This window comes from Pecten maximus, chromosome 16 (assembly GCF_902652985.1).
Source record: "Pecten maximus chromosome 16, xPecMax1.1, whole genome shotgun sequence".
NCBI lineage: Eukaryota > Metazoa > Mollusca > Bivalvia > Pectinida > Pectinidae > Pecten > Pecten maximus.
The window spans coordinates 14564266-14696447 of record NC_047030.1 but is presented as its reverse complement, the minus strand read 5'-3'; the positions used below and the strand labels follow the sequence as shown (position 1 = coordinate 14696447).

Sequence of the window (132182 nt, the reverse complement as noted above, 5' to 3'; positions counted from 1 at the left end):
GTTAGTATACACTCCAACACGACTAAACAATGTTAGTATACACTCCAACACGACTAAACAATGTTAGTATACACTCCAACATGACTAAACAATGTTAGTATACACTCCCAACACGACTAAACAATGTTAGTTTACACTCCAACACGACTAAACAATGTTAGTATACACTCCCAACACGACTAAACAATGTTAGTATACACTCCCAACACCACTAAACAATGTTAGTATACACTCCAACACCACTAAACAATGTTAGTATACACTCCCAACACGACTAAACAATGTTAGTATACACTCCAACACCACTAAACAATGTTAGTATACACTCCAACACGACTAAACAATGTTAGTATACACTCCCAACACCACTAAACAATGTTAGTATACACTCCCAACACGACTAAACAATGTTAGTATACACTCCAACACCACTAAACAATGTTAGTATACACTCATAACACGACTAAACAATGTTAGTATACACTCCAACACGACTAAACAATGTTAGTATACACTCCAACATGACTAAACAATGTTAGTATACACTCCAACATGACTAAATGTTAGTTTACACTCCCAACACGACTAAACAATGTTAGTATACACTCCCAACACGACTAAACAATGTTAGTATACACTCCCAACACGACTAAACAATGTTAGTATACACTCCCAACACGACTAAACAATGTTAGTATACACTCATAACACGACTAAACAATGTTAGTATACACTCCAACACGACTAAACAATGTTTGTATACACTCCAACATGACTAAACAATGTTAGTATACACTCCCAACACGACTAAACAATGTTAGTATACACTCCAACACGACTAAACAATGTTAGTATACACTCCAACATGACTAAACAATGTTAGTATACATTCCAACACCACTAAACAATGTTAGTATACACTCATAACACGACTAAACAATGTTAGTATACACTCCAACACGACTAAACAATGTTAGTATACACTCCAACATGACTAAACAATGTTAGTTTACACTCCCAACACGACTAAACAATGTTAGTATACACTCCAACATGACTAAACAATGTTAGTTTACACTCCCAACATGACTAAACAATGTTAGTATACACTCATAACACGACTAAACAATGTTAGTATACACTCCAACACCACTAAACAATGTTAGTATACACTCCAACACGACTAAACAATGTTAGTATACACTCCAAACACGACTAAACAATGTTAGTATACACTCCAAACACGACTAAACAATGTTAGTATACACTCCAAACACGACTAAACAATGTTAGTATACACTCCCAACACGACTAAACAATGTTAGTATACACTCCCAACACCACTAAACAATGTTAGTATACACTCCAACACAACTAAACAATGTTAGTATACACTCCCAACACGACTAAACAATGTTAGTATACACTCCCAACACGACTAAACAATGTTAGTATACACTCCAACACGACTAAACAATGTTAGTATACACTCCCAACACTACTAAACAATGTTAGTTTACACTCCAACACGACTAAACATTGTTAGTATACATGACAACTTTATATAGACTCAACCATGACGAAACAACACCATGTAGACACTCAGACTAAACACTTTATAGACGTTTAAACAAGACTTATCAACATTATTTACACACTAAGCCATGACTAAACAACATCATGTAGACACTCCAACACAACTAAACAGCATTATAAAGACGCTCAGATACGTTTAAACAAAGTCATTTAGACACTCGGACTAAACACTTTTTAGACGCTCAAACATGACTTAACAACATAATAGACACTCAAACACGACAAAACAACATAATATACACACTCAAACATGACTAAACAACATTATAAGACACTCAAACCCGACTAAACAACATTATAATAGACACTCAAACACGACTAAACAACATTATAATAGACACTCAAACACGACTAAACAACATTATAATAGACACTCAAACACGACAAAACAACATCATAATAGACACTCAAACACGACTAAACAACATTATAATAGACACTCAAACACGACAAAACAACATCATAATAGACACTCAAACACGACTAAACAACATTATAATAGACACTCAAACACGACAAAACAACATCATAATAGACACTCAAACACGACGAAACAACATTATGTAGATGCTCAAACACGACTAAACAACATTATAATAGACACTCAAACACAACAAAACAACATTATTGTAGATGCTCAAACACGACAAAACATTATGTAGATGCTCAAACACGACTAAACAACATTATGTAGATGCTCAAACACGACAAAACAACATTATGTAGATGCTCAAACACGACTTAACAACATTATAATAGACACTCAAACACGACTAAACAACATTATGTAGATGCTCAAACACGACAAAACAACATTATAATAGACACTCAAACACGACAAAACAACATTATGTAGATGCTCAAACACGACTTGACAACATTATAATAGACACTCAAACACGACTAAACAACATTATGTAGATGCTCAAACACGACAAAACAACATTATAATAGACACTCAAACACGACAAAACAACATTATGTAGATGCTCAAACACGACTAAACAACATTATAATAGACACTCAAACACGACTAAACAACATTATGTAGATGCTCAAACACGACTAAACAACATTATAATAGACACTCAAACACGACTAAACAACATTATGTAGATGCTCAAACACGACAAAACAACATTATAATAGACACTCAAACACGACTAAACAACATTATGTAGATGCTCAAACACGACTAAACAACATTATAATAGACACTCAAACATGATTAAACAACATTATTTACACACTCAAACATGACAAAACAACATTATAATAGACACTCAAACACGACTAAACAACATAATATACACACTCAAACATGACAAAACAACATTATAATAGACACTCAAACACGACTAAACAACATTATAATAGACACTCAAACACGACAAAACAACATCATAATAGACACTCAAACACGACTAAACAACATAATATACACACTCAAACATGACAAAACAACATTATAATAGACACTCAAACATGACTAAACAACATTATGTAGATGCTCAAACATGACTAAACAACATAGACATTGCAATAGACACTCAAACATGACTAAACATTATAATAGGCACTCAAACATGACTAAACAACATACACAAAGACGACTGAACAACAATGTACAAATATATAGTGTATAGATCGATTAAAAAAAGGTGCAAACGAAATGAATGAAGAAAAGAAAGGAATCGGAATGGTTTTTGTGTTGGTAATATATAGGCCTTATAAGTTATATATAAAGGTTGGTTTCGATTATGGCCTTGGTGGGTCTGGCTATTGGCATTTATAGTACTAATCGTATATCTTATCTGTAACTTCAGACTACATTACTAAACATCATTGAAATATTTACAACGGAAATTCGAGTGTGTTACACTGCACCTTAAAGACACTTGGTCCGAACTTTATTTATCCGTTCGTTTCCTACCACAATAGAGATTTCTGGTGATGAGTGGGAATATACCATTGTTTATAGAATTGTAGGACAATCGTTATCAGAAAAAAGAAATTTCAGTATTTAAATGTTACTGTCGGAATTCGATCATGGAAATAAACTGGCTAACAAGTATGGGTTTCTCAATGCCAAATTTCATATTTTTCCATTTCATCTTGAGGTAGATTTTATACAAAACCATCCTTACTTAATTCATGATTTTATAAACCGCTTAATAAGTTGCGGAAATGTAGAAATTGCAAATCTCATCACGTTCTTAAGAGTTTATCAGTGTTTGTGATTTCGGCACATGGCCATGCAACGATGTCGGCTAATGTGCTTCAGACTGACATAAGAGACAACGGCAAGAACATATCAGACAATTCAGGGTTAATTTCATCTTAATATTTTTGTTTCATTTCATAATGGCATGTCATAAAACTACCAGAAAAGTTAAGGCCCTAATCAGGTGAGTTGTCCGTCTATCTGAAGGATTGTTGGGTTGAATACAATCAGACTTTATCCACTGTTTCCTTGAAGAAAGCGCTTGTATTTGTAGGTTTTTTTATGTCTGGTCAAAGGTCATTGTCACTGTTGTTATAAATAGACACGATATCTCGAGTTCTGTTTGGCTGATTCGCACTTAAACATTATCCAGTGCTTTATCACAGAGAGTGCTTGCTTGGGCTAGCTTTTCAGGCTTGGATGTCAAAGGTCAAGGTCAGTTACCATAAATAGACAGTATAGAACCCTTTCTGACGTGTTAGTACTCCGCTGGGAATTTACGCTGTCATCTCCCGTGTTCCGCAATATAAATCGGGAGAGGATCGCGACATAAATCAATTAGAACACATACATCTATTGACTTAATATGACATCATAATTTATATAGCCGCCATATAATATATATACGCTAGATATGATCATGATCGGTTTACAGTGTTCGACCACGGTTTAGGGATTTTGAGTAAGATATAACATCTGTGAACAACCACAATACTATAAATTAAGTATTCATATACATTCTGAAACCTTATATAATCGGGATTATCTATGTATAATGTGTTCGACCACAGACACGAAATGTATTGAAGGATGTCACTGGGTACATACTTACAAATATCCCCTAACGCCCTCACCAGTAAAAGACTATTCCATACATCGTAACGTGTGCCTGGTGGCTCGACCTAAACGAGAGGTTTGATCCGCATTTTCGCTCAATTTTTGTTCCATGTAAAATGTTTAGTAATTTCTATTTTTCCTGAATTTTCCAAGTTGCAATAAGCTTTGCATTGATGCCAATTTTTGTGTCGCCTGCAAAAATCAGGGAATATATATATATAGGTATCACTATGTCGGCGTCGGCGGCGTCGTCCGCACAGACGTTTCCGTGCGATAACTCAAGTTCCCTTGGGTTTATCAAATTCAAAATTCATGCAGATTAACCTTACAGAAATTGCTCGCATGTGATTGCTTTTCAGGTCTGAAAGTCAAAGGTCAAGGTCACTGTTACTATGAATAGCAAATTTGTTTCCTGGTGATAACTCAAGTTTCCTTGGGCTGATCAAACCCAAATTTCATGCATATCTTCCTTGCTGAAAGTGATTGATTGTGATTGATTTTCAAGGTCGAAGGTCAAGGTCACTGTAACTAAAAATGGAAAAATCGTTCCTTTTTGTCCATCAAACTCAATTAACGTACAGTTTTTCCTTACCACAAATGCTTGCATGAGATTTTTATTACTGGTTCAAAGGTCAAAGGTCAAGGCCATTATTACTATAAATAGAAAATGGTTCCATGCATTAACTCTAGTTTTCTTGGTTCGATCAAGCTCAAGCTTCTTGAAGTGCTAATTTACCGAAAGATCCTGCTTGCTTTGTATTGCTGATGTTCGAGCATATTTGAGCGATGCTTACTTTTAACATTTTTGGGGGGGGGGGGGGGGGGGGGGGGGGGTGAAATATAGATATATTTCTTCGTAATCACCCAACTTGCTGCGCAGGCAACACATTCACTTGGAATGCTTGTTTAAAGTAACTCACATTAGTAGTAATAAAATGAGAAATACTACTTTCTCGGATTAAATTCTTTTCCTTAAAAAATGCCCTTGGGTATATTAATGAAGTGAACTTGGCGATAAAGCAGTGATGATTCTCCGAAATAAGGTGATAGAATTAGAATTATTAACGTTTAAGTGATTAACCAGTATTGTTTTTCAATATGCCTTTCATAAAAATATTCCATTATAAATCACATTTCAATATGAAAATCATTCGGGCCTTTCGTCATACCTTCGTGTTTTCCCGAAGATATGAAAATCATTCGGGCCTTTCGTCATACCTTCGTGTTTTCCCGAAGATATGACGGAAACACCCAAGTGCTTTTCCGATTCGTACCACAGAACACTTCAGCAGATACATAAAACGTCACCAAGCAAGTAAATACCGATGTGTAGATGAAAACCTCACTCTAAGCGATAAAACGACATTAAAAAAAGAATTACACGGAGATTCTTGAAAACACACGAGGACAATGAATAAAACTATGTGTCCCGGAAGGCTAAGCGTCTTCTGTATGTCTACGACAGCTTTTATGTAAATCTTGGTCAAATCCACACAAATATCATGTTCTTGAAATGAGAATTTGGGTGATGAGAACGGTACCATCACATACATGAATGAAAACCTGACACGTCTAACGCCCTCACCATTGCAACAGAGAGACATGACGCCATGCGAATAATGCACTGGCCAATGACACAGGGCGACAGAATTTTTATGTCATGTGATTTAGGCGAGTTCAATTTGTTGTATTGGTGCGTATTTGTTTCGCGTTGTCGCGCTGTCATATTGGCACCCTCCCTCGCCAATACGGGAAAACGCGACAAGGCCAAAATCAGTTGTCGTTACAGATTTAAAACATACACCTAATTTTTGGTTTCAGAAATTAGAAATTGTTCTTTGTACATTTACGGTCGATATGGCCTATTTCTCACCTAGACGGTCGAAACGTAAGAGACGTAAGATTATTCCAACCAAGATCATACAGGGAGTTGTCAAGTGTTTAAGCTACCACATATATTTGCTCTGCCAATCACTGTCATTTACAACCGGACATATTTATAGAGCTTCCCGGCCCGATATTCGACAACAATAAATTGCATTTTTTTTTAAATTGTACGCCGTGTATTTGTACGGACTCTCATGTATACCGACCACCAAACACAATGCCATTTGATTAACATGATCGCGGACGTTCCTTTCGTCAGCAATATATCAGACCTTCTAATGATGGAGTTACCATGACGTATCTGATAAACTCTCTCCCGCTAATTACCAACAGCAATGTAAATTTGCATGGTTGACGTATAATATACCATTAAAACATTGTATAAAAATATACTGTTTATAGGGGGACAGGACTGTTAGGTCCTCCTGTGGGTGAGAGGACTGTTAGGTCCTCCAGTGGGTGACGGGACTGTTAGGTCCTCCAGTGGGTGACGGGACTGTCAGGTCCTCCAGTGGGTGAGGGGACTGTTAGGTCCTCCAGTGAATGACGGGACTGTTAGGTCCTCCAGTGGGTGAGGGGACTGTTAGGTCCTCCAGTGGGTGACGGGACTGTTAGGTCATCCAGTGGTGACGGGACTGTTAGATCCTCCAGTGGGTGACGGGACTGTTAGGTCCTCCAGTGGCTGACGGGACTGTTAGATCCTCCAGTGGGTGACGGGACTGTTAGGTCATCCAGTGGTGACGGGACTGTTAGGTCATCCAGTGGTGACGGGACTGTTAGATCCTCCAGTGGGTGACGGGACTGTTAGGTCCTCCAGTGGCTGACGGGACTGTTAGATCCTCCAGTGGGTGACGGGACTGTTAGGTCCTCCAGTGGGTGACGGGACTGTTAGGTCCTCCAGTGGTGACGGGACTGTTAGGTCCTCCAGTGGGTGACGGGACTGTTAGGTCCTCCAGTGGGTGACGGGACTGTTAGGTCCTCCAGTGGGTGACGGGACTGTTAGGTCCTCCAGTGGGTGACGGGACTGTTAGATCCTCCAGTGGGTGACGGGACTGTTAGGTCCTCCAGTGGGTGACGGGACTGTTAGATCCTCCAGTGGGTGACGGGACTGTTAGGTCCTTCAGTGGGTGACGGGACTGTTAGGTCCTCCAGTGGGTGACGGGACTGTTAGGTCCTCCAGTGGGTGACGGGACTGTCAGGTCCTCCAGTGGGTGACGGGACTGTTAGGTCCTCCAGTGGTGAGGGGACTGTTAGGTCCTCCAGTGGGTGACGGGACTGTTAGGTCCTCCAGTGGTGACGGGACTGTTAGGTCCTCCAGTGGGTGAGGGGACTGTTAGGTCATCCAGTGGGTGACGGGACTGTTAGGTCCTCCAGTGGTGACGGGACTGTTAGGTCATCCAGTGGTGACGGGACTGTTAGGTCCTCCAGTGGGTGACGGGACTGTTAGGTCCTCCAGTGGTGACGGGACTGTTAGGTCCTCCAGTGGGTGACGGGACTGTTAGGTCCTCCAGTGGTGACGGGACTGTTATGTCCTCCAGTGGTGACGGGACTGTTATGTCCTCCAGTGAGTGACGGGACTGTTAGGTCCTCCAGTTGGTGAGGGGACTGTTAGGTCCTCCAGTGGGTGAGGGGACTGTTAGGTCCTCCAGTGGGTGACGGGACTGTTAGGTCCTCCAGTGGTGACGGGACTGTTATGTCCTCCAGTGAGTGACGGGACTGTTATATCCTCCAGTGGGTGACGGGACTGCTAGGTCCTCTAGTGGTGACGGGACTGTTAGGTCCTCCAGTGGGTGACGGGACTGTTAGGTCCTCCAGTGGGTGACGGGACTGTTAGGTCCTCCAGTGGGTGACGGGACTGTTAGGTCCTCCAGTGGTGACGGGACTGTTAGGTCCTCCAGTGGTGACGGGACTGTTAGGTCCTCCAGTGGTGACGGGACTGTTAGGTCCTCCAGTGGTGACGGGACTGTTAGGTCCTCCAGTGGTGACGGGACTGTAAGGTCCTTTATTGGGTGACGGGACTGTTAGATCCTTTATTGGGTGACGGGACTGTTAGGTCCTTCAGTGGGTGACGGGACTGTTAGGTCCTCCAGTGGGTGAGGGGACTGTTAGGTCCTCCAGTGGTGACGGGACTGTTAGGTCCTCCAGTGGTGACGGGACTGTTAGGTCCTCCAGTCGGTGACGGGACTGTTATTTTCTAACCCGAGATAGGTAGGTTCTTCACTTGGTCACTAAAGTACCCCGCTACTACAGTGTATGTTTGCTAAGTAAGCAAATGGTACTACTAGGTGGCCATACCTACCTACCTAGGTGACCTTTGACCTTTGTTCAATGGTACCTGAAGATTAATAACGACTATAAAATAATGAAGAAAAACCTGACGGGACCTGTACTAACAACATGTTCCCTGGGCAAGAACGGGTAAGTTATTTATTTATTTATTTATTTGTTTGATAAACAAGTTGTTATTCATCAGTTTAGATCATGCTGTGCATTCTGCCTTTACATTATTAACAATATAGAGATATATAGTTCAAGTCCAAATCAAATTACCGAGAATGGAAGCGTGCACCTCATTGGTAACGTTTTACAAACAAAGTTGATTTTGCTCGTTTGCGGGCGGGGTTAACGTGGCCCTATCTAATTGATGTGAGTTCAAATTGTTTATGTTATATTAAAGATGTAATGAAGGTATAAATCTCGTGTGAATTTTTAATCATTAACTCAATGTATTTGTTATGAATACAAATGTTAACCATAGATACGTATTACGTGTCTATTTCTACTCATCGAACCTCGTTATATAGAAATCAGTGGGATAACGGGAAAAAACTTCTTGATATTCCGGGTATTTGAGGTAAATGGCACATTTTACGTAGAATTTAAGGGTAATTATTTAATATTTCTTGACTTACATTAAAACACCGTTTACTTCAGCACTCATTATTGCCATTGAATGTGCTAGGCCAAAATACAGACTCTTTAACCAAGAAGAAATCCCGACGCCATACTGTTTATTGGGACTGGATTTTTACTTCGAGTTAAGCAGGGTCTTTTAGTTATCAGAAGTTGAGATAACAAAGTTTGACTGTAGTTGTAGATTCTATATATGTTTTACACCTGTTACCCTTTTGTTTCAGGTGCGGTATCTACCATGGCTGATGTCGATGGTAGCGTGTGCCCTTACTCAAGGTAACCAATAATAATACCATGCATGACTCATTGTTTTGTTATCTTTCTTTCTTTCTTTCTTTCTTTCTTTCTTTCTTTCTTTCTTTCTTTCTTATATCGCATGTATGTCGTCATCACCGTGGTATACTCACAATAACACTGAATCTGGAACCATTTGCAATATCTCGGGGAAATGTCCAGCAATCATTGCAAATCCATCCCAAATCATCATTATTCTTAAATTGGAAAGCGAGTAGCGTGCCTCCACCGGGGGCCAAACACGCGATCCTCAGCTTGCCTGTCCTTGAGCTAATGGGTTATCTCCCCTAGCAAGGGGCGAAACACGCGATCCTCAGCTTGCATGTCCTTGAGCTAAAGAGTTATCTCCCCTAGCAAGGGGCGAAACACGCGACCCTCAGCTTGCCTGTCCTTGAGCTAAAGAGTTATCTCCCCTAGCAAGGGGCGAAACACGCGACCCTCAGCTTGCCTGTCCTTGAGCTAAATATTTATCTCCCCTAGTAAGGGGCCAAACACGCGACCTTCAGCTTGCCTGTCCTTGAGCTAAAGGGTTATCTCCCCTAGCAAGGAGCCAAACACGCGACCTTCAGCTTGCCTGTCCTTGAGCTAAAGGGTTATCTCCCCTGGCAAGAAACTAGAATGTGATACCACTAGTACACGATTTACAATTAAAACCTGGTAGTATTCGAATGGATGATGATGATGATGATGATTGTTTCTTCTCAGACGCGGCCTATTGGAACACGCATGCGCAAGAGACACTGAAGAAGATGATGGGACAGAAGCATAATACTAACGTTGCGAAGAACGTCATTCTGTTCCTTGGCGACGGATTGGGGATTTCGACCGTGACCGCGTCCCGAATCTACAAAGGACAACTTCAGGGACAAACTGGAGAGGAAAACGTAATGGCGTACGAGAAGTTCGCATACACAGGACTCATCAAGGTATTACTTCCGGTGATATTGCTTTTGATATGATTTACTCTTGCTTGTAACAAGCATTTTCATTGGCTTAAGTTTTTAAGTTATTAGCTCGTAATGTAAGGACGTACCCGTTTGTCACGTCGCTTGCGACTGGCTCATACAGCAGCATACTAATTTCTAAGAGTCCATCAATAAAAGTACATTTTCACAAGAACTGTTGACAGGAGATTAAACTATAAAGATTAGATTGAATATACATTTTATGTCAAGGAGGTAAAAACGTAATACAGGTAAAACTAATATATCTTTATCCATATTTAAAACTAAATGATCAGGAGAAGTTTGTTTTTTTTCCAAAATTCCAATTCAAGTTGTTACATGTGTATCAGTGTAATTATCAATGACATTCTATATAATTAAAGACTAAGAACTACGCTACTGTTCTCTTGACACGTTTCTTTCCTACTTTCCTACTCCAAGGCCTACTAATCTTCCGTTCCGTCGTTTTCTTCCTGCTTCGCTCCCTCGTTGAATTCCTTCTGTTTTCCTTTCACACGTTTTAAGTCAGATAAGAGGAAGATGAAAGATTTATGGCTACTTTGGTTTTCCTTTCTCGAGCAGAAAAAAAATGAGAGAATAGAATATCTCCAGGTATCATACGAAGATGCGTCTATCATGCTTCAACATGGCATTGAAAGTACATAATGCGATATAAGAAAAAGGCAAAGAGTACATATTTCATTAGATTTTGGATGTGGGTCAACCATCAACGTTACCCAGCTGACCAACTGGCGTCCAGAATGTTGACAAGACTGCAACAACACTTTTGAAATCCCAAGAAAACAATCGAAAAGAGAACGAAAAATGGAAGGAGGCACCATATTGGCTGAAGTCAGTCAGGCGCTTTAGTACAAGCAAAACATTTCAAGGATATTGAATTCCATACCATACCTCGCTACGTACAGACGGAATAATGGTCTTCACCAAAATTTCATATTTTAGTGTTTGGATAGTTACATACGGTATCCAAATTCATGGCAATTTTACCGTGGCATGTAGGGAAATGGCAAACTTAAAGCCAAGTTTTGGTTAGTGTTTATTGAACTTCCGTTATGCAGTACCAAACACACATTTATCTTCCAGACGTACAACACAGACCAGCAGGTTCCTGACTCAGCGGGTACAGGAACGGCCTTTCTCTGTGGGGTGAAGGCCAAGGCTGGCACACTGGGACTTGATGATATAGCCGAATATAGCAATTGTACGTCACAACACGGAGCGGAAGTGACGTCGATTCTAAACTGGAGTAAAAAGGAAGGTACTTGTATTTCTTCACATGGGAATAATATATATCTTTGCTTAATCAGACTTCAGTTTCATCAACGCTCCTTAACTTAATGAAATTTATTACTTAAAATTTCCATGATGAAAGCATCAGTGGCTTTAAATTCTTCAAATTCTCTAATACTTTCATGTTGGATTTTAGTTGAGCTAAAGAATATTTATGAAAACGGTCGGGACCTGTCTTTATATTCAAAGGACAAAGGAGTGAGTTTTTAAAAAATGATTTTGTTCCTCGTGAAATCGTAGTATAATTCGATACACTACACAATTACTTACATACACAGGTAAATCTACAGGAATCGTTACCACCACGCGCGTGACGCACGCGACACCTGCAGCAGCATATGCACATGCGGCTGCTCGAGGGTGGGAAGGGGACACAGAACTGGGTACTGAGGAAGTCGAGGGCGGATGTCGAGAGAGATATTGCCTACCAGCTGGTTATGAACAATAGCGACGTCAACGTATGTTTTAGTATACCGAATATTGTACCTTCATGTAAAAAATCTTCTTCAATGTTTTGCATTAAGTCTACTGATATTTTCTTCGTTGTCAAAAATGATTTGTCACGTGGTATTTATGAATCTGTCTCCTAACAACAATAATTCAACAACATATGATGGTATAGACTATTCAATTAGTAGAAAGCTATCAACACGATTTAAAGTCAGTTTCAAAACACGGGCAATTGTATAATTTTGGCATTTAAAGAAGTGATAATGTTTGTCTTCGGATTATATTTTATGGTGGAATGTTAATATCATTGATATGACCAGGATTAAACACGTGCTTTCCCCAACAGGTGATCCTAGGAGGCGGGAGGCGATACTTCCTGTCAGAAAACAAAACAGATCCCGAGCTGAACGCGACAAGTCGGTATCAGAGGGCAGATATCGATCTCGTAGATGTAAGTGCATCAGCCGTCACTTATGTTAACGTAACGCAGTGTCCATTGACGTAACGCAGTGTCCAATGACGTAATGTAGTGTCTAATGACGTAATGATATCATTGGAAACCATCATATTTCCTTGTGCTATATGAAGCTAGATGTTTTTGATATTTGTTTGCGGTACCGTTGTTATCCTACATGGTTGTCATTATGGGGGCGTGTCATAACATGGTTGTGACATAGATGTGAATGACGGAAGCCGTCCATGTAGTAACGACGTCTTACCCTTCCGGAACACCTGGTCATCTTACTTGTCCAATGGTCTCCTTGTGGACCTAATTTTATTTCATGTGTTGTTCTTGTTTTCTTCTGTTGTGTCTCCTGGGCAACCGTCATCATGTGACTCTGGCTGATCTGGGGATTCTGAACCCCGCACAAACAACTAAACAAGTCCTTGAAGTTGGTCTGAAAATGATATTTCTTTTTTGTGTGTTTATTTTTATAATAAAAGTACTACTATAGGATAAAGGCCGTAGTATCAAGACAGACCGAGGACTTCACAACGGTGAACCAGTAAATATTTGGAGGTGGTTGTAACATTATCATAAAGGCGTGCGTGTGTATGTTGGTGGTTTGTATATTAGGATCTATACTTCTCTCCACACTACTCTTTATATACAAATGCCTTTTGGCTGGACAGATAATCCTCGAAAATCTTAACAAACTTGTAAACTGATTTTATTGTTTTGATTTTTATATGCCATTTTGAAATCTCTAAAACTGCTTTTGATAAAAGTGTAAAACTGGGGCACTTACATTAGATGATATAACGGCGCGTTTTCAGACATGTATGTGACCTTTGATCCGTGTCTGTTGCATACAACGTTATATGTTTCAGGAGTGGACAAAGGACAAAATAGACCGGAATAGCAGTCACCGTTACGTATGGAACAATGAACAGTTTAGTGCCGTAGATCCGGAAAAAACGGACCATCTACTTGGTCAGTGTGTCTTAATATGGTGACTCGAGTAGTTTATTAAAGGGGGCTGGGGCCTGCTTAATAACTGAACCTGAACCCGGAGTAAAGGGTTTGGTTTGGATAATTGTGTGTAACGTCCTCTCTAGCCTATGGTCATTTTGTAAGGGTGGCCTCCCCTGTGTGAGAGTTGTATGGGTGTATGTAATGAGTTCGTGTGATCTAGGGGGCTGCAGTAAGCGTAGAACTTACGCCGACTACATAGTGTTACCTCACTGAAACATACTCGGTCACATTATACTGACAACGGACGAACCAGTCGTTTCACTCTCTAAATGCTGAACGCTAAGGAGGAGTAGCGACTTGTTACGTTTTTAAAGACTGGTATGTCTCGGTCAGGGGACAGGACCAAAGCCTGCCTCACAGGGGCGAATGACCAACCAAAGGCCAAAAGGTGAGGCGGTGTCAACGAAGGGAGACATTAGGAAGAAGAAAGTTGTTAAGTACGGGAACAGGCGCGAACCGGAAGTAAGTGGGAGAAAAGTCTGAAATCGTTCACCATGCTTCCGCTTGGCCTTCAAGAGAATTCACTGAAATAGAAGCAGAAGTAGATGACAAAATACTGCACTGCTTCTTGTTATTTGCTGAGTTACTAAGTAGCTGACTAAATTATGATTGTGTTTACTTATTTATCTTTTATTTCAGGCCTGTTTGAATCTTCACATATGCAATATGAGCATGCGCGAAACACGGGACCGGACGGAGAACCGTCTCTGGCGGAAATGACGCAAAAAGCCATACACTTGCTAGACAACAATCCGTTGGGGTTCTTTTTATTGGTCGAAGGTTGGTTTGTTTTGTGATTTAGCAAAAGTTATGTTCTTCTGTTGGTAGAAACACGCGTCAGGGCGTCTTAATTATGTCTGATTGGTAGAAGAAAGGCCTCTGTTTTACTTGTACTTTGTGAATGGCGAGAGCCACAAATGTCAGATTCTTTATTATGGACAGAATGTATGCTTGTATTTCATTGGTTGATAACATGTTTCTTTTTGATGGTCCTACTAAGAACCTAATATAGATAAGATACTTACTCCGTTGTGATCAGTTATATGTTTTTTTTTGTATTGAATTAAATGATGGCTTGTGACTGTCAGACAATACGCTTTTCTCCAATGTTTTGTCTTCCTATTGATTGACAAGATATTGACAAGTGAATTAGCTTTTTTCCGACTGGATTTGTAAAATACAGGGTTCTCATTTATAGTTGGTTGGGTGTATGTTTCTGCTCGATTGGTACATGTATTTGTTCTGATTTGTTGACAGTGTTTTAAAATCGAGGTGTTTATACATTAACATCAATGTTTATGAAATTATGATTTCACCGAAGGAGTAACTATAGAGATTGTGACATCAGGTGAATTCGTTTGACCTTTGAATTCAATGTATAGTAGCAACAGACCTTACGTCATGCTGCATACGAAAGAAACTCAAGCTAAATACCAAGGGCAGTCACTGACTCGTCCAGTGTTAAGCAATACGTACTGACTGGTTTACTTGGTTGATATCTATGTCCACTCTTTTAGGAGGAAGAATAGACCACGCCCATCACGGAACATACGGTGCACGTGCGTTGCATGAGACCGTTGCTTTCGAGGAGGCGATACAGATGGCGCTGAATCTGACCAATAAGGAGGAGACATTGCTGGTCGTCACGGCCGACCACTCGCACGTGTTTATGATGAGCGGATACCCCAGCCGTGGCAACAGTATCCTTGGTAACGTATTGTTTACGCAGAATTACTGTATTGGAAAATATCGCTGAAAACGTGGAAATCGCCACATGGGAAAGTGAAGATCTAGCATTATGAAACAATAAAGAACCGGGTGATCAACAATTCTACCTTGTTATTCCAGGTTTGGTAAATGATGACATCAGTGATGACGACATGCCATACACTACACTAGTGTATGGTAACGGACCCGTGGGGCGAGAAAATCTCACCGACGTGAACACAGGTACTTAGTGTGTACTCGTAGATCTCGCAGGACAGGGGACTTTTCTTTTGTGTAGAGTCTTTAAAAAGGATATTTTATGAGGGTTGGAAAATTTTATTTAAGACTATAAAGCATTATATTTCCAACTCTTACATATGTACCACAGTTGGTTAATAGCAGCTCAGTGACCAAAATCATTCGGGTTTGACTAGACCACAGACAATCAAGTAAGTTGGAGTAACATTTGCTATCATTGTCCTCATATTTGGACTGTTTTGTGTTTCAGCCGACTTCAACTTCCGACAGGGAAGTGCTGTCCTCCTGTCCTCAGAGACGCATGCGGGAGAGGATGTTCCGGTTTACGCTAATGGACCAATGGCACACCTGCTTACCGGAACGCATGAACAAAGCTACATCCCGCATGTGATGGCATATGCCTCGTGCGTCGGAATCAACAAAGAACATTGCAAAGAAGCTCCTCGTGAGACACCAACTTCGGGGAGTAGAGGAATATGTCCAGAGACAGTGGTGTTAGCACACATGTGTTCAGTTTTGTTGCTTGTTTTGCGCATAATGTTTAACTGAAAAATTGCCATACCAGTAAATATTTACAATCCGCTTGAAGCTTAGAAATGCAATTGGTCAGTGTCATTTTAACGCACCACCGAGTCAGAAGAATGTAATTCGAAACAAACATTTTAATGATGTTATGTTGGTTCAGGAAAGCATTGCAACAGCATCGTCTGAATCCAAGGGTTGCGTTGTCTCTATCCAAGATGTTAAGTGTACTGTATAAATAAATATTCAACAGAGAGTGGTGTCAACTTTCCTAATGTTAGTTTAGCTAAAAAATATCATGTCCCTGTGATATCGTCTACAAAGAGAAACACGACCCCTGAAATGTCGAGGATGGACTTTAACAGTATACCAAAATAATTCAAAACGTTTGTAAAACTAATAAATGTTTTATTTAAAAAGGAAACATACCCGGCAAAAGGCGTTTTTGCATGATATATTTCGACCTAGTCAGAAATGACGTTGTTGAGTCAATGTAGCCCGAATAGAACTAGGGAAAATATACCGTCGTAATACACCACAAATGATTTAACATTTCAGATGTATTTCAAAATGTTTGTTTTCCAATAAATTAACATATTTAATGCCAAAGGGACTCATTCCCGTGTTCAGTAGAGACATATGTAGTAGATATAACAACCAAATGACGTCATGAAGCGAGGAACAAGAATAAACAACTTTTCAAAACCTTTTCCACAAATATGTATAACTTTACCGACCATCTCTTTAATGTTTCTGTCTAAATGTATTCCTAACTACATGTATGTAAAAACAAAAGAGCAATGGGAACTCGCATGCACAATAAAGATCCATTAAGTACTTTCTGGGAGATAGTGGTAACAAACGTCATTATCTGTCAAAATTAAATGGTCACGTGGCAATGTGAACAGCCCACAATCTGATAATGGTGTGTTAAATATAGAAAAATAAAACAAAAGCAACCGGTCCTTTGTAATGAATATGCATCCCTGGGTAAACCAAGTTGTCGTTTACCTTGGTACCACGTTAGTCTAGTTTTTTTATGAAATCAACTTAAGCGTATTATTTATTTCATGAGATTTCGTATATGATATATCTAACAGCTTTTAACGGGTATCTTGTATATCATATTTATTACACACAAAATTGGTGTGATATCTCGTAGTATCGTACATATATTCCTTTATAAGATTATTATGAAGAACGAGACTTGAGTTTGAAACAATTGATTCTCCACATCTGGCAGCCACCGAGCAAAGGATTTATGGAGGGTCTACTTTTGGCACAAGGCCGATGCACGCGGAGACATGACAAGGTGTTACGGTAACTTGCTCACATACTTGAGAAGGAAAGGAAGAAAGGAGGCGGAGCAAAGAAGGTACCAACATTCATCTGATTCCAAAGAGAGGTACAGACACCATCGGGAACGACAAGAAATACCAACCTAGGGATTATTGGAGGTTCAGAAGACTGGGAGATGCGAGTGTATCTTGTCGGTAAGAAATTAATTTCCCAAGAGATCGTGGAGACAACACTCAACCAGACATAGTGTTGTTATCACCCAGCAAGAAAAAAACCTGGTGATGGTAGAACTGACTGTCATGGGAGACGAGGGGTGAATCAGTACAGGAAAGGAAGAAGTACAAGTATGCAGAGCTGACAGAGGAGTGTGGCAGAAAAGGATGGCATGCGTGGATATTTCCGTTGGAAGGAGGCTGCAGAGGATTCCCGGCCCAAACATGCTAGAGAATGCTTCGAGCCCTCAGCATCATAGGAGGTGTAAGGAAAACTACAGTCAGAAAGTTGTGGCTCACTGTTTACTGGGAAAATACTAGTTTGGTCACATTTTGGAAAATTATTCGTTTAGCGTTGAATGAAAGCAAAAAGTGTTTCTTTCTGGTGAAACCATGTCTCTGTCAGAATGGTAATAAAATCTTTAATCAATAATACACAGACGAATGTGGTTAATGATGTCCTATAAACACCAGTTGGGGACGACATCCACACCTATACCCACAACCACAGGGGCTTGGAACGATTTTATAAATGATAGTTCATATATATATGTATTATAGTCAAGTCCCTGTGCCATAATTCATATATATATATTGACTATCGTTTATAAAGTCGTGCCAAGCCCCTGTGCCCACAACAGACTGATGCAAACAAGCTTCATGTTATGTAGAGAGGCTCTGGAACAAGGGAAATAACTCGTATACAGTTAAACAGCCATATCGGTTATCACGTCTCTCCCGACAGTAAATTACTCGAAGACATGTCGTTTCTTTTTTGTTGTTAATTGTCGTAACTGAGTCTCGGAAGATTAATATTTAAAAAGAAACAAATCTCATCATATAACTAGTTCATAAACACCTTGAACAGTGCCAGTTAATTAGTCCAGTCAGTTTACTCAAAATAAAGCCCAAAGTGGGACATAATTGCAACAGATTTCTTTAATTGTTTTTTTTTTTTTTTTTTTTAATGTTTGGTACCTACATTATAACAGGGGGAAAAGTCTACCAAAATCGATCTATGGGAAAATCAAGTAAATAAGAGAAATCACGGTTTAAACCTTCCTTAAATTGTAATGTCTACCTTTTGTGTAAAGATGGATATAGAAAATTAACAGCATAACTTAAATACAGCACAGATTGGCCATTTGTTTAGCTGGGTGTTGGATTGAAAAACGATTGAACTATCAATATGGCTTAAAATCATTTATAACTTGACGATAATGACCATTTTTGTCTTTTTAAATGTGTGAAATAGCGTTAAGTAATCTCATAAGAAAAACGATATATATATTTACCTCTAAAATTCATGTATGGCATTTTAATTCGAGAGGATCTACAGACACGAATTCAAATCCCTCGTGACTATTTCTATAAAAATGACAAGAATGAGTGACGTCCATTTTGAATCTACCGTAATCCTTAGTTGGTTTACAGACATCGCCGTTAAAGAAATAATAGAATAGCAAATTAGGTATTGGCAATAATAACGGAAAAATATATGTTTGATCAAACCAAGAGATATTAAACCTGAATTCCCATTACCCATCAGGACCATGCTATTGTGGTAATTCATGCCAAAACATTCGGCAATCATCAGATAAAAAACAAAACATTTATAAATCAATTTTGTTGTTCAAAATGATGAAGTTAAATTTTTTTTTGGGGTGGGGGGGTGGGGTTGGGTTTAGTCAAGTTAACACGAGCATGGGTATTGATCATTCTGACTTCTTTCATGATTTCAAGATATCTTAAGTAAGAAAGTAAGAAAAATATGCACAGAACTGGCTTCATCAGCTTTAATAGCCTTTCATGAATATTATTCAAATACAAGTTGCATAAATTGGGAAATCATTCGATATGGACTTTGAAACAGTTCCAAATCAGCCCAACAGGACAACTTGCAAGGTTGATAAGTTTCATTACATGAAAGCAAGACCTCTTATTTGAGAAAATTAAATACTAGTACGTGTGACATATTGCAATGTGTTGAGTCTGTTCATTCTCAGTTATTATTGATATCAATTGTCATTTTGCTTTTCTTCCGTCTTAAAAAGCAAATATGTGCAACATTTGAATGCTCTTTAGCAATATTCATAGGGCAATCACTATTGACCCCCCCCCTAATCTGTATTATACACGCACTAGTATTGCAATGCAGTCATTACAGAGTATTATGCAAGAATTTTAATATTACACTTCAAATTTGGTCTAGTAAGCAAATGCTTATTTTCTTGACCCCGATTACGGCGGGGAAAAAAAATAAAACACAGGTTCGTTTTGGTAGATTTTTTTTCTGTTATAACATCAATTGTGTCCCGGTTTAACCCTTAATTGACTGGACTATAGAGGATGAAATCCGAGACCTCACAATGTACCAAACCCCAAGGAAACTTAGGATTCTGCGTACGGTGTTTCATTACAATTTGGTAGGTTAAAATCAGAGACTTTCATATGGTTAGGGACCTCAATTAATCCCAGTGGTGTCTCTAGAAATTCTAGACAGCAGGGTGCTGTTGGGTAGAGTTTTGTCGCCAAAACATATCGTGATATATTATCTCTCCGTTCCAATGTGCAACGTCACCACAGGTTCCAAGTCCCTGTGACTGGCACGGGTTTATTAATATAGACTTTCACAAGGATATGTTATTCTGTTAGTCTGTATAGTTAGATATTTTGCAATAAATTATCTAGGAGTCTAGACTATGTGTAGATACTAAAACACATACTCGAATTAGATCGGCCTATTTAAAAATAATTCCACATACCCTAATTACACAATCTCCGCATGCATCTGCTGTCGCTACGGGTGGGCGAATCACAAAAGGCGCGAGATGCTGTTACGTCACGTGCCAATTCACGCATGCTGATAAGATAAAGAAAATCAATATGGCAGCTCACCTATGTTGAATGGCCGTGCGTTAAAACCCTTGATTGACCCCGAAACGCACTAGTGTGCCGATCAAACCGAATCAGTGGAGCTGAACAGTAGATAAGGCATGAACCGACGCCATTATAACGGTAAGTCTCCTTGTCGAAATTCCTTTACAATTTTAACGCGTGTTTTGATAGATTTTCAGTCGCGAGATGTTGATGATGTTGGGTTTGGTTCTGTGTGTGTTGTCGTTATAGAGCTGAAAAGAGCTCGCCTACTAAAAGCCACAATGGCTGCGATTACATGCTTGGCTAGCTATGACCTGGCAGGTCAGCCATTCGCTCTGTGGTTCAGACCGTCTCGTGACAGAATAATGTAGTATTTCAGATGTATTCTTACGAATATTACACATGGTGTGTGTTTATGAAAAGCTCGTTTTGTTTTTGAGAATATATGGCGTACATATGTCTGTGTTTGAGCCGTGTAAACACGGTTGTGTGGTGTTTACACCGACACGGATAGGGGCTTTCTTCGTCACTGAACACCAAAGTAGGCGTTGGTTCACTGCATCAGATGCTGGGCAGTTTGGCTGTGTGGACCCTGGTCATTTTGCCGATTTTTTATTTTGTTGATAAGTAATACAACGTGATGTACCTAATATGCAATAAATAGATTAAAACTGTACATGTTATGTATGTATTAACTATTATAGAAGGAGACAAGTGTTTGTGGTGATCAATATTAACCTAAATTCAATATGATGTATTCATGAAAAAATAAACAATTTGTATGCAATAATTTAAAACTTATACATGTATATATAGGGGGAAGCTACAGATAATGGATAAGATGTAAACAACCTATTAAAGTGCAGTGATTTACCTATTGCTATGACAATGTATGATATAGCCTTCATGATATGGTATTATTTTAATAGTGCCTTCAGGTCTGTAATATTATAACACAGGGAAATGGTGTTTGGAGATGTTTAGATACAGAGTTGTATTAGGAGGTAAACTAATGCCTCTACTCTAACCTTTTTTATATTAAATTTTCTCATTTTAAAAAATTAAGTTGCCTCCCTTTACTTGTCATGACGAGATACTAAGGATCCTTGGTATTTTAAAAATCTAAACAAATTTGCAACATTAAAAAAATCTTAATGTAAATATCCATACAGAATTGTGTTATAATCAGGATTTTCCCTTTGCACTGGGTATTTTGTAAATGTGGAAACTCTCAATTGCAAGTCTGAATTAAATGGCTGAAGCATGGACCTTAGTTTCAATTTCTTTATGGTTGAAATGCAAACTCAGAATTTTATACCTCTACATAAAAAACAAACTCTGAATTTGATGCCTCTACATAAAAAAACAATATAAAGAGAGGAATACAATACTAATAAATACATATAATGTTGTAAATTTTGTTGATGACCTTACTGTATTATTTAATGTCCTATTAACAGCTGATCGTTTAAGGATAGCCTATATATATGTATGTTTTGAGAGGGTGAGATATGTTTGTGTTTGCCCCCTTGTATTATATAATAATGAAACTGGTTCATCCGTTGCCAGTAAATGTTTCATAATAATTACAATTATATATTCCTGACAGCGACACAGATTAAACTTTCTGATACCCAAAACGGGGTGCTCGGAACCAAGTGAAGGAATCTACCAACAACCAACCAATAGCATGAAACTTATATTGACTTTATAGTGCTTCCTCACTGAAGCATACTATTAAAGACATCCAGCAGGGCACCTCACCCAGTCACATTATACTGACAATGGATGAACCAGTCGTTCACTCCCAAAATGCTGAGTGTTAATCAGGAGAAGCAACTATTCAACTACTTTTTGTAGAGACTAATATGTCAAGACCAGGTACAGAGCCCAAAGCCTTACAGGAGTAAATGGTCAACTACAGGCCAAAAGTGAGGCAGTGTCAAGGGAGAATAATTATAGAGAATATAGTTGTTTAGATAGAAAAGATTCAAAATCAGTTACCTCTTATAACTAGTGCTGTAATGATACATCGATACGTATCGATATATGTTCGTTTTGTGCCGCAATACGATACATCGATACAGTCATCCCTGTATCGTAATATCGCCGGCATGGGTGCGGGTCCTTGTAACACATTTGATACAGCGAATCGAGCGCGCCGAAGCGCACCGTCAGTAAAACGCTTGTAACCGGATTGTATGAAGTCGCCAATGCAGAGCGCCTTGATGATTGCGAATAAATATGGACAATGGCTAACGCTGACAGCCATGTGTAATTCCGTTTAACTTTATCTCTCTATCTATATCTATATCTTAGTACTAAACCTCCTCCGACTTGTAAATCAAAGATATTCGTTGACTTGAAACAAGTCAAGGGTCCACGGCACATGGAACTTACCTATCGAAGTAGAGTATTCAGTATTGCCGTATTCACAGAATGGGAGGCGCGGAGTTAACGTATTCCTGGAACACAATAACTTGAATTCGCATTAAATCGGCATCACCCTCATTTGACAATTTTACACCACCAGCAAGACAAGTATTGAAAACCGAAAACCGTGGACAGGTTTAACACAAATAAAGCCGAAAACCACTATGTTTAAAAGCTGATAGCAAACATGCTACATGATGTATCGATAACTAGTTTATAATAAATGATCTGCGCCATTTTCGGCAGTGGAAATGAATGTTTCCGTGAGTTGTAACTTGTTGCACGTTGTTAACCCAAGGTATAACATTCAGTCGACAATGTTTCAGTGACAAGACTCGAGAGTCCTGTTTATATTTGACATTTATTTAGATCTGTTTAATTCTACTGTTTTTGTTAAAAATGTGTTCAATGAGTGTCATTAAAACTTCAGATTGAACGTTAAATATTGTTTGATTTGTTTCAATTTATGACAATTTCACGTATACGCAATACGTATCGTATCGTGATGTCTGTATCGCAATACGTATCGTATCGTGACATTGTTGCCGATACACAGCACTACTTATAACATGCAAAGTCCCTACTAGCAGGGAAGTATTGCAAGTGTAACGGCTGTTATATAAATTAATTAGTATTTATAACTTATCATGTTGAGCTTAATTACTAAATTTGTTTTTTTGTAGCATTGCATATTGGATGTTACCATATGCTGACAAAGAATAAATGATATATATCGGTAATCATAAAGGCTTCAGATTTTTTTAATGTTTAATTTTAAAGGATGGTAATTGCACTCATAATGAAATATTGGAAAAGCATCAAATTTCACACAGGAAGATATTTTGCCTCCAGATGTCTTTTTCTACTTCCATAGACTTTATTGGACAGTAGTAATGATATTCAGCTTGACCAGGAATTACTTTCTATAGCAAGCTTTTAAGTGATGTTATAATATTGAAAGCAAGGCTACTATGTAACATTGGTTTAGGTGAAAATTTGATGCCAGTACTGGGCAAGATTCCAGTAGCTGGGATGTGAGCCTTCATTTTCATTTCAACAGTTTAATGTTTAATTTAGTTAAATGATAGAATGATTTGATTTTCATTCATTAAGACCTCATTGAGATGAAAACAGCATTTATTTCATAGTGCATGAGTAAGAAAGTGATAAAATAAAAAAAACATAGGTAGGTTGCAATGATGTACTGTAGAACAGTAGCTAGTCCTGTCAGTCCAATATTCTGTGCGTTCTGACAGCTTATTGTAACACTGTAAAAGGAATCATTGTTGTGGTTACCCACAACACACCACTTAATGATGTTCAGTTACCATAGTAACAGGTATTAAGTATTAACATAGCAACATGTATTTTATTAATTGTCATTGGAAATATGATATCAGGTGGTAAGTATTGCTAACACACACATACTGGTGATGCGAGTGTAAATATTATGTCCATGTATATATATGCAGTAAATATCGGATAAACTTTACCCAATAGATTAGAAAGTTAGTATGATAATGTCAAGCAAAAATGTTTTTTGTTTTGGCTCGTAAATGTCAGATTTAGTGGATTTTGACATTTTTGTGTTGCTTACAAAAGCACTGAACATGATATATAGGGATTATTTTGGATGAAGACTACTTACAAGGAAATATTTCTGGAAGAATGATTTTCATAAAACCTACAAATTTTAAAAATTGACGGTTGGTTAATCATTCATATTCAATTTTTACTTGAATTTGAAATTAAATATGTTAATTTTTTTAGCACCAACAATATAGTTTCAGTAACTTTTATAAAAGATCGATTTTCATATGGATTAATAATATACTTAACTTGCAATCTGAGCAAGGACCCCAGTTTATGGCTTGGCAAAATTCCCCAAAGGGACCAAAGTGAGCTTATGTTGTGGTGCGGCTTCTGTTGCCGTCAACGTTTTCTTTTAATAAAATAACTTCTTCTCCAAAGCTGCTTATGCCTAGGGTCAATATATTTGGCCAGTACTTATATATATATGCTGTGATGGAGGGCTTCTATGTTTGTTTAAATGAATGACCTTTACTACCTACTTGAAAGGTCACAAAGGTCAAATGTCTTTAAACAACTTCTCAATAACCAAAAGATATGATGGATTTTGTACTGAGGTATATTCCAGTCACTGCACAGAGCAACTTCCCAAAACCGATCCTTTTAATCTCAAAACCAATCACCTCTGGATACTGATTGAAATGACGATGTACCAAATTGATCCTTCTTTATTTATGCACCGGGTTCAATCGTAATGCTGGTGCTTACACCTGGGCGTCGATGAGACTTACACCTGGGCGTCGATGAGTCTTACACCGGGCAATTCCTATAGAAGATGAACACAGAGGAAGAGTTGAAAACATGGTTGTGGTATTTTTTTCTGCTGAAAATGCAGTCCTTCAAGGAAAATAACCAGATCAGGGGAAAAAATGATACATTAGCTATAATTTGCAAGGATAATTGACATGAAAAACACTTTTCAATATTTGCTAAGTCCCCCAAATTGGGGGCGGGTATATGACTAAAGATGTCCCAATCAACGAATTATGTAACATGTACAGCAAAAATCCCCAATCGAAATGACTATGGAGATCCAAGTTTATCAATCTTATATATTTTGACATTATGAAGTCTTGCTGGATTGATTAATTGGTACTAGTAAAATAGGAATTTTGAGAAATTTCTGTGTTTTACGCCTTTGGCACTGAAGACGCTTTTGAACTTATAACACCTGGGTGCCGGATTTTGCTGATTATCACTTTTTTTTTATGAAGGTTTTATGTATTTTGATGATTTTCCTTATGAAGAGGGTCAACTTCTTTTAATATACCCAATATTTGAATGGCAACACATATACTTATGCGTCATTATTGGTTTTTTTCCATATATCTCATGAAACCAGGTGAGCGATACAGGCCCTCTGGGCCTGATGTTTTCATGAATTCTGTATTCTATGTACTATCAACTTCCATGATATTAACACTGCTACAAAGTGTCATCCGATCAATATTATCCCTAGATATTGACTGGTCAAAATGGATCACTTCTCTAAAAGGAACCCTCTCTTAACTGACCAAACATTTGTGTACCGAGTGTGATCGGTTTAGCGAAGTTCCATGTTATGTTATACAAAGAATGTATATATACATTGTATTGCTGTACAAAATCAGACTATATAGGCTCGAGATTCACATTAAGCCTGTGTTATAGAGATTCAGGATAGACATTCTATATTTTTTCAGATGTGATTGTATTTGCATTGTAATCCTTGCCACAAGTCTCTGTACATACCAACAACAAGGGTTTAATCACGTAGGCACATTATTTGCACTTGGCTGCCATTGCTCTGAGCTGTTTTACATCAAGCGGTGTCACTCATGCAGAAACACATCATTCTGGCTGGCATCAGTGGCTGGAGCGAAGATTTGGTTGGCTTGGCAACTGGTACCAGCTGTCATACAAATGTTATCATGGTGGAAAAAGTGAGAAGAAAATGCTGTGGAGAACTGCTAATGCTGGCAAGCAGGATATTCATTTCTAGTCAAGGGAGAAATCCGGCTGTCCGCAACTAAACCGTTCATTTTCCAGTTATTGACCTAGTATCTCATACTCAAACTCTGTATATAGACATGTATATAATTCTGAACTTTCACAATGTTATTTTGAAATTTGGAGAGAATTTTCTCTGACACCTGTAGACAGTTCCTAATATTTCAATACTTATTATGTATTTTGATTTGCATAAAGAGCGTTCAGCAGTTACTAATAACATTTAGGGAAAATATATTCTTCAGTGGTGAGTTTGACTGTATAACAAATTATTTTAATCAGATTTATAGATGTGACTGCTTTAATCCCATGTGGACTTATTTATTGCTGTTTGTAATATTTGGAAATTGTAAATAAATATTTGCCTGAAAATGGATTTGTTTGGTCTCTGGTAACATATGTTGATTGTATGGGATCAATCATGCAGGTATATGATTTGAAAAAGAATGAAAGTATGAATATTAGTAAAGTGACATCCTGATTGTATCAATAACCAATGATGTGTGAGCTGCACACATGGTCAAACTTGTCCTAGAGGTCACATGTATATAACTGAAACCTGTCTGTAAATGTGGATTTTAACATTTATAACAAACCTGTCTATAAAGGTCACCTATTTATAGCAAAAACCTCTCTATAAAGGTTACCTGTACATAAAACCTGTCTATAAATGTCACCGTTATGTATAAACTTGCCTATAAAAGGCACCACTGTAAAACAGAAAACTATCTATAGAGGTCACCTATATGTAACAGACATGTTTATAAAGGCCACCTGTATATAAGAAAAACCTGTCTATAAAGGTCACCTATAATATTTACAACAAAAACTGTCTTTAAGGCTACCTGTATGTAATAAACATGTCTAAAATAACCTTTATATATAGCAAATACCTGTTTATAAAGGCCACCTGCATATAGGAAAAACCTGTCTATAAAGGTCACCTATAATGTTTACAACAAAAAATGTCTATAAGGCCACCTGCATATAACAAACATGTCTAAAAAACAACCTTTATCTAACAAACATTTGTCTATAAAGGCCACTTGTATGTAAAGAGCCTGTCCTAAAATTTCATAAACCCTGCTTATAATGACCACTTGTAAGTTTATGTAACAAAAACCTGTCTATAAAGGCCACCTTTATAGAACAAAAGCCTGTATATGAAAGGACACACTTTGTAGGATCCAATGCAACATCATTCATTGTTTATTAACCTCTGTGTAAAGGTCACCTTCCTATAAAGACCACTTATTTCTGCTCCTTTTAATGATGTGATCAGAATTCATTGTTCTTCTTTTGCTTTTGGCCTTTGTCTGAGAGTCTTAAGTGTCAGGAAGGCCTTGGGAACTGTCCCCGGTAAGGAAAGTTTTAGGTTCTGTCACCTCAGTGCTTTTTTCACTGGTATGGGATGGGGCCTCTTTGTCTCATTTTGTGAAGAAAATTGATCAATTGGGAAAGATTTTTTTTCATGAGGAAAATGCAAATTTTAGGAACTTGGCTTTTAATATGAAATAATTTCAATTGGGACCTGTACATGTGAGAAAGGCTTTGCATCAGGTCCCTGTGAGGAAGGCTTTGTGTCAGGTCCCTGTGAGGAAGGCTTTGGGTCCAGAACCCTGTGAGGAAGGCTATGGATCTTGACCCTTGTGAGGAAGGCTTTGGGTCCAGATCCATTTAGGAAGGCTATGGGTCCAGGTCCCTGTGTGGAAAGCTGTTGGTCCAGGTCCCTTTGAGAAAGGCTTTGGGTCCAGGTCCCTGTGAGGATGGCTATTGGTCCAGGTCCCTGTGAGGATGGCTATTGGTCCAGGTCCCTGTGAGGATGGCTATTGGTCCAGGTCCCTGTGAGGAAGGCTATTGGTCCAGGTCCCTGTGAGGAATGCTTTGGGTCCAGGTATATTTAGGAAGGCTTTGGGTCAGGTCCCTTTGAGGAAGGCTATGAGTCCAGGTCCATGTGAGGAATGCTTTGGGTTCAGGTCCCTGTTAGAAGGCTTTGGGTCCAGGTCCCTGTGAGGAAAGCTATTGGTCACGGTCCCTGTGAGGAAGGCTTTGGGTCCAGGTATATTTAGGAAGGCTTTGCGTCAGGGCCCTTTGAGGAAGGCTATGAGTCCAGGTCCCTGTGAGGAACGCTTTGGGTCCAGGTCCCTGTTAGAAGGCTTTGGGTCCAGGTCCCTGTGAGGAAGGCTATTGGTCACGGTCCCTGTGAGGAAGGCTATTGGTCCAGGATCCTGTGAGGAAGGCTTTGGGTCCGGGTCCATTTAGGAAGGCTTTGCGTCAGGTCCCTTTGAGGACAGGCTATGAGTCCAGGTCCCTGTGAGGAAGGCTTTGGGTCCAGGTCCCTGTGAGGAAGGCTATTGGTCACGGTCCCTGTGAGGAAGGCTATTGGTCCAGGATCCTGTGAGGAAGGCTTTGGGTCCGGGTCCATTTAGGAAGGCTTTGCGTCAGGTCCCTTTGAGGAAGGCTTTGGGTCCAGGTCCCTGTGAGGAAGGCTTTGGGTTCAGGTCCCTGTGAGGAAGGCTTTGGGTCCCGGTCCCTTTGAGGAAGGCTTTGGGTCCAGGTCCCTTTGAGGAAGGCTATTGGTCAAGGTCCCTGTGAGGAACGCTTTGGGTCCAGGTCCCTTTGAGGAAGGCTTTGGGTCCAGGTCCCTGTGAGGAAGGCTTTGGGCCCAGGTCCCTGTGAGGAAGGCTTTGCGTCAGGTCCCTTTGAGGAAGGCATTTGGCCAAGGTTCCTGTGAGGAAGGCTTTGCGTCAGGTCCCTGTGAGGAAGGCTTTGTGTCAGGTCCCTGTGACAGGGGTAAAAATTAACTTTTTTCTGCACTTGTCCCTTTGGACAAGTAACATTTATATTCACTTGTCGAATGGAATTATCACTTGTCCCACTTGAACATTTTCAATTAAGTTTAATGATGTTTTTTCAATGTCTGTGTCATGCAGTAAAACGATAACATTGCAATGACAACTATATTACTGATATTTATTTACGTAATGAAGAAGAAAAAAAATGCTACTGACTGCCTATTTTCGATTTACAGAAACTAAAGTAGTAGAATAGAAAAAAACTGACTAAAACATGAACATAATTGTAGAAATGCAATAGTGCATAAATATCTGAAATACTATTTATGCTAAATCTTGCAATAAATAGCGAGCCTGATAGTATCAGCATATGTCGCCACTTTAGTCCTTCAAATTCACTTTCAATTTCCTTGTACGCTTTTATTCATATTCCCTTTTTTTCCAATATGCATATTCAATTCAAAGACACCAATGGGGTTGATTGAATATTTTCGAAAAACATGGACAGTTTAGTTATCATATGTATAAGGTGAAATCTTGTGAATGTTGATTTTAGAATATAAATAAACAACACGAAGACAATATTTGTCACTTGTCCCATCGGACAAGTGTTTTGATACATTCACTTGTCCAACAGCAATTTAGTCTGGTAGCGGACAAGCCTTAATGTCGACCCCTGCACTGTGAGGAAGGCTTTGCGTCAGGTTCCTGTGAGGAAGGCCATGGGTCCAGGTCCCGGTGAGGAAGGCCATGGGTCCAGGTCCCTGTGAGGAAGGCCATGGGTCCAGGTCCCGGTGAGGAAGGCCATGGGTCCAGGTCCCGGTGAGGAAGGCCATGGGTCCAGGTCCCTGTGAGGAAGGCCATGGGTCCAGGTCCCTGTTGGAAGGCTATGAGTCCAGGTCCCTTTGAGGAAGGATATGGGCTAAGGTTCCTGTTAGAAGGCTTTGCATCATGGCCCTGTGAGGAAGGCTTTTGGTCCCAGGTCCCTGTGTGGAAGGCTTTGGGTCCAGGTCCCTGTGTGGAAGGCTATAAGTCTGTCCTCAGGGCTTGACATATGATGTTCCATGTTTGTCGTTATGGAATGGAGATGCACAAGAGAACTTTTCCCATTTATGTACATGTGAACTTTGACATGTCACTGAAATGGCACTCTGAATCTGCCTCTAAGTCCCTTATAAGTTTTAAGATGCACCATCTATATTGATCTTACTGTGTTAATTGGACATAATAACAAATAACCAACAAGCATGACCAAACATATATAACACAGAAAGAAACTTCTTAAGTTTGTATCCCATAAAATTGATTTAGATTCAAAATAGTTATCCGAGGTAAAGGTATATAAGAAATGGATCTACAGAATATATTTTATTCAAAAGTAGAATATATAACCAAAACAGAAAAAATCAATGCTATTTGATAATTCATAGCAAATCCGATATGATCCAATGGGGCATGAAAAAAAAATATCTCGACACTTGATTCAAAGTACACTCCCTCCTTCCCAACAGGTGATAATTGATGTTCAGTAAGCACATAATTACATGAAAAATGTATGCATATGGTTTTGAATGGTACTTTGATAAATGTGGTACCTGCCTGGCTCCCGACTACAATGTACCCAGGGATGACACACTGATAGTTGCTAAGCTATGTCTGTAAATAATATATAAGGTAGTAATTATCTTTCTGCTTAATACAGGATTTGCTTTCAAATCCCTCACACCATAAAATGCCTGATGAAATGGATTGTCTTACTATAAAATATAAATGTATTGTTTTCTCTTATCGGTGGTCATGTACTTTAAATCAAGAGAACCATGAACCAAAGCGGATGTAAATAGTTAAAAAAGAGTTATGGGCCTTTGATCTATGTCACCTTTAAGGATAATTTTTACATTCAAGTTTCTCTTTGAAGCTGCAACATGACTATTAAAAAAAAAGAACACTGTTCACACAGAAATCTGTAAGTTAAACATAGCTATATAGTCATTTATTTCAACTGAAAGTTATCAAGCCAGTACTTGATGAAATTATTTAGACTAGAAGATACAGAGAAAACTAATTTTAGATTGTGTATTTAAAAGAGAAATGTCATCATTTTCATTTTCTCACAAAATATGATCTAGATGGGAACATTTTTTCTATGATTAAATCATTCTTATTGTAAATGGTAAGCACTTCATAATTAATTAACAGGTTAGATGTTGAATAAATTCAAAACATTCTTGGTTGAAGGTTGTTGGTGACACCATCTAGATGTTGTAACCATGACTTTGATGGTAGTCCTAGCTATCATACTCTTCAATTACCAGAACTATGTATGTCACACTCAGTAACAAATGTGTTTGTATCCTATTGGGCAGGTTTCTGTTTATATTGGTCAATTTTTATTGTAAGTGGCATTGATTAGCCTATATATGCCATCACTCCGTTCTGTTTTTTTTATGGTATTATTTGTCTGTGGCAGTATGTGCTGTAAGTCTACCACTTAGTGTTTACCGTTGGGTTAACTTTCTACCCTTGCTGTATTTCATGCTACGCTGTCTGACTTCAGGTCATAATATTTTTTTCACAGAAGTCGACGGTACACCTCAGCCACGCTTGTCTTGATGAATTATAGATTTGAACTGGAAACTGTGGCAATCTTCCCATTCCAACAGGGAGACGTGTGGAAAATTTGGCACAATAAATAACATTCGTCACCTGCAAATGTGTGCACTTGCTGTGGAGATGCTAAACGTTTTCGCCGCATGCTTGCACATGCATTGTGCACCCAGTTGTGGTATTAAAAATTTACCACACTCGTGAGTTTCATATGACTACTGTTAAGTTATGGTAGAAAATGTCTTCTTGTATTAATGTTTTGCTCATTGACTTCAAAGTTCTTTTTACTGTCATCAAATTCATTTGGCTGATGCAGTGTTGTGGCTTTTATATGCTGATGGTATAATGTTAGAAATGTTGTTTAAATGACTGAATCTATGTGCTTACCTTTATCTGCCTTGATGAATGAAATTGATAAAAAAGTATGTTATTGGTGAATTAAGGAATAGTATTGTAAATTTGAGGCCATGTAACAGCACAAACAAATCTTGTTATTTATAATTTAGGTTTATGTCAGTTGAACGGATATAAATGATCAAGGTTACAGTTTTTGGCCCCTGTTATCTGGTAGTTACATCTTTTCAAGGTCATGACCTTGATGAAAATTATGTTTGTATTGATTATTTTGACCCACTTCAATGTCAAACTGCTCATAAGCAAAAGAATCACAAGGGGCTTAAAACATTGGTTCAATATAGTTATACCAATAGTGTGATATATCGCTTGGTGTAACATTTTATGTTCAATAAAATGAAAGGAGTGATTACCATGTAAATATCATAGGACATTTTAGCTTTAAACTGGGTGGTGTCATTTATGAATGAAGTTTATGAAATTATCCATATGCTTTTGAATGGTTTTGAGACTTTGTTAATTATCGATTTTGTAAATATTTTTTAGCCCGCCCAGCATCATCAGATCAGATCTCCCTATTCAAATCGCCCTGCGTCCCTGGTCAGTGGGTCCTCTGTCTGTCTGTAAACCATCCTTGTTATCGCGGTTTCTTGAAAAATTCTGGAGGGATATTCCTCAAACTTCATGTGTAGGGTCCCCTTGGTCCGTAGTTGTGCCAATGCAATTTAGATTTTTGATCAGAAAAACAAAATGGCGGACAGACGGCCATCTTGAACTTTGAGAATTGAAAATTGTTATCACTATTTCTTGAAAAGTACTGGAGGGATGTTTCTCAAACTTTATATGTAGGTTCCACTTCTTCATGTTATCAGATTATTAAGAGGAAAAAAAGAAGGAAGGTAAAAGTAGAGAGAAGGCCAGTCTGACATACAATCAATGGAGATCATTCAATAGTGCACCTGGGTGCCAAGATCCCTCTTGGATCTTATTTTATTTGGACTATGGCTTACAGTAGGTACCCCAAACCCATGCTTGAGACCATGCACTTCCTGTTGACTGCATATTAAACTCACAAAAAATAAACAAGCTAAATATAATGTCTTCTTTTTTTTGCATAATGAAGCAGATTTAGTTGTATTCAAACTTTAGAAATCACATAATCAAAGTCATTTGGAGAAAGGTGAAGGACAAATTTAGTGTACTTTAACTTGTAAACAATTTATTATGACATAATGAAATTAAATTGTTTCGGATTAAAAATTGTGAGATCACATACAGTTTGGGATAAACATGCTTTGGAGATGCTAAACATTTTCTTCGCATGATTGCATATATGCATTATGCACCCAGTTAAGGTATTTAAAAATTACCACTCAAGAGTTTCATATGACATTTTACATTTAAGTAAAATAAAGGAGTGTTACATTGATATCAAGACCTTATGAAGGATACATGATATGATGCTTGATATTTTTGGGTGTAACTAGGGTAAAGTGGAACATTTTTCATTTTCAAATTCAGTAGTGCGTCAAAATATGAACAATGACACAACAAAATAGCTGCACAAGTTTGATTTTGCCCTCCACATATTAACTTAAAAACCTGTCAAAATTGAAGTTTTCTGAGTTACGTAATACAAAGTATCTCAAATTTGTTTTTATTTCATATGATATTATCAAAGCTCACAAAAATAAAAATTTAAGATGCGTTTCAGAAAATTCCAATGTAATGAAAACTTATTTTAAAGATCCTATACATGTTAAAGCAAACACTTTATTCCAAAGTTTTGTGGCTAGTGCATGTATGAATAACAGATTAAGAAGTATTTGAATTTCTAGCTATAGAAATCCTCATGCATATAGTTTTTCTCCTTTTCATCAGTCGTCATGCATACCTGCTCATGTATTGAAGCACTCACTTCCTTGTTACGGTCAATGGGTAGTTTGATAGAGTGTGTGTTTGATTGGTTACATTAGCTTCATTTTATGTTCATGTAGCATGAAGCTGAACAGAGAATTCTTGCTTGAGAGATGGACCAAGTTATCGCCCAAATTTAAAAACATTGCAACATTCTTTAGGTATACATGTTTATTTCAAATACATTCAGATATTTTCAAAACTTATTATTGAATATTAAAAAATGGAAATTACAACAAAATCATCACACATATTTGGCTAATATGGAGCCATGCACAGAACTACAAAATGTACAAAACAAAAGCCCACTCTTAGCTCACTGGTATGTTCAAGGTTGCAGAGATCAAATTGATAAGAATGCTGAAATGATTTCTTGTGAGATGCTTGTATTGACAAAGTTTGAAAAAAAAAAATTGACTTTGATCAATGTCATAAAAGTTTGAATCATAGTAAGAGCCATTGCTTGTCTGGATCCTGTATAGGCTTCTCACCCACGGCTTTAATACTGAATGGTATGGAAGGGTTTCCCACTATGAAAGAAGTGAAGAAGAAGTGAAATTTGTCAAGATGTTGGAATGTCTTCTGAGGAGTTCAAATATCATAAGGCTTCAGTATTTTAGCCAGTTGTTTGCTGGTATGGATCCAGAGTTACAAAGATTGGCAAAAAAAGATGTAATTTAGAACTTTCCAATATTTTTGAATGAAACAGCTTTTACCTATTGTCAAATTTGGTAACTTAATTAAATAGGACTTATCCTGGTACTTTTACTGTAAGTTTTAAGTTTGATTTTGATTATGCACTCAGATGTACATGTATTTAAACTTCAAGACTGGTAAATTTTTGTGTTTTATAGTGATTCATAATATCACGAAGAAAAACAGTTTTACTGCTGAAATCCTTAACACATTTGAAAATTGAAAAGAAAATGAAATATATATCATATATACGATGGTCGATAGCGGCCGTACATATAATACACCTAGTTATACATAAATATGTACTAAATGATATGTTTCATTATGTACATTTAAAACTTTCAAAAAGAAAATATGTACATAATGAATTATGTACAAATAATACTTTCAAAAAAAAAAATGTACATAATGAATTATGTACAAATAATACTTTCAAAAAGAAAATATGTACATAATGAATTATGTACAAATAATACTTTCAAAAAGAAAATATGTACAGAATTGATTACGTACATAAAACAATCCTGAAAGAATGCATGGAATGTACCGGAGCATGGTCGGCCATCGTAGATAATTGTGTCATACTATATTACATTGTATTGTTGTGTAATGTCTTCTCTTTCTTATGTGTTGAAAAACACAATGAAATAAAAGAATCTGAATATGATTTAAGCGCTGGTTTGTCAACTGAGTGTTGTCTTACACAGCAGGTGATATAATCCCCGACACCCTCGTGGTAAAATCCACCGGAAGTTAGTTGATATGGGGTTTGACGAATTCCAATGAAAAAACGTTATCAACCGATCAACGCAGCTTGTTATTTGTTGCTGCATTAATGAAATGTAGCAATGTTCATCTACAAAAAGAGTATTGCGATTTGATAAACAGATGTGTTTCGTTACGTACGAAAAGTTCAGTTGTCCTAGCTTTAATGACATACACATAAGAAAGGCACAACAATTTTTTTGAAATATTCTCCCCAAGTTTTTTTCTTCTCTACCTTCGATAAAATACTCCTGTTTTTTCTCTTAATTAAATATGTATCTATTATGAATATACTTCAGCACCTCATTGGTCTTTGATCCCTTTTTACAACTACGTACATAACTCATTCTGTACACTTTTTATTCTGTACATATTTTCTTTTTGAAAGTTTTAAATGTACATACTGAAACTTGTCATTTAGTACATATTTATGTATAACTAGATGAATTATATGTATGGCCGCTATCGGCCATCGTACATATAAAATTATATGGCAATCTGTGATGAAAAAATAATGTACTTTTGATAAGCCTTTAACTAAATTTTGAAATCCTTAATATATATGTATAATAAAATAATCATGTATATATAGAGGATATCTAACAGTGTCTTCAGTAATACCAAATATATTTCACGAGTGGGGCTAATATTTTGATATTTTTCACGAGTGCGCAGCACGAGTGAAAAATATCAAAATATTAGCCACACGAGTGAAATATATTTGGTATTACTGAAGACACTGTTAGATATTCTGTTTATTACATTTTTTATCAACGAAAAACCTACCCCGTATGCTAACTAGGCCTACAGCGAAAGTTTGCATACAAAAAAAGTTGTTCCCACTGTCCAGGTGCTGACATATATGTCGGGCTTTCTGATTGGTCAATTATTTTGGTATTTTCTAATCATTAATTTGATTGGTCAAATCAGCAAAAGTGATATTTTTCACTAGTGAAAAATATCACTTTTATAGAATGAATAATTTTTGATATTTCACTGGTAAAAATGTAATAAATGTAAATCCTTTATGTAATAGGCAATTACTTTGAATCTCACTTTCACTCGAGAATATTATTTGATGGAGCACAGCATCTATAAAGGCATAGAGGCACCGAGATGAGTCAAAATCACTGGATTGTATCACAATTTACTGAAATGCTTCCATGCATGTCCAGACCCAAACTAACTTGTCACATCTGATATATCAGAGATGTTGGAGTGCTAATCATGCTTGATGAAACCGATATAAAGGTTTCTAAATAAACAAATTAAAAAGTAGCATGGAAAGAAAGAACATGCAGTTATATCAAAAGTGGAAGCCATTCCATGTGTATTTAGTTCATGTGTATTCAACCGTGACATACTTAAGTCTGGGAATGCAGACTGAATTGAACTCACAGCCATTTGAGCTTTGGCTTGGTATATTGGTGTCCATTTGTCTGGATGTCAGATCTCTCCTGTCAAATTTCCTTAATATACCAACATCAGTAATTAGGTTGATGACAACATGGTGATGATGTAAGTATATGGCTGTCATGGAGATTACGTGATGCTATGGTTGCCATGGTGACTATCTTATGTTTATATAATGGTTGTCATGGTGACTGTAAGATGTATATTTATTTGCCATGCATAGGGACTACATGGTGTATGTATGGTTGCCATAAGGACTTTATGGCGTATACATGGATGATATGATGACTTTGGTGTATTTATGGTTGCCATGGTGACTATGTTATGTGTTTATGTTTGCCATGGTGACTTCCTGATGTATATAAAGTTCCCATGCATGGTGACTACATGGTGTATGTATGGTTGCCATGATGAAAATATGGTGTATGTATGTTGCCATGGTGACTACATGGTGTATGTTGCCATGGTGACTACATGGTGTATGTATTTTGATACATTGAGTATTGTTTATGTAGACAAGACTGTTCGATCCTTCGGTAAGATCCATTAAAGTAAGCCCTATGTGACCCAGTGGAAATCACATGAACGTGGGAAGGTGATGCATGTAGCTTCTGAAATGATTTGCTGTGGTAAAATTAGTTCGTTTTCAAGTCACTGAAACATTGATGACACTTTTGGGGCCCAGAGAAAACATATGCGTAAATTAAATTTGGTCATACTTGCCAAGCAGAGTAACTGCACCTGGGAACTGTTCAACTCACTGTAATGTGAGACGTTGTTCACATAATTTAGGATTTGCAGTTTTGTTTTTGAAGACTTTGAAATATTCTGATTATAGCATTATAATGCTAGCTGATAATACACTATAATCAAGAGAAAAAATAGCACCAGCATCAACAGGGAATTGAGAGTTATTTGTTAGACTTGTTCTTTTAATAATATCTGTCTGGAAACTTTTCACAGAAATACAAAAAATAAGTTTTATTGAATATTGAATCACCCAGTCTCCCCATCAAAATATTTTCCAGTCTTATGCCTTTTCTGGCCTTTAAAATTGAAGATGAGTAAAAATTGTTCCTGGTATAAAGGTATGGTTTTCAGTATATTTATCGCCTTTCCATGAAGTCAGGAAGGGGATATAAATTGTGTTTCGTATGTCTGGCCTGTGATCTGTTCGTGTATCATTTCCTTTACCTTTTGTCAGGGCTCCTAATTTTGGTAAATTATGAGAATACCTGAACAATTTTGTATTCCTGGATGTCAAGGACAAGGACAAGGTCACTGTTAATGCTACTGTTTATCTCATGCAGCCCAGGACAGATTCAGTTCATATTCACAATTGGTCACACCATAACATCACACCCACAATTGGTCACATCATAACATGGCACCCACAATTGGTCACATCATTACATCAGTCACATTTAGTCACACCATAACATCATACCTGCAATTGGTCACACCATAACATCAAAGCCGAAATTGGTCACATCATAACATCACACCCACTATTGGTCACAGCATAACACCATAACATTACACCCACAATTGGTCACAGCATGACACCATAACATCACGCCCACAATTGGTCACAGCATAACACCATAACATTACACCCACAATTGGTCACATAACATTACACCCACAATTGGTCACATCATAACACCATAACATGGCACCCACAATTGGTCACATCATAACATTACACCCACAATTGGTCACATAACATTACACCCACAATTGGTCACAGCATAACACCATAACATTACACCCACAATTGGTCACACGTCACCAGCCAATCAAAATACAGGATTCCTGATAGTAGATAGAGAAGACTTCGTCTCGGCTATTTTGATTCTTAAATGATTTAAAATAAATTTGAACCACGTGTTTCAGCTACATGGATCCAGAAAAGTTTCTGTATATATAAAATTTAAACAGCGCTGAAAATCGGAAACGGCCTGAACCGTGAGCGTACCGTGATGCGAGATCAAATTACTGTGAACCGAACCGTGCCATTTATACTGTGATATACCGTACCACCGTTGCAGCACTATTATGATGTGAACAATTGTGGGTGTGATGTTATTATGTGACCAATTGTGGGTGTAATGTTATGATGTGACTAAATATGACTGATGTAATGATGTGACCAATTGTGGGTGTGATGTTATGATGTGACCAATTGTGGGTGTGATGTTATGATGTGACCAATTGTGGGTGTGATGTTATGATGTGACCAATTGTGGGTGTAATGTTATGATGTGACTAAATATGACTGATGTAATGATGTGACCAATTGTGGGTGCCATGTTATGATGTGACCAATTGTGGGTGTAATGTTATGATGTGACCAATTGTGGGTGTGATGTTATGGTGTTATGCTGTGACCAATTGTGGGTGTGATGTTATGGTGTTATGATGTGACCAATTGTGGGTGTAATGTTATGGTGTTATGCTGTGACCAATTGTGGGTGTAATGTTATGAACTTAAAAGTTAAAAGCTATTTCATGAACCCCTAGACAGATTAGTTCATATATATTTACTCCATGACATGGCACTCTAATGTCCTGTGCTTTAGATTTGTTTCCATGTGCCTCAATATCTAGTAAGCATCTCCAGTGTTATTCAGTGAAGTAACTGTCAGCTACTACAAGGAGACATGCCCCAACAAGAGTGATGAACCCAGCAATCTTAATAGAGTAGATATCATATTATCAAAACAACAAACAATATATCATAGCCCAGATATCATATTATCAAAACAACAAACAATATATCATAGCCCAGATATCATATTATCAAAACAACAAACAATATATCATAGCCCAGATATCATATTATCAAAACAACAAACAATATCTCATAGCCCAGATATCATATTATCAAAACAACAAACAATATCTCATAGCCCAGATATCATATTATCAAAACATTGTTATTAGCCCACCATCATCAGATGGTGGGCTATTCAAATCGCCCTGCGTCCGTGGTCCGTGGTCCGTCCGTCCCTCCGTCCGTCCGTCCGTCCGTCCCTCCGTCCGTAAACAATTCTTGTTATCGCTAATCCTCAGAAAGTGCTGAAGGGATCTTTCTCAAATTTCATATGTAGGTTCCCCTTGGTGCCTAGTTATGCATATTGCATTTTGAGACACATCGGAAAACAACATGGCTGACAGGCAGCCATCTTGGATTTTGACAATTGAAGTTTGTTATCGCTATTTCTCAGAAAGTACTGAAGGGATCTTTCTCAAATTTCATATGTAGGTTCCCCTTGGTGCCTAGTTATGCATATTGCATTTTGAGACAAATCAGAAAACAACATGGCCGACAGGCAGCCATCTTGGATTTTGACAATTGAAGTTTGTTATTGCTATTTCTCAGAAAATAATGAAGGGATCTTTCTCAAATTTCATATGTAGGTTCCTCTTGGTGCCTAGTTATGCATATTGCATTTTGAGACCAATCAAAAAACAACATGGCCGACAGGCAGCCATCTTGGATTTTGACAATTGAAGTTTGTTATCGCTATTTCTGAGAAAGTACTGAAGGGATCTCTCTCAAATTTCATATTTAGGTTCCACTTGGTGCCTAGTTATGCATATTGCATTTTGAGACCAATCAAAAAACAACATGGCCGACAGGCAGCCATCTTGGATTTTGACAATTGAAGTTTGTTATCGCTATTTCTGAGAAAGTACTGAAGGGATCTCTCTCAAATTTCATATTTAGGTTCCACTTGGTGCCTAGTTATGCATATTGTATTTTGAAACCAATCGGAAAACAACATGGCCGACAGGCAGCCATCTTGGATTTTGACAATTGAAGATTGTTATCGCTATTTCTCAGAAAGTACTGAAGGGATCTTTCTCAAATTTCATATGTAGGTTCCCCTTGGTGCCTAGTTATGCATATTGCATTTTGAGACCAATCAGAAAACAACATGGCCGACAGGCAGCCATCTTGGATTTTGACAATTGAAGTTTGTTATCGCTATTTCTCAGAAAGTACTGAAGGGATCTCTCTCAAATTTCATATGTAGGTTCCCCTTGGTGCCTAGTTATGCATATTGCATTTTGAGACCAATCGGAAAACAACATGGCCGACAGGCAGCCATCTTTGATTTTGACAATTGAAGTTTGTTATCGCTATTTCTCAGAAAGTACTGAAGGGATCTTTCTCAAATTTCATATGTAGGTTCCTCTTGGTGCCTTGTTATGCATATTGCATTTTGAGACCAATCGGAAAACAACCTGGCCGACAGGCAGCCATCTTGGATTTTGACAATTGAAGTTTGTTATCGCTATTTCTCAGAAAGTAACGAAGGGATCTTTCTCAAATTTCATACATACGTTCCCCTCAGTGCCTTGATATGCATACTGCATTTTAAGACCAATCAGAAAACAACATGGCTGACAGGTAGCCATCTTGGATATTGACAATTGAAGTTTGTTATCGCTATTTCTCAGAAAGTACTGAAGGGATCTTTCTCAAATTTCATATGTAGGTTCCCCTTGGTGCCTAGCATTTTGGGACCGATCGGAAAACAACATGGCTGACAGGCAGCCATCTTGGATTTTGACCATTGAAGTTTGTTATCGCTATTTCTGAGAAAGTACTAACAGGATCTTTCTCAAATTTCATATGTAGGTTCCCCTTGGTGCCTAGTTATGCATATTGCGTTTTGAGACCAATCAGAAAACAACATGGCTGACAGGCAGCCATCTTGGATTTTGACAATTTAAGTTTGTTATCACTATTTCTGAGAAAGTACTGAAGGGATCTTTCTCAAATTTCATAAGTAGGTTCCCCTTGGTCCCTTGTATTGTATTTTTGGACCAGTCTGTCCTGAAAACAACCTGGCAAACAAACAGCCATTATCGTTAAATCTCAAATTTCTTATATAGCTTGGATTCCCTTGTTTGAAAAGTACTGGAGGGATGTCTCAATTTGCACAGATTAGTAAAATGAAGGGAAAAGTAGAGAAAAGATCAATCCGACATGGAACCTATGAAGATCATTCAATGGTGGGCGCCAAGATCCCTCTGGGATCTCTTGTTAGCCCACCATCATGAGATGGTGGGCTATTCAAATCGCCCTGCGTCCGTGGTCCGTCGTCCGTCCGTCCGTCCGTCCCTCCGTCCCTCCGTCCGTCCCTCCGTCCGTCCGTAAACAATTCTTGTTATCGCTAATCCTCAGAAAGTACTGAAGGGATCTTTCTCAAATTTCATATGTAGGTTCCCCTTGGTGCCTAGTTATGCATATTGCATTTTGAGACCAATCGGAAAACAACATGGCCGACAGGCAGCCATCTTGGATTTTGACAATTGAAGTTTGTTATCGCTATTTCTCAGAAAGTACTGAAGGGATCTTTCTCAAATTTCATATGTAGGTTCCCCTTGGTGCCTTGTTATGCATATTGCATTTTGAGACAAATCGGAAAACAACATGGCCGACAGGCAGCCATCTTTGATTTTGACAATTGAAGTTTGTTATCGCTATTTTTCAGAAAGTAATGAAGGGATCTTTCTCAAATTTCATATGTAGGTTCCTCTTGGTGCTTAGTTATGCATATTGCATTTTGAGACCAATCAGAAAACAACATGGCCGACAGGCAGCCATCTTGGATTTTGACAATTGAAGTTTGTTATCGCTATTTCTCAGAAAGTACTGAAGGGATCTCTCTCAAATTTCATATTTAGGTTCCACATGGTACCTAGTTATGCATATTGCATTTTGAGACCAATCAGAAAACAACATGGCCGACAGGCAGCCATCTTGGATTTTGACAATTGAAGTTTGTTATCGCTATTTCTCAGAAAGCACTGAAGGGATCTTTCTCAAATTTCATATGTAGGTTCCACTTGGTGCCTAGTTATGCATGTTGCATTTTGAGACCAATCGGAAAACAACATGGCCGACAGGCAGCCATCTTGGATTTTGACAATTGAAGTTTGTTATCTCTATTTCTCAGAAAGTGCTGAAGGGATCTTTCTCAAATTTCATATGTAGGTTCCTCTTGGTGCCTTGTTATGCATATTGCATTTTGAGACCAATCGGAAAACAACATAGCCGACAGGCAGCCATCTTGGATTTTGACAATTAGGTTTGTTATCGCTATTTCTCAGAAAGTGATGAAGGGATCTTTCTCAAATTTCATACGTAGGTTCCTCTTGTTGCCTAGTTATGCATATTGCATTTTGAGACCAATCGGAAAACAACCTGGCCGACAGGCAGCCATCTTGGATTTGGACAATTGAAGTTTGTTATCGCTATTTCTCAGAAAGTAATGAAGGGATCTTTCTCAAATTTCATATGTAGGTTCCCTTTGGTGCCTAGTTATGCATATTGCATTTTGAAACTAATCAGAAAACAACATGGCCGACAGGCAGCCATCTTGGATTTTGACAATTGAAGTTTGTTATCGCTATTTCTCAGAAAGCACTGAAGGGATCTTTCTCAAATTTCATATGTATGTTCCCCTCAGTGCCTAGTTTTGCATATTGGGACCAATCCAAAAACAACATGGTCGACAGACAGCCATTATCGCTAAATCTTAAATTTTATATATAGCTTCCCCTTGTTTGAAAAGTACTAGCTATAGAGGGCTGTTTCTGAATTTACACAGATAAGTAAGACTTAGAAGAAGGGAAAAGTAGAGAAAAGATCAATCTGACATGGAACCTATGAAGATCATTCAATGGTGGGCGCCAAGATCCCTCTGGGATCTCTTGTTTTAAAGTGTTGATCTGTATTTAATCCGATATCATTGATATCACTGCATATATAGAAGTTTTATTAAAAATCATATCTATTGTAAATGCTTTGGTTTCAATGAGTTTTTCGTTTTATAATGAAAATGAAATAATTCGGAGACCAGATTTGTCAGGTGTGAAGACAATTCCTTGAGAAGGATATATACATCGAAATTAAGACAAGATATCAACTGAAATAATTTTCCATGAGATTTCAAGTTTGGGGGGGATGAGATTTGAACAGGAATTCTAGGTTGTTCACCACCGACATGGAGGATAGTTTGATGACTTGTACCACTTGCATCGACTAACTTATTGGGAAGCCATTGATTGCCAGCATCACTGTTTTCACTTGATCAGGTCCATGAATTTCTTGATTGAGAAAGTCTTTGTTCTTGGATTCATGCACGACTAGAATCAGGTTTACCCTTGCCATCTCCACTGGCTGTGAAATGTCATAGGACTCCTGATATCGCGCTTGATGGCGTGCACTAATAGCCAATACGAGTAGAGCGGTATGCTGCATAACGTTTCTAGTCATTAACAAGCCTGCAATTCACACTCGGTTGGGTCACTCCTGGATAACGATCAGGCAAGCAAAAATAGTCAAGTTCACCCTCCGCACATCGGCGGCTCGCCAGCAATGGTTGACTGCGTTTCCATTTCTCTTGTTTTAATGACTTTCAGGAGCGATGGCTATGCCAATCTGATCACCTCGGATTCGGATAGACAGACAGAACACGTCTGGTATTCGACTTTCACAGTATACATGTGCCTAGATGGTTGATTTTCTTTAGAAAAATGAAAAGATGAAATATTTTCAAAGAATATAAATGGTATTAGAATTTTCATTGAAAAATTTATGATTAACTTAATGTTTCATGAATCTTATTTGAAATGGGAACTCACATAAAATCCTCTGTAAGGAAAAATAGAAAAAGCTGACATGATTCAGTGTGATTTAAAGAAATCAGTTTTTTTTCCAGATTTATAACAGAAATTAATAAAAAAAATTGTCTTTCTGTACAAAGGTATTTTTTATTATTGGTTCTTGATAAAAAGGTAATATTCTAGGTAATGTGATTTATTGCCATTCAGGTAAAATTATATTGTGTTTATTTGGACAGAGTGAACATTTTTTTTTTAGGAGAAACCGTTTTTGAAATAATTGAAATATTTTTACAAGAAAAATTTAATGAATTAAGACAGAATATCAAGAGAAAAAGATGCCAATATTGTGTGATGTTTTAATTAATAATTTTTTACTCCATATGATAAATTATCGAAGATAGGAGATATTTACTGGGTGTGATGTATCACTGACACAGGCGATGAGGATCGAGGTACCCACCAAGGCGCTGATCAGCGAAAACGGAGCTGTACTTATTCTATATTTAATAGCGTTCTGTATTGTTTACCATGTAATGAGAATATATTGGAATTTCAGAGACCAATCTTGAAAGGAAAGAAATATTACAGTTTGCAGGGTATCTTGAAATTCAAATGTCTAGAAACACATAAGAAGATTGTTTTTATGTTGTTAATTTATTAGAGTTTTTGTGTACAATCATTTGTTTGTTGAATGTTAAAAACATCTAGATTCATTTCGCTGATTGTTAATTTATATTGTTTAGAGATTTCAGCACCAATGATAAGATAATTTTTTTGCTTGAAACGAGAAAGTTAAGTTAAACTAATTGCTGGATGTGGAATTGAATTGACAAAAAAGCAAATAGAACTCGAAGAATGAACTTAGAGTACAGCGATCTACTTAGAGAGTATCCAATCTTTGATTGGGCTCATGCAGAGTACTGTGAGAAAATCACAATGAAAAATATTACTACAGCATGCGAGGTGCGATTTGGTAGATTTTAGTTGTGTGTGTTTTGAATTATATATGTTTGAATTTGTTGTGTATAACCACTTATAACTGTAACTGATCGTCTTAAGTGTGACAGATCGGCCTTGCATGTGATCCTATGAATTATTTACATAGGATCTGCATGAGAGACAAACTTTGTAAGTGTGAACTTTGAACTGAAAGACAAAATGGTTTCATCACACACTTTACTGCGAATGCTGCGGCCACAGACACACTCGTACAATGATAGGTAAAGAAAGTTAAAGTATCTGTAACTTAGATGAATTTTTTTTTTGAAATATGATATCCTTAATTCAAATTAAAGTATGAATATTGGATAAGTAGAGATAGTAATAGTATCTATAGATAAAAATGTTATTGAAATATGATATCCTAAATTCAGATTAAAGTATTGATTATAATAGATAAAGTAATTATATCAGGCTGTTTAAGAATTTGACATTATGAAAATGTCGCCACAAAGTAGAACATTATCCATGCAGCTGTCAATGTGAATACTGACAAGATCCAAATTACTGAAGGTTTGTACAAACTCTTTAACAATTCAAAATGTTAGATATGAATAAGTAAGGTTCTATATCTCTAGATGTATAGATGAAAAATCACCACCTTTATTGAATAAAAATCACATGTTTGAATTATCTGTTGATCAGATCCCTGTATATGTCTGCATCACCTTTTTTTCAATCCAATTAAAACCAAATTACTTTGAATTTCATCACATGCTTGAAATTTTATAATCATTTTCTTTTTATTTTCTGTGTTGGATAACTCTCATAACTTTCTTGATGCCTCTGTATTTGTTGAACCTGCACTTTACACTGCCACTGTAAATATTAAGTCTTACAGCTCTTCAATACAAATGGATGGACTACGAATTTATATTTCTGCGTCATCCTCAGTTGCATTAAAATAACATTGAGAGAGAGAGGCTGTTTTAGTAATTATAGTACATATGTATTTTGATTTGTAAATTTATAACAGTCATTGTCCGTAATTTTATCTGAAGATCTTGTTTCTCTGAAACTTCTTATTTTCATAATTATGTAATTATTTATGTTTTACTGAGCTGTATTTTGGTTTGACAATTTTTGAATGAGGTAAATCTTGTATGGAGAGCTTCCGAAATTGTTTAAAGGTAAATGAAAAACTGAGCATGACTGGGGATGCAACATTTACCCTTGGACATTAATCCCTAGTGGTGTCAGGGTGTGTAGTTGGTGTATCCAGTAGGATACAACATTTACCCTTGGACATTAATCCCTAGTGGTGTCAGGGTGTGTAGTTGGTGTATCCAGTAGGATACAACATTTACCCTTGGACATTAATCCCTAGTGGTGTCAGGGTGTGTAGTTGGTGTATCCAGTAGGATACAACATTTACCCTTGGACATTAATCCCTAGTGGTGTCAGGGTGTGTAGTTGGTGTATCCAGTAGGATACAACATTTACCCTTGGACATTAATCCCTAGTGGTGTCAGGGTGTGTAGTTGGTGTATCCAGTAGGATACAACATTTACCCTTGGACATTAATCCCTAGTGGTGTCAGGGTGTGTAGTTGGCGTATCCAGTAGGATACAACATTTACCCTTGGACATTAATCCCTAGTGGTGTCAGGGTGTGTAGTTGGTGTATCCAGTAGTATTGCAGCCATTTCCTGTTGGGGGTAGATTCAGACGATGAACAGGGTGGTACAGAGAATGTCAATAATTTGGTATTCTACATCCCACAGTGAATGATAAGAGGTTGAAATGGAGTGCTACTGGGCTGTCTCAACGTTGTCTAATGTCTCGTAGGTGTTCTGCAATACAGAGATGAAATTCATGTTTGGTTCCTCCAACACTGTTTGCATTTAAAGCATGTGATAGGTAGACAAGGTCGTTTGTTTAAAAGTAGTTTCTATGAAAGTTTGTCAGAATTGTTACCATGACATGAAGTTATGATCTCTTAAGCAGTTGATTGTACAATTCTTGTTCCATTTCCAGATCTTAAGCATTTTGATAAAGTCATTCGTCACTTTGGCATTGGATGTACTGAAATTAATTGTAATTGTAATTTTCTTCTTACAAAATAAGGTTGTATTGGAAAGGAAAAAAAGTTTTGACCTATCACCTTGATACACAATGCAGAACACAAATGGAAAATGTTTTTGTGAATTGTTAGATACCGGGTGATCAATGCAGGCTCTTGATTCCAAAGCAATATTTATGATTTGTCAAATATAGTTCTCCCTTGACATGCATTGAAGATCACAAATTTAAAATGCGTTAGATACCAAGTGAGTGATGCAGGCTTATTGGGCCTTTTGTTTGGATAGCAATATTGAAGATTTGTGTAAAATTTACACCTTGACATGCATCTAAGGTCATAAATGTAAAATGTGTTAGTGAACAGCGTTAGATACCAAGTGAGTGATGCAGGCTTATTGGGCCTCTTGTTTGGATAGCAATATTGAAGATTTGTCTAAAATTTACACCTTGACATGCATCTAAGGTCACAAATGTAAAATTTATCAGTGAACAGCGTTAGATACCAGGTGAGCGGATAACAAACAATATTGATAATTTGTCTGGGATAGTTACACTGGAGTAATATGTCAGCAAAATTAAGAATAAATGTTCCGAATACCTGATTGCAAAAAAGAAAAGAGAAAAGGGATTTTCTGATATTGGGTGCATTTGAATATTTAAGTAACTTCATTTTTTCGGAATTTTGAATTGCAATTTTTTAATGAAAAATAACAATTAAGCATTGGGATTATTATGTTCCATACTGTCAAATACAGATAAAATGATGGCAAAATATGTATTTGCATAATGATAGTTATTTTGAATAAAGAAGAAAAGAATTTAACATACACTGTTCCTGACACAGAATTTTAGTAATTCTTATTTTCCCCTTTTCTCTCCATGTAACATGCAAATGTCTTTTGTGGTTAAAATTCATACCATGTGTGTTGTGTACAGACATTCTCGGTGTGGAGGAACAGCTTGCGTGCATGCTATTCACTCGAAATCCTGTTAATGTTGTTCTGCCCGAATGCACAGCCAGAGAATTCCTGTAATCAGGCTACTGAGTTAGATAACACTGTAACCCGATCTCCCATTGGCTGTCCCTTGGTTCACAATCCAAGGTTTTGTTCCGCTCCGATGAATGTCGCGCTTCACATACTACCTGATTAGTGAAGGCTGACTTACCCCTACATATATTCCATAATTAGATTTCCCAGTCTTTTTCTCAGCTTGCTTGGGTGAAATTCAATATTTTGTACATGTATCTTATTTAAATTTGTATTGAGTGGTAGAGCAGACTTTTGTTAGACTATGAGGTGTTGGTGAAGATACAATTTCTATACATTGTAGTGCAGGATTGTCGGTAGTGGCTGGCTGGACACAAGCTGGGTCGCTGGTCACTGAAGCGTAACACTGTCCCACCAAAGTCAGTGATCGATGATACTACTTCACAAGCTGAACTAGCATGCCCCCATGTAAGTTTCATTTTTTATATTTGTAGTCCAAACTCACTGTTAGTAGTGAAATGTCTGTTATAATTGTTTTCTTTCATCACTTTTGATTTTCATTTCAGGTAATGTGTCCTTGTTTGATCTTTCACTCGTCTTTTTTCATAGACATGTTGAGTACTTGGAAAGGAAATTTGTCAGATTTATAAAAAAAAAAAAAAAAATTGTAATAATACTTTGATTGATAACTAGATTGCTTATAGTTTTGTACAGTTGCTTCAGGTAACAAAATTTTCTCTGTCAAATAAGACAATAATTAATGATTTGATTTGTTTTCCCAGTTTCTATGAGAATGCTATAATACATGAATAAAAATACATGTGCATTTTACTTCATCAAGTATAATTAAATAAGGAAGTTTACTTTGTTAAATCATTACAATTTAATTTAATTTTGGAAGCTGTTTTAAAATGATCGTGTACATACATCATAATGGAGACTTACATAGAATCTATAGATAAAGGGGAAGGTTTAGTTAACAATGTAAAGTTGTTTTGTGGTATACATGTCCCTGGTGGTAGGACATAAATTATAACCTGCTATACCCATTTCATGATCGTAAAAGGTTACTAACTATCATGTCTTTATCTCTTTTTCTTTTCCTTCAAAATATTTTTTTTTTTTAAGTTTTAAATTGTCCCTGTTGACAATGCCTTCTCTTTTGTCGTTGAGTTGAACATTCACCCACTGTGAGGAAGGGTGTGGGTTTTGTCCGCAGTCTTTAAGCATGGTCTTTGATACTCACTGCAACTTGATGTAGACTTAAGTGGGATGAAGAAGGAAAAATAACTGGTCCATATAACTGGTCCCATGGTTCCATTCAGTAGACACCATCCCTAAACATAGCTTGAATCGATCTTACCTGGATTTGACATGATTTACATGGCATTGTCAATGAAGCAGTACTCTTCTCGATTACCTGGTCTTAGCCCTTTTAGTGCTGCATTTTCTTTAATGTTAGTGCTCTTGGCTCGGTATTTTTAGGTCATTTGACGAGAAGGGTCAGGATGACCTATAGTCATCGTGCTTCGTCCGTCATCTGCAGTGCGTTAACTTTTCACATTTCCAACTTTTTCTCAAGTTCCACCAGTGGGACTGAGTTTCAACTTGCCTGAAATGATGCTGGAATGGTCCAGACCAAGCGTTATTATTTTTGCAGTCCACAATCCTAACCGGCCACCAAAATGGAAAACACATTTTAAACTTCTCCAATTCAATTGGTGCCATTGAGCTGGAAGGGGATGTAAGGAGGGGGAGCCAACAAAATGTTGTTATTTTTCTGTCTCGTAAAAACTTTGACATGGCAGTCATGGTGGCCATTTTGGTCCATCAGTAATTATTATCCCCTCGCGACGAAAGTCGGGGAGGGGATATAGCGTTCCGTTCGTACGTACGTATGTTCACTTTTTGTCAGCGCTCTTGCGACTTCATTTTTGAACGGATTCTGACCAAACTTCATATATGGGTCCAGCATGGGAATACCTCGAACGAGTTCGTGTTTCAGGGTGCCAAGGTCAAGGTCAAGGTCACTGTTACTATTTATAGAAAATCTTTGTCAGCGCTCTTGCGACTTCATTTCTGAACGGATCCTGACCAAACTTCATATATGGGTCCAGCATGGGAATACCTCGAACGAGTTCGTGTTTCAGGGTGCCAAGGTCAAGGTCAAGGTCACTGTTACTATTTATAGAAAATCTTTGTCAGCGCTCTCGCGACTTCATTTCTGAACGGATCCTGACCAAACTTCATATATGGGTCCAGCATGGGAATACCTCGAACGAGTTCGTGTTTCAGGGTGCCAAGGTCAAGGTCAAGGTCACTGTTACTATTTATAGAAAATCTTTGTCAGCACTCTTGCGACTTCATTTCTGAACGGATCCTGACCAAACTTCATATATGGGTCCAGCATGGGAATACCTGGAACGAGTTCGTGTTTCAGGGTGCCAAGGTCAAGGTCAAGGTCAGCGTTACTATTTATAGAAAATCTTTGTCAGCGCTCTTGCGACTTCATTTTTGAACGGATCCTGACCAAACTTCATATATGGGTTCAGCATGGGAATACCTCGAACGAGTTCGTGTTTCAGGGTGCCAAGGTCAAGGTCACCATTACTATTTATAGAAAATCTTTGTCAGCACTCTTACAACTTCATTTCTGAACGGATCCTGACCAAACTTCATATATGGGTCCAGCATGGGAATACCTCGAACGAGTTCATGTTTCAGGGTGCCAAGGTCAAGGTTAAGGTCATGTCTATTGCAGTTCAGTGCAAATGACAACTGATGTTATTTCAATGTCCTGCAATAACCCCACCCCCCATTTTGCGTCAGAGTTCATGTGTTAGCACGCGAGGGGATTTGTATCGTTTGCGATGCCTTGTTCCTATAGTTATTCTTGAAAGGTATTGGAGAGATATTTCCTCAAACTTCCCATGTAGGTTCCCCTTCATCCCTAGTTGTGTCCTTTCAATTTTAAGTCTGATCAGAAAAACAAAATGGCTAACAGGTAGCCATCTTGGATATTGGCATTTGAAGATTGTGTTGAAAAAGTTGTTGTTCTGTCACTGATTACAACACAAACTCTTGTTTTTTTGTCCTCTCTGTCTTGACATCAGAGTTAATAGAGTACAGAAGTCAAAAGATCAATGTAATTAACAGAAATTTTGGATCTTGATATACTCCAAGAGATTTCTTTTTCTCAATTTGTAATATTTCTAATATAACGTTAAGACATGTCTAAATTCAATAAAATTTTATACTGAGCTAAGTCTGTGCAATGTGAAAATGTTCTTAATTGAAATTCAGTCGACTGTGACCCTGCTAGACGCTGCATGCTTTCAGCAGATTTTCAAGAAAGCATGCATCCGGGGTACTCGGGATAAATCATAACAAATCAAACATTTGAACAGTTTAGATCAGTTATATAAAATTTCTTTTCGAAGCGAATGTACAGCGAAATGTCGCGTTTGAGTAAAGTCATTAGGGGTAGAGCCATTGCTCTGATAATGCAGGGGCATTCGCAACATCATGTAGCCCATGTGTGACCAAGAACGGTTAGAAATTGGTTGCAGGAGTTTCCTTTAAGGCCACAACATCCCTATGTTGGTCTGTTGCTTACGCAGAGGTGACACTGACATCTAATGCAGTGGCTGCTTTGCACATGCACCTAATCGGTTTCCTTTTGCCAGTACATTGCAGCAGGACACCGCTAGGGTTTGTCATGACTTTCTTGCTCAAAACAACGCTCCAGCTAGTTCTTGATTGGCCACCATATAGTCCAGATATGTCCCTAATTGAGCATTTGTGGGAAGAGCTAGACAGATGGGTTATTAAAGAGTGTCAACATCCCATATAACGTTGCACAGCTCACACGTTCCCTTATTCAGGAGTGGTATAGTATCGCTCAAAGTGCAATAAACACCCTGATGGAGTCCATGTTAAGGAGAGTAAGAGCAGTGACTGATGCCAGGGTGGGCACACGTGCTACTGATTTGGATCAAGAAATGGAGTAGGATATCTTTGTTTTAACAGTATTCAAGCAAACACCGTCTGTGATACGACAACAAAAATCATCAAAATGTATTCATTAATGATGAAATAGTTGAGAAAACCCGCACCATGAACACATCATCTAAGAACCATATACCAAATAATAACTTTCGAAAATAAACATGCGTTAATGTTTTTAGCTCACCTGGCCCGAAGGGCCGGTGAGCTTATGGCATGGCGCAGCGTCCGTCGTCCGTCGTCCGTCGTCCGTCCGTCGTCCGTCGTCCGTCGTCCGTCCGTCAACTTTTCCTTTAAATCGCTACTAGTCCTAAACTACTCAGTGGATTTTGACCAAATTTGGTCTGAAGCATCCTTGGGTGAAGGGGAACCAATTTTGTATAAACGGTGGGTCTGGCCCCCCAGGGGCCTTAGGGGCGGGGCCCAATAGGGGAAATATAGCAAATTCTTTAAAATCCTTCTTCTTCTGTAGAAATGAAGGGATTTGATTCATATTTGGTCTGAAGCATCCTTGGGTGTAGGGGAACCAATTTTGTATAAACGGTGGGTCTGGCCCCCCAGGGGCCTTAGGGGCGGGGCCCAATAGGGGAAATATAGCAAATTCTTCAAAATCCTTCTTCTTCTGTAGAAATGAAGGGATTTGATTCATATTTGGTCTGAAGCCTCCTTGGGTGAAGGGGAACCAATTTTGTATAAACAGTGGGTCTGGCCCCCCAGGGGCCTTAGGGGCGGGGCCCGATAGGAGAAATATAGCAAATTCTTTAAAATCCTTCTTCTTCTGTAGAAATGAAGGGATTTGATTCATATTTGGTTTGAAGCATCCTTGGGTGAAGGGGAACCAATTTTGTATAAACGGTGGGTCTGGCCCCCCAGGGGCCGTAGGGGTGGGGCCCAATAGGGGAAATATAGCAAATTCTTTAAAATCCTTCTTCTTCTGTAGAAATGAAGGGATTTGATTCATATTTGGTCTGAAGCATCCTTGGGTGAAGGGGAACCAATTTTGTATAAACGGTGGGTCTGGCCCCCCAGGGGCCTGGGGGGTGGGGCCCAATAGGGGAATATTGCATATTCTTTAAAATCCTTCTTCTTCTGCAGGAATAAAAGGATTTGATCCATGTTTGTTCTGAAGCATCCTTGGGTGAAGGGGAACCAATTTTGTATAAACGGTGGGTCTAGCCTCCCAGGGACCTGAGGGGTGGGGCCCAATAGGGGAATATAGCATATTTTTTAAAATCCTTCTTCTTCTGCAGGAATAAAGGGATTTGATCCATGTTTGGTCTGAAGCATCCTTGGGTGAAGGGGAACCAATTTTGTATAAACGGTGGGTCTAGCCTCCCAGGGACCTGAGGGGTGGGGCCCAATAGGGGAATATAGCATATTTTTTAAAATCCTTCTTCTTCTGCAGGAATAAAGGGATTTGATCCATGTTTGGTCTGAAGCATCCTTGGGTGAAGGGGAACCAATTTTGTATAAACGGTGGGTCTGGCCTCCCAGGGGCCTCGGGGGTGGGGCCCAATAGGGGAATATAGCATATTCTTTAAAATCCTTCTTCTTCTGCAGGAATAAAGGGATTTGATCCATGTTTGGTCTGAAGCATCCTTGGGTGAAGGGGAACCAATTTTGTATAAACGGTGGGTCGGCCTCCCAGGGGCCTTAGGGGCGGGGCCCAATAGGGGAAATATAGCAAATTCTTTGAAATCCTTCTTCTTCCGTAGGAATAAAGGGATTTGATCCATATTTGGTCTGAAACATCCTTGCGTGAAGGGAAACCAATTTTGTATAAATGGTTGGTCTGGCCCCCAGGGGCCTTAGGGGTGGGGCCCAATAGGGGAAATAGGGTTAATCCTTTAAATCGCTACTAGTCATAAAGTTATAAATGAATTTGAACCAAATTTGGTCAGTAACATTCTTGGGAGAAGGGGAACAGAGTTTGTATACATTTTTACTCTGAACCCCCAGGGGCTTGAGGGGCGGAGCCAAATAGGGGAAATAGATATTAGTCTTTAAATCGCTACTAGTCATAAAGTTTTTAATGGATTTTAACTAGATTTGGTCAGGAACATCCTTGGGGGAAGGTGAACAGTGTTTGTATTAATTTTTACTCTGAACTCCCAGGGGCCTGAGGGGCCGGGCCAAATAGGGGAAATAGGGTTAATCTTTTAAATCACTGCTAGTCAGAAAGTTATGAATGAATTAGAACCAAATTTGGTCAGGAACATCCTTGGGAGAAGGGGAACAGAGTTTGTGTACATTTTTACTCTGAACCCCCAGGGGCCTGAGGGGCGGAGCCAAATATGGGAAATAGAGATTTAGTCTTTAAATCGCTACTGGTCATAAAATTTTTCATGGATTTTAATTAGATTTGGTCAGGAACATCCTTGGGGGAAGGGGAACCGAGTTTGTATAAATTTTTACTCTGAACCCTCAGGGGCCTGAGGGGCGGGGCCAAATAGGGGAAATAGGGTTAATCCTTTAAATCGCTACTAGTCATAAAGTTATGAATGAATTTGAACCAAATTTGGTCAGGAACATCATTGGGAGAAGGGGAACAGAGTTTGTATAAATTTTTACTCTGAATCCCCAGGGGCCTGAGGGGCGGGGCCAAATAGAGGAAATAGGGTTAATCATTTAAATCGCTACTAGTCATAAAGTTGTGGATGAATTTGAACAGGAACATCCTTGGGAGAAGGGGGAACAGAGTTTGTATAAATTTTTACTCTGAACCCCCAGGGGCCTGAGGGGCGGGGCCAAATAGGGGAATAGAGATTAGTCTTTAAATTGCTACAAGTCATAAAGTTATGAATGAATTAGAACCATATTTGGTCAGGAACATCCTTGGGGGAGGGGAACAGAGTTTGTATAAATTTTACTCTGAACACCCAGGGGCCTGAGGGGCGGAGTCTAAGAGGCCCAAGGGTCTTTCCCCAGCCTAAGGGACTTAGTTTCTTCAAACACAATTAGGTTGTAAAAATAATCCATAGGGTCTTCCAGTCCCTTAGAGAGTATGCGTATGAATAAATTGAACATGAACATTATTTTGACATTTGGTCAAATCCAACCAGGTGAGCGATACAGGCCCCATGGGCCTCTTGTTTTTCTTTCAGATACTGAAGTCTATACAAGAAAACATCAGATTTAAAGAGAAAAACCTTCACCATTTAAGAGTTTGTGCCAGGTAAGAATCCTGAAATCTAAGGTAGTCTAGACCTATAAGTGATATTCACCAGTCAGTCAGGTTAACAACATTTTCCCCTGGATTTAAGGTAAGGATTTTTTTTTACATTTTAAATTATTGTTCCTGTCCAAAACTGAAGTACGGAATGAACAGAACTACTATAAAACATTGACTGCTGTGAGTCAACATGGTATCCTTTAATTTGCACACCTGTATCCTGCTTCGCCTCATTCAACCTTGAACAAGTTAGAAAATACCTCAGTCTGACAGTCCTGCTAGACAATACACTGCTCTGCACTATGTCTGCAAAACTGCAGCAGGAACAAGTTTATTTCTTACCTTTCAAAGCCTTATAAATATTCATCAAGGTTCTTTTTATTGATAAACTATATAAAACTGAATCCCGTCACACACCAGTGACTTTCAAATGTGCCTAGATGACGTAATTTCTTTTAAAAACAAAATATCAATTTTATCGGTATGTCTAGAAATAAATATATTAAAAGATTTGGAAATTTCATGGAAGAACTTCATTGAATCTATTTCACACGTTTTCCCCAATGGACTCAACTTCTCATTGATTTGGATTCTTCTGATTCATAATTAGGGGGAGGCAGGTAGTTGATAGTGGTTAAGTTTCCTCTTTCAGCAGTATGCAGGTAGCATTTTTTACACTGCAGAGTTGACCTAGTAAACTTCATTTACATGCATTTCAATAGACTTTCTCTGTGAAACCAGAGGCGTATGGGAGTGTGATAATTCAAAATGTTTGCTGTAAATACAACATCTTTTATAGGACTAGGGTTTTGCTACGTATGGAATCTAGTGTGATGCAACATGTGTACAGGTAGAACGAGCAGATTCTATTTTGATTGATTTTTAATACATTCTGTAGAAACGAATGGGCACAGATGTATGGTTCACTGTGTAATTATAGAGGGATGGAAGCATCTTCTCGCTAGACTGAACATAGGATGTTTAATGGTGCATGGAAGATTGAATCTTTTAATGGTTTTCCTATCAGTGTGATGAAGCCTTATCTCTCTCACACTAATTGTTATATTGGAAAAAGGCTTCCATAATGTTTCTGTGTGGGAGTTATTTCCCTTAGTTAACTGGAATCCGATGTCCAAGTGTTGTGTATTTAAACTAGTTTTCCAGCAACTTTTGTCTGCTGAAATTGGGAAAAACATAGCAATGTTTTAATGAAAATTGGCAAGATATCTCTATTTCCTCTTCATTTTAGGAAAATTATGTTCTTAATTAAGAGAAAATGAACCACGTATTTGGTGTAAAACAGGAAAACTCATGTTGAACATTTTGAATTGAGATATTGAAAATAATTCATGTAGTTGGAATAGAGATAGCAACTGATCAATATCTTGTGCTATATCTATCAGGACTATAATATAGGGATGAAAACTGAGCATTGATCTTAGTAAGATATCTGATATAGATTCAGGTTGAATAGGTATGACAACTAGAGTTTTGAGTCTCTTGATCTTAAAAGTTAAATATCTAGTATGGCTTCATGTTGAATAGGTATGACAACTAGAGGATTAAGTCTCTAGATCTAAGTTAGGTATCTGATATGGCTTCATGTTGAATAGGTATGACAACTAGAGGATTAAGTCTCTAGATCTAAGTTAGGTATCTGATATGGCTTCATGTTGAATAGGTATGACAACTAGAGGATTAAGTCTCTAGATCTAAGTTAGGTATCTGATATGGCTTCATGTTGAATAGGTATGACAACTAGAGGATTAAGTCTCTAGATCTAAGTTAGGTATCTGATATGGCTTCATGTTGAATAGGTATGACAACTAGAGTTTAGAGATTATAGATCTTCAAAAGTTAGTTATCTAACATGATTTTGTGTAGAATAGGTATGCTTTTGGAATCCTTAGCATAAGTTTGACAGAGAAATACTGAATATATTGGTAAGCTTTGCTGAAGGAAGTGGTATATTTGACAAAAAATTAAAGCGAAAAAGAGATTTGTTTAAGTTAACTCATTTCATTTAATTAAATCAGGAGGCATCTCATTTGTTTTAAAAATATTGCAAACTTGTTGTCACAATTAATTTAATAGTCACCACAGAATTTACAATATTTAATATACATTTTTGTATTTAGATCATTTTCAGAATAAATTTTGAATGCTTTGGTTGTTACTAGTCTTGCATAATAGATTAGACCTATTTAAGTCAGTTTCCAACATTACATATTGGAATAAGTGCTTTCAGTGCTTTATAACGAGATGTTCAGTGTAACGGAGGATGACCAAGTTGGCTATGTAGATTACCATACTTTTCGTGGATCTGTCTACTCTAATTATTTGTTTCGTCGTGGTCATGTGTGGTCATGTTCGGCCATCAGATGTGTACCGCATAGTAATAGGAAAATTATGTTGAAAGTGCGAAAATATCAGCTGACTTCACACCAGGGATTGTTTTTTTTAAATTATTGTTTACATGTGTTGTCAGGTATTATATTCAGAGAAAAAAAGTGACTCAGATAAACAATTATATCTAATTAAGATAGGCACGAAAAAATGTCCACAAAGACAAAATGTTATGCAATTGACTTCCCTGTCCACAAATTGAAATTAGACAAACTGGTTGATCCTGATTGTCTCCCCCTTGATTATAGTTGACATTTCACGCTCTGTCACATCACAGTGGGACATGAACGCTGCCCTTGGTCAACAAGACTTTAATGTTAATCCATCAAAGCGGAGTGTGCAGAGTCAGGAACGTTTACGCCTGATCGACCAACCCTAGCATATTTCTGCTAGCCTCCTGCTTTTATTACTTTTTCAGATATAAATATGGGTAAGCCTGATGCATGAATCCTGTCCCGTTAGCAGGATCAAAAGATGTTATAAATTTACCTTGTGTTGGGGTCATTAATTTCTGCCACTGTACTGAGCTGTATAATCCTCGGATATGTTTGCTCTTATCATCATGATTTTCTGCTAGTGCTTTGATTCTGTCAGCCTAGGGTGAAAAAGATGAAACTTTTTGCTCTGTAATTCTTGATGAAATATATATCTTGGTCTTTTCCTATGGTATGTCTGTTATCAATATCAACATGTGTCTAATGATCAGATATTATTTATCACAGAACTTTGATATCAGGAATGGTACATATGATAAGGTTAGAAAATGACCAATCACAAAGATATGGACAAAGTGACTAATACATCTTAATTTTTTGTTGCACAAGTGTCTTAAAATTAAAATGTTAAACTGATTTGTTTTGAAAAATTAAAATTTTTGAAATGTTTTAAAATAGATATGATGTGTTTTCCTGGGAGATAAGGTATTCTTGTGAGTTTTTCTTGGAAAAAAATAGATATTTAACTGAAGGCTATCAAACATGTTAGGTCAATTTCTTTATGATTAAAGGTGAAGGTCGTTAACTATTACCTGTGTCACATGATATTGGTGTGCCCCAGGGCTCAATTTTAGGGCCATTACTGTTTATTTTAAACATTAATGATTACCCAAAATGTTTAAAACATTCTGTAGCAATGATGTACGCAGATGATACATCGCAGAGTGTGAGGGGGGACACAGTAGAAAGTCTAGAAGCTAAAATGTCAGAAGATCTTTCAAACACGATTAAGTGGATGAAAGATAATAAATTAAGTATGAATTTAACAAAAACCCAATGTATGATGATAGGATCCTCTCAAAAACTCGCAAGATGTCGGCAGCTGATTTTGAAAGTTGGGGATCTCACGATTGAAACTGTCCAATGTGCAAAGTTACTGAGTGTTTTTATTGATAGTTGTCTCTCATGGAAAGAGCATATTAAATTTATGACAAAGAAAATAATCCAAGAAAATAGGTGTGTTGAGAAGACTAAGGTCATTTATGTCAGATGATGTCATTACCAACGTATATAACAGTATTGTTTTCCCCCATTTTATGTACTGTTCAACTGTCTGGAGTAAACCTAGCAACAAAATGTATATAGATATGGTCTTAAAATTACAGAAAAGAGCAGCCCGGATATTATTAAATGTTAGAGATATTCTTACTCCCTCCAAATCCCTCTTTGAAAAATTAAAATGGATGCCAATTGCAGACTTTTACGATTTTAGAAAAATGGTTTTGTGTTACAAAATTTTACATTGTGAATCACCAGGTATTTTAACAAACATGTTTTCTTATGTAAAAAATGTGAATGGCAGAACAACTAGATCTTCTATATCAAACAAATTGTATGTTCCAACAGCCAGAACAAACTATTTCAAACGTTCATTTGTATATACATGTTCAATTTTATGGAACGAAGCTAATGATACTATTAGAGACTCAGTTAGTATTGGGATTTTTAAAACTAGATACCTGCAGCTTTACTTCTCAAAATCTTAGCTATATATATATATATATATATACTGCAATATTTTATAAATTACTTCAACTAGTCTAGTTTTAATTTCTAAATATTTCTTTTGTGATTATTAATAGAATATATAGTTATATCTGTGATTCATCCCTTACACTGATATTTTAGTATAGTAATATTCAATCTTCTAAATTTAATTTTAGATCACCTACTTCATTGTACCATTTTAATTCACACTATATTAGTGTATATTCTGTCAATTTTTACCTTTTGCTATATTAGCATTGTATGTATATTCGACTCCTTGTGCTTTAATAATGTCCTTCAGCAACACTTGTGTGATATACAAGCGTTCATTTATAAATCATATTTAAGCTGTGATGATAATTATATATTTATTACATTGTTATATTATATCGTTATTTTAAATTATGCCATGCTTGTGTAAATATATTTGATGCAGGGCCATGTTGTAAACTAGACATTGTCTAAATATGTTACCCTGGTTAAATAAAAGATATTATTATTATGAGCAGTAAGTCATATCACAGGTAATATATATAAGGATTGTCAATTGATTATGTTACAATATTATTATCAAGTTCATTGATTTATATTACATTCACTTACATTCTTTTCATGGGTCAAAAAATGTGTTTAAAATCTTTACTTCTTGTTAAGATGTATGAGTCTTAGATTCAAATGACATTTCACATGTATCTAAAGGTAATAACTATTGTTGATTATCCTTAGTCACAGGAGACTACAGGAGTCCAATACTGTTAGATATAAGTAATTATAGATATTGTTATACTGAAAGTAGAAAGTGCATTACTCATGTCACCATTGCTTGTATACAATTTAGAATGTATACAGATGTTTCCGTTTGCTTTGCCCCATATAATGAATGTTATACTTGTTTGCGTGAAATTACCTTATCAGTTTTTCCATTGGAGCATGGCGTTTGCCACAGTTGGTTATTTCAGTATCAAGACCTTAGTCCACAAAGCCAAAATCAATTTATGTTACAGTGATAAAGCCAACACATTTTGCATAAAAACTACTAAATTGTGTGCCAAGGTAGCTTATTAGGTAAAAAAATCAATTCAAAATATTCAATATCTATTGTGTAAATAATTCTAGTTATAAAGAGGAAAAATTACAGTATTGTGTATTATGAGTGTTTATAGATGATATAAACATAGGGTCATTGATTTATAGGGCTGTAGTGTGTTTCTGAAAACCAACTGTGTGGAAGATTATTTATTTTGATGGGTGGAATCCCGAATAAATTTTGTATAGAAAAAAAAAAATTTTGTGAGAAGTGAGAATTAGACCAGTTCTACTGATATTGAGCAACTAGTGGAAAATCCAATCTTCAAATGAAGTACATTTTGTCACAATTTGTACTATACTGGACTTCACTGATTGGTTGTACCAGTTACATTGATAGGAATAGACTACACTGATTGGTCGTACCATTTACATTGATAGGAATAGATTACACTGATTGGTCGTACCAGTTACATTGATAGGAATGGACTACACTGATTGGTCGTACCAGTTACATTGATAGGAATGGACTACACTGATTGGTCGTACCAGTTACATTGATAGGAATGGACTACATTGATTGGTCGTACCAGTTACATTGATAGGAATGGACTACACTGATTGGTTGTACCAGTTACATTGATAGGAATGGACTACACTGATTGGTCGTACCAGTTACATTGATAGGAAAGGACTACACTGATTGGTTGTACCAGTTACATTGATATGAATGGACTACACTGATTGGTCGTACCAGTTACATTGATAGGAATGGACTACACTGATTGGTCGTACCAGTTACATTGAAAGGAATGGACTACACTGATTGGTTGTACCAGTTACATTGATAGGAAAGGACTACACTGATTGGTTGTACCAGTTACATTGATAGGAATAATGGACTACACTGATTGGTTGTACCAGTTACATTGATAGGAAAGGACTACACTGATTGGTTGTACCAGTTACATTGATAGGAATGGACTACACTGATTGGTTGTACCAGTTACATTGATAGGAATGGACTACACTGATTGGTTGTACCAGTTACATTGATAGGAATGGACTACACTGATTGGTTGTACCAGTTACATTGATAGGAATGGACTACACTGATTGGTCGTACCAGTTCCAAGATATAAGTTCGGCTAAACAACTGAAATATTCAAATACAAAACATTCTACATGTTGTTTTAAAAAATCACGGTACTTTGACTATCATATACTGTAATGTTGAGGTTCTAAGTAAAGGGCTGTACACAACAAGTTGAGAAGATCCACAGCTATGCAGTATTGGTAGGTATACATACTGTTTTTCTGTCAGACCACTAAATTGATCTTACATGTAATGTCTAGATGACTAAATTGATTTTATGGGTAAAGGTAAATGAGTGAAAGAGTTTATTGTGTTGCGGGTAGGATCTATAGCCGTGACGAATGATAAGGGGTGTATGGAGTATTAATTCCTAGCTCGTTATGGTTCCCGATGGTGACCTCTTGATCTCGTCAGGCATGCTCACCTAACCACGACATCTGACGATTATAAATCAGCCGGGTTTGACATGAAACAAATACTGGCATTTGACGACCACCGAGGTGGGAAGGAAACTGTAAAAATAAAGTTTGATAGATCTTGGCTCTGTTTACCAGGTAAAGCAGACATGTAGAGTGCGCTTATCTCTAGGAGCCTTTGTGGGCGTTCAGCCTCACTGAAACCAGGGTAGGGATTAGACGGTTCAGGGCCTATTGAAAACCTTTCTTGGTAATCATTGAGTCAACATTGTGTGACATCTACCTATAAGGTACCATAATGACATAACTGATTATATTGGACATGACTCACAACACAGGCATGCATGAGTTGAACAAAATTCACAGTTGACATAGCCAGATAGCTTTCCTGTTGCCAGATAATGGGTAACTTGTTCCTGTTGTGAAAAAAAACAATTTTTTTTTTCTTTTTACTGTCAAACTCACAGCAATGACGTTTTGGCAGAATTACACAGGCTTGTACTAGACGGTCTACTTCGGCTGTCTAAGGAGCCAACGGAGCTTGCAATTCCGTTATTGTCATGAAATCCCTCAAGCAAAACATACTAAACAAGACACCCTCATTACGTTCAATAAGGAAGCTGATAAGGTTACACTTTAATGGTTGGAAAGTCACTCAGGTGTGACGAGATTAGGAGGCTTACTGTGTAAAGGTGTGACAGGCTCCTTGAGGCAGAGTTGGGAGCACAAGGGTATGAAGGGCGGGACATTCTCTGCGTCACCCTACTCCTGGTACCACACTGACTACATGTTGTTCCTACAGATCAGGTTCAGGCACATGAACAGTTTTCCAGATCAAGTTCTTTCTATCCAAAACTTGTGAGTTATTTAGTTAAATGTGTCACATTCAATCTTTGATTATTGTTTATCAGCACATCTATTATATATAATACAAGATGTCTGTATTGAGGTAGAGGTGTCTGTATTGAGGTAGAGGTGTCTGTACTGAGGTAGAGGTGTCTGTACTGAGGTAGAGGTGTGTGTATTGAGGTAGAGGTGTGTGTATTGAGGTAGAGGTGTGTGTATTGAGGTAGAGGTGTGTGTATTGAGGTAGAGGTGTGTGTATTGAGGTAGGGGTGTGTGTATTGAGGTAGAGGTGTCTGTATTGAGGTAGAGGGTATTTATTGAGGGAGGGGGGTGTGTATTGGGGGAGGGGGGTGTATTAGGTGGGGTGTGTATTGAGGTGGGGGGGCGTTTTAGGGGAGGGGGGTGTATTTAGGTGAGGTGTCTTATTGAGGGGAGGGGGTGGTTTTGAGGTAAGGTGTCTGATGAGGTAGAGGTGTGGGGCTAGGGGGGTGTTGTACTGAGGTAAGGTGCTTATTGAGGGAGGGTTTTGGGGTTTTTAGGGAGGGGTGTGTATTGAGGTAGGGGTCTGTATTGGTAGGGGGGGTGGTATTGAGGTAGAGGTGTCTGTATTATAAGGGGGTGTTATTGGGGTGGGTGTCTGTATTTAGGAAAGGGGGGGTTGACGAGGTAGGGGTGTCTGTTACAGGTGAGGGGTTTTGTATTGAGGGGGATTGGGGTACGAGGTAGGGTTCTTCGGGGGAGGGTGTGTGTATTGGGGAGGGTGTCTGTATGAGGTAAGGTGTCTGTATTTAGGTAGATTCTGACTGAGGGAGGGGTGCCCGACTGAGGAGAGGGGTCTGTATTGAGGGAGAGGGGTTTGTTTGAGTAGGGGTGGGTTTTTTTGAGGTAGAGGGGGCCCCGATTGGGGAGGGGCTGTATTGGTAGGGGTGGTGTATGATAAAAGGGGTCTGTATTGAGGTGAGGGGTCTGTATTGAGGTAAGGTGTCTATTGAGTAAGGGTTTGTGTATTGAGGGAGAGGGGTGGTATTGAGGTGAGTGTCTGTTTTAGGGGAGAGGTGTCTGTATTAGGTTAAAGGGTCTTGGGTAGAGGTGTCCCTTTCTGAGGTAGAGTTGTTGTATTGAGTAAGGTGTGTGTATTAGGGAGAGGGTCTGTTTGGGGTAGAGTGTTGTAAGGGTTAAAGGGGGTGTTTGAGGAAGGTTCTGTATTTTGGTGAGGGGGGTTTTTATTGAGGAGGGTGCTGTACTGAGGGAGGGGTGTCGTATGAGGTAGAGGTGTCTTTTTTAGTTAAAGGGGTTTGTTTGAGGTAGGGGGGTTTTTTGTGTTTAGGTAGAGGTTCGTTTTTGGGGGGAGGTGTCTTACTGAGGTAAGGTTCTTTTGAGGAGAGGTGTCTGTATTGGGTGAGGGTGGTTTGAGGTAGAGGGGGGTTTGTACTGAGGTAGAGGTGTCGTATTGAGGTGAGGTGTCTATATTGAGGGGAGGTGTCTGAATAGGAAGGTGTCTGTTTTGAGGTAGAGGTGTCTGTTTGAGGGAGAAATGTCTATATTGAGGTAGAGGTGTCTGCTGAGGTAGGGGTGTCTTAGAGGTAGAGGGTTTTTGTAATTGAGGTAAGGTTCTGTTTAGGTAGGGGGGTTCCCGTTTAGGTAGAGGGCTGTATTGAGGGAGAGGGGGGTGTATTAGTAAGGTGTCGTATTGGAGGTGAGGGTGTCTGTATTTAGGGAGGGGTGTCTTACTGGGTAAGTTTGGTTTACTGAGGGGAGAGGTGTCGTACTGAGGGAGAGGGTCGTACTGAGGTAAAGTGTGTTAATAGGTAGAGGTGTCTGTATTGAGGTAGAGGTGTCTGTAATTGAGGTAGAGGTGTGTGTATTGAGGTAGAGGTGTCTGTATTGAGGTAGAGTTGTCTGTATTGAGGTAGAGGTGTGTGTATTGAGGTAGAGGGTGTCTGTATTGAGGTAGAGGGTGTCTGTATTGAGGTAGAGGTGTCTGTATTGAGGTAGAGGTGTCTGTATTGAGGTAGAGGTGTCTGTATTGAGGTAGAGGTGTCTGTATTGAGGTAGAGGTGTCTGTATTGAGGTAGAGGTGTGTGTATTGAGGTAGAGGGTGTCTGTATTGAGGTAGAGGTGTGTGTATTGAGGTAGAGGTGTCGTGTATTGAGGTAGAGGTTGTCTGTATTGAGGTAGAGGGTGTCTGTATTGAGGTAGAGGTGTGTGTATTGAGGTAGAGGTGTCTGTATTGAGGTAGAGGGGTCTGTATTGAGGTAGAGGGTGTCTGTATTGAGGTAGAGGTGTCTGTATTGAGGTAGAGGTGTCTGTATTGAGGTAGAGGTGTGTGTATTGAGGTAGGGGTGGGGGTATTGAGGTAGAGTTGTCTGAAATTTAGGTAAAATGTCGTATAAGGTAAGGGGTCTGTATGGGAAGTTGTGTGTATTTAGGTAGGGGTGTGTGGGTTTTGGGGAGAGGTTCTGTATTGAGGTAGAGGGCTGTATTTGAGGTAGGTGTTGTATTGAGGGAGAGGTGTGTTATTAGGGGAGGGGGGTCTGACTGGTAGAGGTTCTTACTGAGGGGGAGTTGTCTGTATGAGGTGGGGTGGGGGTTTGGGGGTGAGGGTTTTTGTATTGAGGTAAAGGGGTTCTTACTGAGGTAGAGGGGTTGTTTGGGTAAAGTTTGTGTTTTGAGGTGGGGTTTTTTTTTTTTGGGAGAGGGGGGGTGTTTGAGGTAGAGGGTCGATTGAGGTAGAGGTGTGTTATTTAGGTAGAGGTTTGGGGTTTGAGGGAGGTGTTTACTGAGGTAGAGGGGTCTGTATTAGGTTTGAGGTTCTTTTTTGGGGAGGGGGGGCGTATGAGGGAGAGGTGTGTGATTTAGGGGAGAGGGGGTGTATTTAGGTAGAGGTGTGGATTGAGGTGAGGGTGGTATTGAGGTAGGGGTCCCCGATTGGGGGGAGGTTTTTTGTACGAGGAGGGGTTCTGTATTGGGTGAGGTGCTGTACTGAGGTAGGGTGTCTATTGGGGGTAGGGTTTTTGGTATTGAGGTTAGGGGTCTGTATTGAGGGAAAGGTTTTGGGGTTTCTGAGGGAGGGGGGTTTTGTTTGAGGTTGGGGGGGGTCTGTATTGAGGGGGGAGGTGTGGGGGACTGAGGGGAAATGTTTTTTACTGAGGGGAGAGGTTCTATTGAGGTGAGGTGTTTTATTGAGGTAGAGGTGGGTTTTTACTGAGGGGGGGGTGTCTGATTAGGTAGGGGGGTCGATTAGGTAAATGTTATTTGGGGGGAGGTGTGGTATTGAGGGAAGGTTTTCTATTGAGGGAAGGTGGGGTTTTTAGGGAGAGTGTCTTTTAGGTAAGGGGTCTGTATTGAGGTAATATGTGTGTGTCTTGAGGTCAGAGGTTGTCTGTTCATTGAGGTAGAGTATGTGTGATATTGAGGTAGAGGTTGTTTGACTGAGGTAGAGGGGTGGTCCTGTAGTGAGGTAAGAGTTGTGTGTATTAAGGTAGAGGTGTTGGTGTATTGAGGGTAGAGGTGTCTGTATTGAGGTTAGGGGTGGTCGTGTATTGTAGGGTAGAGGTGTCGTGTATTGAGGTATGAGGGTGTCTGTCATTGAGGTAGAGGTGTGTGTATTGAAGGTAGAGGGTGGTGGCTGTATCTGAGGTAGAGGTGTGTGTATTGAGGTAGAAGGTGTGTTGTCATTGAAGGTGTAGAGGGGTCGTGTATTTGAGGTAGAGGTGTTCTGTATTGAGGTAGTGGGTTGTGGCCTGTACTTGAGGTCAGAGTTGTCTGTATTGAGGTAGGAGGTGTGGTGTCATTGAGGTAGAGGTGTGTGTATTGAGGTAGAGGGTGTCTGTATTGAGGTAGAGGTGTGTGTATTGAGGTAGAGGTGTCTGTATTGAGGTAGAGGTGTGTGTATTGAGGTAGAGGTGTCTGTATTGAGGTAGAGGTGTCTGTATTGAGGTAGAGGTGTGTGTATTGAGGTAGAGGTGTGTGTATTGAGGTAGAGGTGTCTGTATTGAGGTAGAGGTGTCTGTATTGAGGTAGAGGGTGTCTGTATTGAGGTAGAGGTGTCTGTATTGAGGTAGAGGTGTGTGTATTGAGGTAGAGGTGTCTGTATTGAGGTAGAGGTGTCTGTATTGAGGTAGAGGGTGTCTGTATTGAGGTAGAGGTGTCTGTATTGAGGTAGAGGTGTCTGTATTGAGGTAGAGGTGTCTGTATTGAGGTAGAGGTGTCTGTATTGAGGTAGAGGGTGTCTGTATTGAGGTAGAGGGTGTCTGTATTGAGGTAGAGGTGTCTGTATTGAGGTAGAGGTGTGTGTATTGAGGTAGAGGTGTCTGTATTGAGGTAGAGGTGTCTGTATTGAGGTAGAGGGTGTCTGTATTGAGGTAGAGGTGTCTGTATTGAGGTAGAGGTGTCTGTATTGAGGTAGAGGTGTCTGTATTGAGGTAGAGGTGTCTGTACTGAGGTAGAGTTGTGTGTATTGAGGTAGGGGTGTGTGTATTGAGGTAGAGGTGTCTGTATTGAGGTAGGGGTGTCTGTATTGAGGTAGAGGTGTCTGTACTGAGGTAGAGGGTGTCTGTATTGAGGTAGAGGTGTCTGTATTGAGGTAGAGGTGTCTGTACTGAGGTAGGGGTGTCTGTATTGAGGTAGAGGTGTGTGTATTGAGGTAGGGGTGTCTGTATTGAGGTAGAGGTGTGTGTATTGAGGTAGGGGTGTCTGTATTGAGGTAGAGGTGTGTGTATTGAGGTAGAGGTGTGTGTATTGAGGTAGAGGGTGTCTGTATTGAGGTAGAGGTGTGTGTATTGAGGTAGGGGTGTCTGTATTGAGGTAGAGGTTTCTGTATTGAGGTAGGGGTGTCTGTATTGAGGTAGAGGTGTCTGTATTGAGGTAGAGGGTGTGTGTATTGAGGTAGAGGTGTGTGTATTGAGGTAGAGGTGTCTGTACTGAGGTAGAGGTGTCTGTATTGAGGTAGAGGTGTCTGTATTGAGGTAGAGGTGTCTGTATTGAGGTAGAGGTGTCTGTATTGAGGTAGAGGTGTCTGTACTGAGGTAGAGGGTGTGTGTATTGAGGTAGAGGGTGTCTGTATTGAGGTAGAGGTGTCTGTATTGAGGTAGAGGTGTCTGTACTGAGGTAGAGGTGTGTATATTGAGGTAGAGGTGTCTGTACTGAGGTAGAGGTGTCTGTATTGAGGTAGGGGTGTGTGTATTGAGGTAGGGGTGTGTGTATTGAGGTAGTGGGTGTCTATATTGAGGTATGGGTGTGTGTATTGAGGTAGAGGTGTGTGTACTGAGGTTGAGCTGTTTGTAGAAAGAAGAAAGAAGGGAAAAGTACAGAGATCAGTCTTGACACCTAGAACCAATAAAAATCTTTCAGTGTTGGGCACCAAAATCCCTCAGGGATCTTTTATGTTATGTAGCTTAAAACAAAAAACGAGGGGTACCCTCATCATTATAGTACACTGGTTTTTTGTGTCTTAGCTACCTAACATAGAAAAATATATTCCAGTTAATCATTAAGTGGAAAAACAAAAAATTTAGTGTACCAAAGTGTTCATATTTTGAAAAAACATCAGAAAAAATAATATAAGAGGAAGAAGTGTGTTAAAAGAAAGAATCCTATTATCTATAGGTAGTAATTCTTACGCAGTGTTCAGCCTACCTTTTAGTGTGGTTAGAAAAATCGTGAAGCATTGACGTCTGATTTAGTTTGTAGCAGTGGAAACTGTTATTATAACTATAGGGTGGACAATGTAGGTATACATCACATGTTTTTATCAATCCCGCATTTTACTATACAAACACACACAGAGACCTGAAATCCCAATATTCACAACAGATAACAAAGCAGGTCAACTCTGATTTATTGAAATTGAAATTTTTAATGTTGCAGCACGCAAGTCAGTGGAGCGTAGGCTGGTGGTGATAAACAATCATTGATGCATGCAATTCTGTAGGGTTTCCATGGTAATGTGGCTGCAGCAGCTGGGACCAGTGTTTTGTGGTCATTGAGCGAGGCTAATCTGTTAGGAGGAAAGGCTGTGTTGACAAATGAATAAATTACCTCACTATTATGTGTAATTTACTTGCAGGCGTTGTGCTGGAAAAGTAATGCAGTAAATTTTAACTTTGAAACACAAGTAAAGATATTGAGGATTCTAGATATGTTTGTATATCACCTGGTAAAATCTACCTTGTGAACTAGCAATTGATATTCGGTGTTGAACTCATTTCCAGCATCCTTACTCTGAAAATACTTATGTCTGCTATCATTTAGAAAGGATTTGTCTAAAATTTTATGTTTGTCATTTGCTAGCTACATTTCTTGAAATCCATGATTTATACAGGTATGAACATGATATCTACCATATTTAGCCAAAGAAACCAGAAAGATTGATAGCTTTTCTTTTCTCTATCTGTCAGATGCTATTATATAGTGTCGTAGACATTGATATAAAATCTGACGTGATGTATAGAGACTTTTAATCCATTAGATTGGTAAAGTTTATGTCACAACCGTTTATTGTTCAGTCAGTCAACATATAGAAAGTACATCCTACCGTTTTTCTCCTAGAATGATAAACCATTAAAACCAAGTATACAGTATGTGTATGCATCAATGATTCTTTCATTACCGTGCTCACTGGAATGTTTAGAAAACATTGGTCAGGTGTTTGTTACCATAGATACGGTAACCCAGGGTTTATGCGTGCATCATTGATTCCCTCATTACCATGCCCACTGGCCCGTTGCTTCCAACGTCAATGAGAAACAATTGACTAATACATCTTCCAGGCCATCGCCACACTGGGTTGCATTCTACTGCCCTTACACAAATCTCAGCCGCCTCGCTTGGCCGGTAATGAGTTGGCCTTATTACCTAGGAGGCTGATTATCTAGTGGCTTGTTCCGTCTGAGGCGTACCTGATCGCTGAGTGTACAGTCACCATGGTAACACTTCAATAACATTTTCTTCCTCCAAGTGAAAAGTTGCAGAAAAAAAAAAATGTTATGAGTCGTGTCTTTACAGTGGAATGTTGGACTCAGCCTTGTAAGAATTTCTGCTATCAAATTAAAATCTGTCGGGGACAGTTTTGTGTGTTACAGTGGTAAACAAGGAGTATTGTGTTATATCTTACAGTCTATCCGTACTGTTACTATATAACAAGTTAGTTGTTACACCATGTTAATGTAAATAAGAATTGTTCATCTCATTGTCTCATGTTGTACCCAATACAAAGGTCTTTCCCCTGCACTTGTTCTGAACTCAAAATTACAAAATATGATGATGAGTTTTTCGGATCAGTCATTACAGATGACATATGACAGATGCATCTTTTGCTTATAGTTGCAACTGCAAGATAAAATGTAATAGAATTAAGCAAAAATTATCACAAAAAAAAAAAAGAAAAAAAAAAAAGAAATTCAAGCAAAATCAACTGAGTAAAGTCTGGCTGAACCTGAACACATATTTTCTACTGTAAATACAAATATTTTCTACCTGTAAATATATACAAATATCGATTTACAATATACAAATATTTCCTACCTGTTAATATAAATTTGAAGTTTATAACCATGTTATCAACCCTTGCAATCTTCCTATCTAAATACAAATAGAAGTAAACATATTTGAGAGATAAAAAGGATAGCAAGGATGAATTCATTTTCTGTATCTGTGACTCGTACGGTCCAGTGATTCCATCCATCAAACAGGACATATTGTAGAACAAACAGAAAACGTTTGTTTTCAATGATGCGTAGCAAGAGATAATATTTAATAGTACAATGGAGATGATTTTCACTGATAATGAAAATTTTGTTATTTATTGGAGAAAATATTGATGATGCTATCAAATTTAGGTTGGTGCTTAAGTTTATTGATCAATTGAGAGAAATTTTCTTCTCGAGTTTCTAAAACACTCCTATTTCAACAACAGTGGAGTGACATTCAGACCGTAGGGAAAGGGTGACAATTACTAGGGTTGGTATCAGGTATTCAGGTTCTTGTAAATATGACTGCATCATTTCACATCCATTCACCAAGGCAACAGGTTTGCGTATAGATTCCCTAATCGGACTGGCAACGGTATGAGGTCCCTTTCTGACCAGGTCAAGGTCATTCATTTGAACAATCTTCATCCCAGCATGCTACTGGCACAATGTAATAACCCTGATCCTTCTGATAATTGAAAAGATGCTCAAAGAAACGGTTAATGCCAAAACAGAAAATGGCAATATACTGTAACATTTATGTGTCACCTTTAATTTACAGACAGGTGAGTTACTTGAACCTCACATCTGCTTATAGATAGTTAGAAACTGTATCGCTTTTGGCCAGCTTTAAGTGGATTATTAATTAGACTGGGGGACCAACATTTCGAAGGAATATGTGAATTTAAAAATTATATTGTGTGGGAGGCATGGAAGGATGTAGATGTACTTGATTGACCTCTACAGCAAGTACAAAGATAAACGGCATTAGGATGTAGTGATGGATACCTGTCACTGTGGATAGAATTTACTCTGTACCAAGTACATGTGGTGGCGGCTTGGATGGAGAGACTGCCTGGAAAAAAAAACAGGAACGAGACTGAAACCTATGAATAAGATTTACATAGACGTGATTTCAAAGTTTGATGTGTGCAGTAGGAAAGATAGACAGACTGAGAGACAAACGAAGAGAAAAAGTGAGACAGGATTAGTATTGACATGTAAATCAGGCAGGCTAACCAGCCAGGCGTGGCGGCTAGAGAACCAATACTATCAGCCACACACACCAATTTCCAGTCCAACGGTTTTTCCGATTTGTTGGAGCTGAAAGCTGAATCTATGCCAGACCTGGTTATTTATATTTCCACAAGCAAGTGAAGCATAACAGTGTGTTAGGAGCAGGCTAACACACACCGAGCTTTTCTCTCAGCAGCCCTCCAGTGTGTTGATGGAGGACAGCTGATCGGTGAAGGTGAACACTACACTGTGATTTCTTCACCCACAAAGATTTAGTTTTATTCCACGGTGTATGTGTAATACAAGTGTTATTTTATTTAGCGAGGAACCCCGTTATTTACTGTCAGAATTTAACCACCCTTTATTAACTTGTGATACGGATTGCTGGTTTCCCAGTGTTAGACTCTTGTACCTGATTACATGGACATTGTATGTTCATGCACGGACTGACGTGATATCAGGACTAAATATCACGTACAGAGGATAACAACGCATCACATCTGATATATTAATTAGCAGAATTTTACTGTGCTGGTACATAGCAACCGAGTGTGACCGGTCAGAGCACACCTGAGCCAACACTAAGGTAAGAACACACGTGAGGGGTTAACGAGATATGCTGAGGTAACGGTGTGAGCACAGGTAGATAACGGTGTCACCTGGCTGCTGGGTAGCGGTCTGTAATCCATGACATGTTGGTATAGGTGTGTGGCTATGTGGAACAGCTATATGTGTGCAATGGCAGTATTTATAAATAAATAGGGCCTCTGTAACCTCTCTTATCAGTCCCTACACATAAGACAAAGTCTTGTCAGCTTACAAAAGTTTGTATATGCCGTTCAGCTTATAAAACTTACCTAAGGCAGTATAACATAAAGATTTCTAAGTCATTTAATGAAGAGTGGAATCAAAGATCTCAAACTGAGATGTAACAATAGTTCAATTTAGTGATGTCTTTACCATGTAAGGAAATCTTAATGTGTATTATTTGATGCGTAATATGACATAGCTTCGGGAAGCAAGAACTGCCTGTGAGATTTATCAGACTTCACACCATAGACTATAGTTCATGCGGAACTCCCTGCTTGTGCATGTTAGTCGGTCAGTTTGTGTCCCTGGCTGAATGTCATGGTGCAGTGACCCCTACTTTCTTTTCTGTCACACTTGCCTAAGTAACGCCTCAGTTTAACACACAGACAGGAAGTCGGGCATATTGGCACAGGTAAGTTTTAAATAAATATAATCCCGTTATGGATCAGGTATAAAACATTTTACAGGTGGGTTGACAAGCGTCTATTTCTAAACATGAAATTTGACGCTTTAGCTCACAATTCAATGACTGCAAGAAAATTCATTGTGGTTTAACTCTACCCAATGGAATAATTTTACATGATTAATTCAATTACGTAAATTTGTACAAGACATAATCCATACACTTTAGTATTTTCCTCAGATGGTTTGAAACCAGATGTAATATTGTATGATACTCAGATATTCAGCAATGTATATAAAATAATTTAGATGTTGCCTAAAACCTGTATATATTTGTGTCCCCAGGTTTGATTCATTAAGATGCAAGTATCGTGATACAAGTATCTGCTAGGGAATGTGTATTTTACAAAAGGTTTCTTATCTCAGTAAGTTTTTCTTGTTCACTTGACCTCTTCTAGGATGCGGGTAAGTAGAGGTGTTACCACTAATTGACACATAAATAAGTGTTATAATTTTAGATTATTTTCCTCCCCCATCCTACCACACCAGGATGTGGTTTAAGTTGCTTTTAGAAGTGTTGGGATTTGGTGTTTGTTGTATTATTTAAGCAATAACAAAACATAACATAATTATTTCATATTAACTTTAATGTGACTTTTCATTACATAGTAATTTATTTCAGCTGGGAAATTTCAATATATATGCAAGGTCCTGGAGAGTGATTTGAAGCAGATTTTCATGATGCCTATAGTATGAGAACATATGTTGACAATCGTGTACAAGAGATTTCATTGTTGAAATAAAATTGTGTGAAAACTGTTTTTAACAAAAATGATGGGTGCAAGTTAAAAGAGAGGTATGTCTATAGATAAACATTGATTACTGGTCAATGAATTAGGGATAACTTAGCATGATGTGGTTGGTCTGTACTGGGTACTGGGGATGAACAATATCCCTGGGGAGGAGACAGATTGAGTCCAGGGGAGGGAGCAGTGTTCTACAGGGGACTGGGTGGTGCTCTGTGGGGAGAGGCAGAGTTGTATAAGGGGATGAATCAAAGGTCTTGGGGACCATGAACTTGGGAGACAGGGCAGAGTTAAAGGGGTGGGGCTAATGTTCTGAGGGGATAGGGCAGTGTTCACTGGGGGGGGGGGGGGGGGGGGGGGGGGGGCAGAGAGGTTGAGGAGCAGGGGGCATGTTGAACTGAGGGGACAGGGCAGAGTTTGGGGAGTGGGGTAGTATTCTGAGGGGAAGTGGTAGTGTTCTTTGGGGGTAGGGGCAGAATTCTAGGGGATGTGTCAGGGGGAGACAGTGTATGAATCAAATAAGGGTCTATTAGGAGGAACACTCCCTTCTCCTCTCACAACTCTTTCCCTCCCTCAGGCTAGTAGTGTACTGAGCCACAACTAACTCTATCTTGTTTGTTTTACATCCGCTTTACTACTGAATACTTAAGTTATCCAGCAGACGGAGGAATTAGATATGAAAAAAAAGTAGAAAAGTTCAAGTATGTTGTGAAGGATTTGAAAAAGGATGTACTTGTCTTTACAAGGTGAACATCTAGACCACTATACCAGAACACCCGAGATCTGGACCACTGAACCGGAACACCTATACCATGGAGCGGAACATCATTTAGCATGGCTGTGACAGTGAATACACTACATGAAAGGCTCTACAAAACCTTGTATGTATAACAAGACAGCCCAAAACATTTAACAAGTAGGATTAGCTGTGCGACATGGCACTTATATGTGTAGATAACACACAATGCACTATAATGCCACTATTGAACAGTCTGTATAGAAAGTTAAAAATCTTGGTATTCATTTTTTTTATTTTGCTCATGTGTTCATATTTAGTTATGATAGACAGTGATTCTTTTCAGAAATGTCTAGGTAAAGGAGACAACACCAATATAGATCTTAGATTCTGTGGAGTGAACAGGGGGGCGCGTATATAACCTCAGATTATCTACCCCTCTATACTGACAACAGCAAACTATTGCAGGATACTCAATTTTATGAAGATTTCCCTTTTAAAGAATTTATTTTATTGATATTTTTTGTAGGATAATAAAATAAATAATTAGGTTTTTAGATAAGTGGTTATGATGAAAAATTGCAGTTAGATGTAAAAAGGCATGAACATACTGTCAGTTTATGACCCGTGTCATGAAGTCAGACACCATAAACTGCACAATTGAGAAGATTTATGGGAAAAAAATGGCATACCTTCAAGCACAATACACATTTAAATTTCATAGCACATAAATGTTTTATAGTTATCGAAGTGTTTTATTGGTGTAGAAAAAAATAGTTGAATACATTTAAAATATCTCAATACTAGCTGGTTTAATACTACAAATATAGTCTGGATAGAAATGGAAGTATCTGGGTAGAGTGTATACCTGTGTGACAGGACCTGTGAGCAAATCCTTGACGCTTTTCAAGGGCCCATGATAACAGTTTCAGTATGACGGATGATGTGGTCAGGTAGATTGTACTAAGGGGCTCGGAATATAGTCTGTTATTTAGAAAGGATAAGGTGGAGCTATTTTCTAATTTTGACAATGTTAAATTGCTGAGTAACTTAAGGTTTCCATAACTTACGTAATCCTGATTGTGTCCTTCACGGGCGGTTTGATTACACATCCTGGTACCTGTTTTCATGTCAATGTGTGTATGTGCATAAGTTACAATACATGTACACAGTATGTCAAAGTAAAATATGTTATTATTAAAATTAAATGTATCTGGAATGCTTACCCAAGGGTGTAAATTTCTTATTTTGAGTATTTGTGAAAATTCTAACATCTTTAAACATCAATTTGATAATAGGTACAATATTTGAGGAATAAAAGGATCAAAACTGCTTTGTACAGTTGTATTTTACTATTTTACACACCTAGAACTAGCCCCTGTGTCAGACTAGGGGAATTGTATAATAAGAACAAACCCCTGGGTTAGACTAGGGGAATTGTATAATAATAACAAGCCCCTGTGTTAGACTAGGGATTGCAGTTACACACCCAGAACTATAGCCCCTGTGTCAGACTAGGGGATTAAGTTACACACCCAGAACTTGCGCCTGTGTCAGAATAGGGATTATATTAAGTTACACACCCAGAACTTGCCCCTGTGTCAGAATAGGGATTAAGTTACAAACCCAGAACTTGCCCTTGTGTCAGACTAGAGGATTAAATTACACACTTAGAACTTGCCCCTGTGTGAGAATAGGGATTATATTAAGTTACACACCCAGAACTTGCCCCTGTGTCAGAATAGAGGATTAAATTACACACCCAGAATTTGCCCCTGTGTCAGACTAGAGGATTAAATTACACACTCAGAACTTGCCCCTGTGTGAGAATAGGGAAATTGTACACACAGAACTAGCCCCTGTGTCAGACTAGAGGATTAAATTATACACCCATGCAGAACTTGCCCCTGTGTCAGACTAGAGGATTAAATTACACACCCAAAACTAGCCACTGTGTCAGACTAGAGGATTAAATTACACACCCAGAACAAGCCCCTGTGTCAGACTAAGGGAAGCTAAGCACTAAGGACTATATATAGCCTGTGTCAAACTAGGGATGTTACACACCTAGAACTAGCCTCTGTGTCAGACGAGGGAAATTACACGATTGGCCCTTTGTCAGACGAGGGAAGTTACACACCTAGAACTATTACACACACAGAACTATAGCCCCTGTGTCAGACATGGAATTGCACATCAAGGATATATTTTGACTTTTGTTTATATCTCCGTCAAGAGAAAGGATTGTGAGTTTTCACTCTGTTTATCCATTGTCTGGTCCATGTCTTGTATACTACATCACCAACACTTCGATGTGGAGTGTCACACAGAGTCTTTTGTCCCATTTTGTGTTGAGTATATATATGTTGTACGTGAGCATGCAGATTCGGTCAAGTGGTTACATAGACACTCTGGTTTTCCTTGTAATAAACAAATGAAGTTTGATCCATGAAGTCAATGTAGCATGTAAATTTTCAGAGAAGTGTTTTTTCTTGATCCTTTCTCAATTTCAACAACTCTGATAGATATATAAAATAGCTTGGGATGGTTGTGACAGTGTCTGCTGTAATATTCAGTTGAGGTGGATGTAATAGTTAAGTGCAGAGGACTTATATTGCACTTAGAATTTAAGTCAAATAAATATTTTCTAGGTTCTTATACCCCCACCTCCAACCCACCCACATAGTTAGGGAGGGGGGTTGTTGTATGAAAAATTCAGTGTCAGTACTATAAAACTGTATTTTGCAAATAAAGTTGGAGGGGGGGGGGGGGGGGGGGGTTATTAGCAATCGGCTTACAAATCTAGTTTAAAGCAACTTCTATTGGCTTACTGAAGTGAAAATAGGGAGCTCTAATTAACAAGTGCCAACTGTAATAAGTCATGAGTCACACATTGTGCATAGATTACATGCAATACCATATACCTCTTGCTTGTCTGTTTTATAATTTGTTTTTTTTCCCCCACAATAATATAGAGTTATTGCCCTTTAGTACTGAAGATGTGTACTGTGGGCTACATGCAGTATGCTGCACCTGACCTAATTCTTGTTCTATGTGTTTTGAAGTTGTATTTGACATATTGCTAGTCACTATGATTAATGTACACATCTTGTTAGGTGTCACATCACACCTGTCCAGGTGTGACCCTTTGTTGCTGCCCCTCTCCATAGGGGGCTGGAACATGCCATCACTTCCTATGTCTAATCAATAGACTGTTCACTGGACTGTGGGCTCTATCTGTATGGTAGACACAGCTGAATGGACACTGGACCACAGGTGATCCCTATTAAGGCTCTCATGACCCTGAACACCTTTCCTAGCCAAACTTTCAGGAACCCAATTAGGGCCCAGCACTACAATTACCATGTTAGATGAAAACATTCTCACTGGAGCAGAACATTAACAAGTCTGTGTACCTGGCTGTTTGTTTTGACATTTCTCACCTCAGGTAATTAGGGCATAGTTAGTTTAGGTATTGAACTAACAACCAAACAGGAAGTGATGAGTGTAAAATCATGGGTAACCTTCCAGTGTCACAGAGCTTGCATTTGTGTTACCCGTGATTAATCCAGTAATATCTGGTCCGTGGACAGAAATCGGGATGCTGCAGTGTTGGCAGTAACAGGTTATATTCATGTGTGACATGCTGGTTTCCAAGACTACTGGGGAAGGTATATACTTGGAACAGGTAATTATCTAATTTTGAAATGAAAAGGTATATTTCCCAACAGTTATATTTTCTCAAATGTTTATGTATATATATATATATGTAAATATCAAAAAAAAATAAACAGTCTTAAGAGTCTGCTGTGAGGAAGCGAAAGCGCTAGTTTGTGTCTGTGTCGGTTTTCATATTTTCAAATAAATATTCTTATATAGGGAAATAAGTTATGTACTACTTCCTAAATTGGACTTGACAAGTTTTTCCAAAGAAAAACAAGCATCATTTCATAAAGCAATACCTATTGTTTTCTTATAAGTGTGGAATATATATAATTTTTATCTTCCAATTCAGTGGTATATATAAATGTCATGATTAACCTAAGTAAATTATCCAAGCTTTATCTGAAATCAAAGCTGAGTTAAATCCTGTTGATTTGTGACTTTGTTACTCATTAGCTGCTTTACTTCAGGTTAATTAGGATTCACCTGTCTCAGGTGCACCGGTGAGCTCAGTGTCTGAGCAATGACATGTGAAGGTCATAATTCCGGTTGGCTTGTAAAACAATATAACTAGTTGGCAGAAAGATTGACCAACACAGATAGTATAAGAGGAAGCTGATAGAAATTGTGACTTCAATCGACACACCTTCTACATAACAAACAGTATTTTGACGGGTGAATGTTTATATTGTTGTGATAACACAGGATCCCGAGGAAGCCATTTTCTCATGATACATATAGTCACTAGTTAATGGTAATAGATTGGAGTTATCTCAACCAGTAGTTAGGATCACAAAGCGTTGCCATGCAATCAACAGATTTCAGACTCAATATTCTAGTCTTTAGATTTTGGGATTACTGTTGTAGATTTTAATTGTATCAGAAATTGTAATCTCATATTTGTGATTTCTGTAGATTTATTCTGTAGTTCTAACAGATCTGTTTTTATAGATAATTAGATATATTTGGTTACTTTACAATCTAGTTATCTTATCCTCTTAGTTTGTCTGTTTGAAGTGGTGAAAAAAAATACTAAAATATCTGAAGTTTTAATTTTGGTCTCACCTGCGATGAAGACACATCATTTATGGAATATCATTTGTGGTCCATTGATGCTGGGAATCTGAAGTGTTGTGTTCAGCTCAGTTTCTCAAGAAATATCAATGTTATTTCAACCAAACCTGGAATATAGTTGTAAGTAGAAAGCTCAGCACATCCAACAGATTACATCAATTTTAAGTTCAGAGTTCCAGGATTTACCTTGTACATATTCTCATAAACAACTGAGGTGAATTTTTTGATAAATGAAATGAATTGTAGAAATGATACCAGAAGTGATAATTGTTAAGTAAAGTATAATATAATACACAGAAGTTTTATATCAAAAATGTTTTAAGTTTTATAACTTGATAATTTTGTTTTACGAGGAAGTTTAAAACCTTTTTTAGTAATCTTGTAATCATGCAGAAAAAGATCCAACACTTGCATTTGAATTCAGTGAAAAGTCGTGGTATTTGTATAACCGTACTAATTTTCTGTCATTATAGGTTTTTTATGAAGTAACTTACACTGGTCTGATATTTTCTGGTGTAAATTTGAAAAGAAAAAATATGAATAAGACATTCAATTGACATTATATTGCTGGTGGGTATAATTGATATGCCTTTTGATAGATACAACATCATTCTGTGTTAACATGGGTACTACTGTGTTGTCAGGTAGATACAACATCATTCTGTTAACATGGGTTACTGTGTTGTCAGGTAGATACAACATCATTCTGTGTTAACATGGGTACTACTGTGTTGTCAGGTAGATACAACATCATTCTGTGTTAACATGGGTTACTGTGTTGTCAGGTAGATACAACATCATTCTGTGTTAACATGGGTTACTGTGTTGTCAGGTAGATACAACATCATTCTATGTTAACATGGGTTACTGTGTTGTCAGGTAGATACAACATCATTCTATGTTAACATGGGTTACTGTGTTGTCAGGTAGATACAACATCATTCTGTGTTAACATGGGTTACTGTGTTGTCAGGTAGATACAACATCATTCTATGTTAACATGGGTTACTGTGTTGTCAGGTAGATACAACATCATTCTGTTAACATGGGTTACTGTGTTGTCAGGTAGATACAACATCATTCTGTGTTAACATGGGTACTACTGTGTTGTCAGGTAGATACAACATCATTCTGTGTTAACATGGGTTACTGTGTTGTCAGGTAGATACAACATCATTCTGTGTTAACATGGGTACTACTGTGTTGTCAGGTAGATACAACATCATTCTGTTAACATGGGTTACTGTGTTGTCAGGTAGATACAACATCATTCTGTGTTAACATGGGTTACTGTGTTGTCAGGTAGATACAACATCATTCTGTGTTAACATGGGTTACTGTGTTGTCAGGTAGATACAACATCATTCTGTTAACAGGGGTACTACTGTGTTGTCAGGTAGATACAACATCATTCTGTTAACATGGGTACTACTGTGTTGTCAGGTAGATACAACATCATTCTGTTAACATGGGTACTACTGTGTTGTCAGGTAGATACAACATCATTCTGTGTTAACATGGGTTACTGTGTTGTCAGGTAGATACAACATCATTCTGTGTTAACATGGGTACTACTGTGTTGTCAGGTAGATACAACATCATTCTGTGTTAACATGGGTTACTGTGTTGTCAGGTAGATACAACATCATTCTGTGTTAACATGGGTTACTGTGTTGTCAGGTAGATACAACATCATTCTGTGTTAACATGGGTACTACTGTGTTGTCGGGTAGATACAACATCATTCTGTGTTAACATGGGTTACTGTGTTGTCAGGTAGATACAACATCATTCTGTGTTAACATGGGTACTACTGTGTTGTCAGGTAGATACAACATCATTCTGTTAACATGGGTTACTGTGTTGTCAGGTAGATACAACATCATTCTGTGTTAACATGGGTTACTGTGTTGTCAGGTAGATACAACATCATTCTGTGTTAACATGGGTACTACTGTGTTGTCAGGTAGATACAACATCATTCTGTTAACATGGGTTACTGTGTTGTCAGGTAGATACAACATCATTCTGTGTTAACATGGGTTACTGTGTTGTCAGGTAGATACAACATCATTCTGTTAACATGGATACTACTGTGTTGTCAGGTAGATACAACATCATTCTGTGTTAACATGGGTACTACTGTGTTGTCAGGTAGATACAACATCATTCTGTGTTAACATGGGTTACTGTGTTGTCAGGTAGATACAACATCATTCTGTTAACATGGGTTACTGTGTTGTCAGGTAGATACAACATCATTCTGTGTTAACATGGGTTACTGTGTTGTCAGGTAGATACAACATCATTCTGTGTTAACATGGGTACTACTGTGTTGTCAGGTAGATACAACATCATTCTGTGTTAACATGGGTTACTGTGTTGTCAGGTAGATACAACATCATTCTGTGTTAACATGGGTACTACTGTGTTGTCAGGTAGATACAACATCATTCTGTTAACATGGGTTACTGTGTTGTCAGGTAGATACAACATCATTCTGTGTTAACATGGGTTACTGTGTTGTCAGGTAGATACAACATCATTCTGTGTTAACATGGGTTACTGTGTTGTCAGGTAGATACAACATCATTCTGTTAACAGGGGTACTACTGTTGTCAGGTAGATACAACATCATTCTGTTAACATGGGTACTACTGTGTTGTCAGGTAGATACAACATCATTCTGTTAACATGGGTACTACTGTGTTGTCAGGTAGATACAACATCATTCTGTGTTAACATGGGTACTACTGTGTTGTCAGGTAGATACAACATCATTCTGTGTTAACATGGGTTACTGTGTTGTCAGGTAGATACAACATCATTCTGTGTTAACATGGGTTACTGTGTTGTCAGGTAGATACAACATCATTCTGTGTTAACATGGGTACTACTGTGTTGTCAGGTAGATACAACATCATTCTGTGTTAACATGGGTACTACTGTGTTGTCAGGTAGATACAACATCATTCTGTTAACATGGGTTACTGTGTTGTCAGGTAGATACAACATCATTCTGTGTTAACATGGGTTACTGTGTTGTCAGGTAGATACAACATCATTCTGTTAACATGGATACTACTGTGTTGTCAGGTAGATACAACATCATTCTGTGTTAACATGGGTACTACTGTGTTGTCAGGTAGATACAACATCATTCTGTGTTAACATGGGTTACTGTGTTGTCAGGTAGATACAACATCATTCTGTTAACATGGGTTACTGTGTTGTCAGGTAGATACAACATCATTCTGTGTTAACATGGGTTACTGTGTTGTCAGGTAGATACAACATCATTCTATGTTAACATGGGTACTACTGTGTTGTCAGGTAGATACAACATCATTCTGTGTTAACATGGGTTACTGTGTTGTCAGGTAGATACAACATCATTCTGTTAACATGGGTTACTGTGTTGTCAGGTAGATACAACATCATTCTGTGTTAACATGGGTACTACTGTGTTGTCAGGTAGATACAACATCATTCTGTTAACATGGGTACTACTGTGTTGTCAGGTAGATACAACATCATTCTGTGTTAACAATGGTACTACTGTGTTGTCAGGTAGATACAACATCATTCTGTGTTAACATGGGTTACTGTGTTGTCAGGTAGATACAACATCATTCTGTGTTAACATGGGTACTACTGTGTTGTCAGGTAGATACAACATCATTCTGTTAACATGGGTTACTGTGTTGTCAGGTAGATACAACATCATTCTGTGTTAACAATGGTACTACTGTGTTGTCAGGTAGATACAACATCATTCTGTGTTAACATGGGTTACTGTGTTGTCAGGTAGATACAACATCATTCTATGTTAACATGGGTTACTGTGTTGTCAGGTAGATACAACATCATTCTGTGTTAACATGGGTTACTGTGTTGTCAGGTAGATACAACATCATTCTGTGTTAACATGGGTTACTGTGTTGTCAGGTAGATACAACATCATTCTGTGTTAACATGGATACTACTGTGTTGTCAGGTAGATACAACATCATTCTGTGTTAACATGGGTACTACTGTGTTGTCAGGTAGATACAACATCATTCTTTGTTAACATGGGTACTACTGTGTTGTCAGGTAGATACAACATCATTCTGTTAACATGGGTTACTGTGTTGTCAGGTAGATACAACATCATTCTGTGTTAACATGGGTTACTGTGTTGTCAGGTAGATACAACATCATTCTGTGTTAACATGGATACTACTGTGTTGTCAGGTAGATACAACATCATTCTGTGTTAACATGGGTTACTGTGTTGTCAGGTAGATACAACATCATTCTGTGTTAACATGGGTTACTGTGTTGTCAGGTAGATACAACATCATTCTGTGTTAACATGGGTTACTGTGTTGTCAGGTAGATACAACATCATTCTGTTAACATGGGTTACTGTGTTGTCGGGTAGATACAACATCATTCTGTTAACATGGGTTACTGTGTTGTCAGGTAGATACAACATCATTCTGTTAACATGGGTTACTGTGTTGTCAGGTAGATACAACATCATTCTGTGTTAACATGGGTTACTGTGTTGTCAGGTAGATACAACATCATTCTGTGTTAACATGGGTTACTGTGTTGTCAGGTAGATACAACATCATTCTGTTAACCTGGGTTACTGTGTTGTCAGGTAGATACAACATCAGTCTGTGTTAACATGGGTACTACTGTGTTGTCAGGTAGATACAACATCATTCTGTGTTAACATGGGTACTACTGTGTTGTCAGGTAGATACAACATCATTCTGTGTTAACATGGGTTACTGTGTTGTCAGGTAGATACAACATCATTCTGTTAACATGGGTACTACTGTGTTGTCAGGTAGATACAACATCATTCTGTGTTAACATGGGTACTACTGTGTTGTCAGGTAGATACAACATCATTCTGTGTTAACATGGGTTACTGTGTTGTCAGGTAGATACAACATCATTCTGTGTTATCATGGGTACTACTGTGTTGTCAGGTAGATACAACATCAGTCTGTGTTAACATGGGTTACTGTGTTGTCAGGTAGATACAACATCATTCTGTGTTATCATGGGTTACTGTGTTGTCAGGTAGATACAACATCATTCTGTGTGAACATGGGTTACTGTGTTGTCAGGTAGATACAACATCATTCTGTGTTAACATGGGTTACTGTGTTGTCAGGTAGATACAACATCATTCTGTGTTAACATGGGTTACTGTGTTGTCAGGTAGATACAACATCATTCTGTTAACATGGGTACTACTGTGTTGTCAGATCACATGTTAAACATATGGTGTGGTTAGTCATTAGTCCAGCTTAACAATACTTATTGATCTATTATGACCAGAATAATCAATGCTGTCCACCAAAACAACTGGTGATACTAGGACAATGGTAGAGACAGTCTGATGGCGATTCACCGTTGTATAGGTGAACGTTTTTGGTATTGATATTTAATTATTATTTGTGGGAAAAAATCATCATATTCATTGTATATATCTGTTATTTTTGTGAAAACACCTATTTCAGAATTTTAAGAATCTGACACTTTCTTTCATGCTATTGAAATCCCCAATTTGTATTAATTTGAGAATGAATTGATTATTTCCCAAGGGTTCAAGATATGTCGTTCTAACTTCTGTGGTCCTATTGAAATTCTCTTAAAGATGTCTAAAAATTAAGTATTTTAAATTCAGAAAGAGAAGAAATTGATTATAAATATTTCTATAGTAAGGTAATTGGGCATTGTGACAAACTGATCATTAAGACGAAGAAGATCCCTAGATCTAAAATACTGCTGGTTGTTATCTATTCCTGTAGGTAAAAATCTTATTTCACAAGGATAGAATTCCTTTTAAAGAGCATAAAATTAGCATTAAATTGGCGTCATGCATGGCTGCTTTATGATTGGGGTGTGCTTTTTAAACTCTGTTGCAGTCAGGGTCACGATCTTTAATGCGCCTGTAAATGCTAAACAATTACTTGGAATTTCATTTTCCACATAAAACATGATTTTGCATAGACAAACATGCGTGAAATTAGTACAAGATAGTGTAAAACTTTCATCAGAATTAAGTTGGTGTGGACCTGCTCCGTCTGGTTGTCACCGGTTGGCTAGTCATGTGATCATTTTGGGTCCGTTTGACTGGATGATACATTCTAAATCCTGCTTTAGCTATCTACAGTATTTACCGTAACTTTGGATTCGTCTCTAGTAAATTGAATTGGCCAGGATATTTTCTTGTTACTGTCTGGCCTTATGGAAAGTGATTGGGAAGACACTTTTTCCCGAATAGGGGCATTACAATGTATCTGTATCAGTGGATCATGATGGTATGAATGATAATTAGATTCTCAAATGTGGGGAAGGTTATGTTTGTCGGTTTTCAATTACAGGTGTATTAAAAAAAAAAAAAAAAACTTTTACAAAGGGTATTTGCATGTATATAATCAAGTCAAGGAGAAAGAAAAGAGGTTCTGGTTTGCTAACTTTGGAAAATATAAGTATTTTGTAAAGTTAAGAAATCAATTTTGTCAATCTATTATCAGCATGAAAAACATCTTGCTCACAACTTGTATCTTGAAAGAAGATAAAATTGTTGTTAAGCTTGGCAATCAGCATTCATAAGTATTGTCAGTATCATAATTATCAATCTTGTCAACAACCTCAGATATGCCATCTCTTCTTTTGTCACTGCATTTGTAGAACATGTAATTGAAAATTGATTGTCAAGTTAGATAGAATTTCATATTTTGCCTGTATCTTTGCCTGGTCCAGACTGGTGAAGGTATATTTCTGTAGAGACGGTCTGTTGTTGGTCCAGACTGGTGGAGGTATATTGGTGTGGAGATGGTCTGTTGTTGGTCAAGGCTGGTGGAGGTATATTGGTGTGGAGACGGTCTGTTGTTGGTCCAGACTGGTGGAGGTATATTAGTGTAGAGATGGTCTGTTGTTGGTCCAGACTGGTGGAGGTATATTAGTGTGGAGATAGTCTGTTGTTGGTCCAGACTGGTGGAGGTATATTGATGTGGAGACGCTCTGTTGTTGGTCCAGGCTGGTGGAGGTATATTGGTGTGGAGACGGTCTGTTGTTGGTCCAGACTGGTGGAGGTATATTGATGTGGAGACGGTCTGTTGTTGGTCCAGGCTGGTGGAGGTATATTGGTGTGGAGACGGTCTGTTGTTGGTCCAGGCCGGTGGAGGTATATTGGTGTGGAGACGGTCTGTTGTTGGTCCAGACTGGTGGAGGTATTTTGGTGTGGAGACGGTCTGTTGTTGGTCCAGGCTGATGGAGGTATATTGGTGTGGAGACGGTCTGTTGTTGGTCCAGGCCGGTGGAGGTATATTGGTGTAGAGACGGTCTGTTGTTGGTCCAGACTTGTGGAGGTATATTGGTGTAGAGATGATCTGTTGTTGGTCCAGACTGGTGGAGGTATATTGGTGTAGAGACGGTCTATTGTTGGTCCAGACTGGTGGAGGTATATTGGTGTAGAGACAGTCTGTTGTTGGTCCAGACTGGTGGAGGTATATTGGTGTAGAGACGATCTGTTGTTGGTCCAGACTGGTGGAGGTATATTGGTGTAGAGATGATCTGTTGTTGGGTAGAGACAGTCTGTTGTTGGTCCAGACTGGTGGAGGTATATTGGTGTAGAGACAGTCTGTTGTTGGTCCAGACTGGTGGAGGTATATTGGTGTAGAGACGGTCTGTTGTTGGTCCAGACTGGTGGAGGTATATTGGTGTAGAGATGATCTGTTGTTGGTCCAGACTGGTGGAGGTATATTGGTGTAGAGACGGTCTGTTGTTGGTCCAGACTGGTGGAGGTATATTGGTGTGGAGACAGTCTGTTGTTGGTCCAGACTGGTGGAGGTATATTGGTGTGGAGACGGTCTGTTGTTGGTCCAGACTGGTGGAGGTATATTGGTGTGGAGATGGTCTGTTGTTGGTCCAGACATTGGTCCAGACAGGCAAAAATGTTCACAGGTCTAGTCTTCCTGAAAATGTCTCAATCTGATGCTGATAATTTTGATAGAAATATTTCAGTGAAAAAAAAATTAATATATTAAAATTAATGTCAATGATAATGATTCCAGTTTGACAGATGTTGTTGACATTAAGAAGATGTTGATGGAATTTAAAAGTCTCTTATGAGAGATAAAATTATGTAATGTTTACAGTCTGTAACCAACAAGGTGTATACTTTGGCACTCAGGTGAGAAACCTAATAATGGGGTATATATAGAGAGAGTGTGTGTGATAGAGTGTGACCTGGAGAGATATGAACACAATCAATGTTTGATATATGTTAGATGAATATCAAACAGCCTAGTCGACTCTGAAAAGCTGTTAATCGTTCTTGTCACTCGGCTGCGCTCTGGTGCACTCGTATAGATTGGCACCCACCCGCTTCATGAGGCTTATTCGTCCATTATGCCCATACACAAAGCTCATTGGTTTAAACCCAAAGGCCATTTCATACAAACAATTTAGTCAAATAATAGATTGTACATGCTATATTAGCCTTCACTCAACCATAACGTGGGCTGGGGTAGACAGGAAATAGCTCCATTTGGAAAGAAAGCTTTAGTGATTAACATGGTACATAAACTCTCTGGAGCGGAGGATTTGTTAACAGTATTTTGAGTGTAATGCTTGGAGTTAAACTAGGTTTGATGTGATACCTTGGGAAACTGACCACTACTCAGGGCTGCTGATGGTCAAGCTGGACCAGGAACATGTGGTCACCAGGAAGATACGCCCTAGTGGCCACCAGTGACGGCTAAGTGAGGCCTGACATTTAGTGTATTACTGTCTGTAGGATTGGTTTACTGAGGCCATACAACTGACTTTTAACTTGCTATTTTTATAATAGATGACAACATGGTACACTTTTTACTTGTGCACTGATCGGCCTACTTCAGTGTAACATGGTATGTACTATATGTAGTGTCAGTTAATGGGTATATGTAATAGGATACCTGTGTATGACATACAAGTTATATATACACAGGTCTGTGACATGTATTTAGTAGTATGTTACCTGTCTATAAGGTCGGGGGGGGGGGGGGGGGGGGGGGAGTGACATACAAGTGTGTGATATGTTAAAGATTAACCCTGTCTATAAGTTTGGGGGGGGGGGGGGGGGGGAGTGACACACAAGCTTGCAGTATATAGCTTACCTGTCTAAGGTCACGGGGCGGGGGAGTTGCATACAAGATTGTGGTATGTTGTTTACCTGTCTATAAGTCTGGGGGAAAGGGACATACAAGTGTGTGGTATGGAATGGGTATGTGGTTAATACCTGTCTATAAGGTCAGGGGTGGGGGTTTAAGTGACAAACAAGTGTGTGGTATATAGTTTTCCTGTCTATAAGGTCTGGAGGGAAGTGACATACAAGTTTGTGATGTGGGTTGGGTATGAGGTATACCTGTCTACAAGGTCTAGGGGGTAGGGGTTACATACAACTTTGTTGTATGTAGTTTACCTGACTATAAGGTCAGGGAGGTGTGTGTGTGGGGGGGGGGGGGGGGGGGGGGGGGGTCATACAAAGTTTATGGTATGTAGTTTTACCTGACTATAAGGTCAGGGAGGTGGGGGGGGGGGGGGGGTCATACAAGTTTATGGTATGTAGTTTACCTGACTATAAGGTCTGGGAGGTGTGTGTGTGTGTGTGTGGGGGGGGGTCATACAAGTTTATGGTATGTAGTTTACCTGACTATAAGGTCAGGGAGGTGGGGGGGGGGGGGGGGGGGTCATACCAGTTTATGGTATGTAGTTACCTGACTATAAGGTCTGGGAGGTGTGTGTGTGTGGGGGGGGGGGGGGGGGGGGGGGGGGGGGTCATACAAGTTTATGGTATGTAGTTTACCTGACTATAAGGTCGGGGGGGGGGGTCATACAAGTTTATGGTATGTAGTTTACCTGACTATAAGGTCTGGGGGGGGGGGGGGGGGGGGGGGGGGGGGGGGGGTCATACAAGTTTATGGTATGCTGGTTAGGTAGAGTTACCAGCTTTCTCTAATGGACAAAGACAAATCTACTATACTGTTACCAGTACAATTATAGACATGACCTCCTTCAACATAGCTGTAATATATTATTTACATCTGACGGATTGGATTGTTTAAGGCCCTATCAACAGTTTGGTGGTTTAAGGAAAGTTACAGGTACATCTGACAATTGACACACTTGTCATTATAGAGCACAATCTACTTCCTGCAGTGAACCATACCTCAATGATCAGAAATTTGATGACAACAAATATGAATAGGAGATTGTGACTTTGAGTTGGTTTCCAAGAAAATTGAGATATAATGTGTTGTGTATTGTTGTGTACAACAAGCTATCTTGATATGAACCATGGACAGATTTATTTCATGTGTTGACAATAAGTATGGGGTATATTTATGTGGGCCCCCTCTCATGTTGCATTTATTCACTAAATTTGTACTATTTTGTTGAAGATACAGCTTATAGCTGTAAATTAAAGCGATTTAGTTCAAAATCTATGAGAATAAATGTATTGGACAGGAAATTAAAAATTTCCTCCAAAATATCATCATAAGAATCATACACAATGATACGCATGTATTTGTTGTAAACTAAAAATTTAAGAACATATATCATGAAATCATGTTGATATGGGATCATTCTCCTTTTAATGCTTTTCCTCCCACACTGTGTAACATGAGGACATCATATAGAGCAAACATTCTGGTAATAATGATGAAACAGACACTTTGTTACCAAAAATCTATGAATTGAATGCTCTTCCTTAACCCTTTCAACCCTAAGAAACTTTAGTGGACTCTGCCATTCTTTCATAAGTTGAAGTCCAATATGGTCAGTAGGGGTGAAAGGGTTAAAGCTGACAGTGCAAGTTTAAAAGCATCCAATTGAGATAAAAAAAAAAAAAAAGTACATGTACAGATTTCCAAAAATCGTTTCCGAGACATCCCACAGTTATGGTTGTGTCGTATCTGAGGACGGGCAGACATTTTTCTTTTTTGTTATGCGTGGATACGAACCGCTATAAAAGCGCGTGCGTTCATTGAGACAAGTATCAGTCTATCATACATGCACAAAACGACACATCTCTCCATTAAATATAGTATATATAATATACGTTCTCAATACACACGCAGTGGGATATGCAGCAAGAATAACTTTACAACTGTTACAGTATTATATCCATAGTTTCTATCAAAATATTTTCGTGTCTTCGTATCATTTGTGCACGTGTCATAACGCAATTAAAGCGTGAAGTGTAGACAATATGAATACATCCGAGAAGTTCCGAGTGCTAGTGTAGACGCGAGTGAAAATCGGAACTCCTCGGACTGTTTTCTTGTTATCAAAATGGCTGCACCCACAAAAAACACGTGAGAAAATGAATAGAGTATTTGGGATTAATTCATTATGCATTTTTTAGCATTTATTTCGAGACTTTATTTTGAACAAGATTCGAAAGATAATTCAGAGACACTGACCATCTTTCAGACTTTCTGCTCAGGTTACAGGTAAGTGCTTCTTCTGTTTGGTGTCGTTCCCGAATACAGTTGTAGGTCACGTGGTGTACAGATATAGTGTATAGTGGTGTACAGATATAGTGTATACGTAGTACAGTAGGTGATACAGGTGTGTCACCGTGAACACCTGAGGTTAGAGTGAATGCAAGTGTGACGAAGCACCTTCTTTTTATAGCAGCAGCAGCTTGGTTGTATCCAAGCATAACAAAAAAGAAAAATGTCTGCCCGTCCTTAGATACGACACTACCATAACTACCATAACTTGGGAATTGGGGAACGTCTCGGAAACGATTTTTGGAAATGTGTAATCTCAATTTGATGCTTTTTAACTTGCACTGTCAGCTTTAATGTTCATGTTGTAATAATGCGTACTGTTCACATGTATGTAACTACTTAAATTGGTGACAAGACATACCTGTGTCTTCTCCAGTAGGCTTCAGTGAGGTATTATTATTAAGAGGACAAACACAAACATTGCTGCCTCGAAAAAACACACTCACAGCCTCCCAAAACACACACACATACACTACATTCATGCATCTCTGTCCTTAAATGACTGAAGCTGCTGAAAGCATGTTAAATAACCACACTAACAAACAAATCTAATGTATGGTGACGGAAAAATGAAACATTGGCTACATACAAATATTACTTGCTTAATTGAATATGCATATGTAACTGATTTGTATTCATGCTACCATGAACACATCGAAAAGAAGATTGATTCCCCAGAATATGGCTTGGTGAAATAAGAAATATTTCTTACATTTTAGTTACTTCAAGGGTCTTAATTAAAGAATGAGGTTGTAAGTATTTCATTATTTTGCAGATTACAGTAACTGGAGTGTGAATGTGGGCAGTGTCTAACCAGTAGTAGTCCAGGCTTCATCGTGGCTGTCTCATGTATCCAAAATGACCGCACAGGTCCTAACTGTCCAGGTCAAGAAGGAAATAATGGACAGTGGTGCTGACAAGACAGACCAGTCAAAGTCCACCACTGCCCTCGACATAGCGTCGAAGACCTCTGGCGACGGTAGCCGTGGTAACGCCATTGAAGTTGCAATAAATGGTGAGGGTGACCAGAAGAATGAAACTAAGGCTACGGATGGGGATAAAGTTGTGGTTCCCACAGTTACAATGGTGCAGGGTAGCCAGGTGACGGATGTAAATGCAGAGCAGTTACAGCGATTAATTCAACAACAGTACCTAGTGAATCTGATTCAGTTCCAACAGTCCATGTTTCAGGGCCAAGCAGCCCTACAGCAGCATCACCAGAGTCTCCTTACTGCCCTCGATGGCAAGGGCAAAGAAGGGGAGACAACTGTGGAAGCACCTGCTGCTCACCAGCAGGTGTCGCCTGGCATCACCATGGTAAAAGACGGACAAAAGCGAACTGTGGAAGGACTGAGTGCAGAAATTGGGTCGGATGTGGATGCCATGGAGTTTGATGACAGTATGTTTATAGAGGAAGAGTTGGATGAGAATGGGAAGCCTAAGAAGGTGGACGGACGGATAAGACACACAGGTCTGTCTATAGGTACAGTCTGCTTTTGTTATCTGCCCCAAGCTTTACAGGTATTAGCCTCAAGCTTCACACAGTTATCTGCCCTTGGATTGTTACAAGTCTGTCTATAAGTAAAGACTGCTTCGGTTGTATGCCAGTAGCTTTACACATTTATCTGCCCCAAGCTTTACAGGATATCTGCCCTTGGCTTTACACAGTTACAACCCTTGGTTTTGCCAACAGAGGTCTGTCTATAGGTACAGTCTGTCTGGTTGTCTGCCTCTAGGTTTACACAGTTATCTGCCCTTGCTTGTACAGCTACAAGCTTGTCTATATGTACAGAGAGCTGTACAGGTCTGTTTATCTGTGCAGTAAATTTTGCTATTTGCCCTTTAATTGACAGAGGATCGTCCCAGGTTACAGTAATATTATCTGCTGCTAGCTTCACAGTTATCTGCCCTTTGTTTTCTGACATTTCAGAATTCTGCAGTATATATTTATCTTTGTTACATAACACAACATTTATGTTTATCAAATCAATATTTTTTCTTGAATTTAGATTTATCTCCCTTATTGTTGAGTAATTTTTGTGCTCATAGAATTCCCCGCAGAATTGATGCAAGTGTCTATGTAAGAGCTAATGAGCTCATCTTTGACTTGCCTGTTATCAGTATTGATATGCAATATCTGCTCAAGAATTATGCCAGAAATGCATATGTTATTGACTAGTTTTTCAATGGTACATAGACAAATATTCGGAGTGTCACAGTTTCTGAATACAAATTATGGTTTGCATGATGAATGTCTGTGTGTTGTATGTATTAATATAAGGTTTAGTATGACAAGACAGGGCAGGTATCAGCCATATTTTAATTCATTAGTGCCAGACAGCTACCCGACTGGCCTAAAGCTAAAAGACCTGTCTGGTTTGGCACGCATGAATTATTGAACGCAGGATGATATTTAGGATTGCCATTTTGTAATGAGAAAAAGATAGAAGTAAATGAAATCAGAGAATTTCCCCTGACATGAAGGACAGGTGCTTCTCATTTGTAAGCTCTGCTAGATTAGTTCTTTATTGACAGATCAGAATTCATCATCAGTTGTAAAACTTGTTTTTATCACTGAATATTAGGTATGGTGCTAAGCAGATCTCGATGTCCTCAAATTACAGGATATTGAAATGTCTGTTTATATGGTTTCTCTGACCCTGTAAACAGCAGACTTATTTTGCAGAATGCATGTTGTAGCTGGTGGCTACATCTCCGAACAACATAGGGAATGCATGTTATGTAAAATGATATTAAAAGAATATGCTCAGATCCGTGTGGCACCTGTTTTTCAGTATCTTTATCAGCATTATCCCCACCACTGCTGTCAACATATTCAGTATACTATAGCAGGAGTTTTTGATTAATGAAATATCAATTTATGTATACTTGCGTAGATTGCTAGATTTGAATCTTAAACTGTTAGCAGAGCGTTTTCCTATAAACAGACCCTAAAATTTAAATATTGACCTAGAATACTTTGTTAGTTTGTGTAACCTCTTCCTTAAAATTGATCTAAAAATATACCCGACTTATTGGCAGACAATGTGAGTAGTTGACCAGGAATTTTATCTTCATATTTTTATCTGAAGTTAAATTTCCAAGAGTTGTAGGGAGATGTTAAACCTTTTTCTTGATTAGTTACCCCCTTCAAGAGCAGACAGTATGTACCTATAGCAGACTTTGACTGATTTAAGTAAAAAAAGGTTGATATCCAGATAATTGACATTTTACCTGAAGATTGACAACTAGACAATTGACATTTTACCTGAAAGTTGACAACCAGACAATTGGCCTTTTACCTGAAGATTGACAACCAGACAATTGGCCTTTTACGTGAAGATTGACAACAAGACATTTGACAGATTTGTGCTTTCAAAGTGATGTCTGTAAACTGTTAAAAATATTTTCATTCTGAACCTCTTTGTCATACACTTCCCCCTACTTTCCTTTACTTTTCAGTTGGTGGTCGCAACATTAACCAATATGGGCGAGAGTTCACCAATGGACGTCCTTTGCCGGATCACCTGAGAGTACAGATTCTGCAGCTGGCTCTTCAGGGCATTAGACCCTGTGAGATAAGTCGCCAACTGCAAGTGTCACATGGCTGTGTTAGCAAGATCTTAAACAGGTAAGCTTCCTCCTACAAACTAGTGGTGAGGCCGGTAGGTAAGCTTCCTCCTACAAACTAGTGATGAGGCCAGTAGGTAAACTTCCTCCTACAAACTAGTGTTGAGGCCGGTAGGTAAGCTTTCTCCTACAAACTAGTGGTGAGGACGGTAGGTAAGCTTCCTCCTACAAACTAGTGGTGAGGCCGGTAGGTAAGCTTCCTCCTACAAACTAGTGATAAGGCCGGTAGGTAAGCTTCCTCCTACAAACTAGTGGTGAGGCCGGTAGGTAATCTTTCTCCTACAAACTAGTGATAAGGCCGGTAGGTAATCTTTCTCCTACAAACTAGTGTTGAGGCCGGTAGGTAAGCTTCCTCCTACAAACTAGAGGTGAGGCCGGTAGGTAATCTTTCTCCTACAAACTAGTGTTGAGGTCGGTAGGTAAGCTTCCTCCTACAAACTAGTGATAAGGCCGGTAGGTAAGCTTCCTCATACAAACTAGTGGTGAGGCCGGTAGGTAATCTTTCTCCTACAAACTAGTGATAAGGCCGGTAGGTAAGCTTCCTCCTACAAACTAGTGGTGAGGCCGGTAGGTAAACTTCCTCCTACAAACTAGTGGTGAGGCCAGTAGGTAAGCTTCCTCCTACAAACTAGTGATAAGGCCGGTAGGTAAGCTTCCTCCTACAAACTAGTGGTGAGGCCGGTAGGTAAACTTCCTCCTACAAACTAGTGGTGAGGCCGGTAGGTTAACTTCCTCCTACAAACTAGTGGTGAGGCCGGTAGGTAAGCTTCCTCCTACAAACTAGTGGTGAGGCCGGTAGGTAAACTTCCTCCTACAAACTAGTGTTGAGGCCGGTAGGTAAGCTTCCTCCTACAAACTATTGGTGAGGTCGGTAGATAAGCTTCCTCCTACAAACTAGTGGTGAGGCTGGTAGGTAAACTTCCTCCTACAAACTAGTGGTGAGGCCGGTAGGTTAACTTCCTCCTACAAACTAGTGGTGAGGCCGGTAGGTAAGCTTCCTCCTACAAACTAGTGGTGAGGCCGGTAGGTAAACTTCCTCCTACAAACTAGTGTTGAGGCCGGTAGGTAAGCTTCCTCCTACAAACTATTGGTGAGGTCGGTAGATAAGCTTCCTCCTACAAACTAGTGGTGAGGCTGGTAGGTAAACTTCCTCCTACAAACTAGTGGTGAGGCCGGTAGGTTAACTTCCTCCTACAAACTAGTGGTGAGGCCGGTAGGTTAACTCCCTCCTACAAACTATTGGTGAGGTCGGTAGGTAAGCTTCCTCCTACAAACTAGTGGTGAGACCAGTAGGTAAGCTTCCTCCTACAAACTAGTGGTGAGACCAGTAGGTAAGCTTCCTCCTACAAACTATTGGTGAGGTCGGTAGGTAAGCTTCCTCCTACAAACTAGTGGTGAGACCAGTAGGTTAACTTCCTCCTACAAACTAGTGGTGAGGCTGGTAGGTAAGCTTCCTCCTACAAACTAGTGGTGAGACCAGTAGGTAAGCTTCCTCCTACAAACTAGTGATAAGAATGGGGAATTTGACATGTAACTTAATGATACAAATTAGTGATGAAGACAGGGAAAACTAATGATGAGGGGAGGGGGGGGGGGGGGGGGGGGCATTGCTTTTGGCTGTTAGCGAGATCCCCAACAAGTAAACATCTTCATATCAAGTGGTAATGATGAGTGTGTGGAATTATATCAAGACAGTAATTAGTAAGTTAAGTATTAGCAGTCTTAAATGAGCAAACTCATAAATTAAGGACAAGGGGATACACTTCATCATTCTTGAGAAGTGAGTTGGTAAATAGAAGGTTAACATTATAGTATAGTATCTGTCAAATAATAATGACAGCTATTTTGCCATTTTACTGAAGGTAAACAAAATTTCTAGATCATGTGATACTTAGTCAGGTAAACCAAACCATTTCATAACTAAAGTTCTAGATTATGTGATACTTAGTCAGGTAAACTAAACTATTCCATAACTTAAATTCTAGATCATGTGATACTTAGTCAGGTAATTACTAAACCATTTCATAACTAAAGTTCTAGATCATGTGATACTTAGTCAGGTAATTACTAAAACATTTCATAGCTTAAGTTCTAGATTATGTAATTCTTAAGTGAGGTTAAGTGAATAATTCTGTGACAAAAGTTATAGACAGTGAAGTAAAATAAGCTGTTCTATGACAAAAGGTATAGAGAGTGTTTGGTAAAATAAACTGTTCTATGACAAAAGTTAAAGACAGTGTGAAGTAAAATAAACTGTTCTATGACAAAAGTTATAGACAGTGTGAAGTAAAATAAACTGTTCTATGAGAAAAGTTATAGACAGTGTTTGGTAAAATAAACTGTTCTATGAGAAAAGTTATAGACAGTGTTTGGTAAAATAAACTGTTCTATGACAAAAGTTATAGACAGTGTTTGGTAAAATAAACTGTTCTATGACAAGAGTTATAGACAGTGTTTGGTAAAATAAACTGTTCTATGACAAAAGTTGGTGGTGTTCTACAACCCTTTGGAATCTTTGTGAAGTAAATAAGTGTTATGCTATGATAGCTATCATGGTAAATTGAGCTGTTCTATATTATGACACGTGATCTGTACCATATAGTATTTAGTGAGTTTAGCTTTTAGTTTTATGACACCAGTGTGCTATACTGTATATCAGCTTACGTACAATGCCATAACAGTGTCTACATTTGTAATACATGCAGATCTTTTGTTCTATTCGATTAGTCTGGCGAAACTGAAGCATGAAATTTTATCATGAAAAGGCACCAGGATATAAAATATGTAAAACACATTGTCTGTTGTGTGCCACTGTACCATAAACAGTCGAGGGCACCAAATACCTGACTTTCAGGTTCATGCATGCACTCCGATATTAACGGGTATGTTACGCCTCAGTGAATTTGGTCGTTAGTCTTTGTCAAATCTTCAAATACAGGAGCGTTAACAATTGTCATGATTCAAGAAGAGAAAATAAAGGTAACTTTTCTCCTGCAAATGTGGTTTACACAGGAGCCTTGTCCCTTTTCGTGTCAACCATGGCCCCTAGTTTCGGGTCACCGCACATCAATAGCTTGACATGAAACCGGTTGATAGGATTCTGGGTAACAAAACCTACTCGTCACGGGGCCCCTCAGTGTTAGGCTCTTTACATGGGGTGAAAATGAGTCTACTTGACAATTACCTGTCTTCCTCTGGAAAAAAAAACAGGGTATCCTTGTTAGATCTTTGTCCAACGTTTAATTATGTATGTATGTATACATGTTGTTGGAATGTTGAAATTTTGTATGGCCTAGTACAATATAGTTCAGTCTGTGTCTATTTCTATGTTCCAATACAAATATGTTATCCTGTGGCTCCTATAGTTAAATATTAGTGACATGTTTGTACCTTCAGCAAGTAATTCTTATACTTTATGGCCCAAGTTTTATAAAAGGATTTTGGTTAGATAAATAATGTCAGACTTTTTCTCTTCAATTCCACACCTACCGAACCTGATAAGACAGTAAAATAATAAAGTAAAATATTAAATAAAATTAGACTTAAAATGACTCCATTTTACAAAATGGAAGTTAAATACCATACTGTTGATTGATTGGCTAAATTGATTTATTGAATTTTTGCAAAAAGGAAGTTCTCATCAAGTGTTAAAGCAACCAAATCTTGTATATAGCTTATTAGGGTATACAACTTAACATCAAGCAGAATTTGTTTGTTCGCTGGGTTCATCGCCCCATGTACAGTTAGGGTCATTTTGCGGTGTAGTCTCCTTGTTGTAGTCAGTGACTACCTCACTGAACAACATACAGGAGGCATGTCGCCTCCCATTCAGGGCAAAGCTTTGCTCGAGGACACAACAACGGCACAGACCAGCATGTTTCTCAGCTTCCTGAGAAACACAAACCGACACGGGTAGGGAATGTTGAACAACTTACCTCAGATCTTCACCTGAGGTTACATGGCCGGCGCTCTAACCGACAGCTATTATGGCACTATTGAGCCAAAGGCTTGTATGTGTATTGATCTTAGGAAAAGATAAAAATGTGTTACATTGATTAAAACTGATGCAGTTTGACCTCTGACATTTGGTGACCTCTTTGACATTTGTCATACCTTCATTATTATTAAGATGAGCAAACAGAAATTGCACAATTTTGATTTTTAAATCGGTGAACATTAGCTTTATAGAAAATCTTGTTCTGTAGAATGGTTTTCAGTGAAACTTGATCCAAATATTCAGAACCTTGTCTTGTCCAAGTGTTATTTCCTAGGTAATCTACATGAAGGCTGTCATGGCCATCTTGAGATCTGTTTTGGACAGAAAGTTCCAGTGCAGCTTTGGGGATGTTCAGTTAATAAATCTCATCAAATATTCTTTTTCCAGATCATGCCCAATTCAAAGCTCAGCTTATTTAGGTTGTACGTAAAGAATTCACTCTTTAACTTGATGTTATGATTGTGTTTATATCTGGCACAGTTCACTTGTGTTACAGTTTATTTGTACAGTAATAATCAATTTTAAATATTTGCATGCAGAAATAGGTTACTTGAATATTTACACAAGGAAAAATAACGCCAATGTTTTGTATATTACAGATATAGGAAGACCGGCAGTATCAACCCTGGTCAGATTGGAGGAAGTAAACCAAAGGTCACGACCCCTGGGGTGGTCAGCAGGGTCCGGCAGTACAAGATAGAAAACCCACAGATGTTTGCCTGGGAAATACGGCAAAAGTATGTTGGAACTTCTTTACAATACTTTTGAGTTTTAGTTTGAAGTTTGGTGTGCAGTTCAATTCCTACTCTGGGTGGCTTGTGTTCCCTATGGTGTGTGGTTCGATTCCTACTCTGAGTGGCTTTTGTTTACTATGGTGTGTGGTTCGATTCCTACTCTGAGTGGCTTTTGTTTACTATGGTGTGCGGTTCGATTCCTACTCTGAGTGGCTTGTGTTTACTATGGTGTGCGGTTCGATTCCTACTCTGGGTGGCTTTTGTTTACTATGGTGTGTGGTTCGATTCCTACTCTGAGTGGCTTGTGTTTACTATGGTGTGTGGTTCGATTCCTACTCTGGGTGGCTTGTGTTTACTATGGTGTGCGGTTCGATTCCTACTCTGGGTGGCTTGTGTTTACTATGGTGTGCGGTTCGATTCCTACTCTGAGTGGCTTGTGTTTACTATGGTGTGTGGTTCGATTCCTACTCTGGGTGGCCTGTGTTTCCTAGGAAGCTCAGGTAACAGACCAACCGTTGAAGCATAGGTTCTGTGCTTTGACAAAACCTATTCCCCCTAACTGGATTGTTTGTGATTAGTCTTCTGTTATGTTCAGAGAGGTAATCACTTGCTATTGCAAGGAAGCTCTACCTCAAATAGCCCTGGATGTTCATCAGGGTGAAAAACTTAGCAAGTTCACCCAAGGGTTTTTATGTTCATTATTGTTCTGTGTGATAGATATAACAAACCTTTCCCTCTAACTGGACCAGGGCTATTTGAGGTAGAGCTTCTTTGCAATAGCAAGTGATTACCTCTCTGAACATAACAGAAGACTAATCACAAACAATCCAGTTAGAGGGAAAGGGTTGTTATGTTCATTATTGTTCTGTGTGATAGATATAACAACACCCCACCTACTATAACTCTTTAGGCAAAATATATCAAAGAGGTGTGTCAAAGTTTATTTTCAAATGTCAAGTTAACCTTGTTAAAATTTCAAAATCATCTCAAAGAGATATGGAAGCATTTATAAATGTTTAGCTTTGACTGGATTGCAGTTCAATATCACAATGCAAAAAAAAAGTCAGATTCTGCACTTGGATCAAATACTCCATTCCTCATATTTCGTGGGTTGGAGGTAGAGGACTGAATTGCTTGCAATACTTAAATGCATATGGGATCTACAGTATTTTCATGCAAAACATCATCTGTTTTAACTGATATAACTATATTGTGACCTATTGCAATCACCTTTTATCCGGCATGGTCCGTTGTAAGCAATTTACATTTTCGACTGGAATGACCTTGACCTGCTTTCAAGTTCACAGGGGTCAAACGTCTTAAAATCTTTGAAACAACTTCTTTTCAATAACCAAGAGGCCCCGAGTCATGATATTGGGTCAGTAGCATGCTTGGATGAAGGGCTACTGAGTTTGTTCAAATGAATGACCTTGACCTTCTTTCAAGGTCACATGACTGAGATGTGTTTAATGTTGGCTTAAAAGCAAAGCTTCATCTATCAGTACATCAGAACTCAGGTGATAGTTAAGGCCCCTGGGTGTCTTGTTTCTGTAAAATGTTGAAATTCAAAATATAGATTCTTATCGTACAGTGAATTTCGATGGAATTATCGTGGATAGGTATGTTACAAACTTATGAGTCTGTGATTTTAGTCTATAGTCTGTTGTCACAAAAAGTTCCTCTTTTCAAAGTTGGTTCATCACAATGAATTTGAAGGTCAAAAATATGAAGGTTTACATCCCCTCTGACCCCGAGCTTGTGCTGAGGGGCGACAGTTGACCGCCTGTCTTGATCAGTTTGACTCTTGGTGACTTTGTGGCAATGCGCTGTGTCCCATCACCTGCCCTCGGCGATCTAATGTGCAGAGATATCAGATAGAAAAATAAAATAAAAAATCTAAAAAAAACTATGATAAAGTTTTTCATACAATTTCTGCATTTTATGTGGGATTACATTACATGTCAAAAATATATGATGTATGTAGTTGCTTAAACTATGGTTAAGCATAGATAAGAAAAGTTTTGTCCAAGAAAATGGATCAATTTGTGCGGTTTAGAAAGTGTGGTAAGATTTATGGGATCCTGTATACCAATGGGGATAAGTTGTGTACTTGTATAAAACCATAAAACCTATGATTGGCATCAATCAGCTACTGATACCAAAAACTTTGTCTCTCCTGAAAAATATTCTTCGTTACGCTTACTTGGGCACTAAATATTTTTATCGACTTTATTGAAGAAAAAAAAATCGTCTGTGTTTGGTAACGCTTATCTTAAGACGCTTTATACTATTATCAATTTTTATTGAAAAAATCTTCTTACGTTTTTTGCAATGCTTCTTGACCAGGTACTTAGTGTGAGGCACGGCTAGAGATTGAAGCTGATATCTCATATTTTGTTGACTTTGATAAAAAAAAATTCACCCATGTGTTTGTGGCAACAATATTTGGAAGCTGCCGGATGAAGGCTTATGTCTTGGTATCAGAATCATGTTACTCTGACCATTTTCCACCTTCTGTTGTGAAAGAAGATGAAATTAAAGTAGCACTTCATTTTCATGGAAACTACATTTTTTGTATCACTTAATTGATAGCCAGAAGTACTGATACAGTGTAGTGTGTGTATGTAATATATATTCTGTATCATATGTCTTTAAGAAACTTACTTTTGTATCATGAACAAAATCTAAAATTGATTCTGATTTGATGGAATAATAGTGCTAAACAAGACAAGTACTATATCACAGATCACATTTATAGGGGGTGGGGGAGCCTATTGGTATAGAAAACTGTCTGCCACACCCTATCAAAGTTCACATTTATAGGGGGTGGGGAGCCTATTGGTATAGAAAACTGTCTGCCACACCCTATCAAAGTTCACATTTATAGGGGGTGGGGGAGTCTATTGGTATAGAAAACTGTCTGCCACACCCTGTCACAGTTCACATTTATAGGGGGTGGGGAGCCTATTGGTATAGAAAACTGTCTGCCACACCCTATCAAAGTTCACATTTATAGGGGGTGGGGAGTCTATTGGTATAGAAAACTGTCTGCCACACCCTGTCACAGTTCACATTTATAGGGGGTGGGGAGCCTATTGGTATAGAAAACTGGCTGCCACACCCTATCACAGATCACATTTATAGGGGGTGGGGGAGTCTATGGTATAGAAAACTGTCTGCCACACCCTGTCACAGATCACATTTATAGGGGGTGGGGGAGTCTATTGGTATAGAAAACTCTGCCACACCCTATCACAGATCACATTTATAGGGGGTGGGGGAGTCTATTGGTATAGAAAACTGTCTGCCACACCCTATCACAGTTGACATTTATAGGGGGTGGGGAGCCTATTGGTATAGAAAACTGTCTGCCACACCCTGTCACAGATCACATTTATAGGAGGTTGGGAGCCTATTGGTATAGAAAACTGTCTGCCACACCCTATCACAGTTGACATTTATAGGGGGTGGGGGAGTCTATTGGTATAGAAAACTGTCTGCCACACCCTGTCACAGATCACATTTATAGGGGGTGGGGAGCCTATTGGTATAGAAAACTGTCTGCCACACCCTATCACAGATCACATTTATAGGGGGTGGGGAGCCTATTGGTATAGAAAGTAGTCTGCCACACCCTATCACAGTTCCTATTTATAGGGGGTGGGGAGCCTATTGTCATCCTTGTAAACATGTTTTGATCATATCCTACTGTGGAGGAAAGTTCTTCGTCCTTATTGGGTTAAGAGATAAATGTTAATAAGATTTTGTATGACATCAGTTATGAGAATACTTAAGATAAGTTGATGCTTTTAGATATTATCAGGGGTTCATGGTTACTGATAGTAAATTTTATATAAAACTGAGATGAGTTATCATTGGATAAGTGAATTTTTGAGAAACCAAGGTCAAGGTCACTGTTACCTCAAATAGACGAGTTATCATTAGGTCATCTGACCCGAAGGGTCAGGATGACCTATAGTCATCATGCTTCGTCCGTCGTCGTGCGCCGTGCGCCGTCTGCCGTCCGCCGTGCGTAAACTTTTCACATTTCAAACTTCTTCTCAAGTTCCATCAGTGGGATTTAGCTGAAACTTGCCAGAAATGATGCTGGGATGGTCCTGACCAAGTGTTGTTATTTTTCGGGTCAGTCTGAAATCCAAGATGGCCGCCACAGCCGCCATTTTGAAAACACATTTGAAACTTCTTCTCAAGTTCCACTGGTGAGATTGAGCTGAAACTTGCCTGAAATGATCCTGGGATGGTCTTGAGGAAGTGTTGTTATTTTTCAGGTCGGTCAGAAATCCAAGATGGCCGCCATGGCAACCATCTTGAAAAACACATTTTAAACTTTTTCTCCAGTTCCACTGGTGCCATTGAGCTGGAAATTGGTGAGGATGTTAAGGAAGGAGAGCCAACAAAGTGTTGTTATTTTTTGGCCCCGTAAAAACTTCGACATGGCAGTCATGGCGGCCATTTTGTAAAGTGATTGCGCAATCATGGTTCTTCTAAACAACACCTATTTAAAACTTCTTCTAAAATTCCAATAGTGGGATTGAGCTGAAACTTGCCTGAAATGATGCTGGGATGGTCCTGACCAAGTGTTGTTATTTTTCGGGTCAGTCTGAAATCCAAGATGGCCGCCACAGCCGTCATTTTGAAAACACATTTGAAATTTCTTCTCAAATTCCACTGGTGAGATTGAGCTGAAACTTGCCTGAAATGATCCTGGGATGGTCCTGAGGAAGTATTGTTATTTTTCAGGCCGGTCAGAATTCCAAGATGGCCGCCATGGCAACCATCTTGAAAAACACATTTTAAACTTCTTCTCCAGTTCCACTGGTGCCATTGAGCTGGAAAATTGGTGAGGATGTTAAGGAAGGAGAGCCAACAAAGTGTTGTCATTTTTTGGCCCCGTAAAAACTTCGACATGGTGGCCATTTTGTAAAATGATTGCGCAAACATGGTTCTTCTAAACAACACCTATTTAAAACTTCTTCTCATTTAATTCCACCAGTGGGATTCAGCTGTAACTTGCCTGAAATGATGCTGGGAGAGTCCTGAGGAAGTGTTGTTATTTTTCAGGTTGGCCAGAAATACAAGATGGCCGCCATGGCAACCATCTTGAAAAACACATTTTAAGCTTCTTTGTGATTGAGCTGGAAATTGGTGAGGAAGGAGAGCCAACAAAGTGTTATTTTTCGGCTTCGTAAAAACTTTGACATGGCAGCCACAGCGACCATTTTGTAACATGCGCAATCATGGTTTTCCTGAACAACACCTATTTAAAACTTATTCTCAAATCCCACCTGTGGGATTCAGCTCTAACTTACCAGAAATGATCCTGAGTCTTGATCAAGTGTTGTTGTTATTTTTCGGTTTGATCCAAATTCCAAGATGGCCATCATGGCCCACAGTGCCACTATACCTGCTACAGAGAAAGCATACTACAATAGTATAAGGGTCTTTAATTTAGAGTCAGATGACCGTTAAGGCCCTTGGGCCTCTTGTTTGAATAGTGAATTTTTTTTTGAGAAAGTAACCAAGGTCAAGAACAAGGTCACTGTTTTTTCACTGCATTGGTGATTTCATTCACTTAACACCTGATGAAAGGTGATTTTCTATAGAAAAATTTAATTGAAAATTTAAGGAAAGTTCCTTAACTAATAACGATTTTTTCCATAAATCAAGTCAATGTTTTCCTATGGAAAATTGTAAGTCAGGTATATCCTTAAGTGAAGGAATGTAAATAAAAGAGAGGCAAGGATGTTAAGCTCAAATATCATATTCTGAACAGCCAACTCAACATACAAATGGCTATTAAGTCCTGAAACTGGGGACCAAAAGCGGTAAAAGGGAGTAATATTAACAGATTAAACTGACAAAAACATTAAACAATAAACTTATTCTGACAGATCGTAGTTTACAAAATCGGTTTGATTTGATAAGTAAAAATCCTTATAATCTATCAACCCAAACAGGATTAACAGTTATTAATGGTCTGATTTATAAAGGGGCTCTTGTTTTATATGTTTACATTATTGTGATGTTTGTTAGTTTTCACAGTTGTACTGTGTTCTTGTGTAACATTTAAGGACTGGATTTAATGTCATTTAGTTTTAAGTCTGACATGTCAGTGTCTCGGCAGTGAGCACGGATGTCCACTGTGACATAGATAGTGACGGAGACACGTGGTTTTAACAGCTGAACTTCGTGGATTTATGGTTTTATAGCTGTAATACCGTCGCTATTCAATCCCAATTTTTATCGTAGTTCACGCATGGCTCGTGTATTGACGGCCTAATGGTAGCCTTATCAGACCTAAATGCAAAGCAGTCCTTGTGAAGGTTTTCTTGTAGATGAAATCATAATGCAGTATTGAATGTATTGATCCAGGGTAATTTGTGTTAGAGTCTTGCATTGTTAGAGAACAAGCAGGACATAGAAAAACTTGTGTAGCCGATTTTCAAAGAAGGGGAGCAACCATGCATGGCCACTCATTGAGTCTAAACACTGGTAACATTTATAGTCATATTTCATTGAAACTGTGCATGTAACACAACAGACCCAGAAGGAACGGAGACGAGCTCTGTCATCACCAAACAAGCGTTACTATGCCCCGGACCCTCACAGGGGAAATGCCGTTAAAAGCGTACTGTCATGCATATACGTCACTTGCCCAAGTCTAGGTACTTAGGGACACAGCGTACCATGCGCCTACAATGTTACAGTAAGCACTGACTGCTCGCCACATTTATAAGCGTCACAGTCAATTTGGGCCCTCTATGTGAACTAACACATTAGTATGCTTTACCCAATGTTAACACTATGTTATTTCAATGAATGTAGGAAGTTTTTTACTGTGTTTTTACGGTCCATGGGTTTTTCTTTTGTGTAGGAAACTCCAACATAATTGCTTAGCTTTCAAAAGCTTTCTGCACAATCAATTTAAACTGACTCGATAGCATCTCAATCCTATCATTGTCATTACCCAGGCCGCGATTTATCACCTGTGCTAGCGGACGAAATACACTGTGCATCAAGGCGTAACAGCTTAGTTGATGATACACCATTGCCCAAACACAATGTAATCCTTTTTCGCACCGTTTTACTCGTTTTTTAGCCAGAGTTACGATCGTATCTCTCTTTACAATGATTGCTTTTGGCATCACAACGATTACTTTGAGCCGTTGGATGTCATACCCTGCATTTGCCGGAATGGTTTCATGATACACTTCACTTCTTTGATAAAATCACGTTGCATCTCTTGGATTAGGTGATGTCGGAAAAAGATAAGATTCAATCCTGAGCTTGTGCTTTGTAATTTCTCATTCCTCACTACCTGACTGGAAATTGTACACTTCTAAAATTATATAAGACTGTATATATTGGAATGGTTTTTTTCTTTACGTATGTAGCTTTTATGAACTCAAATGTTTGTTGTAAAACTAAAAAGATTGGTGGGTATAGGTCGAGGGAATCTCCCAACCTTTCCACTACTATTATCAAGATTCAAGCCATCTTCCAATTTCAAAAAGTACTTTCCTTTCCATTTAAAGAAAATTTTCACCCTGTAATCCCTTTTTGTTGACAGTGGGATATACTTTTAATTCAATAAGTTGTTCCATTGTATTTAGGAGGGTACATAGGTCACACTAAAGGGACCATATCTTTAAAGTTTACTTAATGAAAAGGAAAGGTATATAGATTCATTTAAAAGGCAACTTAAAGGATAAGAACTTTCCATTTAATAAAATGTTATCTACATACTCACACAAGAATGTCCCCTGACGGAAGCGGTTGTCTGTGAGTGGAGTGTTCCTTCTGCTGCTTGCCTTTATTCCTTTATCAATTCCTGCTGTGGTGGTGGTGGTGCAGATTTTGATTATATCACCATTTTGTCTTTTTCAATGTTTTCCTCTACAGAATAATGTCTCTGCGCTCTAAAAGATCAACAAACGACTGCAGTAGTAAATTTTTACTTTATTATTACATTACTCTCTTGACAGTAGACTTCGCCAAGAATTTCACTTTACTTTGCTTTAACAGTTATGTCTTGAATTCCAAATTGTTTTTGTTTTTGTGTACTGTACATTTTTTTATCTTAAATCTATAATGTTAAATCTTGTGTCTGCAAAAGTAAAATTTACCAAAAAAAAGAAAAAAAAAACCCACCACACATCGTGATGGGCATAAAGATGATGTAAACAAACTCATATTCTACCGATCTGGCAGAAGGGGAACAACTCCAAACAAGGTCAACACTGATAAACCATTTTGCCAAAATAGCTTGATATTATTCTATCTGACATTTAATTGTTTCTGTCCTAAGTGCAAAGATGGCTATTTGCATAAAAAAATCATTTTGGCTGAACAGAACAAAAGATTCGTTTATTTGAATTAATAAAAACAGTAGAAGATTTAGATTTTTATTTAATTGGTGAGAATTTCATAAATGACCAAGTGGTTTGTCCTAATCCGTTGTCAGGCATGATTTCCCCTTGATAACGGGAATCAATAATGACATTATGAAATTAACAGAGTATAATATCGCCGACTGCTCGGCTGAGTGTGGATAGAGTGGCGAAGAACCAATACCACCACAATTTGAGATGGTTTGGAACACATTCTGCTGTAGTTCAGTAGTAATTGGAAAAACTCTGGCGCTTGACGAGAGTTTGTCAATTGCCGTCAGCTAGTCTTTAGTTCAGAATACATCACACTTTGTTTATGTTTCTGCATCATCAACTATGTACAAGATGGACATCTGTTACGTTCTCACAGGTAACCTGATAGTGTTGTCACCACTTTTACTATAAATCATCGTTTCCAGATATATTGTTTATCATTGTTGTGTTATTTTGTTTATTTCAGGTTGTTAAGTGATGGAATTTGCAATGAAAAAAACATCCCTTCAATAAGTTCAATCAACCGAATCATCCGTGACAAAGCTATTTTACAGCGCAGGTCACTAGATCTGGCCGGATTTCCAGACTCAGAAGATGTGAGTGAAATTATTGTTTACATATATAAAGACTTCTCTTGTATGTAACTGGAATAAAGTTCACTTTTGTAGGTTGATAGATATTTAAAATCAAGTACAGTAATAAACAAAAATTCTATTTATGTTGAGATGGTAATAAAAAACAACTTTAGCAATGGTTTTGCAGTGCCTATTGAAGATGTTAGATATTGTGTTCTACTATATGATAAAAATAAAGGATTTATATTGACTTTTTTATGTTAAATTCTATTGTACCTTGAATACAAATGCTGATTTATTCAGTGTCATTTTGACACTTTTCTTGTCTGGCCTCAGTTTCACTACTGTTCTTTTACTTAAGGAAATTCTTTATGGTTTCCATTGGGTTGTCTCTTAGTAACGAAAAAATCTTCTCTTTCCTTCAGTAATGCTTTTCTTTGGGAAATTTTTAGGAAGCCTGAGAAACCATTCTTTGTTAATAAAAGGTCATCATAATGGGCACAAATGAACAAAATATGTTAAGAAAGCATGCTGTTTCAAGAATATCATAATTTTGTTTAATATACAGATACTTCAGTGCATAAATGGTAATGATAGAATCTTCACCTATACCGAGGGTGTGATAGAGACATCTCTAACCCGAGGAACGATATACTTGGTTATCTAATCCTTACTGACAGTGTGTTGTTGCCAGGACATGCTGTCTGTCATACCTTAGAGATAACCAGAGAAATCACATCATTGGCAATGACAGAAATCACATCATTGGCAATGACAGAAATCACATCATTGGCAATGACAGAAATCACATCATTGGCAATGACAGAAATCTTGCACATGTAAAACAGGAGACAAAACTGTAAATTATAAAAGAAAATGTTTTCTTTAGTCCCTGAGTGTTGAGGTACTTAACCTAGAGCAGTTACATGTAAACAGCTTGTAAATATTAATATATTTATTTTGCAGACTACTGATATGGATGACTTGCCCCTTGACACAGAAGGCATACAGAAGTACATGTTGTCTGTCCCACACTTACATGCTGCAGCAGCTCAGATGCAACCAGTGGCTGCAACAACGGCGTCCTCAGGAGCAGGTCCCATAGATACCACCTGTACCATTATACCTGTCCAGGCTGTTACCTTGGATGCGAACCAGACCATCATGGTGCCAGCGATGTCGGGGGTAGGGCAACAAATGATGTTGACCCAGACACCTCTCTCACTGTCTCAATCTCCTCCTCAAGTCCTTACTCAGTCCCCAACCTCCCAGAATGACAAACCCTCGCCAAAGGAAAAACTCTCACCGAAGTCAAAGGGTCAAGGTCAGACTGGAGGGGTTGTGGAAGGTGAGGCACATATTATATCAGTTGAGGATGGAAACTCAGATGAGCTTAACAGAAGTGGAGGAAGTACTGGCTCTAATGGCAAGTCTGATGTTTCCAGGCACAATAGTCTGCAGGCTGTCATCTCTCACCTTATTTCCACGCAAACGGCGGCCATGATGAAGGAGGGGGAGAGTCTGGATGAGACAGATGCTGCTACAAAGTCCATACAGATGGTTCCCGGGGCAGTTGGTTCACAATCTCCAGAGCTGCCACGCACCTCGGCTCCCTCTAGTGTCAGTCCTACAATGCCATCACAGAGAAGTCCACAAACCAAAGTATCAAGAGGTCGTTCACGTGTATCTAGTCGCAGTGAAGCCAATTCCTCTTGTAGCTCCTCCCCAACAGGTGTAACAAGAACCACACCAGGACAGAAGTCGCGTACCAACAGGGAGGCGGCTGGTAGGATCCCAGTCAATGGGAATGTTGTGTTCAATTCAAATCCAAATCCAGTTGGATTTGACAAGTTTGGTGCCATATACTATGATTATAACTTGCCAGATAGGGGCTTAGGGGGAGGTGCACCAGTTCCCACAAGACCTGCTGCCCCACAGGGAGCAGCAGCAGCAGCAGCAGTAGCAGCACCTGGGGCGCAACCAACCACTAATGTGGTTAATTTGGTGCCAGCCATGTGGCACTACCCTCAGTCCCCTGCCCAGCTGTCCGTTACCAGTCCCAACCCTTCAGAGCGAAGTGGACCCTCCCCTCTAGACCTATCAGCTGCTCATCCCAGGGATATGCCAAAGTTAAAAGAAGAGCCAAAGGATGTTGAGAAAGTGGAAACCCGACCGACTGGTGAAGTTGTTGCTACAAAACCTCCACAGCTGGAGAAGGAACACATTCTGCCTGTAGACAATACTTCTCCAACAATGTCTCAAAACACTAGTGTAAAGATGTCGCCAGAAACACAACAGGTTTTATCGGAACAGCAGACGCCATCTGGGTCTCCGACGAGTTCGGTTGATAAACATCAATTATCCAACAAACAAAGACTGTTATACGAACAGAACATGCTCATATTCGGTGAAAAGGAAGTGGAAATTATTTCTGTTGGGAATAATAAGTGGATTGTGAGAAATGAGAAAGAATTATATACGGTTGTGAACAAAGGGAGTGAGGAAGTGGCCAGAGGAACGAACAGTACAGAATTGTCCCAAGGTCAAAAGGCCACTAACTATACATATGTCACTTCAGTGGAAAACACAGACAAAATAGTTGATAGCACTCAAGATGTTGTAATGGTTACAGCTTGTATGCCAACTTCGTCTCAGACTACTGTCATTGGTCAGCAAAGCTCTTCGCCAAACAAGCGTCAACAGGAGGGTGACGGTGGAAGCCACGGAAACGACACCCACAAAATTCCTAAACTGTCTAACGGAGATGTTCATAGGCAGATTGCTGGTGCTACAGAGGTGAGCTATCCTCCTTCAGTTGGGGTTGTGAATGTGCCACTATTGAACGGTGGACAGCCTAATCAGTCATCCATATCCCAGAATTCCACACTAGTTCTGAGTGAATCTATTAATAGCTCAAATCCTCATAACTCCATTGGAGAAGCAGATGACAAGGGATTCCCTGTCCTGCAACAGATGCTGAAGCCAGCATAGACTAAATGAAATTGATGCTGTCAATTTCTTAGAAATATTCCCTACGTCCAAAGCTTAAAGACTGTTCAGCGTGTCATCATTGATTTAGTGTGTTGGTGTATACATATCCCTAATGAACCTCATTGACTCGAAAAAGTTCCCATGAAAATACAAAACTTATACTATTTGTCTAGAATCTTGTGTGTAATGAAATCCAGTTTGATGCTTATCATGATTAGTGATAATATGTAAAATTCAAATTTCTGCAATATTGTTTTGAACGTTGATGTAGCTGTAGTATCTTGTTATAAATGTTTTGAATATTTTTAATCTGAATTTATTGCCATCTTTAGTAATCTGGCATTTTACTGTTATAGCCTTGTGTTAGCCCAGATACATTTTTTTCATATATATTTATCAACTTGTCAAATGGTATGAAATGTTTTAGATGAATATCCTTTTAAGTTCCTCTAAGACTCTCAAATTTTACAATATTTTTATGTCTGCCACATAAGTTGTCATCACCCTGTCTGTCGGCTTTCATATTGTCAGCAGAATATCAATTTGATTACTTCATGGATTTTGACAAAACTCCATATAAAGTTTCAGAGCCAAGTTGAATTAATGTAGGTCAATAAAATTACAATGTATAGTACACATACTTCGATGATTTGCATGAAGTTCTTGAACCAAGTTAATTTCAAAGTAGAATTGAATTTTGGAAATTTGAATTAGGTCACTGTCACTATTTTAAGAACTTAAAATGCTTTAAAGGTTGTTGCTATTTTCAAAATCTTAAATATATTGTCAATTTTACTTGTGTGAATTGAAAACTGGACTGTAAACTCTTGCTGAAGTATCAAGTCATGTACTGCAAAAGTAGGTCGCCATTACTATTTTTAGAAAACTTCAAATAAAATCTTGTCTGCAATTTCAAGTGCAAATTACTTCAAAAATTATGCATTTATGGGATATCTCTTGTATTTCTTGATAAAAACACCTTGTATTTGTTGAATAAATTTTACATCTATGTTTGTGGTAGGAATATTACATATTGTTTGAAATGATAGATTTTTAACACCAGCATGATATGCCAAAATCTCCAAAACACTTATGATTCAGGCTAAAAATAAATTACACAGTTTATCCAAGGACGATATGCATGGCCTGTGACAAGGAATTGGACTTAGATAAAGTATCTAATATTGTTATACAATTGTTTTACTGTGTTTAATAGAACTATTCCTTTGTCAACAAAGATTACATTTTCAATCCCAATATTTTATTTTTGTTACTGGAGTTCTATACCTTGCAGCATTATTAGTTATAGCTATGCATTATTTTTGATCACAAAGCACTAATGTTTGCATATTGACCAACAGGCCAGTATATATATATATACTACACCATTCTTAACTGCTAAATAGTTTCTGTAATAGTAACTAAATTATGTAGTTCAAAGCCAAATTTATTTCCCCAAAACCACAATCTAAAAAAAAACAACAAAAAAACTTATTGAATTATTAAAATAAGATCAAATTATATTTCAACGTTGAATTTCTTGACACAGCTTTTATAGATATATTTGCATTTAGATTCCTATGGTCAATATCAAATCCATGTTACTGACACTGAAAGTGGAAAGAGGTACAATTTTCCGTAGAACTGTATAGAGATACTTTCAGATTAGTGTGCAGATGTGTTCCCAGATATTATATTAGTAATTTGTTACCAAGGTATGATTTGCTTTACAAGATTTTACTCTAATTTTATCTTGTTTATATTTTTAATTAAGTTATTTGAGTACAGAAAGATTGTTGCATTTGTTATGAAATCCCAGGTTGTTTTTCCTACAGCTTTGTTTTGTTAGCGTTGTCACCATGACTACCATGGAGATGTAGAAATTTATAGATATATAAATATATATATATATATACAAACATACACATATACACATATTATCCTTTGCTTTGACAATCATTTGAATTCCATTTACTTTGTGTCTACTGTAGAGATGTTTCATTAAATAAGATAGTTATTAGTAAGAGAGTTATCCCCCTTGTTAGATCCAAGTGTTATTGAACTATACCAGAAAGGCACAAATATAAAATATTCTTGCTCATTTGCTAAATCTTTTCATATAAAATCCAGCATTTGTATAATTTATTTTGCCTTCTGTAGTGAGTTTAAACATTTTCATTCAAGAGGATTTTCAGCTAATAGTCTTATTTCAACAGACTTTTCCTGTAGGTTTTTTGTCATGCTTAAACATTTCCAATAGGAGTGATCATTTTAGACCTTTTTATAACTATGGGCTGATTTTGCCCGTGAATGCCTAAGTCACTGATAATAGAACTAGGAATTTGATAAGTTAAATTCTTTTTCACCAACTTTTGATTGGTCCAAGGGAAACAACTCTACCACAAAACACTAAAACACAAGATATTGTTACCACATATAGTCTGACCAGAATGACCTGTTGTGTTGACCTTTTCGTGGAATATTCAAAGTAGGTGATCCTATTTGTGCAAAATGTGTCAACCTGCTAATTGATGTTATGGTGCATCAAGTACATAACAAAAGTGTACACGTAGGGCAACTTGGCTGTAGAATGGTCTGTTCAATACGATATTGCATATTGTAGCCAAATTATTCACAAATTAACATACCAGTACAAGCAACTTCGGGCGACTAATAGTGAACAGCTGAAGGCCTTGCAAAAAATGTGCAATATGATTAAGCCTGGTCTCTGTAATACTCTCAATGTTCCTATACACCACGTAAAATGAAAAATAAATTAACTGATGCGGTTGTTAATTATTACTGGGTATGTATTAAATAGCATTGGATAGTTAAGCTTATCAAACATATTATAGATGTTTTGATTATCAAAATTTGTAAAACCCAATGTTTTCTGTCATGGGAATATCTCTTGAAATACTGTCTGATATGTCAATATAGTTTTAGGTTTTAGTCGAATAGTCAAGTTGCCAGAAGTATGATATTAATTGAATGTGGAATTGAAAAGAAAAAAAATGCAAAAATATCTTAATATGGGAAATATACTTCATGGGATTTGAAACTGTCACAAGTACTTTGGTAATGTACCAATTAGCCCATACAACTAATTTATCTATGTAAATGGTGTCTAATACATCATTTTAAACTGTTGCATATCCCTATATGATTATTGAATCATGAGTAATCAATATACTTATCAAAATTCAATATGACAGGTCATTGTGGTAGGACTATACCAGGTAACTTGATTCACAAGATGTTGGAAGTTAAATTCAACTTCAAATTAAGTTATGTATTGTTTTACTTAAAATGCAAGTAAATATTTTATTTATTATTTAGTAAATAAAAACACATTTTCTAGATACTTTTTACACTCAAAGCAAAGCCAAATACTTTCTATTGGAAAAAACAAAAGATTTTTGTTGAATTATTTTTATTAAATCAGCATTACTTGCACTTATAGAACTATTGTAACATATATATTGTTTGAATAAATAAATATGTAAACAGTTGCACTGATTGAATAATTCCAGATCATACATGTATTATACAATTCAGTTTTATGTTGTTGGTTTTATTTTTATGAATTGAAACTATTATTGTTGTGACTATGGCATGGGCAAACTTTTATTCAATTTGACAAGACATTGCCAAAAAAGACAGAGAAAAAAAAGTATAAGTGACACTTTATTGTCAAGTTGTTAAAAAATTGTGATATAGTAATGATACATTAGAGTGAGAAGTTCACAATACTGCCATAGTATGGTTTTTGTGTACTAACCAGACGACACAACAAAAATGTATGTAAATGTTGACCGTAGTGAAGCTTCTCAAGATTTTGTGAGAAAATTTCAGTTAATGTACTTGAAGCAGAAACTGATAAGCTTATATATAGTTACACTGAACATCCTTGAGCTGAGATAGACACTTTGATGAAATTTGAAATACATTATGTACAATGAAATTTAGATATTTTTATGATGTGTGGATTAGGTGCTTTTCTTTGAAATCCTCAATTTTGAAAATTTGCGATATCTATGATTAGAAGGGATATCATGTTTATTAGTTTTGGACAAAAGTTGATTTTTAAGGTAATAATTTCATGGGATAGTAGTCAATCAAGAAATTCCATTTTCCTCCTTGTTTTCGTTAGCTTTTATACAGGAGGTTTGGAAAGAAGTTGTCAAAATGATCATGTAGAAATTATTTGCTTGTTTTGTGAATCTGCATGCTTTTAATGTTTCTGTGGATACACAAAGAGTTTACTTTTATTTATTTGTTGTGTTAAGAAATATGAATTGTATTCCAACAAAAGTTTGCAGAGGATGTGTCCTTTGTAGAAATCCTAATATCGGTATGTATATTTAATATAGTGCATATGATGATATTTCCAATGTAATTTGTTTCAGATGTTCAAATTCATGTTGATTGATAGGAACGATGCAAATACATATCATCTAAATACCTTTGCTTTAGCATTTTAAGGAAATTCTTGCTTTTTCAAAACACCTTGTTTGATGTTCTCAGCTGGTTTTAGCTGAAACAAAATGTTTGTGTGTCGTAAATAATATATTTCCTGTTTTCATTACTGTCACTGAAAAAAAAAAATTTGTTTTTGCTAATTGATTAATCATCAGTAAATTTTGAATTTTAAAAATTGTATGTCAAAATCCAATTTGCATGAACTGTATTAAAAAATGAATGTATCACTTTAAAATTTGTTACCACAAATGAAATAGAATGCTAACCAAATGAAAATGATATGGGCAGCTATTTAGTAATAAAAGTGATCATGACTTTATCCAAACTATAAAAAAAAGACTGACGAGGTGAAATTTAGGATTAATATTATATACAGCTGTAATGATTTACATTTGTGTTGAAGTACTGTCAAAATGATGATATAAAACAACCTATTTTTGAACTCATGTGGTCTTCATTAACAGGAAATGATAGTTGTTGATTGCATGTAACAAACTTTATGATTGGTGGGATGTAACTGAATTGTTGATTGGTGTATAAGTATCAAATCTTACTTATCTTACTTGTTAAAACCTTTATCAGCTTTGTCAGTAAGTAATCTCAGATTTTCTTTAAAATCATTCTATTACTATTAGTTTTTCATTTTGGGGTTGGAAAAAGGAAAATTCCAGTAAAACTTTAATATATTGAAATATTTCAACAAGTTTGTACGAATGCAGTTAGAAGGGGATTGATTATTACTAGTGTAGAAAATATGCCAAAAATATATTTATACACTCAGGAAAAAATAGAAAAACAGGACCTTAGTTTGGTAACGAGTTGTCCTAATTCAAGTTTTGACAATCCTCCATTGTTTAAAAACGAAAAAAAAATGCTGATACCTGTCCCTGTTAATTTTGCATTGGTTAGCGTGACCTGTCCGAGTGGATAGGTTTATAAAATCACAAGCATTGATAGCCTCCATGTTTGTTTCTCATATTGGAAAACAACAGGTAACAAATTACAAGTTATTCTTGTTAGTTCTATTGATTGTCAACAAAAACGGTAAAAGCAGTGGAAATACATAAAATATTCCAATACTGTATTTCCTTTGTGTTTTTAAGTCTGTATCTACTGAAAACTTGCTATCTACCGATTTTTCTATTTCCTAACTTTCTATTGTTCTTTGTGCTAGTACATATACCTGTGAGTAGTGTCCGTTTTAAAGAACCACATTCTGTGTTTTCTATGTGTTTGTGCTCGTTGTTGGTTCTCCTGCTTACAGCGTGTAACCTAGTATTGTGTGATAAAATGATCACTTCTCTCGAGGGGTGACCAATAAGAGAAAAATCAGGTTGTATATATATGTTATTAATAGTTAATAGTTTGAATTCCTTTTTGATCTTGATGTAGATCAGTCAATGAAACCAAAGAAATATAATGTAATTAAGGTGACATGCTGCTACATTACCTTGTATCCTCCAAACACAGAAGAGTTTGTATTGCATGAGAGTTCAGATTTCATGAAATTGTTGCTACATACCACAGATTATTTTCGCATTTTCTCAATCAGTGATTTGATAAATGGTTATTTTTCAGTATTTAAAACAACATTACACAAATTAAAATGTAACAAAATCACTTTAATGAACTGAAAAATAATACTGTCTTCATTTCTTGACTAAAATGATGATCAATGACAACTAAAAGACCAAGATCAAAACTGACACTTTGGTATACAGTTTGTTTTACATGATGTCATGTTTGAAGGGAACTCTTCTGTGATTTGAGGCTTCTTTGGTGCAAGCAAGGTGTCACCTTAAGCCTGTAGATGATTTGTGCTTGTACCAATTAATGAAGACAATGACTTTACAATGATGGAGGCCTAGCCCCCCACTGTTGTGTTGGTGTGTTGTTTGTGAACTATGTCAGAAATACTGTGTTATTAAATTTAATACGATTGTTGTCAATCGCTGACAATCAGTAAAGTGATTTGGAAAAAAATCTTTTTGTCGTTTTATTTTAGACCGGAGTGATAGATTAAAGTTCAAAACATACGAAGTGATTTTAAGAACAGTTGGATACAATGTAAATATAAAAATTTAAAAAAATATATATATATAAATAAAGCCGTGAAAGGGGGGAATAAACTTAGTGAAGGAATTTATTTAAAGAAAATCAGTTTGTTATATAATTATGGGGTTGAGGGATTAGCAAGTTCCTTGTTTCTGGCCATTGGACTAATTAATGTCTCTCAATGTAGCAATATGAGATGTTCCAACATTTCCATGCTGGTTCTACAATGTATGTTACACTCTTGCCAGCAAGAACTAGAATGACCAGTTTGCAAGGATAAACCTAATCAAGGCTTGTCTAGATTTAAATACAAGTTAGTAATATTTTCCAATGCTTTCATGTTCAAGTTGGAACTCTCTTGCTTAACTAGTCTGATCTTCTACCAATTTTATCTCACCTGCCCAAACGGCAAGCGAGCTGATGCTGTGGTGCAGCATCCTTACCCGCAAGGTATCAATTTTCCCTTTAAATAGTTGATTCTCAATAACCAAAAGGCAGTGTCAATATATTGGACAAGCAGCATTCTTGGAGGAAATGCTACTAAAGTTTGTTCAAATGAATTATCTCTACCTACTTTCAAGGTAATTTGTGCCAGATGTGTAAAAACCTGAAAACAGCTCATTAACAAAAAGGCCCAGCGTTATATTGTGTCAGTAGTATACTTTGATAAATGGCATTTACCTACTCTCAAATAAATCACAAAAGCTGAAATGAGTCACGGGTCAAATATGTGTTGAAGTATTTAAAAAAAAAACTTGGTTATCAAGAAGATCAGGCGACATCTGGTCAATATGATGCTGGGAAGAAATTCTGCCAGGATTGTTTAAATAAATGACATTGACCTACTCTCAAGGTCAAATATTTTTTCCTGAATACGAAAACGACCTAGGGTTTGGTATTGGGCCAGTAGTATGCCGTGATGAACGTCATTGGTTAAATGAATTAACTTAGCCTGCTGTTCTATCTTTTGAATGTAGAGTTACTCAGCTTAGCAGCCCCAGAAGTGACCCAGATCATATTTAAGTTATAATATAATTAGTAGCAAGTGAACTATACAGGCTCACTTGGCCTCTTGTTTTTGGAACTGGTAGACTTTGTCCGTGTGTGTTGACAAACATGATCACAAAGTATAGAAGACGAAATAATTGAAACAATTATATTTTAATCTAAATAATGTGCATCTAAAAATAAAATAATTATCACAGATTTAGTTCACAACATTATCAGGAAATACTGTCAATGTTTTCGTTTATGACGTCGCAAAAATGATTAATTGCTGGAGAACATGCTGTTTATCGGAAATTACTATTGAACTACCCGCGAAGCTTGCTCCTACAAATTATCCTCCTTTCAGTCGCTGTCAGCCGCTTCTCTGTACCACACTCGACATCCGTAAACTAACCATTTCATGCAGGAGTTATTTGCTTTGAATATGTTTATCAACGTAAACGGTTCTATTAAACACAGTCTAATTAAACTTAGACTTGTAACTTCCCCTCCTCTACGATACCCTACGCCACTGCAAATGTACCATAGAATATCGTAGAGGAGCGGAAATTACTTAAAGGTATTATCTTAATTAGATGGGTCTTTAACACAAAATTGTAAACTGTCTTTGCAGCCTTTCGGAAGTCTGATTATCCTTTTGAAACAAAGATTGTAAATGACTGAGCTTTGATGACCGTTGACTATTCGGTGATGGAACAATCAAGACGCATTTTCGTCCCAATAGTACCAATCCTACAGACAGTATGAGGGGCAGATGATGGTGTATCCATTTCACTCCTCATTGGATGTTAGAATGGGCCATGAGCCATCTGGTATGTCCCTCTCATCTCTGTTCACCAATTCACCTTCTCCTTATCTCTTTATATTGTATGGGGTTCATGTATTGCTCACAATGTAAATCACTCGACAAACTTTGGCAAATTCCGGTATACCCTGCATCTGCCGAAGTTTGCCAAAAACATGTAACTATAGTACATTATCAACGTAAGCAACAAAACTTTAATCTTCCTTATTCATAAATTAACATCATATTCGTGTATTGTAAGAGGGATATTGTGGTTTTAGGACCGGTTCCATCACGACATTGTCTTGTTTTCTATCCTTCATGTAGATCTAAAAGTTGTTTTTTTCATTGTCTAACGTACTTGATCACAGCCCAAGCTGCAAAACCAACCACCAGACTTATCCCTGACGTCACGACCATTCTCTGCTGCCATCTTGACTTCTGAGGTAGTGGTGCTGGCATTGTTTCCGTGATACTGCCCTTATTCCAAACGGGAATCCATTCTGGGCCGTTTGGTTCACCGTCTTTGAAATCATACGACACCACACCACACATCTGCTTCACTTCCGTTGTTTTTGCATTTTCTGGGAGTTGTTTCACCCAGCCGATATTCTTTGAATATTTTGAAGGTAACGAGGACATGATCCGAACATCTTGTGAAGGCCAATGTGTTGTCATAGCTACGTCCTTGTACGCCTCCTTCTTTGTCTCCAGATCCTGTTCGGTCGCCCACCATGCCGGAGTCATACAGACCATCACACAAAAGCGCCATCTATCTGGATGTACCCTCCCTTCTTTTGGACGAGCATTTGCATGTATAAGTCTCGAGTCCCACAGAACCATTCCCCCACGTGGTACCGCCACACGCTTTGTGACACAACCTTTAGAGATAAGCCATTCTTCATCATCATCCCGGAGGTAATAGAATTTATTAACAGAACTCTTTAGCGCTGCTCTTTGGTTCCGGTCATAGAGACTATTGAGGTAGAGATGTGACCTTTCCATCACGTGGAATGTCCAGTCGTCCTCAGCCACCGCCTCCAGGTACACTGTCCCTTGGTAAGCATGCAGACCAAACTTCTCTGCATCCTGATCAGCGTGTAACCAATGGCGACCTTCCTCCGCGAATAGCTCTTTTCCGTCCTCTGGCGGCCGGCCTATTGCAATGGCGTCGACACTAGTAAGAAGCTTGTCCGTCTTCCACAATTTGGAAAAGACGGCTTTAGCTTTGAGGCGGGTACTCCACGCAGCCTCATGATGGCCAATGTTATATCTCTGAATGAGAGAATGAGCGGAGTACGGAAATTCTCCCTCCGGGAATTCGGTTAGCCAGTCCCTGAATGCCCGGATGTATTCCCCACATTCGGTTTCGGTGAGAACGTTTTCCACCACGGTGTAGCCTTTCTCCTCCAGCTCCGTGCGATTTCGTTCCGTAAACCCCATAATCGTTGAATTCTGCAGAGAAAAAGCATCTGGTTATCAAAAGAGATTGTATGAATGATATATAGCAATATATACTCATGATTTATGGGAAGCTTTATAAAAGTGAATTCATTCAAATGCTACACATCAGTCTAATTAAGTGGATTATATGTGTATGTACGACAAAAATGTTGAGATAGTTTAAAGATGGCGGCACATCAAGTGATTCGAAGATGAGCTTTCAAAGGAGCTGGATTGTTCTCTTATTATCACTACATTCTTGTATTAAGTCCCTCAAAGGAACCCAATGTCGATTTGTAATATATCAGAGTGGTATAGAATGCACACATGTGACCGTAAATATGTGATGGTTTAAAAAATACGGTCTAAAGCTGACGAAGTTGACTGTGAATATTGCCGTGAGGAAGGCTCAAAATAGCAACATGGCTAGATATAAGTTAATATATTTAAGCATTGAACGGCTTTTAGTTGGCATTCATATTGACTATGAATGCCAACTGAAAGCCGTTCAATGCTTATATTTACCATCTGCGATTTTTTATTTGTCGTGCGATTTTTTCTTGAAATTTTCAAATTCAAATTTCAATTGGCAGTTCATAAGCTGGTGAACTCGCAACTGAATTGGTAGGGTTATATAGTGGCAGTGCCATACAATGGTAAATATATGTTGCTAAACTTCTAAATATTGATTTCGAATAAAAAAGTAGAAATATGCAATTCCATACCATGACCAGAATTTGAATTTGTGCGGTTGGGACACTTTGCGGCTCTGCACGTTGGGATTGACAAAAAACAACATATTACTGTCCCAATATGTTTTGCGGACTACGGAGCATCTGGCCAGAGTTTCATGATATCGGAATATACTACCAAACACGACATGCAAATGTGTTTTTGTATAATATTCAGACCTAGCTATCAAATGACAATTTTCTATAAAATATTCAAAACCCAAATGAGTGTTAAGATGGATGATAATAACAGCTACTGCATGGTTTGTGCCACCTTGTTGAACATTACTAGCTGCCCTAAATTCTAAATGGTTGACAGGCGAGATTATAACTTCTAATCGATGTTCTTTTGTTGTTTCAGGTCTAATCAGACGAAAGAAGTTTAATATCCTTTTAAAATATCATAACTTTCGTTCTTTTGTGCTAAAAAGATCGACAATTGTTTCAGAGGACGCAAATTCACGTAGCTAATTACTGTAATTAGCAGGTTATAATTCTATTCTCTTGCCAAACTAAAGTCCTGTTTGGTTGAAATGATAATCAATGGGTGTTGATTAGGACAGAATGAGAAACGAAATAATATGTATCATCGCCGTATAAAGAATAGAATAGAAAATGTGGTTATGGTATCCTGGAAATACAACCGAGACGTCTTTGACATACAGTACGTATACCTTTCGAGCAGTTCTTAAAATCGATAGCGAAACTCTTAGCTTTTAGTTTAAACAATATTTTATTCAAAAACACTTACTGCATCACAGTACAATAACATCTACCAGTAGAATTGGAAACAACCTATAAGCTTATATAACTCATCTGACTTGGCCTTTGATGATATAATAGAGGAAAAATCGACAGGAACGTTGTGAAAGATCTCCACACCAGATTAATTTAAACTTCCTCAATAAACTAATTCTGTGTATATAAACCATGGTCTATGTATAGACTATAAATAAAAACAGAAAGTAAGTTATATATTATACAAGGTTTACAGTAACAGTCTACATGTTTATCGCCATCTAGGTATATAATATCCAATCATTACACGCCCTTTATGTGCTTACCCAGTAGTCCGAAGGCCCCATAAACCGGAATACTGGGCGGACACCATTGTATAGTGGATGTATAGTATATTACATACTGGTAATTAACCACAGGGGGTAGACGCGGACCTACATCACAAAAAAAATTGTCCAATAAAAAATAGCCTTTCCCGAGTATGACCCGTCCCACGACAACGTCATACTCGGGTGAGGGTATTTTTTCTATCGGACAATTATTTTTTTGTGATGTAGGTCAGCGCCTACCCCCTGTGGGTATAACACATAGAAACACGAATGACCACTGTGCCAAGTCGAAGTTTTTGTATATATATCGTTGGAGGCCCGGGCAGGGCACGAGTCAGAAATTGTCTTCCTGAGTCATTTGAGTTACAATGTTACATATATCTAAAGCACAATGTATCTTATATAGAGTGTTTGTTGATGTGTACATTTCCTGTATCGTTATTCTACTATCGTAGATAAACTAGTAATATATGGTGTTAAGATCCATTCTCCAATTTTAAATACCGAGTATCAGACCCCTAGAATACAACACCACAGCGAGACTATCCTTACACAACAATATTGTCACAGCGAGAATACACACCTGTCGTCCGTTAAAGTTTCCTCCCGCATTGATAACTATAGTACATGGGATTTCCCTTATACAGGGATGTTTCATTAGTAATATCTATAAATAGCTATAAATAGCTCCACGTCATATCCGTCACGATCCTATTTATTACCTGGAAGTATACACGGAGGTGTAGATAGAACTATATTTAAACCGTATAACTTCACATATAACATAACTTACTGACTTAGTCTTTAATCAAACGTACACTTTACAATACTACTGAAAAAAATTAATATCACACGGACGTTTTGGTTTGGACCAGTGATCCAAAGAGATTTCTTTGGACAGATAACTATTTAAAAAAAAAAAAAAAAAAACACCAAAGGGCAATTTTCACATCTAACAAGAAATCAGTGTTTGAACCACTCCCACCATAGTATTATCTAATATATAACGTATATTTTCTCGTAAATATGACTTCAAAGAGATTATTTGATGATTAGAAAGATAGAAAGCTTTGTACCTCACACAGAGACTTGACACATTGATTTACCTACCTATCGCCTAATGGAATGCATACTCCATGCAACGCATAAAAATGACAGGAATATGACGCCCCAATCGGTTTGTTGTTTATACATCTATATCTACTATTTTTTTCAGTAGAACCTGGAACTATAAAAAACTTTGTTGTCTGTTGTACGTTAACACCTTTTGAGCGATGAATTACGCTTCCCCTTCGAATGAAGGAGAGCATGTTTCTTCTTTCGACAGGCGGCCAGTTGAAGTCTTCTTCTTATCGAAAATTGTTGTTACTTTATCAACTAAGGCGACCCTGACCTCAAGGTTAAAGGTAAAAGAAGTGCAAATTATGTCCGAGCCATAACTTCAATACCGTTGAATTAAGATATCTTGACGTAACTTGCAGTTGACTTGAACAACCTCGAGCTGATGTGTAACGCACTACGTAAGTGAACTTTATTTCAATGTCAAAAAGCATTTTTACTTATAATTGCTTATCCGGCGATAACTTTTTAGTTATTGAATACCTCTACCGCCCCACAAACGACGTATTGTGCTCTGCATTGGATCATTGGATAATTGGATCATTGCAACCTTGACCTAAAGGTAAAACGAGTGAAAAAAACAAGGGAGAAATGATTTTTTGTTGACCAAAACAATGTTTAGTTTAAACAATAATCGTTACAATATCCAGGATCTAAAAAAGTATTCTGCTTTTTGGAGACTGCTATTTAACGCAGTATCAAGTTTGAAAAGGTATCATGTGGTCCTTTCGTTTACCTTTCGGTCAAGTTTTTCAGACCAACTACGATTTCAGTGGTTGAACGATGTCGCATGTATATACACCCTTGAAATCTGAAATAATAAGATGAGAAAGACTGCATGACCTTGTAAGGAAAATAACTTGGCCGATTGATTGAAGTACAAGTTGTACCCCTTTTAACACGATACGATGTATTTCAGTAGGTCTACACTTTTACCACGATATGACGTAATTAAGTTTTCTTAACTTTTACCCCGGTATGATGTAATTAAGTTGGTCTACTCTTTTACACAGATATGATGTAATTTCAATCAGCTACACTTTTACCACGATATGAGGTAATTTTAATCAGCTAAACTTTTACCACGATATGAGGCAATTTCAATCAGCTACACTTTTACCACGATATGAGGTAATTTCAATCAGCTACACTTTTACCACGATATGGCGAATTCAGTCAACAGGATTTATTCTTTAACTTGTTTTCACAAGCCACTAAAATTTATTCAGTGTACTTGGGTTTTCAGTCAAACATTGATAGATCAATATCTAGTTTAACCTTAGATGAAACACTGTTCCTGGCGATGTGTCAAGGCGGCCCATTTTATCAACTTTATAACCATTTACTCTTGCAAAGCTAATGACCACAAAGATAATATCACTGAGCTTTGCTATTCTTGAAAATCAATTGATTTAAAATCTTAACACAGCTAAATCTTATGACATTGAACCTGGGTCAAAAAATTAAATTAAGAAATGTTCTTTAGGTAGAGAATTTACCAGGAGCGAGGTGATGCAGACACGTGTCTATCACCAAGATGGCCAGGTATGAACCCTTAACCAAACATGAGAACCTACAGAGTTATCTGCCTTATCTAAAATAACGAATATAATTAATGTTACATATAGTGTGTGCTTTCAATGTGTGTTACTAAGTATTACCATGGCAACGACTTACATTGACTAGAAAACTAATGTTGAATGTTTGCAGCTAGAATTACAAATGACATCTACATGATAGCAAATATTTATACAACACCTCCAATAGATTTGGAGGACTTTTCAATTCATCTCATTAAGGAAAAAACAAGAATGATTCTGAATACGTCCAGGGTGTTTAGTTATGTTTCGGTCACCTGCCCAAACGGCAAGTGAGCTGATGCTGTGGTGCAGCATCATTGTCCGCCAGGCATCGATTTTGACTTTTAATAGTTGATTCTCAATAACCAAAAGGCAGTGTCAATATATTGGACCAGTAGCATTATAGGAAGTCAGGCTACCAAAGTTTGTTAAAAAGAATTATCTTAAGCTACCTTTAAGGTTACTCGTTCAAAATGTGTTAAACTATCAAAACAGCTAACTAACCAAAGGGCCCAGGGTTATATTGTGCCAGTATTTGGTAGGATAAATGACCTTTACCTACTGCTCATTGGGCCACTTGTTTCTTGGACTGGTATACGTCGCCTTTAGTTGCTTCTCTGTACAACACTCGACATTTGTAAACTTATCATTCCGTACAGGAGTTATTTGCTTTGTATATCTTCATTAAGGTATACGGATTGATTCATCGCTTGGGAAAATGTTTGTCTTTAACACAATCCTATTAAAATCAGACTTGTAATTTCCCCTCCTCTACGATACTCTACGACACACTACAAATGTATCATAGAGGAACGCACATTACAATTTTCACAAGTTTAGTCTTTGATACCAAAATGAAAACTGTCTTTGCAACCTCTCGAAAGTCTGATTTATTTTTCAAGCAAAGATTGTAAATGACTGAGCTTTGACGACCGCTGACGGTGATGGAACAAACGTGTTAAGTCAAATGGCAAATTGTCAAGACGCATTTTCGTCCCAATAGTTCCAATACTGCAGACAGTACGAGGGACAGATGATGGTGTATCCATTTCATCCCTCATTGGATGTTAGAATGGGCCATGAGCCATCTGGTATGTCCCTCTCATCTCTGTTCACCAATTCACCTTCTCCTTATCTCTTTATATTGTACGGGGTTCATGTATTGTTCACAATTAAATCATTTGGCAAACTTCGGCAGATTGAATATGAATATAGTATAAATATCAACCTAATAGATATACTAGGTGGGCCTTTCCTCCCTCGTATTCGTAAATCAACATTGTATTCGTGTATTGTAAGTGTGAAATTGTAATTTTAGGACCAGTTCCATCATGGCTTTCTAACCTTCATGTAGATCTAAAACTGTTTTTTATTCATTGTCTAACGTACTTGATGACAGCCCAAGCTACAAAGCCATCCAAAAGACTTATCCCTGACGTCATGACCAGTCTCTTTTAACATCATGACTTACGGCATTGTTTCCTGGTTACTGTTCTTATTCCAAACGGGAATCCATTCGGGGCCGTTTGGTTCGCCGTCTTTGAAATCATACGACACCACACCACACATCTGCTTCACTTCCGTTGTTTTTGCTTTTTCTGGGAGTTGTTTCAACCAGCCGATATTCTTTGAATATTTTGAAGGAAATGAAGAAGACATGATCCGAACATCTTGTGAAGGCCAATGTGTTGTCATGGCTACGTCCCTGTAAGCCTCCTTCTTGGTCTCCAGGTCCGCTTCGGTCGCCCACGATGCCGGAGTCATACAGACCATCACACAAAAGCGCCACCTATCTGGATGTGCCCTCCCTTCTTTTGGACGAGCATTTGCGTGTATAAGTCTCGAGTCCCACAGAACCATTCCCCCACGTGGTACCGCCACACGCTTTGTGACACAACCTTTAGAGATAAGCCATTCTTCGTCATCATCCCGAATGTAATGGTTTTTATTAATTGAACTCTTTAGTGCTGCTTTCTGGTTTCGGTCATAGAGACTATTGAGGTAGAGATGTGACCTTTCCATCACGTGGAATGTCCAGTCGTCCTCAGCCACCGCCTCCAGGTACACTGTCCCTTGGTAAGCATGCAGACCAACCTTCTCTGCATCCTGATCAGCGTGTAACCAATGGAAACCTTCCTCCGCGAATAGCTCTTTTCCGTCCTCTGGCGGCCGGCCTATTGCAATGGCGTCGACACTAGTAAGAAGCTTGTCCGTCTCCCACAATTTGGAAAAGACGGCTTTAGCTTTGAGGCGGGTACTCCACGCAGCCTCATGATGGCCAATCTTATATCTCTGAATGAGAGAATGAGCGGAGGACGGCCATTCGCCCTCCGGGAATTCGGTGAGCCAATCCCTGAATGCCCGCATGTATTCCCCACATTCGGTTTCGGTGAGAACGTTTTCCACCACGGTGTAGCCTTTCTCCTCCAGCTCCGTGCGATTTCGTTCCGTAAACCCCATACTCGTTGAGTTCTGCAGAGAAAAGCATCTGGTTTTCAAAGGAGATTGTATAAAGCGAACATCAATCTCTTTCTCATTATCATGATTTATGAGAAATGAGCTTTATCAAAGTGAATTAATTGCAAAGTCAATGAATAATAGCGTCCGTCTTTCCTTTCTGACCTCCACGTAGTATTTTGCACACAAATTCAATTTTCCAAACAGGTCTAACTATTTCATAATCAAATTGCCCGGCTCCCTCTGATTGGTTTGGTTTGTTTTGTTTTTGTTTAACGTCCTATTAACAGCCAGGGTCATTTAAGGACGTGCCAGGTTTTGGAGGTGGAGGAAAGCCGGAGTACCCGGAGAAAAACCACCGGCCTACGGCCAGTACCTGGCAACTGCCCCACGTAGGTTTCGAACTCGCAACCCAGTGGTGGAGGGCTAGTGATAAAGTGTCGGTACACCTTAACCACTCGGCCACCGCGGCCCCTGCTCCCTGTGATTTGTATACATGTGTTTATTAGAAAACAGTCGAAATTGTATGCTATGTATTATACAACATCAAGGCGAAAAAGACATCTATGTATCACAGGGACTATCACAAAAACGAAATCGCGCGGTACGAACTGGAGAAAAGAACTACACTATGGACTCTAGCAGGACAAACGCCCTCAAAACATTCAAAGCATCTTTCACAGTTGTCATAAATACATGTAGCCTTGAATATATAAAGGATAGTAAGGCAAATGAGCGGCTAGGTGTGATTCTGTAGTTTTAATTAATCTTCGGATTGATGATGGCATATTATATCCTGAGCAGTACTGTGTATCCCGGTCAAACTAGCTTCATACACCCAGTGCAACCTATTGCTGGCAATTACAGAGAACAAAGTCATCAAGATTTTACGCGCTGATGGCATGGTCTGGGACACGCTGTATGACGAAGCTATTACCATTGCTACCGAGTTTGATATTGCGCCATCAGCACCTAGAAGGGCTGGAACACAACGTCATGACGCGAATCAGGCCGTGGACGACCCCACGTACTACTGGAAAATCACGTTTTTCCTAGGTTTCTTCGACCACCTAGTACCCAAACAGGACACAAGGCTACTTAATAGCAAGGGAAGGATCAAGGGGTGAAGCTTTCTTCTTGCAAAACTTGCTATAGAGCTCATCTCTGAAGTATTCCAGGCCATTTACGATGCAAATGCTTACGACGTCGATCGGACCAAGTCCGATAAATACCAGCTTGAGATAGAAAACTGGAAGACTCGATGGTCAATGGTTTCATCTGACAGAAGAAGCAGCAGATATTATCAAGTACCTAAATCAGACGGACCCCTTGTTGTATCCTAATGTTACCAGTACTACTCACAATACCGGTGACAACTGTCACTGCAGAAAGATCATTCAGTAGTATAAAGAGGGTCAAGACCTACCTTTGATCTACGATGACAACAGAAAATACGCAGGGAAGAGGATGTTTGGACAGTTGTGGAGACGTTCGCCAATGCGAAATTAGACAAGAGACCGTTGCACATCATCTGAAGCTAGGATTCATACACAGTAGAGGCCTGAGTGTGTATGTATAACTGATAGATAAATAGCTTTTTGTTGCCTGTCGATTATGAAATATTGTATTTTGTCAGCTTTTCATTCAGAGCATCACGTTTCATTCACTGTAAAATTAGTTGGTGTCGTTTTGAAGACACGAAAACTCATTCCTGACCACTTCAGACCCAAACAGGAGCTGACAACCCCTGGATAACGTACTTAAAGCATACACTTCAAAAAAGATTTACTGTCCCACTGTATAGTATAAATATTATATATTGGTACATATATCTAACATAGAAACAGGAATGACCACCACACTGTATACGTATCGTTGGAGACCCGGACAGGGCACGAGTCAAACAGTGTCTTCCTGCGTCATTTCTGTTACATTGTTATATATATCTAATCATCAAGCACAATGTATCTTACATAGTGTTGTTTGCTGATATGTAAATGTAAGTCACGTTATTGTTATTGCACTACCGTAGATAAACTAATATCAAATAGTATATAGTGTCTAAGACACCTTCTCTTATTTCAAACACCAATTAAGTATCAGATCCCAAGCTTTATACACACCTGTCGTCCGTAAAAGTTTCCTTCCATCTAAAGTACACGGGATCCACCCTTATACAGATAGTGCATTAGTAATAGCTATAAATAGCTCCGCGTCAGATTCGCCACCATCCTATTTATATATTATCTGGAGTGTAAATAGAAATATAGATTACATCATAGATCAAACACATATTTATATATTTAAACCATATAACTTATTTAACTCTAACACATCCTATATCACAGATATTTCGGTTTTGACCAGTGATCCAGAGGGAATTTCAATGGGACCGTTGATATTCATATCTAGGTGTTTGAACCAGTGCCGCTATAGTCGTATCTAATATATGACGTATATTTTCACATCTAACATGAAATAGGTGTTTGAAACACTGCCACTATAGTCGTGTCTAATGTATGACGCATATTTTCTCGTAAATTTCACTCCATTTTAAGTTTGCTATTTGACTTCAAAGAGAATATTTCAGGATTGGATTTGAAAGCTTTGTACCCGCACAGAGACTTGACACACTGATTGTCCATGAATATGGCAGGAATATAACGCTTCGAATGGGTTTAGTGTTCATAAATATGTCTATTTTAAAGTAGAACTTGCAACCCCCGTGGTCTGATGGTGTCGAAAATATATACAGCATGCTGTCTGTTGTGTGTAAATATATTTCATTTTTTTTTCAGATTTTCAGCACCCTTTGAATGAAGGAAGACATATTCGTCTTCTTCCGACGACAGGCGGCCATCTTTGAATTTTAACAGTTGAAGTTTTTGATCGCTATTTCTTGAAAGTACTGAATGGAACTTCTTAATCGTTAACGACATTTTAATGAAAGTTGTTGTAACCTTTATCACCCACTGAAAAATTGAATTGCTCTGCCATTGAATCTTTGCGACCTTGACCTCACGGTAAAATGTATGTCCGAGCCATATCTTCAATACGGTTGAAGATATCTTGATATAACTTGCAACTTAGACTTGCACTACCTGAAGGCGATGTGTAACGAACTACGTAAGGGTATTTTGACCTTTATTTCAAAGTCAAAAACATTTTTGCTAATAATTGCTTATCCGGCGATAACTTTTAAATTGATAAAGATATTTCAATGAAAGTTGCGGCATAACTTTATCGCCCCAATAACGACGTGTTTTGCTCTGTATTTGATCGTTGCAACCTAGGTAGAGGGAGTGAAAAAATAAAAATAAATGTTTTTTTGTTGACCAAAACAATGTATAGTTTAATCAATAATCGTAACAATAACC

General features: G+C 38.2%; 3 protein-coding genes and 1 pseudogene across 12 annotated transcripts; 2 read left to right on the top strand and 2 right to left on the bottom strand.

Annotated features, from left to right (window-relative positions):
• Positions 1–8887: 8887 nt before the first annotated feature.
• On the top strand, positions 8888–16676 carry LOC117314728 (annotated as a pseudogene).
• Positions 16677–20813: 4137 nt separating this feature from the next.
• On the top strand, positions 20814–118544 carry LOC117314841. 8 transcript variants are annotated; one of them, XM_033868957.1, is made up of 9 exons: positions 20814–20949; positions 49370–49494; positions 56136–56206; positions 75445–75579; positions 92523–93146; positions 95210–95378; positions 99974–100111; positions 108980–109109; positions 110055–118544. In XM_033868957.1, the coding sequence occupies exons 5-9, from the start codon at positions 92606–92608 to the stop codon at positions 112077–112079; spliced, it is 3003 nt and encodes a 1000-aa protein (XP_033724848.1). In that variant the 5' UTR covers positions 20814–20949; positions 49370–49494; positions 56136–56206; positions 75445–75579; positions 92523–92605; the 3' UTR covers positions 112080–118544. The 8 variants fall into 8 exon arrangements, with proteins under 8 accessions (XP_033724848.1, XP_033724847.1, XP_033724840.1 ...); XM_033868956.1 differs by having other exon boundaries at positions 92523–93218; XM_033868949.1 differs by having other exon boundaries at positions 92523–93230.
• On the bottom strand, positions 86897–88120 carry LOC117344656 (uncharacterized protein PB18E9.04c-like). The gene has a single exon (XM_033907483.1). It carries the CDS (start codon positions 88118–88120, stop codon positions 86897–86899), a length of 1224 nt encoding a protein of 407 aa, XP_033763374.1.
• Positions 118545–120600: 2056 nt separating the features above from the next.
• LOC117314842 lies at positions 120601–131022 on the bottom strand. Of its 3 annotated transcripts, none has more exons than XM_033868959.1 (2): positions 130929–131019; positions 120601–121863 (listed from the first exon to the last, which is right to left on the bottom strand). In XM_033868959.1, exons 1-2 carry the CDS (start codon positions 130953–130955, stop codon positions 120754–120756), a joined length of 1137 nt encoding a protein of 378 aa, XP_033724850.1. In that variant the 5' UTR covers positions 130956–131019; the 3' UTR covers positions 120601–120753. The 3 variants fall into 3 exon arrangements, with proteins under 3 accessions (XP_033724850.1, XP_033724849.1, XP_033724851.1); XM_033868958.1 differs by lacking the exon at positions 130929–131019 and adding an exon at positions 124233–124409; XM_033868960.1 differs by lacking the exon at positions 120601–121863 and adding an exon at positions 127220–128820 and having other exon boundaries at positions 130929–131022.
• Between the last annotated feature and the right edge of the window lie 1160 nt (positions 131023–132182).

Excerpts from the sequence above, each read along its gene's own strand:
- LOC117314842 (XM_033868958.1), bottom strand. The coding sequence starts at position 124,307 with ATGAAACATCCCTGTATAAGGGAAATCCCATGTACTATAGTTATCAAT. Across the intron at positions 121,864-124,232 it reads GAAACTTTAACGGACGACAG|AATTCAACGATTATGGGGTT; the intron begins GTGTGTATTCTC and ends TTTTCTCTGCAG.
- LOC117314841 (XM_033868951.1), top strand. The coding sequence starts at position 92,606 with ATGACCGCACAGGTCCTAACTGTCCAGGTCAAGAAGGAAATAATGGAC. Across the intron at positions 95,379-99,973 it reads GTTAGCAAGATCTTAAACAG|ATATAGGAAGACCGGCAGTA; the intron begins GTAAGCTTCCTC and ends TGTATATTACAG. Across the intron at positions 100,112-108,979 it reads GCCTGGGAAATACGGCAAAA|GTTGTTAAGTGATGGAATTT; the intron begins GTATGTTGGAAC and ends TGTTTATTTCAG.
- LOC117344656 (XM_033907483.1), bottom strand. The coding sequence starts at position 88,120 with ATGTCTGGACCAACAACAGACCATCTCCACACCAATATACCTCCACCA.